Source organism: Homalodisca vitripennis, chromosome 5 (genome assembly GCF_021130785.1).
Source record: "Homalodisca vitripennis isolate AUS2020 chromosome 5, UT_GWSS_2.1, whole genome shotgun sequence".
Lineage (NCBI taxonomy): Eukaryota > Metazoa > Arthropoda > Insecta > Hemiptera > Cicadellidae > Homalodisca > Homalodisca vitripennis.
Window position 1 is genome coordinate 8,525,010 of NC_060211.1, and position 144,179 is coordinate 8,669,188.

Genomic DNA, 144,179 nt, shown 5'->3' on the forward strand with positions numbered 1-144,179 from the left:
AGATAAGAACAATTTATAAATTAAAACTGAAATCTCTTAAAACCTAAATATAGTTGAAGATTGTTGGAGCACTGAAAATATTTTAAATTATTACCCCTAGTGAATTACAACACATATTCCAATAATTAATTTAATTTTGCGAGGCCTTTCAGGATCAAGGATTCCATCTTCAGGCAACTTTACAAAAAAGTGAAAATTTTTTGTGAAGTTGCCTGAATATTTTGTGAAGGCCCTTGATTTTGCGAAAGGCCTCGCAAAATTTAATTAATTATTGGAACATGTGTTTTAAATCACTAGTGGCATTAATCTAAAGATAGTTGTTCAACCATTAAGAAGATTCAAGACAAAGTTTGTTTTTGTATTATTTTATTTTATCACTATTAAGTAATAAATATGAATAGGGCAGACATAATGGGCGGTTGAAGCAAAACCAGCTGTCACACCAAGATGGCGGCTCCTACGCTCTCTGTATCATATTCTGAATAGCCGGCTAGTATACACTGTTATAGCCTACCTTTTATAACCTATAACGATGGCAAATATCCAAAATCCTGTTATCGAACCTTCCATTGTCAATAACAAACTTTATACAAAAAGTGTATAGTGTGATTGCTCGCTTGATTTTGTAGCAACATCTACGTCAACACTTCTAACTTGTAAATCTTAACGTCTTTCCACTTTAAGACCATTATTTATGTATTGTCTTTATGATACACCTTTGTAATATAAAGATTAAATGAAGAGCCAGAAATATTTACAAAAATATTGATAATTGGTTAGCAAAGTAAACAGTATAAGCAAGACTGAACAGTGATAAATGACAGTTTCACTAACAAGATGAGGTGACAGCATACACAACAATATTCAGTGGAACTATTTACAGTATTATATCAAAACCGAATAGCGACTTGACTAAATGTTGCAGAACAAACCTTTGATATTAAAAAAAATAACGAAATTCAAAATGTAAAATATTTTTTATGTACACAACTTGACTTACTATATTGTATGTAATACGTAAAGATTTACATTTACAATGCCCTTTGATACTTTGAATACAGGGCAGGGAAGTGTGTAAAGATGACACACACACGCGCGCGCGCGCACACACACGTGCTAAATTATTTGAGTTAAAATTTGAGGTCAAATGTGAATAGCTGCCATCTTGAAACTTTTCATAAATTATGACTGACTAACGAACTCATTAATGCTTTGTACAAGTATTAAATTTGAACCAAATCAACTCTGGATATTTTTTAAAATTACGTAGTTACGTGTCGCAAGCTAGCATTAATTTGCACAAAGCCCCCCCCCCGCCGATCGTCCCCCCCCCACACACACCTTTGCCAGCGCCTGTCAGACTACCCAAGAAGGGTTTCTCCTATACAAGTGTTGTTTCTGCTTATATTTGTACAGATATTTATATTGTAGCGTGTACAATATGTTTGCTTATTTTTACTTATTTATGGGTTATTAACTATTCCACGGAAGTAACTTCCTATATATTTTTAATAGTAAATGATTTTACTACTCAACGTCACGTCTTGAACAGCAAATCGACTATTGATTACATGTAAGACAGTACAAGTCCGTAGCAGAACGTTTGTGACTAATGTATTCGACTTACAGTAACACACCCTTGGTTGGCATTGGTCATTGTTACACTGCATATTGTGGGCACATCTAATCGTCCAAAGCGTTACCCTGATTTTCACCCCATCGTCACTTTGTCTGTCATTACAATCAATTCAGTAGGGATGACGGAAAGTTGTTTAATTCTTCGGATTTTCTACCAGTATTGACGGCTATAAGTAAAGTCAAATATTAAAGTCATCGGCTAATGTTTCGTCTCTTATTCTTACTACTGTTTGATCCCTAATAAATGCATCCATATAATTAGAGGAAATAACATTTAGTGCATATTGAACGTAAATTATTGAGTTTTCCACTCCTTCATCTTCAAGTTGATAAGGGGTATAAAATACATGTTTAATCATATATGACAGTAGCTGGAGCAAAAGTCTAATCATTGCTTTAAATTATTTACTCTCTGTTAAAATTATTCCATCAGAATCTTCATATATCAAACATAAAGTTTGGTTTTGTTATTTTTAAATTCAGAGCAACTGCACATGCACTGTGACCTGAGTTAAGCTTAATACACTAACTCCTGAAAGTATTAAAGGGTATACAGTATATGTTTTGTCTTTACACGATTTCTTAAATTGTTACGTATCCATTGGCAATACCCAGTATAGAAATAATTTTGGCAATACCCAGTATAGAAATAATTTGATAGTTTTACTTACTTTTGCACAAATTAAGTATAGAGACATTTAACTGTTTCAGTTTTCAATTTCTAATGATTTTTTAATTTTATAAAATTGTTATAAATAAAAACAATAAATTTAATCAACATTTTTATTTACGAACTACCCTCCGCCACCCCTCCAAGTACAGTAAATACTTGAGACAACTTAGCTATAATAGAATTTGATAAATTACATAAACAATAAATTACCAAATTTTCAGGGGGTTAGTCAAATGTTCACACTGGGGAAACTATTACTTGCCATCTAGGTAATTTGATATCAACATGAATTCAGCTGTTTTAAATGAAGTCCGGAACGATGACTATGATTTTGAATACGAGTCACAAAGATCTTCTTCGCCGGAGAATTTTTGGAATGACGTGCAGGCAAAGATGACGGATTTAATGGTACTGCAGTGGAAATGTTATTTGTCGACGGAGGATTTCTGGCCCATCGAATGACGTGCAGGCCGAGATGACTGGGAGTGAGAGGTACTGCAGTGGAAATGTTCCTTGTCGACGGAGGATTTCTGGCCCTTCGAATGACGTGCAGGCCGAGATGTCTGGGATTTAATGGTACTGCAGTGGAAATGTTCTTTGTCGACGGAGGATTTCTGGCCCATCGAATGACGTGCAGGCCGAGATGACTGGGAGTGAGCGGTACTGCAGTGGAAATGTTCCTTGTCGACGGAGGATTTCTGGCCCTTCGAATGACGTGCAGGCCGAGATGACTGGGATTTAGCGGTACTGCAGTGGAAATGTTCCTTGTCGACGGAGGATTTCTGGCCCTTCGAATGACGTGCAGGCCGAGATGACTGGGATTTAGCGGTACTGCAGTGGAAATGTTCCTTGTCGACGGAGGATTACTGGCCCTTCGAATGACGTGCAGGCCGAGATGACTGGTATTTAGTGGTACTGCAGTGGAAATGTTCCTTGTTGACAGAGGATTTCAGGACCTTCGAATGACGTGCAGGCCGAGATGACAGATTTAGCGGTACTGCAGTGGAAATGTTCCTTGTTGACGGAGGATTTCTGGCCCTTCGAGTGACGTGCAGGCCGAGATGACAGATTGAGCGGTACTGCAGTGGAAATGTTTCCTTGTCGACGGAGGATTTCTGGCCCTTCGAATGACGTGCAGGCCGAGATGACTGAGAGTGAGCGGTACTGCAGTGGAAATGTTCCTTGTCGACGGAGGATTTCTGGCCCTTCGAATGACGTGCAGGCCGAGATGACAGATTTAGCGGTACTGCAGTGGAAATGTTCCTTGTCGACGGTGGATTTCTGGCCCTTCGAGTGACGTGCAGGCCGAGATGACAGATTTAGCGGTACTGCAGTGGAAATGTTTCCTTGTCGACGGAGGATTTCTGGCCCTTCGAATGACGTGCAGGCCGAGATGACTGGTATTTAGTGGTACTGCAGTGGAAATGTTCTTTGTCGACGGATGATTTCTGGCATTTTAAATGGGTCGATCACTGAGATTTAGAGTATTCATGTCAGTTGAAATACATCTTTTGTGGAGGATACAGGGCCTCGGAATGAGTTTACTCCATTTTCACTGATTTGAAATTTGTAAGCATAAATATTATATCTTTTACAATTTATATATGTCATATATTTTAATTAAACTGACATGGTTTCCCCAATGAATATTTTTTCTAACACTTCAAAATTTTAACGTCACGCTAACTTGTATAATTTCGAATGGAATTTTACTAAACGTGTAATAACCATAGTTACTAATCTCAACAATCAACACAATAAAAATATAAAATATGAATAGTTTGCAGCAATCTGTTTGGCTGATTTTGAAAGCCACTATATTTGGTGGAGACAGGTTTTCATGAAGAAAATGTTTCATTTTGATATTTAGAGAGATTTTAAATTTGTTTGAGAGTTTTGTATTATTGTACAAATGTTAAATGCTATTTGTATGAGGCTATAAATCTTCATAAGTAATAATCGATTTTGAAATATAAGTGATTTTTGCTAATCGGTCTCATTTTAGTTTGTGATTGATAAATCGCATTTAACATTACTGGAGGTATGACAACTTTAACTCTATAGCCTAACCTCCGTAATTATTTATCTCCATTGCAAGAGATCGTTCATGGACGATTATGTCCCTTATCAAATCGAGATATAAATCGGTGGCACTATACGGATTGATTATAATATACTCAAGTTGATTATTTATTAATTAACTGCTTATTTAAAATTTAAGTCTCTCTTCTGGGTTACAGTAGGTAAAATTTTAGATTTCACGTGTTGCCGTTATCTCAAAATATCAAATAGAAGTTGCATTAGGTATCAAGGGCAATTTAAAAAATAATGCTATAACGAGTGTATAGAGGGGAGTTTTAATAAACATATAAATTCTCTAATCTTGGAACCATTTGATATTATATCATCATTATAATAAATTGCTATATATATATATATATATATATATATATATATATATATATATATATATATATATGGGCTTGGTTTGGTCATGGTCATTATGCAATAGTTTGTAAACATATTTATTTGTAATGATTCATAGTTCTGAATTTATGGTCGCCATATGGATGCTTATTAATTTATATTAATACAATCGGACATCTCGCATAATTGTACGATTTAAAATAAAAGTATTAATGTGTTTTACATTCTGTTTTAATAACTGTTCTTATAGGGTTAAAATCAAAATGGCCACCAGTTTAGCCAGCTCTTAAATTGCAAGTCCCTTAATACCGCCAAGGGTGATAATCGACTTTTTCAAGAGACCTCGAAGTCTTCAGTAGAGACAACGTAACCAAAACATTTACATTATCCAAATTCAACCATTTCCGAGCTTTAATAATGCTTCTCCCTAACCCGACCTCTTCCTTGAAGCCCACACACCCAACAAATATCGAGAGTGCTGTAAAGTTAAAAGCGATACACGGGTTTACACGGTGCAATTTAAAAATAGGAACAAGGCAGGGTGGATAGAGGAGAGCTGTCAACTGGTTCGTCATTTGTTTGCGAGGGACTATAGAGCTGGAGCACGCCACCATCCGCCACCACAATCAATAGACCGATATTTGCGACCCGAGCATAACTTATCAGTGCTTACTTTTCACTCATCGATTCCTGTTCATGTGCCTTACAGCCACGGAAACCTGCTTTTTATAGACACATGTACATCCGTCACGGGCTTGGAACATATTTGTCACGTGTATGCCGTAACTTGGCCCTTGGACTCTTCAAACTGTATGCATTTTTATCCATATGGATCCAATAGTGGAGTTCCTTTTGCAGTGCTTTCGATCGATCTCGGGCTCGGATGACCTCCACATGGAAACAGACAGTGTGACATTGGCATCCCTTGCAATAAGCAACATTGGCGTATTCGATCATACAACTGATGGACAGCTACATTAAGTGAATCCAATGAAAACAGCCCAGTTCCCGGTAAAACGTTGCTTGGAAGTGAGCTGGTTAATCCAACACCTAGGAAGCAGACATTATCTCTTCTTGTGCAATTTCCATTATTTGCTAAGTGTTTTAGATTAAAGGCAGAGTGTTTCTTTCGTAGACATGATTTTATTAACAATATACATTGGAAATTTCCTGTGATCCAAAACAATTTTTCTTATCTAATTTGGAGATTTCATATTGAAAACAACAATCAACGAAATCACAAGTACAGTTGAAGAATACCAGTCTGGATGGTATTATCGATTTTTTAACACATTAAATTCCATCCCAGAACACGTAAACTAATCCATTAAATTTATTCCACTAAAAATTAAATATAGGAATAAAAATCAGATTCGAGGAATTTTAGTATGAAACGCAATAATAAGTTCAGAAATGTTCTTCAAAATTTAATTGGTATCTTTTCATTGTATAGTCTGGAACTTATATAGTGAACTTATATAACATTATATAGTGTACTTTGATCAGTCATTCCATTTTAAAAAGCAAAACAAATTACGTATCTCAAAAGTCCAAACACATTACTCAATGAATTCAGGAGGAAGCGGGAGTAAGATAGTGCAGGGTGCATACATACTGCAATTGGGTGGCTTTCCTGAGCCAAAAGAATGTGATGAATACATCTTTTAAACAATCAGCATCGCTTTCTAACCAAGCAAATTAAATCAGGCAGACGCTGAGTTAATTCTAAATATCCATAACCCAGCGGTAACACCGTGAAGCTTAGCAAACAGTAGTAAATAGTTGTGTAGACTTTGTGTTTGATACTGTTAGCAAAGTAGGTTACAGGAGCATGTCCTTAAAAGTCATAATTACAAGGAAATCGGAAATAAATACCGCAAAATCTACTTCTTACACCCACTCTCACACAGTTTTACAAGAAAAATATGAAAATAAACAATTCTGAGATATTGACCAAAATAAAAATGGTGACCACAATCTTCCCAGCCATTTTAAAATTTTTGTCATGCTGTCATGGTGCAATCGATGGCGGCTTTAAAGGATGATTATTACACTTAGGACTATCAGTTAGAAACAAACCGTCAGTGTTGCAATTTTATTGGAATTTAAAAACGTATCATTCCACCATTTGCAATAAATTATATTCTCTCAGATAGATTCAAACCAACCCTGAACCCAATGTTTTACTATGATCCAAACTATACAATTCATTATTTCCCAATCAACAGACCTAGAAAATTCAAACACTGAGAGCTTTACATAGTTTCTTACAAGGCATTGTACCGTCTACAAGAGGCCTGTCAGTAGGTACGTGTCAGATCAGAAAGGTGTTGTATGATGTACAATTATGTAAATAGTAATACAAAATGAATAATCATACAAGTACCTTGGTATTATTCGGACCACTATTGTTTGAATAGTTTTTCTTGCTGGGGATCTAAAAAAACTATATTATCAGGGGAAATTACTTTATTTGACTTACTTTGAAAATTACATATAATTATGACGATAGGTTATTGTTTTCTGCCTCCCAAAATGAAAGCGATATACACGATAAATAGGCCGATCTGTCCCTATCTACTTTTTGTAATTACACGAAATAGCAGGTTTAGATTAGGTTATCATAAATATGTTAATATAGCAGTTGATAAAGTTAAAGATAACCTTTACGAGCGCTCACGTCATCTAAGTTCCAGATCGTCCAACCTTTCGGAAATCATTGGAATCATCCAACTTTTCGGCGCCCTCAGCCCCATCCCACACTTCTTGCGAATAGAAGAAAAACATACCTCTATAAATAGTACCTAAATTCAAGCTCAGATCACGTGAGCGATCGTAAAAAAATAGTAGTTAGTAGAAATAAGAATTTTAGGTTTCCTGTCAGAAAAAAATTGAAAATCGTGGACTCCGAGTAATAACAAAGTACCATAATATATTATTATTACAATGTACTGTAATACAATACAATAACTTAAGCTTGAATGGTGTACACTGAAAACCTGTATGGCTTGCTATTCAATCGAGTGCACCATTAATATCATCATCATACAACGAGAACAGTTTTAGGTTGGAATGTCTTGTAAAACAGTCCTTTGCTTATCCTATTACTCACTGTACGCCAACACTCCACTGCGCTCCGTGAAAGGAATTCTTTCTGTTTTCACTGTGTTTAATTTGTTAATATAACATACAAAATTAATATATATTCACAATATACCTTAAAATAAAATACGTACCTTGTTAAATATAATGTACTACCTATTCGCCGATAAATTAACCAAAATACGTGTATGTTTATACAATAAACAACAAGCAGACTAGTTCTGGCCGTTAATCGAAAAATATTTATGAATCCAAACCATATGTTAACCTTCTACACATATGACTTCTGTTGCATGCGTAAAATACGAGCTAATCGTAAATCAATTGCTACGTTACGTAAATAATAGTTTATTAATTTTATTAAATAAACATTATTGATTTGGGTTGTTCAAATCAATTTTTATGATTATGTTGACCATTTAGACAACTTATTTTTTTTACCTCTAGTAAATCATTACTTATTTTCCAACCTTAATTTTAACTTTTGCAAAAATTATAACTAACATTGGGAAATTTGAGATAATTTACTAGGAGTATCAAATTAAAATTTTTCTACTTGTTTCAATAATCTTCATTCAACCAATTTTTTTATATAACTTACAACACAAGACAAGTAAAAAGTGTTTTTCTGTATGTCCTTTATAGAATCGTAAACTATTGAAACGATCTTTATGAAAATTTGTGTGTATATTGTTATTTTCCACGGAGAAGGTTTATATGCTATGCCCGTTGATGTAACTCCCCACCAGGCGGCAACAATGCAAAGATAAAAGTTTTCAAAGCGCCAGCACATTATAAACTGCAATTAGGAGACAGTTACTAAATAGCCAAACACTATTTGAAGGCGTTAAATTATGGCATATTAATTTGTCTTTAAAATTAATTTCTGGTTGAACTAAAAGCTTGAGTATTAGAACACTTTATAATAAAGTGTACAATGGCTATAAACTTACACAGATTTTCTTGACCGTGGCAACAAGGCAAACTCTACATCGGCGTTGAAATATAATTTATTTGAGCCATAAGTCCTCATACACGAGCAAAGCTTACGAAAAACGTGAGAAGCCACGGGAAAAAGCTTGTAAGCTATTACAAAATTGAACATAATAGTATTATGCTTTCGATATTCACAGCTTCTATGAACTTGCCTCCGAATCGGGGAAATGCGACCTTTTCTTTGACTATCTGTGCAATAACACTTGACAGAAAAGGTCCAGAGAAAAGTTAATAGATATGAATTATGTCAAAAACAAATTAAAAGAACTAAAATATTAAAAGTAATGAATTAATTAATCAAAAAATGCTTATTTATAAAATAAACCATCCTCACTGTAGACGTGACACCCAGAGGACAGCTGCCGAAAGCATCTAAAATCTTCAATGCCATGACTGGACTGTTTGAAAGTAGGATTTGCAGGGTCGCCTTCATAGTCATAGTCTACGATACCGGTACTCAAGTAACAGGACTTGAGCAGAGTTTCATTTAGTTGTCATAATCAATATGCAAATAATTATAGAAGTATATTATTCCATTTTGAAGAAGTTAAGGTTAGAAAGTCCTCCTGGGCCACCTGTCCGTTTTAACCCTGATATGCAGTCTTGTATCCAGATCGCATTTAGTAGACTATTAATGGAATTCACAAAAACATTTGAATCAAAAATCCTCCACCACCTAGTTTTATAACGTTTTCTGACTTTTGGATTTTTCAACTCACTCGCTTAGCTGGATAAAATCCAATTCTTTAGAACGGGCATTTTTTAGTGTGTTTTGGTGGAATTGTATTCTAATAATTTCATTATGTCAAATTTACTTTTTTTAACTATCAATTCGCTATATAAAAACTTAAATTTATAAATGTGTTTGTGATACGAGTACACACAAGATCACAAGATCACATACTACAAAGTTGAAGAGATCGAATGGGCCTCTCATGTAAAAAGTATACTTCGGGACTGAAAAACATAAGTTTTCTCCTATTGCACCGACACAACCGAAAAATGTCTACAACAGTACAACGCCACAGACACGTAAAGGTGAGACATTTAAGTTCTTGTGGTAATAAATTTGAGAGAGAACGGTTCGCGTGATGCTTTGTCCAGCAGAAGGAGGCGCTGCCGAAGTGAGAAGGTTTGCGTGCCAAACTGTAATGCCATCAACTTTTGGCTCTATTTTATTAAGGATCGGATTTATCCGTTGTAAACAAGGTATTAACATGTGTCTTGAAACGCGAACCAATCTGAGTGAAATACGTATACGATAGTATAGGAACCGATACACGATTTGCGTGGTATAGTACACAACCTGGGGTTCTTGAAATGTACAGATTTGAATGTTTAGTTTTTCTCAAGTTCACCTTCCTGTAAATGCTGAAATTTCAATTGTGCACCTGATGAGACAATGAGATTACCTCTTCACCAAACTCCTAGTCTAGGTCTGTCTGATGTCGAAATGATGCAGAGTTCGTCTTTAGCTCCTTCGTCGACTTCAGGTTCTCCAGATTTCAGGAGTCAAGTCTGTGACAGCATCAGATTTCAGACCCACTGAGAGGAAGGTGACCTGGAGCTAAAACCCTTCACACCACAGGTACATTAACTATAGATGTTTTTGCTAAGATTGAATTCGATCATCAGCCGCGCTAGTTTTAGTGGCGGTCGAAGTAGGGGGGCACCGAAAGGGTATTATAAAGGGTTCTCAAATTATATTTTTTATAAATTGATACAATTTTTAAAACCGACCGTCAAACGCATAAATAATGTTTTAAAACAGCAGTTTGACAGAATATGCACATGTAATAAGCGTTAAGCCATATTTAGAACACATTTACGTAAAAGCGAACATTGCACTAAACACGGCCTTTAAGATTTCTTTTTTAAGAAACATAAAGAAATAGTAACAAAATCAAATCAGGCTATAGATGATCAAATTGCCCACCAAACTGGAAAAGAGCGGCCTTTTACAAGAGACCCTTTTAACGCGTTTTGTCTGATTTGTAATTTTGGTTTCATATAGTTTCAAATTGTAATCCTGTGTAAAAAAGTATTTAGCCAATTGTAAGAGTCCTGAAATTTTACCATGACATTCTAAATGCTTTACTGTTCTGTACGTAGATTCTACATCTCTCATGATTGGGGGTTTAAACCCGCAGTAATGATGTAGTGCTTTTACAATGACTCTGAGATCAGCCTTTGAAGGGAGGGGGGTTGTTGTGACGAGTGATCCTCCGCTGACCAGTTGGGTGTCCGAAGACCCAGAAAGACAAGTCCGTTATGTTCCGTTATGTTCGCCTCATTCAGGGAACGTCATTCTGGCTTGGGTGAGTACTAACGTTGAGAGGGGGGAGTGATATCAGTAGTTAAACAGACCATGGTTCTAAACTCAAATTTCTTATTTTAGCTGTGACTTTCTGTACCTTTACTGGGCTATTTATTATCATCTAATATACACGCTCGTGTTAAAGTATCAGGTCCCCGTTTAAACGATATAAATATCAGTAAAGTAGAAAAAACTGTGTCATAACATTGCTTCGATGGGAAGGAAAAACATAAAAGTTTCAAAACAAGGAAAAAATAACAGTTTCAATTACTTTGTTTCAAAACGTTCAGGACTAACATGAAATGTATTTAATATTATTATTTGACAAGAATAACTCAAAATGACGTGAAAGCCGAAGTGAGCTTATCGTCGATTGATCATGTGAGGACAGCGCCCGACTCAGCTCGCGTGTTCCGTCCACGTAAAGCCCGAACATAGTCTCAGGCTGCTTTTATGTCTCTCATCGATCCTGCCGACTGCATTCGAATTAATACGAAACGATTATACTCATACATAATAGCCCAATTAACTAGGCTGCTGACAACTTCTTATGAGTCCAAACAGACTGTATTTGTATCTGAAAACCAAACTAATATTAGATTTGTCCACTAGTAATCAGGCACTAGTAATCAGATTTAATGATATTGTTATAGATCAACCGCTTGCAAAGAAACCTGCGCAGAAGCAAATATCTGAGCAGGCACGCGTAGGAGAGGCCCCTCTGCCAATGGTGGGGAGTGTGACAAGCATTTCCTCTATCTGTTTTATCAGCTGTGTGGATCGCGTCTCGCTCGCGCCGTTTTGTTTACACTGCAGCTACTTACCTATTCTATAAGTATATTGTATTTGTGTGTAGGCCTATACAAGCCTAAATATTAATTTAACAGACTAATGAAGTCATAGACGTATCCAGGGAGCTTGCGTTTTGGTGTGAGGTTAGCCGCTAAGTGGCAGTGGCCAGGTCAGGGGATAGAGCGAGCGGGCGAGTGCCGAGCAGTGGTGGGGGTACTGGGAGAGGGCGGCATCACAGCGATGGAGGGGTATATTTATCATACCCTGCGTGAACTAAAATCGCCCAGTGTCTTTTTATAAGCGGTTTACCTATAATTGTGATTAAAAAATTATTATTGTAGTTACAGGAAAATTAACATATCAAAATATACGTTGTAAAATTAATTATTAACCTAGTAAAACGTTTAATCGTTGTGTTAGTTCTTAGACTTACGCGACCAGTGGCATAACTAATATTATATTACAGTCTTCCGGTCTACAACGCGTCCAAACAAACATTGCTTACACGATTGATTCTTGGAATTTTGACTTGCTGGAGACTCCCATGGAGTGACATGAACACCTAACTCACAGTGTTACTAATGTATAAATGAAGCTTCATGGAAAATGTCATGTGCATTGGTCAGTTCGTTTTCGACATATCGTCCGGGCAGATAGACAGACAGACAGAGATGCAATTTTCCAGCCCCACGAGTGATAGGCTTTGCTAAAGCTCAGCTAATAAGAAAAACAACAAAATCGGAATAATTTGTTTAGATCCACAATAACGTATTTTCGCATCTGAAAAACTCACGTCACGAACCCCTATCTAAGATTTTAGACACACCCTGTATTTACAAATTCGTGAAAATATTTTAAAACCCGTCTCAAGATTTAATTATGTGGCCAAGTGTTAAGTTTTAAAATTATACGTTCTCTCACTACCGGTTTGAGACCATATGAACAACTGGTATGGTATGGTATGGTATGGCTTATTACCAATGCTAATAGAAACTTCAGTACGAGATCTATTTTATTATTTATACACAAACACGTTGTTTGTTCCCCTGTAAGTAGTTAGCGGCGGTCGTGTCTTGTTGATGAACCTCTTTATACATTCATCTCGTATTAATTCGTATGCAGTCGGCAGGATCGATGAAAGACATAAGACCAGGCTGAGACTATAATCGGGTTTACGTGGACGGGGCACGCGAGCTGAGCTGAGCTGAGTCTTCACAGGATCAATTTGCGATAACCATGACTGGGCTCACTTCGGCTAGTCTGTCTTTTTAACTATAACCACATCCTAATTAGGTTGGTCATTAGTCTCAGCAAGCACTGTCATGAGCGCTAGGTGTACTATTTGTGAGATTTTCGGTTCCTGCATCGAGTTGTCTTGTCGCACTGTTGTCAATTCGTCTGTGTGGCGTGGCCAGACCCCTCCACTAACTGTCCACTGCCTTCACCACATCCTAATGCTACACCACCCATCTAGCTACGTATCTTGTCTGAGTGGGCAATATTTATTTAGTACTAGCTATTTCCCGCGGCTTCGCACGCTTTTCGTAAGCTTTGCACTTCTGGTTCACGTGAATTATATTTCCAACGCCGATATAGAGTTTGCCTTGGTGCCACAATCAAGAAAATCTGCCAAAAGAGTATGTTTATAGCTATCGTACACGTAGATGTACTTTATTATAAAGTGGTCTAACACTCAAGCTTTAAGTTCAACTTGAAATTTATTTTAAAGACAAATATTCATAATGACTTAGCGCCTTCAAATAGTGTGTGATTATTTACGTCATTGTTTCGTAATTGCAGTTTATAATGTGCTGGCGTTTTGAAATCTTTTATCTTTTGCATTGCTGCCGCCTGGTGGCGAGTTACATCAATGGGCATGGGGGGTATAAACCTTCTCCGTGGAAAATACATATACATACACATTTTAATGATCGGTCAAATAGTTTACGATTCTATAAAGGACATACAGACAAACATTCATGTATATTGCGGTGAAGTTTGACGCTAACACTGACGATGTAACACGCCGTCTATGATAGCACATAGTTCGAAGTTGTGTTACAAACATAAAGTACCACAAAAAACCAACATTTTATTATAATTTACATAATTATATAATAAAAATAATAGAAATATCATTAGTCTTATTGATCTCAAACAACAATATTACAACGTGACTTGGATGCATAAACAAAATTAACCGACACAACGGAGAATTAAAAAACAACAGAACCCGCAACTACAGTTACCTATCTATAAATTCACGTTTTTAGAAGCAACGAAACTGTAATTTTAGACCAGTTCCAAAATTCACTTTTGTAGATTCTCACCACATGTTTCGGAACGAACATCCCATCGTCAGGTGTATAAAAATGTGGGAGTCAAATAAAACAAATTTAAAGAGAAAAAAAAAACACGTAAAACCACAGATTGTGCATCTGTTACTGTGCAAACCCCTGCTGGTATTTAGGGTATAATTGATAACTTTTCGCACTTCTTACACTGTTTGACTCATCTGGTTCTATTTTTTACTAAGTTTTTGAAATTCAGTTCTTTTTAATTGCTGTTTAATGCAGCATACTACTTCTGTTAAATATGGCATAAATTTCTACTCTTTTAATATTAACAATGTGTCATTCACGTCGGTAGCAATTTTCTTTGAACTTCGTGAATTATTTCATTTCTGAAAATTGTACCCATTACACAAACTAATAAAACATTTGTTCAAGACTGTAATATACAGGGTGTCAATTAAGTCTGGAACCTCTTTTTTTTAATTTTTAAACCACAATATAAAAAATACCAAAGTTCACACGTGTTTACTGGTGATAGTAACGCATACATCTGCCCAATTACCGACCAGATAATCCCTATGGGGGACGGTCCACAAGGAGTCAGACAAAATTCTTAAATAGCAGCATAGGTCAAGTTTGGTATCAAATTAAAGGTCTTACTTAGCAGAGTACAATGCCGTAAACCGGACTTCAAAAGGTGGATTCATTCAGTAGTTATAGCTATTTGAATTTTAAAACAATTGAACATACAAATATTATCCAAGTTGATCTGACAAATAAAACACATTCGAAGTAATTTACTTTACAATTTATAATTTTACTTTACATTACATTCGAATTTAAATGTCTCACATAACAGGGCTAACTTATGATACGAAAATATAAATTTTTACTCACGGACAAGGCGCGCGAGATGTAGCGAAGTTCGGCAGCTACAAAGTTCCCTAGAGAAAAAATAATACTCGTGCCAATTAGGTTATCAATCCGCCAAGAATTTAGTTCCAAAAAAATCGGATGTAACTTATACTAACCAGTAACAAGTAACTGGGTTGCGAAAATATGTACTATACAAATTAAAACTAAATAAATGTACACACTGTCATTATTAACAAGAGCCGTAACCCATATCAAATACGTCACCAGTTATTTCGCAATTACACCACCGGAGTAACGACTTTCCTGCGTGTCACGTGTGTGTCATAGTTATTATTAACAAGAGTCGAAACCCATATTAAATACGTCACCAGTTACAACGCAATTCATCCACCGGTGTAACGACTTTCCTGCGTGTTACGTGTGTGTCATAGTTATTATTAACAAGAGTCGAAACCCATATTAAATACGTCACCAGTTACAACGCAATTCATCCACCGGTGTAACGACTTTCCTGCGTGTCACGTGTGTGTCATAGTTATTATTAACAAGAGTCGAAACCCATATTAAATACGTCACCAGTTACAACGCAATTCATCCACCGGTGTGTAACGACTTTCCTGCGTGTCAAGTGAGTGTCAAAGTTATTATTAACAAGAGTCGAAACCCATATTAAATACGTCACCAGTTATTTCGCAATTCATCCACCGGTGTAACGACTTTCCTGCGTGTCACGTGTGTGTCATAGTTATTATTAACAAGAGTCGAAACCCATATTAAATACGTCACCAGTTACAACGCAATTCATCCACCGGTGTAACGACTTTCCTGCGTGTCACGTGTGTGTCATAGTTATTATTAACAAGAGTCGAAACCCATATTAAATACGTCACCAGTTACAACGCAATTCATCCACCGGAGTACCGACTTTCCTGCGTGTCACGTGTGTGTCATAGTTATTATTAACAAGAGTCGAAACCCATATTAAATACGTCACCAGTTACAACGCAATTCATCCACCGGTGTAACGACTTTCCTGCGTGTCACGTGTGTGTCATAGTTATTATTAACAAGAGTCGAAACCCATATTAAATACGTCACCAGTTACAACGCAATTCATCCACCGGTGTAACGACTTTCCTGCGTGTCACGTGTGTGTCATAGTTATTATTAACAAGAGTCGAAACCCATATTAAATACGTCACCAGTTACAACGCAATTCATCCACCGGAGTACCGACTTTCCTGCGTGTCACGTGTGTGTCACGGTCATTATTAACAAGAGCCGTAACCCATATTAAATACGTCACCAGTTACAACGCAATTCATCCACCGGTGTAACGACTTTCCTGCGTGTCACGTGTGTGTCATAGTTATTATTAACAAGAGTCGAAACCCATATTAAATACGTCACCAGTTATTTCGCAATTACACCACCGGAGTACCGACTTTCCTGCGTGTCACGTGTGTGTCATAGTTATTATTAACAAGAGTCGAAACCCATATTAAATACGTCACCAGTTACAACGCAATTCATCCACCGGTGTAACGACTTCCCTGCGTGTCACGTGTGTGTCATAGTTATTATTAACAAGAGTCGAAACCCATATTAAATACGTCACCAGTTACAACGCAATTCATCCACCGGTGTAACGACTTTCCTACGTGTCACGTGTGTGTCATAGTTATTATTAACAAGAGTCGAAACCCATATCAAATACGTCACCAGTTACAACGCAATTCATCCACCGGAGTACCGACTTTCCTGCGTGTCACGTGTGTGTCACGGTCATTATTAACAAGAGCCGTAACCCATATTAAATACGTTACCAGTTACAACGCAATTCATCCACCGGTGTAACGACTTTCCTGCGTGTCACGTGTGTGTCACGGTCATTATTAACAAGAGCCGTAACCCATATCAAATACGTCACCAGTTACAACGCAATTCATCCACCGGTGTAACGACTTTCCTGCGTGTCACGTGTGTGTCATAGTTATTATTAACAAGAGTCGAAACCCATATCAAATACGTCACCAGTTACGTCGCAATTATACTACCGGAGTACCGACTTTTCTGCGTGTACCGTCTGTTCCATGGTTATGAAAAATGACCTAGGCGAGGTGCTATAAACATAAGATAACAGATAACTATAATAACATATATTAACGAAAAGTCAGGTAATTTTGTCGTTCTATCTTTTTTAAATCTTGAAGTAAACAATATTTATGATTATATTTCTGTAAAATATTTCATTTTATAAATCAACTACATTACATTTTTTAAGTTCAAATTAAATAAAACAAACCATTAGTACTATGTTTAAGGACTATAATCATAATGAGTAACCTACTATATGCCATTTCATTAGTAATATTCAATTATAACAGTCCAACGTTTTGTATACTTCTAAAACTTTTGAACAGCCACGTTATCTGGAAATCCCACATGTTAAACTGATGAATTTCAGTTGGAATAACAATTCAAACGCATTATTGTATACGAGTCACGAAACACTAACACAAAAAATTCGTTTTGTGAAAATAAGTATTAAATTATATTTTACACACTTTGATATCAAGGGGAGTGTGGTGATTAAGCTACTTCCCAATTTTTCATACACAATGTCACCTATGCTTGTTTGAATTATGAATTTTCGCGCACTTGTTACGAATTTCATCAGAAAGGGATAAATTACCGATGGTATAACACATTTTGGCGTGATGGGTTTCAACTTCAATGCATTAAGCACTGAATCAGCTACAAATTGATCACCCGATTGTGTATTATTACATGCTATATCATACCGATTGTGCAATGTGCAATGTGTGATACATAAATAACAAACGATCGGTCGTGAGTGTGCGGTGACGGCGCGGCGGACAGTCGGTGTACGAACGTACTTGTGCGGCTAGAGCGAGACCTGCTGGAAAGTTTACCTGTGGAGCGGGACAGGCGAACGTGCAACACACTGACGGAGGAAAGTAAAACTGAACCAAAGACCACCAAGCACGGCTGACGGCTGGCATCGTTTGTCGATATCGATCACATCGACATCGACCCGCAGCATGCGACTGACAATGTTCCACTTCGGTGTAAACAGAGATTAGTGCAGTCAGACGTCCTTTGTTGTCTCAGTCTACTTCGTAATGGCACTTCGTTTGGGCGCTTTTTGAAAAATTACTTTCAATTGGTTTTTTAAGGAAGCGCTTTTGATACTGAAATCTCAGTAGCCTATACTGCCCTACTTATTTTCATATACAACCCAATAAATCTAAAATAGATTCTTAAAATTGTCAATCTAAATCTAAGAAATAAATTTGTTTAAATTATTGTATACGTTACCTGTACATACTGTACTGTTACTGACATGCCAGGTGTCCCACAAAGAAGTTTAAACGTTTGATTTTATATTACTTGCCCATTTATGCACCGAACATTTTCAAACTCTACACAATTCATTAAATATGGTTTTAAAATATTATGTGAAAATTTCAGCTTTCTAGCAATTGTTGAAACAAAATGGTGGCATTTTGAAAAACTACTTTAAAAACAGTAAAAAAACAGCATTTTTGGATTTGTAAAATTATTTATTGTTATATTACAGAGAAATAAAGCATTTCAATCTGAAAATTAGAACATAGTCTATTAAAAACCTACAACTACAGTGCACAATTATTCGAACTGTAATCCATTCACAGCGAATTGAGTTTAAAATAATAACAGAAATGGCGTTTCAGAAATATCGTAAGTAGTCTAACGACCCCCTCCCTCCAAACTCTAGAGAAATTGTAACAGTTCTTTAAAATAATGTAGTTTGATTTAAAATCTTTTGAATAAATAACCAGTCGTTGATTATGTATTCTATATCTCTACATTTTCTAATAAGCTTAGTTGTTAGTTTATTCACTACTACAATGTCAAGGGTGAAAATGAGTTGGGAAGAGAACGTTTCGTCGCTGCTTGCCGGTGACATCTTTGTGCGAAAAGTCGACTGTATTTAAAAACCGCCGTATCTCTGTGTTGTACGGTGCGGATCTACATAATAAATTCTTAGATACTATAAACATTATGTCGGTTTATTTTGATTTAAGCACTAAATTAATTAGCTAATTTATAAATGTGATTTTCTAACGCAATTACATAGTTTGTTCTGATATGTAGGCCCAATGGTTGTGAAATATGTGGATATCTGACATGACTGAGCAATAAATTAACTTAATACATGTAGTAAACATAGGAGGTATTAGTAATAATAACTAATAGAGCGATGGAAATGTAACCCTATTAAATATAAGAATAGCGTATGATATTGAACCAAACTGGATCGCTGGGCCGTATCCTATATAGTGCTCATTCCACCTGTAAAATGTTGGCGCCATCCTGTTCCGAAACTTCAGCAGTTAACTCGATTTCAATGATGCCTCATTTAACAGCATAATTAACACCGTCTTGAGTAAACAGAACAATAATTTAAATTAATATAATTAAATCTGTATCATTTGAAGACGAGGCTTATCGTGGATATTACCGGCGGAAGAATGTTAAAGGACGTAAAGTGCGCGAGAGATTACTGGCACTGGCATTAAAAATTCTGGTTTTTACTACAGAAGAAGCATTACTTGACACTTTCTGGCCTTGAAATACTTTCGAGTGCGTCGCAAATGCGTTTGATGCGCATCTAACATCAGCGGCAAGTATAAAGGTTTGACTACACAAATGGCCAAATCACAGATCATATTTACACGTAGTGCTATGTGCATGAAAGAACAACAGGATTTCGGAAATTTGCCATCGTTATAGGTTGTAAAAGGTATAACAGAACGTTTCGAGGATTGTAATCTATCCTCATTGTCAGGTGGGGGAGGTATTAATACATACAAAAATAAAGAACAGTAAGAAGTAAAGAAGGGAAAGAAAAGAGTTCAAACATGCCCAAAATCTGCTTGGAGTCCAGTCCAGGCGTTGTCATTTCATAGGATGCAAGTCCCGAGCACGATTCACAAGTACGAGGATAACAATCACACATCACACTAGCACAGGCTACAGTGGGATTCCTACAAGTATTTCAATGTCGGTTCTTTCATCGGCACCTCGTAGTGTCTCTGCACTGTATGCAAGTCCCGAGCACGATTCACAAGTACGAGGATAACAATCACACATCACACTAGCACAGGCTACAGTGGGATTCCTACAAGTATTTCAATGTCGGTTCTTTCATCGGCACCTCGTAGTGTCTCTGCACTGTATGCAAGTCCCGAGCACGATTCACAAGTACGAGGATCACAATCACACATCACACTAGCACAGGCTACAGTGGGATTCCTACAAGTATTTCAATGTCGGTTCTTTCATCGGCACCTCGTAGTGTCTCTGCACTGTATGCAAGTCCCGAGCACGATTCACAAGTACGAGGATAACAATCACACATCACACTAGGACAGGCTACAGTGGGATTCCTACAAGTATTTCAATGTCGGTTCTTTCATCGGCACCTCGTAGTGTCTCTGCACTGTATGCAAGTCCCGAGCACGATTCACAAGTACGAGGATAACAATCACACATCACACTAGCACAGGCTACAGTGGGATTCCTACAAGTATTTCAATGTCGGTTCTTTCATCGGCACCTCGTAGTGTCTCTGTACTGTATGCAAGTCCCGAGCACGATTCACAAGTACGAGGATAACAATCACACATCACACTAGCACAGGCTACAGTGGGATTCCTACAAGTATTTCAATGTCGGTTCTTTCATCGGCACCTCGTAGTGTCTCTGTACTACTTTCTGTTCTTTAGTTTTGTATGTATTAATACCTCCCCCGCCTGACGAAGAGGATAGATTCCAATCCTCGAAACGTTGTGTTGTACCTTTAATTTATAACGATGTCAAATGTCCGAAATCCTGTTATCCTTTCAACCCTTCCGTCGTCGTCAATAACAAACTTTAAACAAAGACGCAATGAGCATGTTTTATAATATATTGTAGGCCTAATATCTGATAAAGCTCAGTGCCCCACCATATCAACCTTATTTTTCAACATAATTCAAGAGTCTCAGGTTATTTTAAAGGATCCAATTGAAAGGCTGGGCAAGTTCAGGTAGCAAATAAATTCCTAAGTACAAGTAGGAAGCTGTTGGGGCTACAAGATGTCGAACCCGTAGTAATGCAGCAAAGAAAATATTCAGCAGAATTGATGAGTGGACCTATCCTGAAGTACAGTCTTGAACACAGCTAATCCCACGGATAGTAGACAACAATCCGTGGCTAAACCTACACATATTTATCTAGGGTCGATATTGGCTCTGATCACATTTCACATCGGCTAATTTCAACGCCAAAGTGAGACATGAAGAAACTGCTTAGAAACAGATTGGAAAGGCTTGGATACCAAAAGGAGTTTGAGAAGCGTTTTAAATTGATTTTTACTATTGGAAATTTTCACTTCTTGATGAGAGATAGAAGCGGACAAGCAAGAAGTGCTAGTCTCTACTCATGTAAGTACAAGAGGGTGTCGCGCCCATGTGCACATGACTCAAGATCGCGCTTGCTTTGTCGTCGTTGTCTCGTCGACACTTTGCTGCTCTTCCGACATGACTGCTGCATTGACACTTTTACCGACACCTCCCCCCCCCCCGCCCATCAAACCATTGGACTAGATTCGAGACCAACTGCATGATTTCGCAACACCAAATAGAACTACATAACAAATTCAAAGTGTAAACACAATTAAATACGCTATACAGTTCTGTAAAAACAGCAGGCAAATTTATTTGTATCATTATAAAGTAAACGAGCATATTCCTCGAAAAATATAACTATATGTAAGGAATTTTGCAAAACACATTTCTCATAGTTGATTAAGTACGATAAAATCAAGAATATGGTCTGCTAAGCTTGTTTGTTTTTAGCTAAAAACTTAAATAAACTCACATTTAAATATTGTAAAAATGGGCTACATGGATTGTATAATAACAAAATAAACTAAAATGCTCCTACCGTACTTTGCAACAAAAACCTAACTACACGTCAGTCTGTCAGAAGAGCTGTTACAAAAATAGCCTACACCAAACTTAACAAAGGACTATTTTCACTCTGAGCTGTTCCTCCTTATCAATTAATAAATTAAAATTACATTAAACTCGAAATTCTTAGTCAATATTAACATTTCAACATGAAACATTAGTTTTCACAGAAAGTTGGACAGACCTACTCTTAATGTGAACCCTGAGCTTGTTTAGCCTTAACTATCTTTAAAATATCTGGTTGAACATTTCTCTGTTTCTTGTATTCGATTTAATCGTTACCGTTCTCGAAAACCCAGATTTACATTAATATTACGTTGCAAATGGAGTCAGTAATTTTAAAGCTTGAGACACAAAATCAGGATACTCGTTTTTTATACCTAGCCTAAATCTATCCACATGATCGCTCTTGTACAATAGTTTTTTGGTTGGTCCGTTGACAACTCATATCAGTTTGTCATGAAGGACAGCACTGAGTTCTGCTTTTCCCACCGTCTTCTCATTAAATGGATATAAAACTCATTGTGAATCAGAAGTGTCCTCATTTGGAGTATAGTCCTAAAACTGGGTTTTCAAAGCTTTCAAGTGATTACCCCACATTTTCCCCAATCGATTTTACAGGGCTGAGTAGCTTTTATGAACAGATCATACATGCTTTATCCTGTTGTGTGATAAGGGAGTGAGATGCAAAATAGAATGTTCTCTTCGATTGCTCCATCCGTTTCATATCGGGCGAAACACAACAATTGAGAATAACTGCCAATGCCAGTCGATTTGTCAATTTGTATTGAGAAACACTCTATTTTGGTAAGTTTATCTCTTAATTGATCCTTCACGTTTTCAGCCATATCGGAAATTCTCCTTGCTACCGAGTAGTTTGACAGTGGGATGTTTTTTTTTTTACTTCAAAGCTTCTTAGGGACTTATTATCCGTCAACCCATATCAATAGTAGCAATAAGAATCTATTGTACGAGGTTTGACGCTTTGGGCAATTTTTAATGCTATATCATATAAAGTAAGAAGAGCATTTTGGTTAGTATTAATCAGTTTAGTGATATTTCATATTTGATTCTTCAGAGCCTGACATTTTTGTTCCAAAAAAATCTACCGGCTAATCCTTGTGGCCACGATGTTTGGCTTCCAAATTACGTAACATTTTCGATGGACTCATTGGTTCAGTGGACATCAACACTTCACCACACACCACAAACTGCGGTTTATTTCCAAGGAACGTGAAACCAAACTTCAAATAAGACTCGTATTTCCTGCATTTTTGTTTTATAGTTTGATCTGCCACGTTACTCACGGATACACTTATTTTTTTAAATGTATCCATTACAACGCTCAACTAACTCAAAACAGTAAAAATAAATACGTAAGAAACTTACAGGTTACATCGGGCTAACATTGGCCGTCATCAACTCGTTCAGTTAGTTCATACAATCGCCCACAGGTAGCAGCACAAACCGGCGCGCTCGCCGGCAGTTTATAACGCGATCAAAAATATTATATTTTGATTTCGTTTTCAAGTTACGTAGGCCTACTATCGGTTTTACAGTCGTACTTACATTAGTGGAGGAATAAATTTAGTTCCTATCAAATATTTAATTATGGAATAACTTGAAATAGAACTACACACTTTTTAGGATACGTGGCCTATTTATTTAGAAGTGTTAAGCGCATCACCTCCCAAATTGCAATTCACGGTCGGGGGTCATCAAAATTTGAAACACAAAAAGGGGATCGTAGGTTCAAAAGGGTTGAGAACCCGTGATCTACATCACCCAAGCGTGGAGGAATATTGAGTCTTCTCTACTTAGTAAAATGTCTAAAAACTAAAATGCCTATAAGACAATTTTGTTGAAACTTTGAAAGCAGCACAATGCTTTGTTTTAAAAATGACGCAGAAACTTGAAGAAAGAGCAAAAGCCGATGAAAGTCTTATCATCATTATTGGCAAAGCAATCACTGAGAAAAGAAATAAGAAAATAAAGAAAATGGCAGGAAAGCTTTGCTGAAGACGGCAGTGTTGGAACTTCCCACAAAGAAGAAATCAAAATAAAGATCTTCTTCGTAACTGAGGATAGAAGTGTCCAAACTATGGAAAACCCTTTTGTGCAGCATAGATCACTCTATTTGAATCAGGCCTGTTTTTTCCAAAAAGATAAAAATCCCAATAATCTCTTGCTCCCGCGTTGAAGAAAATGTGAGAAGAATTACTTTTGAAAGATGAAGAAAAGTTGAACAAAGATCTCGTTCATGAATGTGTGACCCCAGATTTCAAATCGAAGTATGAACGCCGACTGTTAGTGTGAAGATGTCTCAGACGAGAAAATCGATGACCACAATGATGGTGATCAAGAAGAAGATTATAAAGACCACAAGATCCAGTGCAGTGTCAGCATCGTGCAACAATTGTATCAAGTGTGATTCTAAAATTATATTAGAATAAACCATGTACTGTTTAGGATACCCAAAAATTTCTAAAGTACATAAATTTCTACTGGCCATCCCACTGACTCAAGTTTCTTGCGAACAAGTATTTTCTAAATTGAACCCTATAAAACCAGACTGGTATTTTCATTGATGTGAAATGCTACATTATTAATACCTTTTAGTTTCTAACAATTTTCAATTTCGTCCTGATTGTGTTGTCTGGAATGTACAGCGGGGGGCATGTCATCTCCATAAACAAAACTGAACCCGTGAACGGTCATTCTGATAAGAAGGGGGTTAGAGATTTTGCAAAAATATTTTTTATTACAAAAGTTCCAGTTCAACAGTTGTTATACAACTCGTATGTTGTTTGAGTTGATATGTGTCATTGTAAATATAAGAATATGAGGTTTCTATTTCACTTTAAGGACAACAGAAAATAAATGTAAAATCTCTGTTTAAACGTAAAACATTAATGTAAAAAATTAAATAATCACGAATTTTAAATAGTTATCTCATAGTTACTTAAGTTTATCATATACATTTCGTATTTAATTTTTTTTTTTAAACAGAGATTTTACATTGATTTTCTGTTGTCTCAATAAGTGGCTAGAAACCCCACGTTATTATGCGCACACACGCTTAACATTGGTGAACAGCAATTCTGGAGTGGAATATTTGAAGTAAAGAATTGTAATGCTAGATTTGCTTGAATATGTCAGCAGCCTGAGGAGAATAGTAATCCCAGGACCAGATCTGGGTGGGGCTGTTATTACACTTGCTGGCCTTCAGTGTGTCACCCACCCCCAGTGCCTCTGCATCCAGACACAGCTCCATGGCGTCATTACGCAAGTGACCGTTCTGTAACACACATCCCAGCATTACAAGGTTAGCAGCATCAAGTTATATATCAGCAGCCTGAGGAGAGTAGTAATCCCAGGACCAGATCTTGGTGGGGCTGTTATTACACTTGCTGGCCTTCAGTGTGTCACCCACCCCTAGCGCCTGCATCCAGACACAGCTCCATGGCGTCATTACGCAAGTGACCGTTCTGTAACACACATCCCAGCATTACAAGGTTAGCAGCATCAAGTTATATATCAGCAGCCTGAGGAGAGTAGTAATCCCAGGACCAGATCTGGGTGGGGCTGTTATTACACTTGCTGGCCTTCAGTGTGTCACCCACCCCCAGCGCCTCTGCATCCAGACACAGCTCCATGGCGTCATTACGCAAGTGACCGTTCTGTAACACACATCCCAGCATCATCACCAGGTTAGCAGCATCAAGTTATATATCAGCAGCCTGAGGAGAATAGTAATCCCAGGACCAGATCTGGGTGGGGCTGTTATTACACTTGCTGGCCTTCAGTGTGTCACCCACCCCCAGCGCCTCTGCATCCAGACACAGCTCCATGGCGTCATTACGCAAGTGACCGTTCTGTAACACACATCCCAGCATCACCAGGTTAGCAGCATCAAGTTATATATCAGCAGCCTGAGGAGAGTAGTAATCCCAGGACCAGATCTGGGTGGGGCTGTTATTACACTTGCTGGCCTTCAGTGTGTCACCCACCCCTAGTGCCTCTGCATCCAGACACAGCTCCATGGCGTCATTACGCAAGTGACCGTTCTGTAACACACATCCCAGCATTACAAGGTTAGCAGCATCAAGTTATATGTCAGCAGCCTGAGGAGAGTAGTAATCCCAGGACCAGATCTGGGTGGGGCTGTTGTTACACTTGCTGGCCTTCAGTGTGTCACCCACCCCTAGTGACTCTGCATCCAGACACAGCTCCATGGCGTCATTACGCAAGTGACCGTTCTGTAACACACATCCCAGCATTACAAGGTTAGCAGCATCAAGTTATATGTCAGCAGCCTGAGGAGATGAGGAGAATAGTAATCCCAGGACCAGATCTGGGTGGGGCTGTTGTTACACTTGCTGGCCTTCAGTGTGTCACCCACCCCTAGTGACTCTGCATCCAGACACAGCTCCATGGCGTCATTACGCAAGTGACCGTTCTGTAACACACATCCCAGCATTACAAGGTTAGCAGCATCAAGTTATATGTCAGCAGCCTGAGGAGAGTAGTAATCCCAGGACCAGATCTGTGAAATTTATAAAAAAGATTGATGTAGTAATCTTATATGTTAAAAATGTTCAATGATGTAGGACCAAAGTGGTCAACCAAGCTTCTTGATACTCCATCATATTCATCATATTCCAGATGCTGCACTATGAGTAAGGTGAACCGGAGCTAAACTCAATATTGAATTAACGCTTCCCACCATAGTTTATGTGTAAGTGAAATGTAGATATGCCTGTTGATGGTTTAGCGCAGACGTAAGTGTGAAAGAAATCTCTTACATCATCATGTACCCCACATCAAATAATATATATCAAAGGATGTTTGTCAAATTAATAGAAGAGAGAAGCTTTGGAGACTGGAATGTTTCAACATTGAGTTTGGTGTAAATTCAGATCATGAGAATATTGACAGTAAAACATACAAGCTAAGGAGTTAGGCAAGTTGTGTATTGACATAAATTAAATTAAGGATAGAATTAAGGATTTAGGATTGTGGTGCAATTAAGGATAGAAGCATTTTCGTCATTTATGACATTCATAAAATATATTTCAGACCTAATGGCCAAGCAGTCTAAAATGGACCTGGATCTGACTTAGAGAGCATAGGTTCAAATCCTGTTTGTGACCGTAGCACTTTTTATCAGTACCATCGACCTTGTACTGTATCGACTCTCTTCCTTATTCTGTCTGATAAGATCCTTGTATAGGCCAGTGGGCCATGAGAACGGGCAGAATAAGGTTCAAAAGGGGATCAGCCTCTCCTTTATAACAATTGAATTATACACCAACTACTGTATTCCTTAGTATGTTATATGGACGATTATAGTTGGGTATTTTAAAAATGAATCTTTGTAAGCACAGAATGATATATACATATAAATGTAGTTTTAATCCATATTATCCAGACTTCAAACACTAGTTGTAAGAAATAATGACATGCATGGCTTTGAGAAAAGCATATATTTTGAATATTTTGTTCTTCGTTATTCCATGCTACTTGTTATGGGCAGCCGTACATATTTTCCTATCCACAATGAAACAATATTATAAATACCTTGGTCAGCCTCCAGATTTGTGTCTTTGATAGTGGTGAGCATTTCTTCATTTTAATCACATTAGAAGAAATGATAGATGCACACAATTCGTTACGTCTTATTTGTCCATCATTGCTAAGTGAAAACAGCTGAAAAAGAACTTGTAATAACATTTTTAGAAAGTCTAATAAACTAGATAGTATTTATTTTCTTATTTTATTTCCTTAATTATACAGAAATTAATGTTCGTTATTTTTAATGCATGAAGTTGTAACCATTTGGGAAAATGAAGAGTTGTAACAATCAGTTCTTTTTTTCTGCCTCCCAAATAGAAGCGATGTCAGTGAGATGGAGGCAACAATGTCCCTATCTACTTTGTTATCACGCAATATAAGTGGGTTTAGATTAAGTTATCATAAATATGTTACTATAGTAGTACAAAAGTTAGAGATAATCTTTAAGAGAGGTCACGTTATTTGAGCTTGAAGTTAGGCACTATCTCGAGGGATGTTTTTCTTTTTCGCCAGAAGTGTAAGGTGGTGAAAAACATTTTCCGACATCAGATCAAGTTAGACGATCTGGCACGTGATTGGTGGTCGGGAAGTACCAATCGGAAACACCCCTAGCCATCAGTGCGGGCTTAGGTACGTTCCACACTTCTGGTGAAAAAAGAAAAATATCCCTCGAGACAGTACCTAAATTCAAGCTCAGATCATGTGAGCGTTTGTTTACTTTTTATATTTATAATACGTACGTATGTATTTAGCTACTTAAAGCCCAAAAACAACGTAGGGACAGAGTGACCGCCTTCTCGCCTTCATCGCCTCCTTTTGGGAAGAACTGATTGTCATAACGGCATGTAATTTTAGAGTAAGTTAAATAATGTATTTTCCTTTATAACAATGTAATTTTTTCAGTCACAGGAAAGAAAAACGCTTTCAATAATAGTGGCGTCCTGATAGTACCAAAGCACTCAACATTGTTTTACCTGATCATTTTTTCAGAGACCCCTCCTCCATCCAAACACTCGGGACAAACAATGAGTGGATCATGGTTGTCTCATACCTGTACAAATCCTCCACTCCCTGTGGAACTGGCACCCTTGTCATCCTGCCACCATCTTTTGATTATGCTGGGAGGATGAGATAACAACTTTCTTTGGTTGAGATATCAACTCAGATGGTTTGGTATGGGACAGTAGCAACATCAACGTTACAACTAAGTAACATTTAGAGTGTATTATCTTTAGCAGAATTTGCTTAGTAAATGACGAGAAGGCTCTTACATTTAGAATCATATCATGATGTCTCTCACTGTTCATGCTAATATTTGCTTCGGTAGTTGGGAATTTATTACCTAGAGAAATTCACAACAGGTTGCAAGGTTTGTATGGGAGGGGTATCTTTTGGTTTACCCCTACGTGTAAAATCAGCATCCACATATTCCAAGAAAAGTATACAAGGTGTTTGAAAAGACTGGGTACGGCTTAATATTTTACAAACCATAGCAAATAACATTTATAAACTTTGCACAGTGTCATATGGCTATGTAAACTATTTTTCCTTCCTATTACCATGACATGCCAACCATGGTGGGATGGCCCACAGAGGAAAACATGGAAATCTTAAATGAAAGCATGGGTCGAGTGATACCTCATTTGAAAGAGCTCACTTAGTAAAGTTGAATGCCGCAAACCGCATCTCAAAAGGTTTATCCAAACAGAAATGGTGGGTTGTTTTAGGTACACATTGTGAAGTACATTATGTGCTGCCATTTCTGATTGGATCGTCGTATTCTGATGCTGTAGGTGGCGTTTCACTCTACTAACCGATGTCTTTTCACAGAGTTTTTTTAATTAGCAAATTATGTCATAAATTTATAACATAAAAATAAAACTAAAATGAATTCATTGTCTTTATGTTTATGAATTAATTAAGTTCTACCATTGTTCTTTGTTGGTGAAATAGTTAACTTACCACTTAATTTTTGAATTAAATTTTTTGTTATTTTTTATAAATACTAATCAGTGAAACCATTTGTTAGTAGAGTGAATCGCCGCCTACCGCATCAGAATATGACGATCCAGTCAGAAATGGCAGCGCATAATGTACTTCACAATGTGTACCTAAAACAACCCACCATTTCTGTTTGGATAAACCTTTTGTGATGCGGTTTGCGGCAGTCAACTCTACTAACTGAGCTCTTTCAAATGAGGTATCACTCGACCCATGCTTTCATTTAAGATTTCCATGTTTTCCTCTGTGCCGTCCCCCCATGGTTGGCATGTCATGGTAATAGCAAGGAAAAATAGTTTACATAGCCATATGACACTGTGCAAAGTTTATAGATGTTATCTGCTATGGTTTGTAAAATATTAAGCCGTACCCAGACTTTTCAAACACCTTGTATATTCATTGGTGTGTAGGATACAGAAATTTGGTGTACAAAGAGTGCCTGTGGTTGTCTTGGACATTGCTTACCTGGCCACCGATGATGGTTCCGTCGCAAGTGTAGATTCCTACGTTATAGTCTGGATTCAGTTCACCGTGAAGAGTGTCAAAACATAAGTGTGTTGCTTCATTTATAAGCTACAAAAATAACAATTGTAACTATTTACACTTTTGTACATTTTCACTATGGTACCAAAATTTTTTTGAAATTAAATAAGGCTATTGCCATTATACAAATTTAATGTTAATATATATATATATATATGTATATATAGGTATAAAAGAAAACAAAACATGTTTCTTCAACTTGAAAAGCTTAATATTTCGTTACTTTTCAGTAACATTATCAAAAGCATGTATACAATAAAATATAAACAAATATAAAAATGAAGGTTATAAAAACATTGGAAACAACAAAACAAAACATATGGTATCAAAGAAGAAAATTAAACATGTAACCTTTCCTAAACACAGAGATAGATAAAAAGTTTGAATAATAAATTTAAATTAGCTGTGTCTCAAATTTAATCCAACTGGTGATTTTGATTGAAGAGCCATTATGTTTGCTTGTTCATATCTTCTTAGTCATAATTTTGTATATTCTTTATTGTCATAATTTTGAAACTTCTTGATGCCAATTAGAGAGAAACAATTTTCAAAGGTTTTGTTGTGTTGGACAGCGTGTGCAGATACGGGTCTAAGTAAATTTTGATGTCGAACATCGGCACGATGATTGTTCATCCTCAGCCTAAGTGACGTAGATGTTTCTCCAATGTAGTCTTTAGGGCAATGTTGACAGGATAATTTATAGACTACATTTTCACTGTTACATGTGATATCTTCTGCAATGGAATATTTTTTGTGCGTAACGCAACTTTTGTAACAGTTCGTAGATTGCATCATACTGCATATTCCACAGCGTGGTTTATTGCATGGATGGCATTTGTGTTTGAAATTTTGACTGTTGTCTTTATCTTTAATGTATTTTGGATGAACTAATAGATTTTTCAGATTTGGTGGTCTTTTGAAAATAATTCTAGGAGGTCTATTAAAAAGATCCTTTGTTTCTGGAGATTGTTCCAATATTTTGTAGGCGGTCTTCATAATTCCATTTACTTTGTATAATCCAGGATGGTACTGAGTTACAAATTTGGCATCTTTTTCCACAACACTTAAAACATGGTTTGTGTTTTTAGGCTTAGCTATTTCACTGTTAATTAATTTTGCAGGGTATCCTCTGTTGATTAATGAATTTGATAATGTTGTTACATAATTTTGGAAGTCAGTGTCATCTGTACATAGATTCTTAGCTCTTAGAGCAAGACCCTTGGGTATAGATTTCTTTACATACTGTGGATGGCAGCTATCATAATGTAAATATTGCATACTACTTGTGTCCTTGACATGAATTTTAGTTTTAAAACGACCGCTGTTTAATAAAACGTCTACATCAAGGAAGGTCACAGAATTTGGCGATGTTTTCCAGGTGAAATTTAGTGATGAAAAATCGTTTAATTCTTCTAGGAATTGTTTCAAATGTTCCATTCCATTATTCCAAACAAGAAATATATCATCAATATAACGAAACCAAGCCAAGGGTTGAAATTTTTGGATTGATAAAAAGTTTTTCTCGAGTAACCCCATAAAAAGATTGGCATATGAAGGAGCCATTTTTTTCCCCATCGCTGTGCCCTTTATTTGAAGAAAGTTTTTGTCTAGAAACTTAAAATTGTTCATAGTCAAGATCATAGTAATTAAATGAGTGATAAAATTAGAAGTGGGTAAAGTGTTTTTCGGTCTTTCATCTAAAAATTTCCCAATTGCTTCGACGCCCTCATCATGTGGAATATTGGTGTAGAGTGATTCTACGTCAACTGTAGCTAATATTATTTCACCAGATAATGGTTGAGGAATTTCCGATAGTCTTTCTAAGAAATGATTGGTATTTTTGATATAGGAGGGCAACTCTCTAACAAAAGGTTGTAGAATGTCATCTACGTAAGCAGAAATTTTTTCTGTAGGAGCTCCAATACTTGCAACAATAGGCCGGCCTGGAGGAGGTCTTACTAGTTTGTGTGTTTTAGGTAACATGTAGAATACAGGTGACTTTGGTTGTGTTGGGATTAAAGTTTTAAGTATATTATCAGAAATATTTTGCTTGGGGCCATTTTCTAAGAGATATTCTTTGATTTCTGCACTAAAATCGTTAGTTGGGTCTTTTTCCAGAGTCATGTACACAGTAGAATCTTGTAATTGCCTGTTAGCCTCATTAATATAATCACTCCTATTCAAGATTACTGTAGAATTCCCCTTATCGGAAGGTAAAATTACGATATTTTTGTTATATTTTAAAGACTTAATGGCTTTTTCTTCCTTAGATGTTATATTTTTTAATTGTGGCAAGTTTTCAATAAATTTTTGATCAGATACATTGGCTAATATTACATTTAGAAACTGCTCAATAGGATGGTCATTGGGCAGGGGTGGGGGCTGCCATCCAGACTTTGGTTGAAATTTTTTAAGGGAAAGCGGCAATGGCTCATTGACATTGTTCTTATTTTCATGTTTACTGAAATAAAATTTGATTCTAGTATCTCGTGCAAATTCCAATAAATTCTTATAAATATATATATACTACTCATATTTAATAAAATGAAAATATTAAATTAAAGAGACGTTCAATATAATACAATTCATTGAAGCCCTCACTACGAACATTAAAAAAAGGTTCTTACTTACATACAAAGTGTTTTTTGTTTAAAGTGGGCAATTCTATAGTAAAGATTTGATATATTGTATAAGTTATTAACATAATAAAACTAGATGTAGTCATTTCTTCTCCAATAATTTTTTGACAGGCCTTTATTATAACTATAAGTTTACTTATTTTAGGTAATGTTTACAAAAATCTTGAGAAGAAAATATAGGAAGATTATACCATTACACAGTGTTTATACTAAGAATGTATTCAAGTTGACTGCCGGCAGTGTATCCAAAACTCAAAATTGTTTAAAATTTATAAATATACAGGGTGTCAAAAGGCTGTCAAAAAACTTCTTTGACTCATAGTACTCATCATTTAAAACAAAAAATTTCCTATTAACATAGTTTGAGAAATTGTCGTTTGGTCACAAGCTGACGTTTTGTAAAAAAACTAATATCTCAAGAACTAGTAAAGCTACATATACCAAATTTTGCACATATATGTATATATGCACATTTGTAAAATACACCACAAGTTTTGTTTTTGTTTTTTTAATATTCACAAAATGGTGTCTGTGAAACATTTTTCTAGTAATAACAAAAACGATAGTATAGTTATAAAAAATTTACAAGTTACCAACTATTTTGTAACTTTTGTACAAATTCCAGAAATTTGTTACACTCTTTTGTGAACATCCTGTACATAGAGTGTCATTGGGAAAATCTATATTGAAAATAAATCATAAATTAATATTACTACATAATTGTATGTTTGACAAATCATTATGATTTAGAAACTAAGCTCCAATTTTATGAAGTGAAACATTTTTGAATTTGAGACAAGTACCCATTTATAATGAAGCTATAAACTTTATCACCATGTTAAAAGTAAAACTTAGTTGTACGCCCAGCAGCTAACTAGTATTCCCTTTTAAAGTACTGAACTTACCGTACTGACTAACTTTCCATACTGATTTTTTTTTTAGTGACTATAATTCTACTTCAGTGAGAAAGACTAGCGTGTATGGCTGCTCTGTTTCAAATTTGACTCCCAGAGCAGCACTGTCCATGGTATTAGAGGCAGGGTCGTACTCAGCTTTGGCGAGCTCCAGAAAAGATATTCGGCCGGGCCCCGCCATATCCCCCCACAATGGCCCCGTCACGGGCTTCACCCCCTACTCCGTTATTCAATTGACAACATTTTATTATTTTATTAATGATAGTAAGATTTAATATATCTTGGTAAAAAGTAGTACAATAAAATTTTATTAATCAAACCATTTTGAGCATTATCTTTAATTAATTTAATGAACCCTAATCATGTATAATAATTAGTTTACTAGTTTGTCCGATAGAAATTATTTCTAGATATTAATGATTATGAGAAAAATCTTTAAGAGACATTTTTTTAAATTTAATATTTATTCTCAAAAGAACATAATTTGTCTTTTGTATCGATATTCCAGTTATGACGCTTTGGATCAGACCGAACCCAAGTCTTGAGGTATTCGTTGTTTGATTGCAGGATCAATTATTGACTTTTCTGTTTCAATGCACGGTCTAAATAAACACGATCAAGATTGTTAAATCAAAAGTAAAATAATTAATTGAAAATTAATAGCCACAGTTTCTTATAAAGTTTAATGAATATTACAAAATAAGCCCATAATAGTGTTACAGTTATTGTTTGAGCTATCTCGTCCGCCAACACTGTTCCCTGAAATAGATATGTGGTGAGGCTCGGCTCGGGTCCCCGTAAAATTGTCAGGAAAAAATCTTTCTGAGTGCAGGCCTGATTAGAGGCATGGAAGGTTATATAATACAACACAACTATAGAGTCTTAACACTGAGAACTAAATAATTCAAAGCAATTTAGAACAAACAAAAAATATTATAGTATCTTGTGTTTTACTGTATGCAATTGGTTTTGTTGCATCGCTGAAACACTAGCTTTGGGCTGATTGTAATTTTTGTTAAATATGCAATTAATGAATGAATGCTAGATGAGATAAATTGCAAAAGTGTTTTAGCCAAAGGTGTTTGTGAGTGCAATGCATATTAAAAAAAAGTTGTTAATAGATAATCATTCATTATATAGATATTGTAGTTTACTATAGTTCAAAAATCTAGAATTTTATTCTGGCTGTTTGTAAAAATATAAGGCTACTGATAAAGTGAACGTGTTAACAATAATTGTTTTGTTAAATGAACACTATTTAAATTAATAAATTAAATGCTTACTAGTTATTTACTAGCTGGAAAGTTTATGGTCATAAAGCATTGTACTAAAACAATGCTTACACATTTCCAATCTAATAAAGTTTTCTAAACAGAATTAATGTCTACTGACCCTTCCATACGCCTGGACATTTTCATTGAGAATAAACTTGTCGGGGTAAATGTTCTCCAAATACCACTTGAAACTCTTGCATTTGAGCCTTTTCCTCAGTTCCTTACGTTGTGACACATCACCGATGTCAGCATTCTGGAACGACAAAATGAGCACATTTAAAAAACTGTCTCACACCATAAGGTATGAATCTAAAATAGAAATAGTATTTGAGGACATAAAGTTGTCTATACCCTTAGATCGGGTCGGTGCATATAGAAAAGTTCCTTATAGTCGTCCATCCAGACTTCAACAGTACGAGCGGTGTTGATGCCGTGGGTGTCCTTGTGTCCTGGGAATGAGTAAGGGTGGAACAAGCGGAATATGTGGCCCACTCGTGAGCAAGGAATCGTCTCCAGAGTCCCCCCACATTGCCAAATCTACATACAACAGAACTTGAGTTTCTCTTCCATTCATAAGAAATATTCAAGCAAATTTACAGGCTACAACAATTAATCAAACAGTTCTCAATGTTTAGGAAACAAATTCTGAAACTAAACATTTAGAGTATATGGAAGAAAGAATATGTAATTTATGATGCAGGGATTAAAGAACCTAAAAATTTCTAGACTAATAATTCTAAGCTATTTTAAATAAAACATAGTCATTGAAATTTGTTCAATGTTTGGACAATATATTTATTTTAAAGCCCAAATTACGAGTTACATATGAATTTATGAAAAAGAGTTATTTAAGATCTTAACAACAATTACTGAGCAAGAAATGTAATAATTGGCTTAACATAACGTAAAACCAATCTTTGTTGAAATTACAATCACAATATTATACCAATAACCTTTATGAATAATATGATATAGCATGTTTAAAACTGTAAAATCGAAAAGTAGGTTGTAAATAATTTGATTTAACTTATTAAAAAACTAAAGTGATTTTACCCTGAATGACATCTCTAAATTCTCTCCACCCCAAAGGTCCATCTTGTCATCGTATGATCCTGACTCCCAAAAATAGTCAGCATCAATCGCAAACAGACCTCCAGCCATTGTTGGAGACCTAAAATTAAGCAAAACAAAACATTACACTATTTTTCATGAAGGAAACTTGCACATTAATGTATAAAAATAAATTATACACAATAACACGTAGAGTAATTACTGGGTGAGTCTTTGGGCATACAAATCACAGGTTTCCCAAGACAGGAAACCTGTGTGAATAGAAGTCGAAAAGATGCCAAAATTAGTAGTCAGCTGTGCTGTATGAGAATGAGAATATCTTTATTTTTATAATCTTCAAGATTTAAAAACATGTAATTTGATACAATGTAATTTTAATAATAATTTCAGTCCAGAACTTGCTTCACATTGTAAAATTCGGCCAGACCAGAAATTCACTTATGGTGTATAATGGTCCTACAGCAGCAGGCCTTGACTGTCCGAGTCAGTTCTTTTGATCATATCAGGAAGGACATTAAAAGAATTGGTTCCAACGTATGTAGGCTTCGATTGGAAACAACAACTGTGGTAAATTCGCAGAGCAAAATCTATGGCATCTCTCATCTGGTAGGCGTGAGTGTTCTTGTGGCAATGCAATTGTCTCGAGGATACAAGGCAGATCACTTCCAGCAGACAGACGCTGGTAACTGTCAAGATTTCCAATTCTTTAAAAGCATCCCTGCAGCTATCCTTTCAATCAAGATCATCCAGTATTCTGATTGTCTCTTTTGAGTGATCAGAACACGCTCCAGGTTGCCATACACCATAGCACCCCACTAAACGATGCCATATCTAAGATGGCACTTAAACAGATTGTTGCAATGTGTTCTCACTCCACCCTCTGTGCCGACATACTTAACTTTTCTAATTACGAAGAGGGTACTACACTAAATATTGTACTTCACACATTTGGATATAATATAATACAAAAATATTATATTGTTTGACACATAAGAGAAAGGAACACAGGACTTCATTTATATAAAAAAAAAATTCTTGTAGAATCCGAATGTCATTTGTTATATTTAAGTCTTACTGTCGAACTAGTTCTACTTTATTTCTTCCCGCCTTAGTGATTATTTATTAACACTTAGTTTGTAAACTTACCAATCTAATTTGCTCTAATAGCAATAAATAGCTATTCATTTGTTAATTTGGAGGTTTCTTCTGTTTCAGCTGAAAACTTAATTTTTGTGTGTGATATCTTCAGTTTCCCCTTCCCTATTTGAATTGATGCATGCTTTATCTTGGAGTGTTTCAACTATTTCAATTTCATCTTGAGCACTACTACTTGAAGGAATATTGTATGTAGAATTATTATTACTGAATACCTAGTAAAAGTACTGAAAACACTAAATACTGTTGTTATGATGTTACAATCACAATGGCTGCCAATACAATTAACTCTTACTAGAAGAGTCACATCTGGAGCTATTTAAAAAATTGTATTAATTCTAATACAATTTAGCTATTAGTGACCAGCTGGCAGTAATGTTCTACAATATAAAAATTTGAATAATTCTAAGTGTTTATGCAGATAAGCTGTAGAGGCTAACCAGGCAGGGGCTATAGCTGAATGTCTGCGGTTGAGCTCTCGGTCGGTTATGTCATGCCAGGAGAAGAATCCGCTCCATGAGAACCCGCCAACCTCCACCAACAGCCCGCCGTCAACGTCGGGGGTGTACTCCAGTGTGAGGTCGTCTATCCAGTCTATGATCGGCACCACCACAGCTGTGCGCTTCTCTTTGATGCGCTGCAGCAGTGGTTCTAGCCTGTGTCAGACAGTGGGCAAATCTTGCCTTAAGGCCACAGATCCAATATCACATGAGATGGTTGTGTTCTTAATCTATAGAGATACACACATGCCACTGGTCACATGTGACCTGGACTGTCTGCTGAGTCATGCACTAGTTACAAATACGTGACATTTAACCTGACATGAGAAAATGTGCCAAATTTTCCAAGTATTAAAACGTACAAAATAACAAATTAATTCCAATTTTTAAAGGTTGCTAACCTGACTATCCTTTCTTTTGATTCACTTATCATTTGTTTGTAGACTTTTTAAAAACTGAGAAGGCTTTAAAAATCAATTTATTTACATTGTGTGTAATGATGAAACATGCTGACGTCTATGATTCTGAAGTTTATAAGGTTTAGTATAGTAATTGTGAATATGATAGTACGAGGGTCAGTCAAATATAAACAAGACTTTTAACTTATACGTTTATTAAAGCTAAACAATACAATGATTACATGTTACTGCTTTTCTACATAGTCTCCCTCAACTCTCACACACTTTTCCCAGCGTGAGGATAGCTTATGGATCCCTTCTTTAAAAGATTTGGGGTTGTGTCTTGAACCAATTGCACACAAATTCCTGTACTTCCTCATCACTTTCAAAACGGTTTCCACCAAGTGCTTCTTTGAGAGGACCAAAGAGGTGAAAGTCACATGGAGACAAATCTGGGCTGTAGGGAGGATGTTCCAATGTTTCCCAATGAATTTGGCGTAATTTCTCTTGGGTCAAGGCAGCTGTGTGAGGCCTAGCATTGTCATGAAGCAAAATGACATCTCTGATTGGCTGATTACGCCTTTTGTTCCGAAAGGCTGCTTTTGCTTGCTCAAGAAGTTGACAGTAATAAGCAGCGTTCACAGTACGACGTTCGTGTAAAAAGTCAATAAGCAAAACGCCTTTGCAGTCAAAAAAGATGGTGGCAAGAAGTTTCCCAGCAGGCAACCGTGTTTTGGCTTTCACAGGGCGAGTTTCGTCTTTCCTTCGCCACTCCATTGACGCCATTTTGGATTCAGGAGTATAGTGATGGACCCACGTTTCATCACAGGTTATTATGCGATTTAAAAAACCATTCCCCTCTCTCTCAAGCTGATTCAAAAGCCTTTGGCAAATGTCTCTCCGGGTTTGTTTTTGATCGAGAGTCAGAAGCCGAGGGACCCAGCTTGCACAAATTTTCCGAAAACCCAGATGCTCTGTGACAATGGAATGCACACTACCATGACTAATTTCCACTTCACTGGCAACTTCATCTATCGTTAAGCGTCGATCATTTTCAAGAAGTTCACGAACAGCACAAATGTTCTCATTAGTCAAACTGGTCCTTGGACGCCTATTGTGACTTTCATTTTCAACTGTTTCACATCCGCCTTTGAACTTTTTAACCCAATCGTACACTTGAGAACGTGATGAAGTCTTATCCCCAAACTGAGTTGTCAGTCTAACAAAAATTTCACTTGGTTTAACACCTTCGTTTGTCAAGAACTTAATAATAATTCGTTGCGCAACTGCAGGTACAACCTCTTGTTCAGACATGGCTACAATGACAAACAAAACAGCACTGAGAACGCATTGTTGCAGCTTTCCCCCTCCCCCAGGCTGCCCCCTACCACTACTGCAACATGGCTACCTGCTACAACCTGGACGTTGGGTATAGTAATAAAAGTCCTGTTTATATTTAACTGACCCTCGTAATATGACGAATGTGGTGAAGTTCACTGTACTTGCCACTGTAATTTTAAAATTGTTATAGCCAAGGCATAGCCTATGTGGAGGGGTAATTTAAATTTAAAAAATTGTAATAATATTGAATTGTATTAATTTATCTGTGATTGTTCTCTGTTATTTTGAATTAATCTGTATGACCTAGAATTATTCAAAGTAAATTTACTCTTACCACTGAGTTCCAACTTCACAATGGGCATCAAGAAATACTAGAACTTCTCCAGTAGCTAATTTAGCCCCTTCTAAACGAGCTCGAATAAGTCCACTTCGCTGAGTCAGTCGGTGGAGGACAACCTTGTTGGGTAAACGAGTCCGCATGTAGTATTCCAACTTCCCCATCAGTTCCTCTGAAACAGTGCGTCTCTCAATACATGCTATACCCAAATTTAATTTCATTTCTCAACTTGAAAAACATTATAAACAATTTTCTATAGACTATTGCTGGATATTTTTGTCTTCAGATGAAGAGGTTTAAATTCCGATTTCTTTTCAAGGATAAGTTTTTCCTGCTTAACGTCCCTAAAAAATCTGGTTTGAAAACATACATGAGAATATTATGTACAAAATACTGGTCTCCTTATACACCATTCTAAATCTTTAACATCAAAGAGTAGCAACTTTCAAATAATCATTATCGTACTTGTAATCAACTTCCTTTTTGCTTTCTTCTAAATCCAACAAGTGGATGATGGCTATAACTTGCATATTCAATGAAAAATACTTCACTGTCTTAAAGAAAAATTAAACACTGAATTTATTCTTTTGTTAAAAAAACTTCAAATAGTAAAGGAGAACATTGTGATCACAAAAATTTAAGCTTTAATAATTTTCTATTGTCATATACCTAAGTGTATTTCTCCAGTTACGATATAATACTGACAAATTTTCATGTATATACAGGTGTATGTGTATGTACCTGTATGTATGACTATGTTTGTGTGAAATAAGGTATGTAAACTATACTCCAAACTAAATTTTTTCCAGCAAAGGAGTTTAAACACTTGTTGGTTTTTTTATATAAACACTTGTCGGTTTTTTTTTATAAACACTGACCCTGACCCTGCGGGAAGGGGAAGGGGGGGGCGCTGACAAGCAGATGTTTAATGTTTAAAATATCTTCCCTCGGAAAATTTTTGAGCTTTAAACCTCATATATCTGTTCTAGCTTAAAACAAACTACTAGGTGCAATTTTAATGTTTGCTTTTCAAACTTTCAAACCCTCATATATGCTCATGATTGTAGATATATAACTTTTAAAATACTTCACTTGGCCCAAGTTGGCTGTGTATTTTGAGTGAAAGTTCATTCATTTATTTTAAGAAATATTTTATTACACTTTGCTCTGGCAGTTACTATTTATACTACCCAGGCCCGTTCTCAGACCGGTTTTTTCTGACAATTTTATCAAGGCCTCCCCACGCCTTTTTGAAGGGACCATGTCGACGGACGGAGGGGTGGGGGCACACAACGAGGTCACGTCGAATATATTTTCTGGTGCTTGCCAAAGCTGAATACGGCCCTGATAGTACCTTAGTTCTTCTATGAAAGTTTTGTGATCTTCAAACATTATGTAAGTCCCCCACTTTGTCTTATTATCAAAAATAAAGAGCATTTTGTAGAGAGATCAATTGTAAAAAATAAATTACTAACCATTGTTGTTCTGATTGCTATTACAATTCTAAATTAATTGTAATTTTTTTAACTCTTACATATATAGATAATACGTAACACCTTTAATTTTCCCTCTGTTGGAGCAACCGCAAGAAATTTGAGATTATAAAATGAACAATGTGTACTTAGATTTCCTATTCTTCTGAAGCTTTGTTTTTTTATCTCATTTTCTACTTACGTTTGACTCTGTAGAATTCAGCGCAATATAACTAATTTGTAAACCACTTAAATTCACTTTATTTTCCAAAAAACCATAAATTGTTCACAAATAATAGTTAGAGCGAATAAATATGGCACCCCTAATATTGTTAATATAAAAAAAAACTAGGAAACATTTCTTTATTATCTAATCCCTACAATCACTTCAAAGTCTAGTTTCCATAGTCAGCAGCGACAATTTCAATAACCATCTAAACACCCCTTAGCCACGTCAGTCTAAGATGGTTTCAGGGTTTTGTAGATCATGATACTATTGTAAGATACACATTTTTGAAAAAAGAAGTTTGGCGGCATGGAATAGTCAAATGGTTAGGGTTTTATAATTAATCAACTAATTTACCTTTTGTTCCAACAAAACGCTGAATGGAATCACATTCAAGACACTTTTCGTAATAGACAGTTTGAATCCTTACCCATATGTAAAGAGACATTCTGATAATTGACACAAAAGAAAATAAATACTCTAAGAACAGTGAACAAACCTCTATCACTGTTATCATCAACAAGAATAATTTCTTTCAGCAAGTGTGCTGGTGATCGATTCAGTACACTGTGGACTGTGCGAATCAGAGAGCTCCAGCCTTCATTGTTAAAGATGATTACTACACTTGCAGTAGGAAGATCATCATCATACTGCACACTCTTGCATCTGTGGAATTGTTAATCATCAGTTTAAAATATAAATTTAAAGTAATTCAAAGAAGAGATTGAAAGGTAACAGGTAGAAGTTGTGCTCTAACTAACTTTTGGAACTAAACAGGATGTAAACATTATTACTATCGGTATTAAAATATTTTTATTCACTCACTTTCAACCAGCTATACCTACTATATATTAACCATTTTTAGCAAAGTTATTTCTGTTTTATACAAAATTTATCTAATTACACTAATACAAAGATAACTAAATCTAGAGAAAACTTAAATACAATTTATAGCCAAAAGTTTCATTTTTGTGTATTCTTTTAAATTCATACATTCCGATGGCTTCACCCACAATTCCACAGTTCTAGGCCTTACATATGTCATCCAATTACAAAAAACAGATTCCCTTTTTTGTTTCCTCTTGTCATAACTAACCATTCATTCAAAATATGGTAAGAGGAAGGAATCTGCAAATATAAAAAAACTAGTACTCAAAATGTTTAGATGTGAACTATACAATCCGGACGATGGATCAAAGTAAATATATTGTGAATGAGTTATCGTAATGTTGTTGCATTCTCTTTCAATGTGTTAATCGTTTGAAGTTTTATTTAATAAAGGCATCTATTATCCTCAGATTGTATTTAATTATTTATTTTTACAGCTCTTTACTGTACATTTTCAATAATAAAAATAGCTACATCTTGTACACCTATTGTGTAAAAAGGTGTTTCCAGAAAATATTGTATTTCAACATCAATAGTTTACTGCTGGCATTAAAGGGTTGAACAAATAACACTCAACTTTCTGAGAATTGCTATTTGCTCCTTTTTCAGAAATAAAGTAAGTTCAGTCAAACAATATTTATGTAAATCAACACCTGAAACCATATGCAAAGAAATTCTCCCTCACAACATATTGACTAGCATTAGGTAACCAATAAGCTGCTTCTTGGTTATGTTCTGGATTGATGAATTCATTAGGGATTTGTATTTAATGTTACTTTCTGGATCCGATTCAGAGATTGAATCAGATGACAAATAAAACAACTTTTATAATGTTAGTCTTGAGACAGCATGCTTGACCACCACTACAACACCAGGAATGGTAACAACTTTACTCTACTAAATTATTCACTTCTCTCCCTCTCCCAAAGTTGATAACAATTGTTATTATTATTATACAACATGAAATTTTTACAATATTTACATAAATTGTGGCTCTGAAGGAAATTTCATGTTTCACAATTAAAAGTAATCCAGTAATATTTTAAAAAAATTGTAATTTCCTTAAGAAATTTAAAAACATATAATTTCCCGAAGCCATCATTAACATACATACATTAGAAATTCATGTTTTTGCCTATATAGCCACTTTTCTTTGTACACAGGTTAATAAAATTGCTCAACATTCTCACTTTAAGTGCCTATAATTCCTAGTGAAGTAACCAAAACTATTTTCCTGCCTTAATTTTTCTGCCAGTCTTTTTTTTTAAGAGCTATGACTTTGAAATTGGAAAAAAAACCTGGCCAAAAACTGACTGTGTTACCTTAATAATGTCACTTACAAAGGATGACGATTGTCCACAACAGTCCTGTTATAAGACACTTTGTTGCTAGCTACAAGATTAATTGCCTCCTTCCTCATCACCTGTTGGGCGAGTTTTGCTTCTTCCCCACTTAACTTAACGGCAGTCCCATTGTCTCCCAATCCAGGTACAATATTAGCCAGATCCCTTCTGATCATGGCTTCAAATTCTTTATCCCTGTGAGGTGATATGGGACCTGAAACAATACACCTCATTTAAAAAGAGCAATACATTTTTAAAATTAATGCTCAGTTTAAGTAGATGCCATATCAATCTTTATGCAATGTAGAAACTTTTACTCTCTTCTTCATTAATTAAAAAATCAAACACTTGAATAATAAAATTTTATTTTTGTTATGCCACTCGCTTTCAAGGAAAGTATCATCAGATACACATAATTGAATACAAAGTAAAAGGCTCCATGAAAAGAAAATAGCATTTTTGGATTGTTTGACTTTTAAATTAATTAAGAATTAAATCCAATAAGCTTAGAACATATACAGTGTATTTTACGCTTTTATAAAAATCAGAGAAAGATAGTGAATGTACCTTATCAATATTTTTGACATATTACTATGTAAAGTAGTTAATCTTTTGACACATAACAGTGGTTAATATCCAAATTAATCCTTTTACACTTTCAAATCATCCATATTCAACAATACACATAATTATTGAAATATTTGTACGAGTATGTGTATAAAAAATAATATGTAAATTTTGTGATTACAGCATTAACCAGCGATCAATGTCAATTCATTTACGATTAAAGTACGAGAATTTTGAAGGTTTCAACTAAATATTAGACTAATATTAATAATAATATATACATTAAACTATTGACTTAATCATGAATGATGATCATTGTACATTAAGGAAGGCCACTGGTTTCCACAATACTTACCTTTATAATTCACCCGACTCCCACACAAAAAAATTAAGACATCATACTTGATTTTTCTCTCACATACAAGGAGGAAACCTGAGAAAAGTATAACTCATTTAATCAATAAACTACATCCGAACGCACTTTTCAAAGTTTTACTGATCTTACATCAGCTTTATAACTTAACTGAAAACTACATCTCACTTAGTCAAGAAGAGGTCTACAGTCACACAATATAAGCTACCTTGCTACAGAGGCTATGCCTATCTCTCACTTTCCAAAATGAATAACTCAGTGATTGATCTTTATTTGCCATTCTTACATGATCACATTTTTCCTTTATTTCTCCATGCCAGTACCCTTTCCAATTTGCTGAAGCATTCAAATACCCATAGAGGTTACCTTACTCCTCTTCACCCAAAACAGATACTTCTTCCTCAACACTTGCCTTATATAAAACCTGAACATAATCTATTAAAACATGCCCAGAAATGTTCTCTGTTCTACACTGCACACATCTCACCTATTATATAAAACCAAATTCCCCGATATCTAGCCAAAATTTTTATTTTCTGAAAGGCTTCACATAATGATTCAGGTGAATTTATTCATGCGAATCCTTGATCTCGTATCCACCCCTCATAACCAGCCATAAGTCATACATCTCCCTGTCTTTCCAAACCTAGTCCATCATTTCTTCAACACAACCAAACCTCACTGCCTCCTTCTTCCTAGTTCCACATTTCTGTCTTCGCCATACTCAACATTCTTGTCATATCTCAATCCTTTACTCCTAAACAACAGGAAATATGTCCCCTGCCATTACTCATATAACACAATGCCTGAGTTACTAGCAAACTAATTGTCTTTGCGCTGCAATCAGCTCACAACCATATCCTTTACTGCCTTTTATGGGAAAATTTCAAGAAATGAAATAGTGTATAATATTTACAAGTATTATAATAAGATGCAATTTATTAGAATTGTTCGATTTGCATGTTTCTTCTCTGTCAAAATGAATTAATCGGCTGTGTTGAGTTGTACCATGGACCTAAATGTTAAATCAGGTGATTGTTCCTATTGGCCAATTAACATCAGCTGAGGTCATGTGACATAGCCATCACATTATCGCTTCACCTATTTATAGACGTCTTTGATGTCGAAACCATATAAATGTTTCGTTTTGAGCTTCTTCGACGTCGACTTTCATTGGATCTCTTCAAAAGAACATGACTCCAGATTCCAGGAGTCAAGTCTGAGACAGCATCAGAAACTAGACGCTGCAATAAAAAAGAAGGTGAACTGGAGCTAAACTCAAATTCAATTGAATCAACCCTTCTTACCATAGCTACGTTATGTGTAGAAAACTAAAGAACTGATCCATTCTTCTCAATCTCACAGCTAGATCCTACCCTACATACTTTTCAAAATGACAGTTCACATCTTGGGAAAGACGCTCTAACTCCACAAGGCAGAAGAGAATAGACTACATACCGCCCTGCCTGTCATCATCGTATACATGATAAAACTTGCAACTTCAAAAGTACCGCTTTACTTCACTAATATATGTTTACTACTATTTAAACCAGCTTGACACTCCTTCTGCTAAAATGTTAGCAATGGCAAAGTGAATCAAGATGTCAAGTAAATTGCAACATCTAGATTCAATATATGCACTAGGTTTTGTGGCATTTTCAACACAATCTAATGCTGACTCAAATCAAACTCTCGTTCACTAACCAAAGGCACTGGGCCAAGACTAATGGCTGAAGGGTCAAAAAACAGCTGATTTGACAACCAGATATTTTAGAAATAAAATACCAACAAAGATTGTCAGGGAAACGACCAGAACCAAAAACAAAGCTAAAAAAAGTATTTAAAGCAAATCTGGAATTGTATTTTACTGCCCGGGAGTCCTGCCATCAAGTCTAAGTACAAAAAAATTAGTGGTGAGAACCTTTACGCACTTCACCAGATTCCGAGTTAATGACAAACCTGTTGAAATATGGTGTAATTGTTGGCCAAAAAGATGGATAACGTTTAAAATGAAATTGTTAGAAATACAGTTTTAACCAAGGTTTACTTTAGACTTAAGCTTATCAAGTTTGCAAACTGTAAAAAACAAGCTTATTACATTTTTTACTTTTTTATTAAATCATGGTATAGGTTTCCCCAGTAAAATAATATTAACTTACTATAATAACTTACCTCTATTAACAATAGGGACAACAATAGATTTTCTTTGATGGACTGATTCTCTTCTATTGTTATGTGCAGGTTTCTTTAGAATGTTGTTCATATTAACATTCTCATTGTTTCTATCTTCATAAATTCTAAGCCGTGGTAATACTGGAGCTTTAAATCTGGTTTGGTGTAAATAGCACCATAACGTTACAAGAGGAATTGTTAAAGGAATTAGAATGTTATAGCACAGCCACCTTATTCTCATTGAATATATAAGCAGTTTATCGGAAATTAATGATAGATAATAAATATTGTTAAACTGTTTGATGAAAAAAGCGTAAGAGTTACTATAGATGATTTCTTGTATATTGTGAACTAGAGATTCTAGTTCTAGTAAAAAGTATGATTTATTTTAAATGTACAACAAAATTAGGTCTACAAGTTATCAAAGAAAATTTGGATATGAGTTTTAACAAACTATGAAACGTAACTAATTTTCTGTCAAAAACACTAATTTTACGTATTACAAGTGTAATCTATTGTAATCAACTGAGATGACTGGCTGAACTAGAAACCAGTCCACAAAGCAAGTTTTTCGTCAGGTGGATTGTAAGTACTGAATATAATACTGCTAACTGACGTGTCGATTAACTGCTGCCTATGAATAGACGTTATTTAACGTAACATGATAAGTAACACTGTTACTGAGCTGTAACTGTAACCATGATAACCCGTTAATTTAATGAAAAGAAATGTGGTTTCTCCTAATCTCCACCAACATAAAAACAAAATAATCACAATTGACTTATTTGAACAGTTGTTTTACAAATAATTGTGAGAAGTTCATGCACGTTTAATACTCTCGCCCTATACTACAAAAATTTCCAAGAAACATGATTTTTTTATTTAAGATCTAATTTTTTCAAAGATATAATATACATAGTTTCTGTAAATACAAACTTTTCAATATTTTAATATTCAAAACTAATTTGGCACTTATTAGTTAATTCTTTTATATAAATATAGAAGTATACTTTTCTATTAATAAGCTTTTATAGAAGGCTTTATAAGGATAATTTTCCCTTATACTTTTATGGCAAGACTGGGTATATTCCTGGCACTAGTAATGATGCATGCAGAACTTAACAAATGTCATTATTTAAATATTTTGTTTGACAATTTATGGAGATAGTAATGAATCTTGACTAAACCTCTAACTTAATGAAGCAAAATGTGTTGTGCAAAAAGTATGCAGTGTTTTTTTCTGTTACTTTAAAATCACGATGTGCCTGTAACAATAAAATATTCAAGCAAACATGTACACGAAATTTTCAATCATAAAACTTATAATTCAGTAAGTTTGTCACCCAATTAAGTAAGAGATCAACATTATTACAGTAATCTGTGCGTATAAATGGTACAGTAGTATAGGAAAGTAATTAGTACTTTCTGTAACTAGACAATGAGACAATTTTCAACAATCAAATAAATATTGAATGAAATTGTACAAAATCTGATTTTATTTCAAGATTGTGACAATGTACTACCTGTTTACAGTTTAGAATTAAGTATCAAATATTTTAAATCAAATGACAAGAACTGAAAATTTCATTATTATCAACGTAATTTGTGCAAATGTTGCATCAAATTATAGTAATTATATTCCTGAATCCAAATGCATTGATCTATTATGAAAAAGTAGACGTTTATGGTATAAAAGACAAATTTTTGTAATATGTACAATATTGCATACAAATTAAAACGGGCATGTGTTAGAATGCCACCATTTTGATCATCTGTAATTAGATGATTGGCACTTTGCGAGTTAAAACATGGAATAAAGGAAGGAGTAAAGGATTATGCAAATAGAAACCAATTTAAAAACAGTATAGATATATTTGTTCATATTTCACTTATAGAATATATTTTGTTCAATTTTATTTAACAGAATATGTTACTTTAGTTACAGTCATATTAAGCACATGTTTAAAACTCTAGTCGTCTACAATTTCCTTAACACTTCACACAATAACTCAACAACAATAATAACCGTTACCACATAACAATTCTGATAAGTAATACTGTACTTAGTCCATTCAGTGAGTGCTTGAAGTACGCTCTACTTACGCTTATGTACATGTGACAGCAAGACAAGATCATACTTTAATCAGTTAGAATACAAGGTGACCATAATCTGACGAGAGGTGTATATTAAGAGATTATTGAGGAATAATAATTAAACTGGTTATTATTTTTCATAACACAAAGCAATACAGCATATTTCAGTTGTTTATGTTGCTACACCTGCCAGTTACTTATACCATCTCACTGTCAGCATCTGATCCTAGGACTGTCTACTGACCGTTGTTACGGTACTGGATATAGCAGTGAAATGCTACAGGGTGTACCTGAACTTATCTTAATAATTTAAGAAATGATTCAATTAATTTTAGTCCAAATTTTTTTGTAGTATACAGGAATATGCTGACAAATAATTGTATTTTTGCTGCTTTATATTTTCAAAGCTATTAAATATTTTTTTAATAAAATTGTATCCACTGGCTTGAAAAGATAATATGTGTATTCAAAAACATTGTTCAAATCAACAAATTTACACATTTTAGTGGTCAATATCTTGAATTAATATGATATTATATTCTTGCTGTTACACTACATTATCATTTATACATTTATAAATGAACACAGTGTCAAGTGTCACCTGAAGAGAGAAGACAGACTATAAACTATAAACATTCTCCTACGAGTTCCTTAGTCACCTGACTATTGCTTCCTGATTTGTTTAATCTGACTAGTTTGAAAGTGGCCTGAGCTTTCTTTCAGACACTTCCTGAATGGAGTTTATAAGCTCATAGGCAGCACAAAACACTCACTACCAAACGTTACAATAGCAGTTTATTATCAGTCACCCGACATCAGTCAATGCGTCACCCAATAGTCAAAGTATTACGCAACAAGGTGACCCAGAATTTGAGTTCCATTAACACATAAAAACCCAAATAACGCTTGATATACAGTGTTAGCTAATTACACAGTTGAATAGTCTGCTATGGTTATTGGTAATGAATAACTTTTATACAATATGAAATAAAATTATTTAAAGCAAGACGATCAAAGGACTCGACAGAGCGTAACGTCTTCACATCATTTCTTTACTGAGTTACTTCCAACTTTCTGTCCTTTGACCCCAGAATCAATAGGGGACATGTGTATAAAGTTTCAAGTCTCTACGACTTTTCTATCAAGAAATATTGCACAGCCAAACAAACAGACAAAGACATGAGTTATGAAGTACATATTACGTCCTTAATAATCGACTAAAACACACTATTAATAATCGGTTAACTGTCACAAAAAATCTGTTGCTCAGTCTAATTAATAAAGAATTTAATTCCAGCTAAATTATTCTTTGAAAACTTGTGCTATAATACTACAACAGTTTCGTGTTAAAGAGCAAATTTAAATTACATTCAAAATTTTAAATCTGTACAAAATTCATTTCTTGGATGACACATCATCCAACGTTGTCATTCATCTCACAAGATGAATAACATGAGAACAGAGTAATAGTGCAGAGGTGTTAGAACTTAAATTTCCTTGAATAATTTGTATGTGCCCTTTCCAAGGTATACAATAGGTGTGATTAACTCAAATAACCATACAATTAATTGTACATTTCATTGGTTCCAACAGTTGAATAAATTTTCGTTTGGTTGAATTTAGCGTCAATATTTAATTTTAGAGCACTAGTGATACACCAGTAATTTACAGACACAAAACATGACCCCAAAACACACATCAAAGCATAATTTGATGTTATTACATTGTTCTGTCCACATCACATGACGTTTTCTATTAGTTTTGTTCTAAAATTAAGTTTTCACATTGATACTTTCATCTACAACTTCTTAAGCACAAATAACCAATACTACAGTCTGGATGTCCTTGTTACTATGTATTAAGTAAGACTACATCATTAAAGAGTTGAGAACATTTGAACAAACGTCAGTCTCTTAGTTTCATTAATCTAGTTTCTACAACAAACAGATCATCTACAAACAGAACTGGAAGACTATTACTCCACAATACAGTTGTTTGATTGCTGCCAGAATGATATGTTATGGTAAGCTGTTCACAGCAATTACAATATAGTAAAACTATACAAGAGTAGAGTGTAGGCCATCTAAATATCAATCTATTTCAATAATTGCAGTGTTCATTCATCCAATACAATAACTGACATTACAATTACAAATTAGTAACCCTTTGAGTACTGCAACCATTTCCTGTTGTATACAAAAGTGTCACGTTCTTTATAGCACATTTTCAATTGTAAATAATATATTACATACATTTATTCAATTTATACATTAAAATGTTTCTTAAAGATGTGTTATAACATTGCATTTTGTTAGAATTAATTTTAAGGGTTTGAAAATTGTTTACAGTATTTTTAGAATTTTAGAATTTATTCTCTAAATAAAGAAATGTGAAAGACTATGAGAGTATATAATATTTATTGTTCTGAAGTTAAATTAAATATACACGCAATATAAATAAAACGCTGCCTGGTATACATGCAAACGATGTACAAACTTCAGTTTTTCCTTGGCAAAAATCACAAATTTTAATACGTAATTAACTTGGCCATCTATTGGTTACGAACTGTATGGTTTAGTTATGTAAAATAATACTAACTAATGTGAAGTTTGACACGGAGGCTGGCACTTTATGCATTGTTTGTGCTTCTAGTGGAGATGCAATACTCAAAAGGTTTAAGTACCATTAGCCTACTTTCATTAATCAATCAACAAAACACACACAATAACGGAAAACTTAAAAAGTAAACGAGAGCGCATTATGATCGGCTTCCCACTAATAACAAAGTATGTCACACCACGTTGTGTAACAGGCTCCGCTCAAAGTCTAGCTAATTTCATTCTCGGGGTGTCCTGCGGAGAGTCATACAGACAGGAAACCTGACAGAAAAGGAATTAATACAATCCCTAGGTTGACAGAAGAGAATATCTGCCTGCATATTGAGTGATAGACTTCAATGACACTTAGTCAAATCCCATGAATTTTTATCTTTGTAGAAATTAAGTTTCATGTAAAATTTAGTCTGCAGATGAAATTGTTCTCAAGACATCCTGTTGGATAGTCAGGGTTCACACACTCATACACACATCCTTTATCCAACACGTCGCCTATATAGAAATGGCGTTATATGCTAAATTTGAAGCCTGTAGCTGAGATTTCAATCCTATCATCTTGAGATATCCAATGGAAAACAGACACACTGTGGCTAAAGAAAAACATAAAAACTTCCAATTTTACAGCTCAATTCATTTTCGAAATATCACCCTTTCTTATAAGATTTTGATCTGCAAAATCCCATGGAGGGACCTGCATTGCCATCAAGCTCTATCTTGTCTCTAAACAAATAAACTGATACAACAGTGTATCAAAGGACATGATAGCATGTAACAAAAGTCTTAGCAAAAAACCCATCAAATAACACATGTTAAAATATCATACGACTAAACTCACGACTGTTCACAAATTTCTTTATTCTATGATTTTTTCATTGCCATCCATTAGACCAATGTAAAAATGTTTCGCTAATGCTCAGCCAAATCCCGTGGAGTGACACGCACCATCATAGTATTTGATATTTCTTATATAGAAAGTGAGTATAAACAAATAAACCGATTTACATTGAAAACAATAAACATCGTGAAACTTCACTATCTTATTAAAATTATTTTCAAATCAAATATTTGTTAATGTTTGTACAATAGAATAATGAATCAAAATTAATTAGTTGAATTATTAATTGTTACGATATAATATGAATGGTACAAAAGTTATATTTACTATCACTGATCCAAATTTAACCAAACCCCACGTAAGAGCCCATGATTAGGACATCCACATGTCGTATACTGTACTTTTTACAAAAGCATTTTTGTAAAATTTAACTTGATTTTTACATTATTTCAACAAAAATAACAACAGTGCCGATGGCCGAGGGTCTGATGGCCGAGGGTCTGAGACGTTGGTCTTTGAGTCTGAGTTAGAGATAGCGCAGGATCGAATCCTGTGTGTGACCGTTGCACTGTTTATCAGTACCATCGACCTTGTACTGTATCGACTCTCCCCCTTATTCTGTTTGATAAGATCCTCCCACAGGCCAGTGGCCGATGAGGACGGACAGAATAAGGATTAAAAGAAGATCGGTGTCTCCTAAAAAAAAAAAAAAAAAAAAAAAAAAAAAACATTAATAGCAAGATTAAGATTGTACTGCCAGAATATTCACATTCTAATTTTTATGTTGCAACCCTTTTTACACATGTGTTAGTGACTGAAAAAGAACTGATACTGAAAACTGGATCTTACTTTTATGCAATGCAATGTAGAGGCCTAAAAGATTGGTCCCTTGTAAACCTTCATAGACATTATAGCCCTGGAGTGGCGAGAAATAAGAAAGCATTTGTAGCAAATAAGTCTATTTATGAATGCAACATTCGTACATGCAGGAGCAAATGCACCATTTATGTTGCCAAGTGAATTTGTCAGTGGAGTAAATTGTCAGTTCCATAGTAGTATGGTACCAAAACTGATCAGCTAAACTAGTAATGAGAATGTCATTCCTGATCAAAGATAACAAAATGTATTTGATATAGTGCTGAAAAAACTTTAACCCTTTGGAGACCACAAAAAATCAGACATGTTAGAAAAAAGTTCATTTGAGTCATTTTCCATAGTTTTATCAATACAATTGTAACTTTGTAATGCTTATAGCTAGAATATTATAATTGGGTTATTTATTTATTTCTTTGGCCATCCTCTTTCAATGCTGTGCCATGCCATGTGAACAAAACATTAACATTTTTTAAATTTTACTACACAGTACAAAATAAAATTACAATTTATACAAAAATAACTGTTTCTAGTTAGCCATAAGCAATTAATTTAAAAAAAAAATAATTTTCAACTTAATCTGCGGTTTAGTTACCACTTTTACTACTATCTGGGTTTATTATTTCCTGAATTTCAGTTTAATATCAGAATTTTAGGGGGATTTATAAATTTGGTTTGAAACAATATACCTAATCTTTTACCTTAGCAATATTACAAATTGTAAAAACTAAAACTATAGTTCATAACACCGCACCCCACTTCCCCCCTCACCTTGCCACATTGTCATATCAGCTGACTCAGTACGAGGTGACACGATGATGTCTCGTTTTGTTCCGGTTGTTCACAACCGTTTTGTTTTTTGGCGTTCAATATTATTCTGCATGTTTTGATTTTATAATTTTTTGCTCACATTCTGTGCTGTAGTATAAACACGTGTAAATCATGAAGGTGAATTCAGGAAGATAGGTGAGAAGTAAAAAATGAGCAGTAACGATTACTTGATTGTTAGTTCACTCGATTATCTCATCTCTAGTTATTCTTCCGTTACATCAGGCACCAAAGCTTATATTGATATGTCTCGTACTATGTTTTAACATTTATCTTTGCATGGTATTATGCTTTAAAATTTTGTTGTCATGAAAAAGTTGTGTTCTTTGATTGTTTACTACAAAATATTTTAGGTTTATCTAGATAAAATAGTTGCTGCCATAAGTTGTAGATCACTTACATTTCGTGTACTCATTATCTTTATAAAACACACAACTGTTTGAGCACTTAAACTTAATCGCACAAAAATAACCAATGTAATACGGCATAAAAACCGTCATCATCATCATCTACAACAGAACAAGGAACACACAATTACGCAAGTGGAACGAATAAGCTAAGTACATCTGATGAAAAGTGAATTTTATTCTCTTTCACAACTGGGCATATATTAATTGAAGATATTGTTTTGTTTAAGAAAATGGTTTTATAAATAACACAAAGATAAGAATATTTTATTGTTATTAAAATGTCAACTTTTCAAAATTCCGTTGAATCGGACACTGGTCTCCAATTTGTTCAAAGACACGACATTTAAAATATGTGGTAAAAGTTGCACGTATATAAAAAGGAATCTAAAATTACACATCTTTCTCAAATACCATAAAAAAATACAGTAAACTCCCGGTTTTCCAGGAACAGATAACCGTGTTTTGGATTAACCGGGATAAAAAAATTAGGCGACTTTAAAAAAATTCATTGTACTGTATAGTTAATTGAAATTAAAAACAACTAAGCATAATTTTTTGGCAGTTTGATTTCTTTTTAATTTAAATTGAGTTTTAATGATACTAATCTAAATATCAGATAAATAACTGCCATGCAGCATTTGCAGATAAGAGGGGCGATAATATTTAAAAATAAGGTAGCTGTGTAGAGAGCACTCATAATAACAACACACAGACAGACACTTGTTGTAGTCTCCATGCCTGTCTGTGTTTGCCTGTTCACTAGTAGCAAGAAGTGTTTCGATTACAACTATTTTTAGGCCCCCCTCTTTGTTTTCAAGGATTTGAGGAGGATTTTCTGACTGAGCCCAAGGTCATGCAAGGAGAAGTGTTTGTTAGGTTATTTGCAGGGGCAGAAAGACAGTTTCCTTTGGGAAACACTGGTTTTGCAGAAGTTACGTTTGATGATAATAAGGAAGAAAGCTGCTACAAAAACACTAAAAACAATCAAATTCTTTCTACGAAATTATAAGTAATCATAACACATCAGTTAATTTGTAAATATAGTACATTTTTATTAATTCTCATGAGTATTAAATTGTGTAACGTGTTTTTACTATCAAGTAAATAGCCGATACAAATGGATTACAAATGCTCTTATTAGGTAATTTTGATAAAAAAATGTTATTTAGCATTAAATTACTAGTTAACAATTAATTGTTAATGGCTCCCTTTGTTTTGACCGTGTTTTTGGGTTAACGATAGGAGGCTGGCCGTTGGTTGTCACGGACATCAAGAGCTGATTGTACCATAAAACTGGAAATCTTTATCTCTCAATAATTGTTTGCCTAATCTGTCAACAAATAAAATTTACCATTCCTTTATTTAGATTTCCAAAATTGGAATATTTTATTTTTAATACCTATGTTTAATTTTAAATCTCCTATTTTTAATTGACCACCCATTTATTCTATTATAACAGGTGGGACACTACAATGTTATTGCTTAGACGAGAATTTATTTACTGATACTTATTTATACAATTTTATAAAAAAGTAAAAGCAGACACAGCCTATAAGTATTTCTGCCACTAAAATATCTAGTATAAATTCAACACCAACAATGTGTAAAACACACACACGCACACGCACACACACATATATATATATACCATATAGCGCAATATATACAAAAATCTATAAAAACCTTAACAACGTCATAAAACACTATAAAAATATATTAAACAGATCACATTGATTGTGATGTAAAATTGACTTAGAGGATAAACGGCACAATATGACAAGGGTGGACGGCAAACATTGAGCAAACATAGAGTGGAATGTGCGAAGTAGAGAATCGTGCTGCTACATTTCCTTGAATATGTTAGCAGCCTGAGGAGAGTAGTAATCCCAGGACCAGATCTGGGTGGGGCTGTTATTACACTTGCTGGCCTTCAGTGTGTCACCCACCCCCAGCGCCTCTGCATCCAGACACAGCTCCATGGCGTCATTACGCAAGTGACCGTTCTGTAACACACATCCCAGCATTACAAGGTTAGCAGCATCAAGTTATATATCAGCAGCCTGAGGAGAGTAGTAATCCCAGGACCAGATCTTGGTGGGGTTGTTGTTAATAAATATACAATAATATTCAAGTAATACAATTCAAAATAGTTAACAGTAAATAATTTAACGCTAAATAATATTAAAAAAATCTTATATCACAAAGAAATAAATCTGTATATTGAAATAAAGAGAGAATTTAAAATAAAAAAAATATGTATCCAATCATTTTTTTATTTACAAATTGTACCTCATTTATAAAGTTTACTATTTTAATTTTAATAACATTACTGAATAAACAGAGTTACGAAAATATTCTTTCTTTATAATGTCTCTCTACTATTATTCAACTGTTGTTGTAAGTGAATTATAAACTAAACTAACACATATACATTGGAAAATACCTATAGATATCCCTATCCAAGAACGCAATAAATAAACATACCTTGGTCAACCTCCAAATTTGTTTCTTTGAATGTGGTGAGCATTTCTCCATCTTGATCTCATTAGATGATATGATAGTTGCACATGTTTCTTCACGTCTTATCTGTCCATCATTGCTGAGCGAAAACAGCTGAAAATAGAAGTAATATTTATTTTATATTATCAACAAACTAGATGATTTCCAAGCATTGGTGGATAGCAAAATTCAAACTCATAAAAGGGGTTTCAATTTCCTATAAACAAACCAGATGATTTCCAAACATTGGTGGATTGCAAAATTCAAAACTCATAAAAGGGATTTCAATTTCCTATAAACGAACCAGATGATTTCCAAACATTGGTGGATTGCAAAATTCAAACTCATAAAAGGGGTTTCAATTTCCTATAAACAAACCAGATGATTTCCAAACATTGGTGGATAGCAAAATTCAAACTCATAAAAGGGATTTCAATTTCCTATAAACTAACAAATGAACTGAAAGCTTTTCACTAAATGATGTATTTGAAAATACATAAATCTATCACCATGCCGATAAGTAAGTTGTAAAGTTTGAAGATTGTTCTGTAGTTTCTTCAACACTAGCAAGTAACCAATAGATCAACACCACTATTTAATATAAGAAATTATGTGGATCTTGTCAGTGGCTAATACTTCATATCGTACTATGTGTAATTGTAGACTGGATAGGTTACCGCCATTCCTTATTTCATTCTCCGATTGTTATGGCAGTTTCCCATCATGAATGGGTTAAGAACTGGATAATTTGGAATTGGAATGCTCTTATCAGAACATTGTGTGTTTTTTTTTTTTTTTTGTTCTTTTAGGACAAGAAGCTTATAAATTGCACTTAGTCCTGTAAGAACCTTGGCACTGCTTCCAGAGTGACAGGATATTCAGGATGGGTAAGATTAGGGGGTAGGGGCAGCCTGCTATCAAGACCCAGGAGGAAGAATTAGGGCACTAATCTCAAAGTCATGTCCCCCCGGAAGAAGGGAAAGCCAGCTCGGAACCAGCCTCTCCGGTCAAAGCAGGCAGGGGGTGGCACACCCTTGTTGAGGCTAGAAGAACATCTGACACTTAGGGAATGAACTCCACCAACTCCAACAGTCATCTCCCGCAGTAGACTAAACCTATCGAACTGCCCTTGCACCCTAGAATCTCGACATTTGTGGTTAGTGATGTGCCGCTCCTGGACATCCATAGGGTTGCCCAGATTTTAAGTGATACATCGATTTTATATTTGTGTTAGTAAATGTTATGACTGGTGGATCATTTGTAATAAGACTCTGAACAAACTCCAACCTCTCCCACCATTACAGGGGTCATTCCTTTCTTTTGAAAGAGAGCAACATGAAAGTGTGGTCTCCAACTGCCAAAATTCTGGGAATCCAAGCTGTCTACATGAACTTTCCCAGTTTTCTCCCTCCGATTGGTCACAAATCCAGGGGCTCACTGGACTGAGAGTGGGGTATATTTCTCAACACTCAATAAATTGACTGCAGAAACTTTACAAATGATTCAGACAGGCATGTACCCAAAAATATGAAATTAATTAATTTTGTTTTTGAACTTAAGAACAACGAAGCATGTAAATAACAGTTTATTTACATGCTTCATGGTTTCATGGTTCATGACAGTTCATTTTGTGGTTGTTTAAACAAATTTTAGATCATGTAAAAAGAAATTTAAAATTTGAAAAAATTAGGAATTTGTCACCCGTACATAACCTTCCCCCATAAGTCTAATCTGAATAAACACTGTCTTACTTAAGTAATAAATATGTAAGTTAAGAGTAATGGAGGTGAACAATAGTAAAGGAAATCTTTCAGAAAAAGGATTACAAGAAATATATGTGACAGGTTTAGTTAGCTTTCAAGTGTTGTGTTTATGAGGGAAACTTTTAGGAGGCTTGCCCAAGACAGGAAGATATAAATTGTTTATTGATTTTGCATGTGCAGTGTACTTTGTAAATAGGTCAGAAGAGATTACTTGCTACAAACCTTCTTAAGTGTATAATTACTGATAACAATAATGGCACTCTATTTGTACTAATTTGTGCCACTGATAACAATGAGCAGTGATAATAATGAACAGGAACTTGTTCAATAATGAAGTTTGTTAGCTATTTTATTTATAGGAAGTGTTTGTTGGAACTTCTGTTACGATTCAGAAGCAGTTTTGGGGACAAACAGTTATTAATAGACCGTATGTAATTCCTGCAGGTGTGTTTTTGGCAAAACCCTAATTGAGAGAGAAAAGTTTTCTTGATTTAGTCTAGATCTGTTGTTTAAATAATAATACACAATATGGTCATTTTTTTAAATTAACATACGAATATATTATGAGCAAAAATGTTGTAAAATATTTTAAATTTATTTTAACCAAGTTGGGCTGAATATGTGTTCTTTCTCACATAATTTGACGTAAACCATTTAATACAAGACACCTGTAGAACTCAATATTACTACTGTACACTTGACAACGTTTAATGTAACCTTTTCGTTATTTTACGACAAACACAGAAGGATTTTAAACTTGAATAAAAATATTACCTACCTGGCTACTGAAGATGGTTTTATGGCAAGCGTAGACACCTACATTATATTCTGAATCTTCACCATGTTGAAGAGTGTCATAGCATAGATCGGTAGCTTCATTTCTAACCTAAACCAATAATACATCCAATTATAGTACAATACAGTTAAAAAAGTCGTATACATTTGTTTTCTTTATGAGTAAAATTGTCTCAATGGATAAGGCACTAAATAAAATTAAAATTGTGGTAATATTTTTATTTTAGTTGACTATGAATAACTGTCATTAACACATTGATTGCAGCAGATGGACTGGTGTAGGGTAGTCTCATTACAGTAGTAAAAATCACTCGGTCATATAATCGCACTAAAGGTGTTATTTTTTAGATACTTTAAAAAAATTCTAGATCATCTTATATCATAGATCATCAACTATAGGAAGAATATGAAATAAAAATTATTTAAACCTATAGGCTTAACCTTTATAATGTAATAAAAACATTATTTTGTTCCAACTTTATTGGAAAAGTTCTTAGATATTATTGTAGAAATCAATTAAATCTCAAATTTATGTCATAACAACTGCCAGTGGTTTCAAGTTTTCCAGTTCACACAGCTGAGATATTCAGTCATGATGTAAGGAGCCATTTTCAGTCAAGAAATGTTCAATAAGTCCTTAGAAAATCCAAGAGATGGAGATTGTAGTATCGAAAATAAATTTTTACCGTTAAGTAACATTCCTAACTAGACAGCTGTTAAAGTTTCAGCTGTATCGATCTCATAGTTCCATTGTTGTTGGCGATTGAAGTAAAATACTTTGATTTGTCTATAAAAATGGACAAAAGTGAGTTTTGAGCTGTGATTAACACTTTTATTTGAAAGGGTTGATGCTGAAAGAAATCTAAGCTGAGTTGGATGAAGTTCATGGTACATCTGCTCCTGTGTTTGCAGCTGTTTACAATTGGGTGAATAAGTTTAAACGTGGTCGTACATCCACAAAAGATGAATTCAGATCCGGATGCCCTGTGGAAATATCTACCCTGAAATGGTTAACAAATCCACGATATGATTTTGAATGATTGACGAATCAAAGTGTGCGAAATAGTTGAGGCCATAGACTTATCGCAGAGTACAGTGACTTCAATTTTGCATGAAAAATGGGGTGTGAAAAATCTCAGCAAGAAGTCTACCGTATTTACTCACAGTGGAGAATAAACAAAATTGTGTGGCTGCACTGGTGGCCATCTGATTTTAACCCTTATAACGTCACAGACGCTGTATGGCGCATAGACAAACTATCTCCAAACGGCAAAGACGCGGTACGGCGCATCAACACAAAACTGCGTCTATAGCAAATTTAAGTTCCTTTTAAATCCGATCAATGTCACTAACGGTATGCGTCAACCATGTGTGTGGGTTATTGACCTATGTCAAGCGTCAAAATATAGCTGTCGCGTTACATTGTTTGATACAATAGACGCGGTGTCTAGACACTCTCCCCGCCACACGGCACAGACGGCGTACAGCGCGCGTGCTTTTGTTTGCAGTTTGGCTTCAGGTAGTGCGTGTCTAACCATCGCTGAGTCGGTTTCCTTCGTCGTGTTTTCTGTTTATATAAAAGAACACTATTAGGTTAGTTGTATATTTACAATCATGCATTTCTTTTTTTATTTATCACAAGTGTAATTTATATAATTGTCTGGTAATGTTTATAGTTTAGCTAATAAAATTTTGTGTGCCTTTTATTTTGACTTTATTTATATGTACAATTTAATGTCCCATAAATATATGTACGTACAAGATAATTTTAAAATTTTTACTTTTTTATACTTACCATAATTATAGAAAATAAAAATAAAAATGAACTTTACACATTAAAAATTTTTTTTTTTAATATTGTGCTGTTTGCTGGAAGTCGTGAAAAGATATACTGACGTTATAAGGGTTAATCCCATAAGAACAATACTAAACCTTAAAACTTTTCACCTTCATTTCAATTCATAAACTATGGGAGATGACTCATTTTAAAGTTATTATTAATAAAAACTTAAAATAAATTTGGAGGTGTATTATTCATTATATTAAAATTGAGATACCTCACATAATTTCATAAAAAGGGCATACAAATGTTTGGTGTCTAATTTATTCTTATGGGTTAAACTTAAAGTTTAAATTGCATTATACATAGGAACTCATCTAAGTCCATTATTAGTTTACTACAGAAACTTAGATTTTAGTAATGGATGATGAAATATGATTATATATATATGGTCAAATCTAGAAAATACCAACCTAGAAGGCTATACACTAATAGAGAGTTTTTGTCGAGAGCACCACCAAAAAGGGGGAGTGCCGATACTAGTGAAAGATGAACTTAAGAACTACGCTTCTGGACTAGAAAGAAACATACATAGCCAGGAACTTGTATGTGAGCTGTCTGCAATAAAACTGACAATAAAAAAACAAATCACATACATTGTCGGAATCTACAGACCAAACACGAATTTTGACGAAGCCATTGACATCTTATCCAGCGCGCTAGAAACTATACCTACATGGAATAGCCCAGTACTGATAATCGGTGACATCAACATTGACTGCCTTGAGACAAATAGAAACAACAACCAACTCCAAGAGACCCTTAATTCATACAATATCACAAGACATCAACTACCACCTACACGTATCACTCCGAACACTGCAACTTCCATTGATATGGTCTGCTCCAATCAAATTCCCTGCAAACCAACAGTCAATGTCATTAACACCTTCATATCCGACCATACAGGACAACTGGCGACAATGAACAACAACAAGTTCAATCCATTTGACCAAATTATGTATAGTAGACATTTCACTGACAGAAACTTGGAACTGCTTAATAGGTTACTCAAACAGGAGACTTGGAATGACATTCTCAGATTGGAAACGGTAGAAGACACTTATAACACATTCCTAAGAACTCTGACGTATAACATATGGATGTAGCATGCCCACATACTCGAACTCGCAAGAGGAAACCGCAACAGCCAACTGTACTTAACCAAGAGACAATGGAAAAGCGAAATCAGTTCCTAGCTGCACAGGAAAAATATCTGCTTACTGGCTCACATGAAAACAAGGCTAAGGCAACAGAAAAGAAAATGGAATACGAAATTCATCTCAAAAACCAAAGGAAACTTAAGACATCTGAACACATTAATAAAGCAGAAAATAAAAGCAAGGCAATATGGAATATAATTAATAAGGAGAGACACAAAAGTAAAAATGGTAATGAAACGATAAAACTTAACAATAATGGAACTTTAATTTCAGATCCCATAAAGGTAGCAGATAACTTCAATAAATTCTTTGCTAATGTCGCTAATAACACCCTACTACAAGCTACATATGACGGTCACCTAGTTAAACGACCTTCCACTATACACAACATTCAAGACACGCTTACTCTCTCACCGACAACTGAACAGGAAGTTAGGAAAACTATACAGACAATGAAACAGAAAAACTCAGCTGGTTTTGACGACATCTCGACTAAACTTATTAAAGCATGTAAAGATCATCTAATATTACCTCTGACCAACATAATAAATAAGTCATTCGCACAGGGCATCTTCCCAACAAAATTGAAGTTAGCTAAAGTGTACCCTAAACTCAAAAAAGGGGATCCAACACAAGCCAGTAACTATCGGCCAATATCCCTACTGCCTGCAATATCCAAAATTATCGAGAAGATTGTGTTATCAAGACTATTAAACCATCTCAATACTAACAACCTTCTTCCCCAAGAACAACATGGCTTTATGGGAGGTAAATCTACATCAACTGGACTGACAAGCATTGTCGAATATTTAATAAAAGCAATAGACAAAGGAGATACAACAACTGCTATTTTCTTGGATTTTACAAAAGCTTTTGACTGCTTAATAAGCCATGACATGCTAGTGAAAAAGTTGAAGGCTCGGGAGTGGTAGGGAAAACTGCTGACTGGTTTACGAGCTACCTAACGGACAGAATGCAAACGGTAGAAATAAGAAGCACAACACAAGGAGTGACAACAAAAACTACCTCGACACCACTGCCAGTCAGTAGAGGAGTCCCACAAGGCTCAGTTTTGGGCCCCATACTGTATATAATTTTTGTTAGTGACTTCCCTGACTACCTCAGAGAATACTGCTCTATGCTATTGTATGCTGACGATACAGTACTCCTGTTACAAAACAAAAAGCCCACCAGACTGGAAATAGACTCTTATATAGCTATTAATATGGCAATAGAATATTGTCAAGCCAAAGATCTAGTACTGAACAGCACTAAAACTCAGCAACTAATACTTGGACGAAGCAAAGGAGAAGTTTTGGAACTACCAGAGGCTGAAAGAATGCAAAATGTAAAGTACCTTGGACTAGTCATAGAAGAAACTCTCTCCTGGAATGACCAAATAGACCAGCTATGTGGAAAACTCAGTACATCATTGTATGTGCTAAGGAGATTAAAACAAGTTTGTAGTTCAGAAATAATTAAATGTGCATACTACGCTCTCTTTGAAAGCCACCTGAGATATGGTATAGCCATCTGGGGCAGCTCCTCGAAAACTAACACTAACAGGATCATGGTGCTGCAAAAGAAAGCAATCCGCATAATGTCAGGATTAGGACCAATAGATTCATGCAGGGAAGCTTTTAAAAACTTAAATATTCTAACAACAGTTGCCCTATTCATATTAGAAGTAACTGTCCATACCAGTCAACAAAACATACCAAGAAGAGGAGATGTACATTCACACAACACAAGAGCAGCAAACAATTACTCACTTCCCTCTCATAGATTGACTCTATTTGAGAAGCAACCTACTTATAGGGGCGCCAAATTCCTGAACATACTACCGCCTGAAGTTAAAAATCATACTGCAGACAAACAGCAATTCAGAAGGGAACTAACCAGATGGCTCCAAGAACGTCCCTTCTACTCAATTGAAGAATTTCTTAACTGGAGAACTGATAACTTATTTACACTTACACAACCATCGTAAACTTTATTACATGTAAACTTTATGACACCATTCTAATCTTGAAGATTATGAATAAAGAATTTTGTCTATTGTCTATTGTCTATTATGTGATAATTCTATAGTTTATTAATTTGTATTCAACACAGATTTTACCATAAGAAACTCAATATGGAATATGCATGCATCTTAGACTGTATATTGTAAAGTGTTATTTCTTCTGAACACAAGAAAACAAATAAATTTAATTGAATCAACCCCTTTTCCCTTCAAAATTTGAAATGAATATTGTGATAAATTTATCAACTAGGACGAGCATTTTATTATACATAGTTGTATTAAAATAATAATAGGTAAGACAAAAACCTCATTGAATTGAATTTTTAAAGATTAATTTAATACTCAAATCCATAACTTATGTTTTTTGCTAAATCTCAACTTCAAAAATAATCTGTGGTTACACATTTAAAATTAAATCTAATAAAGTTTTCTATACAGAATTACTGTCTACTGACCCTTCCATACGCCTGGACGTTTTCATTGAGAACAAACTTGTCGGGATAAATGTTCTCCAAATACCACTTGAAACTCTTACATTTGAGCCTTTTTCTCAGTTCCTTACGTTGTGACACATCACCGATGTCAATATCCTGGAACGAGAAAATAAGCATATTTAAAACAATGTCTCATACTAAAATACTAAGTTAAAATGAACATAATACTTGTGATCATTAAGCTTTTTAAGTACCTTTAGATCGGGTCGGTGCATATAGAAAAGCTCCTTATAGTCGTCCATCCAGACTTCAACAGTACGAGCGGTGTTGATGCCATGGGTGTCCTTGTGTCCTGGGAATGAGTAAGGGTGAAACGAGCGGAATATGTGGCCCACTCGTGAGCAAGGAATCGTCTCCACAGTTCCTCCACACTGCCATATCTACATAAAACAGAACTTAGGTTTCTCATCATGTCAAGAAATATTCAAGTAAATTTACAAGAATAGCGAATAAGCTAACAATAATTAATAAACTTAGGTGTAAATACAGTCCTAAAATAAACAAGTCATTAATTTATGTTATACATGCCAAAAAACTTAACTTTTGAAAGAAACTTCACAGTTAAATAAAAATGTAAACAGGTGTACAGGTGTAAAGGTGTACAGTGCAACCTCGTTAAGTCGGACCGCTTTATGTCGGATCTCCGGGTAACATGGATCAGTTCAGGAAAAGTTTAAATTAGTTTTTTTCTCATCCACCCAGCCTGCCGAGCATGGAACGGATGTTTGTTTATCAGTAGACTATTTGTATAATTCAATAATTATATGTTTTGCGACTTGTTGTGATAAAGATGCCAATAACAGGGAGAATAATAACGAAAGATACTGAAAATATCGCAGTTATAAGCCAAGAAGAATCAGCATCTCATTTGGGTGAGTTAATACATGATACATTTGAAACTTTTGATGTATATATCGCTTTTGAAACATTTTATGCTAGATTTTTGCAAATGAGAGTTGTAAACGTTTTTACAATAAGCAATTACAAAATAAAATTTTAAAGCCTTGGACGAATGATGGTTATTTAATGAGCTTTTAGTGTTAGAGATTAATTGTTTAAAATAGAAAAGAGGAATCCAAATACAAAAAGTACAGATAATTATTATCTCACCTATCAGCGTAAGCTGAGGGATTGGAATAAGGTTGCCAAATATACATATTAGAATAGACTATTTCGAGATACTGTAAAAGAGACAATGGCAGGTGGTCAATATTACTGCATCTCTTCAAAGAAGACGATATCTGTGGGAATTAGAGGGGTGCCACTTTTATGGTTTATATCATTTATCCATGGAAGGAAGCAGTTAGTCAAAATTAAACATATTAAAAGTGAAATTTTAAACATTAACCCATTGGGGAACTTGTCCGAGCGTCACTCGTTGCGGCCGAGCGGGACTGAATAATCTTACCTGAGCAGCACTTGTGCTCTTTCTAGACACTAACAAACATGCATTTGTTTCTTTTCCCCTAGATCGCAGTTGTGCCCTCGTGCATCCTTATAAGCAATTATTCTGTTTCGATTTGTTATGTTTGCACACTGGAACCACAACTAATAGCTTGTTTTGTTTTGTTGTTGTTTACATTTTGCCATATGCTCAATTTTTGTAACTTCAATGTTCTGCTTACATTCTATGTATCGAGTTCTCAATGTTGTGTTTAACTGTTTATAGTTTTTGAATGAGTTTTTAGTTCCTCCGCTACCTCATGGAACAAGACAATTTGCGTACTTCAGAAGTAGACAGATACTTGGATAGTGGTATTGAGATATCCAAGATACTCAAAGACTGACACAAAAGTGAATTGTAAAAAGTAAATAAATGGTAATTGTATGTAATGTAAATAGTTTATTTTAATTACCATTTTAATAATAACAATTGAATGTAACAAGAGTTTTATCTCATCTGCCAGACAACTAATTCAGGAGCTGGTCATAAAATCGTAAAAAAGTGAAAAAATGTAAGTGAATTTTGATTGTTTTTATTATACTTGATAATTACCTTAAAATTATACAAAATTCTCTTTTTTAACTTCAATTTTTGTTTTGTCAGATCGGCCGCGGTCCCGACTAGTTCGACTTAACGAAGTTGCACTGTATATTTCTTTTTGTAGGACTGGGTCATCTTTTTTTAAAGACAATTTGACAATCAATAATGAAAAATTACACATAAAAATGTAAGTGAAACAATGCAAAATGGCCCATTTGAATTGAACAGTTTTGGATATAACAAATTAAATGTTAAAAGCCTGAAAACTTTCAGGAAATTCATCATCAACATCTGGTTTCATGACATGATTTTTTTCTGGTGGACATTTTCCATTGTTCAGTGACACAAAAATCAATGGTACCTATTCAAAATAAAGAAATATAAGTGTTTTTAGTGGCAGTGCCAATAAAATCGTAACCCATTTGAGCAAACATTTTGTCCTATGTTTATAATTGAGATGTAGGAGATTGTCGTAACAAATGTTCGTAACTTACTAAAAAGCTAACTAATTGATTTTACCCTGAATGACATCTCTAAATTCTCGCCTCCCCAAAGGTCCATCTTGTCATCGTATGATCCTGACTCCCAAAAATAGTCAGCATCAATCGCAAACAGACCTCCGGCCATGGTTGGAGACCTAAAATTAAATAAGACAAAACGTTTATAGTATTTTTTATAGAGAAAAATAAAATCATAATTAGTAAGGCATATTTCTGGTTTATAAATTTCCTAGTTTCTTTTTGATAGTTTTTTCACTCTTCAATATTGTTACTGTTTGTTTTTCTTGTGAGATTTTTTTCAAATATTGAATTTATGTTTCTCAATATCTATATTTCTTCTTGTACTAATTTCTTGGACAAATTACTTACATTGATTAGAGTAATCTTTTTCGAGTTTAAGATATTTTGTAAACCAATGTTTTTTATCTAATGTTTTCTGACTTTAACAACATCAGTTCTAAAATTAAAATAAAAGTACCACATTTGAATGATCTGGTGTTGTATTAACATTTTTCTGGGTTTCTAAACTTAACGCATGTTTTCAATGTTCATAAGATAAAAACCCTAAAGTACCATTGGAAGGAGAGTCTTCTGTTTTCAGAGTCAGAGTTAAGAAAATCAATAAACAATTTAATTATTTAAAGAAACTGTACAATCCAAGACAATAATAAAATTTGGGGTGGCGGCAACCAACAAAATATTTAATTAATTATTGTATTGGAGAATTCACCAAATCAACTGATAGAGAAGATTCATCCATTTATCATGTGGTATCTATGTTGGTCACTTAAATATTTCTTCATACATACTTTACAGCACCTTTTCAATCCTTCAGGACTGGAATTTATAAAGAACCCTCTTTAAAAACGCTAGAATATTCAAGGAACATGCCATTGAAATCTACCGGAGTAGCACTTCTTGTACAGTACATCTCCTGCAGGATTATTATGTTTTTGCCGGTGCTACTTCATTCTATCTTTGTTTTTGATGATGGTGACTTTAAATACACAACATTGCAGTTCTGAAAGTTTGCTTCCTGCTTAGTAAAAATGCTGTAGAAACAGTTTTAATGTTGAAAACAATTTTAAAATGTTACCATTTGAAAAACTCATGGCTTTGAATTGTTTTCTCAATTTGAAAAGGTTTACATGATGGTGCATGACAAACCTCACTCTGAACGACATCAACTTCCTGAATAAAAGTAAAAGTAAAGTAAAGAATGTCTTATTTTACTAGGTAAAATTAAACTCTCTCTAACACTTAAATGTGACTTCTGAACCGCCACCAATGAATAGACAAAAATTTTGAGAAAACTCGGAATTTGACACCTAACAGTAATTGTCTCACACACATTACCTAGTTCCGTGTGATTGTTTTCTTATTTCCATGAGTGAAAAGAAGTATGAAAGACTAGATTTGGCAACATTGATAACATTACGAAAAAACTAGGGAGAAGCTGTCAGATATTACTGAAGATGAATATCAAAAATGTTCTCAACTATTAAATGGACATATGTATCAAGTCCCAAGGAGAATATTTTGGAGGGGAAAAGTGTAGTAAAATACTCAAATTACAGTAATACCTTTAAATAATATACAGCTTTAAAAAATGTCAATTTCTTTTGGGTATCCCCTTGTATATTATTCATTTTTTTAATTATAAAATATGTAGTCCTATACGAATATCTGGTGCCACTATGAACCATTTTGCCTATGTGATACCAACAATACCAACAATCATAATTATAAATATGTTATCTAACGGTATTACGAGGGGGTACCCAAAAGTAACCGGAATTGTATTGCTGGCAGCCGGCAGCGTGTAGTACACATTCCTGCCGCTAGGCGTGTGTCGCGCAACCCATTGCGAGCTCAGTGACCCCAGTTTCCGTTGTCCTAGTGCATTCTGTTCGTTCGTAGTGACTGTTTTCGCTAACCCTGTTTTGTTCTTGTTTTGTTGTTTGTCATGGCAAGTTTAAGTGAACAACGTGCAGCTGTGAAATTTTGTTTTTTACTTGGTAAAAATGCTGCAGAAACTATTTTAATGTTGAATACAGCTTACAAACATGATGCTATGGGGAAACTCAGGTCTACGAGTGGTTTGCTCGATTTAAAAATGGCGACATGTCGATTGAAGACAAACCTCATTCTGGACGTCCATCAACCTCTCGAACGGACGAAAATGTTGAGAAAATTCGTGAACTTGTGCTCACCGACCGTCGACAGACAATTGAGGAACTATCAGAGAGTAGTGGGTTAACTTGGAGCTCGATTCAGCGAATTTTAACAGGAGATTTAGGACTGAAAAGGGTTGCTGCCAAATTTGTTCCTCGACTTCTGACTGACCATCAAAAGGCACATCGAGTTGAAACTTGCCGCCTTCTGAAAGAACATCTCGAAAATTATCCCGATTTTCTGGGAAAGGTAATTACTGGTGATGAATCATGGTGCTATGGTTATGACCCAGAAACGAAGCAACAGTCAAGCCAATGAAAGTCGCCATCTTCACCTCGTCCAAAAAAATGTCGGCAAGTCAAATCAAACATCAAAACCATACCATGTTGATTTGCTTTTTTGATGCTAAAGGCATTGTTCATTCTGAGTTTGTTCCTCCAGGTCAGACTGTCAACCAAACATTTTATTTGGAGATTTTAAGAAGATTGCGCAACAGTGTTTGCCAGAAAAGACCCGATTTGTGGCAGACTGGAGACTGATTCTTCCACCACGACAACGCACCGGCACACAGCCATCTCAGTTAGGCAGTTTTTAGCCAAAAACGGCATGGTTCCGCTGCCCCACGCACCTTACTCGCCTGACCTTGCTCCATGCGACTTTTTTTTATTTCCACACATGAAAAGAGGCTTGAAAGGTCAACGATTTGACAGCGTTGAAGAGGTTAAGAAAAAAACGAAGCTCGAGCTTGCAGCCATTTCTAAAGATGACTACAAAAAATGTTTTGATCAATGGAAATACCGTTGGGACAAGTGTATTAGTTGTAATGGAGATTATTTTGAAGGATATAAGGTCGTATTGTAAAAAATTTGATAATATATAATTTTTATAAAATAATTCCGGTTTTTTTTTGGGTACTCCCTCGTAAGCATTCTGAATAGAGTAAACTCTTAACAATAATAATAACAATTTTTACATTATAATTAATTGAATTATCAATTTGATGAACTGATCAAAATGAGGACATACACTTAAAGATTCATAAGGAATTTATAACTCGAAGCAAAATATATAGCACATTAGTATTCAATTCAAATTAAACATTATTCAAAATTTTTACATAACAAATATGGTGTCAATAAACATAATAACCTAACTTAAATAGTTACAGTGACTTGTACTATTTAGCCAGTGTTGAGTATTAAATTAAATATAGATTAAAATAATACACTTTAAGTATTAAGGTTGTCTGAAAAATTCATCAAAAGAATACAATGACCTGGTAATTAAGTACAGCTTAAGCTTCTTTTTAAAATTCAGATAACTGTTTGCTGATAAAATATCTGTAGGTAAGTTATTATAAAATCTAATGCCTGCAACTGTTGGTTTATTCCTAGTAAATTCTAGTTTCATCTGTGGGGCTGCCAACTGATTCAGGTTTCTTGTTGAATAGTTGTGGAAAGTGCCTAATTTAGGTAAACGGTCTTTAGCCAGCCTTACAGCTAAGACCATTCCATTATATATAGCCCATAAATGGTTTGAATACCTAAGTCTGAAAATATTTGTTTCACTGACTCCTGCCTTTGTAAATTAAGCATAATACGTATAGCTATCTTTTGCAAATTTATATCACTAGTTTCTCCATACAATACAACACAAAAAGAAATATGGGAGTGGATATGAGAGAGTAATAAACCATTTTTAAAGTCTCCAGGTACAAAATTTTCATCTCTCTATTCATCAAACTATCATATCTGCAATGCTGCACAGAGCTTACTGTCACCACACAGTGCTCTAAAAGCTATGCTGTAGTGGTGTAAGACTAACCATGTAGGAGCTATGACAGAACCTCTGCGGCTGAGCTTACTGTCACCACACAGTACTCTAAAAGCTATGCTATAGTCTGGTATGCTATAGTGGTATAAGACTAACCATGTAGGAGCTATGACAGAACCTCTGCGGCTGAGCTCGCGGTCGGGGATGTCGTGCCAGGTGAAGTGTCCACTCCAGGAGAAGCCTCCGATCTGGAACAGCAGGGAGCCTTCGTTGTGCATGTACTCCAGAGTGCCATCATCTATAACATCTATGATCGGCACCACCACAGCTGTACGCTCCTCTTTGATACGGTGCAGCAGTGGTTCTAGCCTGTGTCAGGCAGTCAGCAAATCTTGTGTTAACGCAATATATTCACCTCTCTTAATCTATTATCATACAAGATGGCCGAGTACTTGATAATAAACAGTTTAAGAATGTTTTTAAATAATCTACTTTTGTTTCTCAATTAGAATCCAGGAAATATTTTTTATTTTTCACATTTTTAAACTTTTGGAAGTGTAGTGACTTTAAAAGCAGAATATTTCTGTGATACATGTACCACCCCCCAATGTATTGATAATAATAAATCTCTACGGTTTATAAAGTTTCATAGTTTTAAATACAGTTATGTCATTGGAATGAAGTAAACCTGACAAGTAGTATTCATTAAACTTTTCCTAAAAAGGTAAAAACATTGTAATGTAGGAGATTTATGCAAACAGACCTTATAAACCATGCTTTTCACACTTTCGAGGAATATTTTACAAAAAAAAAACACTTTTTTATCATGGATATTGCAGAATGAAGATAATGATTGCAATGTGAGTCATGGATTGGAGATTCCCTGAATTCATAATCTTTCTTGTGTTTTACATTTGACAATATTAATTCATAATAATATTATGAATTATGAATAACATATGACAAATCTCAATGTGAAATTTGAATAACAACGGAAATAAGTGTCTAGATTTCTTTTTTTTTATTAATCTGTGTAAAAATATTCTTAATATTATGCATGAGTTTACTCTTACCACTGAGTTCCAACTTCACAATGGGAATCGAGAAACATAAGAACTTCACCAGTAGCTAATTTAGCCCCTTCTAAACGAGCTCGAATAAGTCCACTTCGCTGAGACAGTCGGTGGAGAACAACCTTGTTGGGTAAACGAGTCCGCATGTAGTATTCCAACTTCCCCATCAGTTCCTCTGAAACAGTGCGTCTCTCAATACTTGCTATACCCAAATTTAATTTCATTTAACCCTACATCGGGCGCTAAACGGAGTTTTCCTCCGTGTATTTTTTATTATTAAAAATAGTACTACTTTTCTGATGTTGGCAGTCGTTTCCCGCAGTGTACTTACGAGCATCTTTTGAGGAAGCGAAACAATAGCCTCCTGCTTATCTTTGTCAAAATCTGTCAGTATGTGGTCTACTTCCGTGCGAGACTGGACGATTCCTCCGTGAGCGCCCGATGTTGTGTTTGTAGTGCTTGGACGAAATCTCCGTAAGCGCCTTATTGTGTTTAGTTTTTATGGAGTAATAATCCGTGTGCGCCTAAATGTGTGACCTGTGATGGTTTCTTTTTAAGTTTTACAATATATTTTATTTGAATTTTGTGAAATGGAGAATGAAGACGAGAGACTTGTCAGTACAATACAACATTTCAGTACTGTTTATGGAGTGAACATTGTCGTTATAAGAACCAAAAGGAACATGTTTTAAAACTGTGTGTACTGTGTAAAAAACGTTTTAGTAAAGAATAAATTTTGATTTCAGAGTAATAATTGACATTACAATTGTATAATATCTCAAGAATTGAAGTATGTTATTTTTGTAAGAAGTTAAAAACTAAGTTAATTTCCATATATTATTACAGTAGGTTAAACATTTTTACAATTAATTGCATTATTCCTTAAAATTAATCATGTTGTTATCATACAATAACATTTTTTAAGAGTTTTAATTTCTTATTTGGAAAATTCATTACATAAGAAGTAATTTTTATTTAATTTCTAAAAATTAATATATTACATTGTAATTAAATCAGTATGAATATTTAAACAAATAAAAACAGTTTAAACGACTATGATATCCATTTTTCGCTAACCTGGAGGAAACCTCCGTGAGCGCCTGATGGTGTTTCTAATTTTAAGCACCCGATGGAGGGTTAAAATTGAGTTACCTTCAATTGTAACAAAACTACGCAAGGGATCACACATTTTTCAAAACATTACTCACAATTTAACAGGAGTTAAACCACCTATGTTAAGACACATCTATGACGACAGAAACAAAATGAAGAATTGTGAACGTACCTCTATCACTTTTATCATCCACCAGAACTATCTGCTTCAACAAGTGTGCTGGTGATCCATTCAGGACACTGTGGATTGTTCGAATCAGAGAGCTCCAGGCTTCATTGTTAAAGATGATTATTACGCTCACATCAGGAAGATCGTCATCATACTGCACGCTCTTGCACCTGTGGAATTGTTTATCATGAACTCAACGCGTAAAGTTAAAATTAAATAAAGAAGTAATCTTTATCACGTACTAGTTGTAGCTATAAAGTTCTCGAACAATCAATCAGAATTATACAGGATTGTGAACATTATTGTCCTTGTTAAGATCATTACATTGATAGGAAATGAATAATGACATTTTTACTTGCAAGTTACAGTATTACTATCCCACTGTACTTTGATCATATTTAGCAAAAGTATGCAATTAATGACATTAATATAATACTTCTGGTTTTTTTATAAAATCTATATAATTGCACTATAGTATGAGATCAATGAATGAAAGCCTGGGTTGTAGCGCGATATTGCTAAATGTAATGGAATAATAACTAGTGTGATAATTGAATGAATTCAAAAATCGAGCGGTCGTTACTGCTAATATTTACTTCCCATCTATCTTCCTGAATCCTATACATTCATGATTTAAATTAACATGTGATTACACTACGACACTGAACGTGAGCAAAATAAAAAGATGCAGAAAAATTGAACGCTGGAGAACAAAATGGATCTAAAGAACTGGAACGAAGTGAGAAGAGTCACGTTGCCTTATACTGAGAATAAGTTGATATGACAATGTGGGAAGGTAAGGGGGCAAAGTGGGGTGCGGTAACCACCCATACTGCCAGGTATGATGTCACATACTATGATGTAAAAAACTATACTAATACTAAGCTAAATTTTCATCTATGTAATCACATGTCGAAATACACAGAACAATCTCTAGCTTAAAGAGCTTAAAGATGAGGTGACCTTGTTCTTCATTCACCTCTGCACAGTAAGGCAACTGGCCTTCTCTCCATGAGCAGAAGGATTATCATATCGCAAAGTGGGCTCTATCACAAGACATTGATATATGAGGAAATGTCTTTATAGAGTGAGATCTTTAGAGATTACAAGTACCATGGTGCAAGTTAGTGTTCTGGGCTGTGGATTAGAGGATTAGTGCTTTTCTTTGATATTTGGATTGGTTGGCATTGTTACTTGATTTTAAATTGTATTAATATTTAACCTCATAGTTATTTTGTTCATTTGATATTCTTCACAATAAAACTGTTTTAGTTTTCTTTAACATAGTATGAAACACAAGTATAAGTCTTGTTCACATAACGTGGCTATGGTAGGAAGGGTTGATTCAATTTGAATGTTGAATTTAGCTCCAGTTCACCTTCCCTTTATTGCAGCATCAAAGACACCTAGTATCAGTCTCATCACATGCACAATTACCACAGCTTCGGTATGTGTAGAAAACTCGGTTACTCCACGGTGCTTAAACGTTGTGTCAGAAACATCTTAGTGAACTCAATTTTACACCTGATGAGACAATGAGACTGCCACTTCACCTATTTATAGGTGCCTCTGATGTCGAAAGGATGTAAAGGTACGTTTTGAGCTTCCTCGTCACCGACTTTCTTTGGATCTCTTCAGACAAAGTTGACTACAGATTCCAGGAGTCAAGTCTGAGACAGAATCAAGATACCAGACGCTGCAATAAAAGGAAGGTGAACTGGAGCTAAATTCAACATTCAAATATAAGTCCTGTGATTACTAAACCTGGGTTCTGCAACTTCTAGATGACTTCCTAATTACCCTCGAGTAGGCAGTTTACTAGCCAATAATATGATCAGGGGTTACTGAGATGTTCCTTGTAATACAAATTATATAGTTACTATTTTATTACTGAAAACTGTTTGATTATTTAGATTAAAAACTCAAGCATGCTGATATTAAATGTTACTTAAAAACATGAATGTACAATCAGTGTTTAATATTATAAACAAGACGTATACATCTTTATTGTTTAGTTCAAAATATTTGCCACATTTACTTTTTAAGCAGTGTGGTGTTTTTACATCTTTAATTAAATCTTTGAGCCAGACTAGTAACTGTAATATCTCCAACTTAATGGACAATTCATTTCAGTTATAATCACACTTAATACACTATCTGCTTGTCTGATAATGAAATCTAGATAAGATCAACATATCCCATCTTAGTTAGTTCAGTCCAAACTCTCACAGTAACACTTCTCTATTCACTCACACATGTTATATATACCACACAACATGACCATTTATTTATTTCAGAATTAACAATTCATTAATAAAGAAAAATGTACGATTATATTACAACAATGATATTCCGTTTAGCTCATCAAATATTAATATTTAAAGGGGCAGACCAAGATGGGGTCAACCATTCCTAATTTCCCTATTTCTAAAAATAAAATAAAAACATCAAGTGCATTAAAATAAATGCGGTGATGATGGTATTAATTTGATTGTTAAATGCAGCTGTTTCTTTTAAATCTTAATCATCTGCATTAATTGTTGTTCATAATAAATGCAATGCACTCAAATGTATTACTCTTTGACATTGTATTTCTTATTTACTGATTGGAATTGAAATTAAAGAAAAAATACAATGCTTGAGTATTTTATTTTAAAAAGTACTTTCTTCAAAAATAAATAAATGCCTAGTCGCTGCAAATACTGAGCAGTAGATAAGCTGGATTGCAAGTATCAAATAGAATGGATCAAATGCCACACCGGACTTGTATCTGCCATGAACCAGTTCTTCATTCCAAATGCAGAGAATTTGCCCCACATTAAACTAATACTCTATAATGATGAAATGAAATGAAATGAAATGAAAGAAAGTTTATTTCCTGTATAATTACAATACTATTACAATTAGTATTATATATACATTGATAATAAATATATGTACAATAAATAACTTAAAATTAATTAAACATAGTGTTTGGAAATTAGCCTACATGGGCAAGGCAGCCTGTGCGTAGGCTAGAGTCGTATTATTAATACCTAATATGTATTTACAAACTTATCTCCCAGGAATGTAGCACTGATATATCTCTAACCAAAGGTATCTCCATTAATACAACGTTCATCGCCATCAGAGTGCATTCCAGTACCTGTCAACAGGTTATTTTTCAAGTCCACAGCCGAAGATGGGAATGAGGGGGGGGGGGCAATGTCGTATTCAGTAATGTCTACTGTAGCAGTTAGTCGTAGGTAAACCATAATCATGAGCAAAACAGTTTGGTACGAGAATGGACATGAATGGTCATGACCGCTCACACCCGGACAGTAACAAGGTCTCGGCCCTCCTCAAGTCCAACATGCCAGTAGAAAACTTGTAACTTTATGTTTGAATATTTCAATAGACAAGGTTTCGAATAAAGAAAAATTACTAAATTTGTTACATATATTTCTAAATAAGGTCTGAGATATATAAAAATGAGTTAGTATTTGAATATGACTTAATTAATGGTATAACAGAGATCCCCACTCTATTAGAGTGCCTGGTATTATAAGAATGTGACGTTAAAGAGAAAATTGTAGAAAAATGTTTTATATATGTTTTATTAGTATACTTTTTATATACAACTGGCGTAAGGAAAGAATTGATGTTTTCATGAAAAAGATTGTAAGTTAGATATCTCTTACTTTTCCTAAACCCTGCTATTAAAATACTTTTTTGAATAACAAAAAAAGAGGTTCAAGATGGACCGATTTTTTGAGCTCCTCCCCATGCAATGTTACCAAATGATAATACAGACTGTGCGTAAGCAAAATACACAGTTTTAATTTCATTGTCACTTAAAATATCACTTAATCTTCTGAATGCATAGATGTATTTTCTGACTTTTTTTTTGTAAATAAGCTACATGTTTCCGTCCACTTTAAACGATGATCGAAAACCACACCTAAATACTTATAGGACACTACAACTCTCTTTACTCTTACAATCACATATTACATTTGTGTAAGTTCCACAATTATGAATTTTCAATTCATTGAATGGGCATTCTGAGTTAATGCTTAAAGAAATAGGCATAAATTTTGTTTTTAAGGATGTTTAATGACAGAATATTTTGATCCAACCACTGTTTTATACTCATCAAAATCGCTCAATGCCATGGCCTGTGCTTCTAGCCAACTTCTTCATGAAATAAATATTAAACTGTCATCTGCGAACAGAAAAAGTTTGCCTTGTAACTGAATTTTTGCAATATTGTTGATATATATTAGAAACAAAAATTGGACCTAATGTGCTACCTTGTATTACCCCGTAGAGTCTACACTTTGTGGATCGCTAGTTGCGCCGCATATAGACACAACCTGCTTCCTGTCATTCAAGTAGCTAGTGAACCATGCTAGAGCAGTACCGCGGATTCCTATCATTTCCATTTTTTGTAGCAAGATTGTGCGATCAACTGAGTCAAACGCTTTTTTCAAATCTAAAAATATGAGTAAACACCTATTATTTTTTGAGATATTGTCGTTCAATTCCTTATTTACGTCAAACAATACATCATTAATATTCTTGTCTGATCTAAATCCATATTGACACACACTCTCAATATATTGTTGTTTTTGTAAATATGAGACTAGCTGATTCTTCACTATACGTTCTAAAACTTTGGAAAACACGCTTAACAATGAAAATAGGGCGGTAGTTGCTTTTGTCGGTAAAACAATTTGATTTATAAAGGGGGTAAATTTTAGCCAATTTGAATTTTTGGGGAAATAACGCCAGTTGATATGCCTTAAATTAATTATGTAATAATGTGATCATTAGAGAACTATCAATACTCTAATAGAACTTAACTAAGAAAAAAATAATACATATTTTGAATAGATATTAAACTTTTCCATGAGAACAAACAGGACCAATGAAAGCTGTATATGAAAAAATGTGAGTAAATTATATTGGGTGTGACAAGTTCACAGATTATCTCAAATATTTTCCATTTGTGGGATGGAATAAAATTGAATTAGTACGAATCCTAATCAGTATTCACAACCACTATTTAGAGTACCATACAGCTTATTCAAAATCTCAAAATAATAGCAAATAACCAATTTTGTTTTACAAACATATTAATTACACCTTAATTATTAACTTAGAACTCAATTTTTGGTATATCATTCTTCAAGAGACACAACAAATTATGTATAAGAATTTTTTTCTTGTAATTATTTTTTGCATAATGATGATTTAACCCATTGGGGAACTTGCCCAAGCATCACTCGTTGCGGCCGAGTGGGAATGAATAATCTTACACGAGCGGCACTCGTTGTGCTCTTTCTAGACGCTAATGATCACGTATTTCTTTGTTTTTCCGCTAGATCACAGTTTTGTGCCTTTGTGCATCCTTATAAGCAATTATTCCTTTAAGATTCGTTATGTTTGCACAATGGAACCACAACTAATAGCTTGTTTTGTTATTGTTTACATTTTGCCATATGCTAAATTTTCGTCACTTTAATATTCTGCTTACATTCTGTGTATCGTGTTCTAAATGTTTAGTGTTTAACTGTTTATAGTTGTTGAATGAGTTTTTAGTTCTTCCGCTACCTCATCGAATAAGACAATTAGCGTACTTCAGAAGTAGACAGATACTTGGACAGTGATAATGAGACGAAAGTGAGTTATAAAATGTAAATGAATGGTCATTTGATGTAATGTAAATAGTTTATTTTAGTTATCATTTTAATAATAAAAATGTAATGAAACAAACAGTTTTACTTTATATCTCAGACAACTAATTCAGGAGCTTGTCATAAAATCATCAAAAAGCGAAAAAAATGTTAAATGAATATAAGAAAAAAAATCACTTAGGATTGTTTTCGCTTTTTGATGATTAATTATTAAGTAATCCAATAAAAACTGGTTTTCCGTGCAAAAACATTGTGCTGTTTTGAATAAAAAATTATTGAAACAGATAAACAAAAAAAGTAATAAATCAAATCAAATCAAATCAAATATTTATTTGTTGTAAACATGTTCACATGTATAACAAAGTCAACTTAAAAGGTTACTTAACCTAACTTAAAGAGTTAACAACTTCGTAAAATTCTGTTACATCGTATAAGCAGGTTGCAACTAGAAAGTTCTTTTAGTTTTTGTCTAAATCTAGTGAGTGGCAGCTCTTTAATACCTTCCGGCAAAACATTAAACATTTTTTAAATGCCTTGGTATAGAAAACTCTTCTGAGTTGCAGAGTATCTGCATCGTTCACTTATAAGTTTATTTTTGTTTCTAGTTGCATAGTTATGGACCTCAGACATTGCAGGCAAAAGTGCCAAGTTCCTCTTAACAAACAAGAGTGGTGCTAAATATATACATAGAAGGCAATGAAAGGACACTTAAACCTAATGAAGAGCTCTTTACAGTGGGCCTGCCAGTGTGCATCACAAATCAGACGGATTGCTTTTTTTTTGCAGCACAAAAAGCTTCTGTACATATCCATGGTTTGCCCAGATTGAAGTTCCATAAGAGAGGTAGCTATGTATGTGGCCATAGTAAACACAGAGCAGAACACCAACAGAGACACTGCCTTTAAGTGCTCTGATCATGAAAATGCCTTTTGAAATTTTGTTCGCAAGACTGTCAATTTTGCTGATGCCATTTAAGATTGCTCTGGACTGTGAACCCCAAGAATTTTGAGTGGGTTACTTCCCCCCGATTGCTAAGGCTGAAAGCAAGGTCCTGAGTTTTTCCCGTCATTAAGGCTTAACTTATTTGCATTACACCAGTCATGAATGGTTTTAGTTTTGGTGTCAATTATGTAACCCACATTTTCTGCATTTGTTACCCTGGACACACACTGCCAAATCGTCAGCAAATAGAAATGATTTTACTGAATGAGCATTTAGGTTGTACGGCAGGTCATTAACATAGAGTATGAAAAGCAAGGGTCCCAAAATGGACCCTTGTGGGACACCTTGTTTTACACTTAACTGTTTTGAGTAAGAGCCATTTAGAATACGGATTGCCATCGATTGTTCAAATAAGATCTTAAGAAACTGCACTACACTGTTGTCAATAGAATAAAAACACATCTTATCCAGTAAAATATGATGCGACACTGTGTCAAAGGCCTTGGACATATCAAATGATCTGAAAAGAACGTTCAGGTTGTTCTCCAGTCCTTCAAAACAATTCAAAGATATCAAATCCTGAGTAGCTTCAACAGTGCTATGGTTAGGTCTAAAGCCGTACTGATTCTTGGATAATAACTTATTTGATTCCAAGAAGGAGGAAAGTTGTTCATGAATGAGACGTTCCAAGACCTTTGACAGCGTCGGAACAATGGATATTGGCCTATAGTTGGCACAATCATCCCTAGGCCCTCTTTTGTGTATTGGAATGACCTTACTTACTTTTAGTTTGTCAGGATAAAATACCCTGCTTAATACACAAGTTGAAAAGATATGTTAGTACTTCACAAATAGACCTAGCTGATAACTTCAGTATTGCTGCATTGGTGCCATATATATCAAGACAAGTGCTATTATTCAGTTTGGTTTATGGCTAGGTAGACTTTATGGGAGTAAGACAGGGAGATGGGATTCCTCCCACTCTCTTCAACCTGGCTGTGGAAGAGGCATTACAAAAAGTTAAAAGACTACAAAGAGGGGTTAAATTAGGAGTGGACCTGAACGTAATGGCATTTGCGGATGATGTAGTGATCTTGTCAGAAAGTTTGGATGACCTCTCCACACTAACAAAAAGTTTTATTAAAGAATGTCAAACAGTAGGCTTAGAGCTAAATGAAGATAAAACTAAAATTATTCATTTTGGAAGACATGCTGGAAATGTGAGAACAAACTTAAGCATTGACAACTACTCGATTGGCTGTGTAGAAAGTTTTAAAATATTTGGGTGTAACAATAAACAGCAAAAACGTGGAGGATATAGAGATACAAAGCAAATTAGCTAATGCAAATAGGTGTCTTGGGGCGTGTACAAAACTCTTTACGTCAAGATTGTTGTCACAATGCTCCAAAATAAGAATTTATAAAACAATCATTCAACCAGTCCTAATGTATGGAAGTGAAACATGGACATTAACGAAGAAAAATGAGGGGCGGTTGATTGTTTTTTGAGAATAAAGTTCTCCGAAAAATATTTGGACCAATATGTGATGAAGGGGTGTGGCGAATAAGAAAAAATAGAGAATTACGCAATGTATACCAAGATCCTGATATTGTGGCTTTGGTGAAGGCAAAGAGAATTAGCTGGCTAGGACATGTACATCGGAGACAGGAGGGCACAAGGTTAAAAGAGGTCTACCAGGCGGTACCAGGCAGGAAGGCGCCCTTTGGGTAGGCCAAAGATAAGATGGTGCGATCAAGTGGTCGAAGATGTGATCCGGTGTGGAGGGTCCTGTGGATCTGGCAGAGGACAGGGTGGCGTGGAAGAGGCTCCATAGACGAGGCAAAGAATCGACTGAGATTTGTTTACGCCCCGGCAGTAAGTAAGTAAGTAAGACTTCTTCTACTACTGTAAAACTTCTAAGAGTGAATAACCCTACTGAATTGTTTCCTGTTGCACAGTTCTCACTATTGTCAAGAAAAACACTATGATTAGGCTTATTTACATCAGTTGGTATGCTATTACAAATTTGTTCTACACACTGGTAAGAAAAAAATTGTTAAAAGCATCAGGCGTTAAATTAGCTTTAATATTGGGAGGCTTACTGTTAACATTTCTAAGCTGATTTATGACAGACCATGCAAGCTTTTGAATTTATTGTTTGAACTGTCAATTATGTTGTTATTATGATTAAGTTTGGCTTTTTTAATTTCTGCCTTTGTACGTTCTCTTAAGAGCAATATAATTTTTTTCTTTAGACCTGTTACAGTTAGTGTTGCAGAATAAATAGTAAAGCAATTGTCAAGTTGGACCTTTAATAGAACAGAATATTGACAGATGCTTTTGATTTTTGTTTTTCTTACTAAACAATTTGTAAATATATACTGGAAAAAAAAATAAAAATTATTTGGAGAATGCAACAAACACTATTGTAGAGATTCCGGCTTCATCAGGGATCAGAAAAACAAACTGTAGTAGATTACATTGGCCAGAAGTTGTCACTTTTTGACAAAAATAGACTTACCTCATGAACACAATTATGGCATCAGAAATATAATTCATTTCAATCAGAAGCGTTTGACACATGCAAAGCCTAAATTTAAAAGCTATTCACAATTTTGCTTAATATCTAACACATCTTACCCTTGAACACAGAAATAATATGTACCTATAGCACCATCATTTAGTGCATCATAAGTGTGTTAACTGAAAAAACTAATGTCTTTGACATTAGGATTCCTCTACTTTAACCTAAAATAGTTTAATTATTTATTCATTGAAGTCAATGGAGCTATTCAATCAAATATCATGGACTATTGAAGAAAAATTCGAGTTATTTCATAGGTACTTATAAAAACTGTTTTACCTTCTGATTTCAGAGCCACTACTCTTTAAACTTAAATTTTAAATGGATCCGGCAGTTAGAATATCTTTCAGTGACTATAACTTATCTCAGGAGTGCTTAAAATGTAATTTAAAAAGAATATGCCCACAGTGTGTTCCTCCCACTCCCATAGTAACCCATGTAGGTAACTTCTAGTGCTTATATATCGTATTGTAACATTGTTGAGGTTATAGATGTGAGACAGTTACAGAAGTTTGAGTGGAAGAGGGAGAAGTGTATCCTGTCTGTAACTGTGACACCTACGATTGAGAATGAGGCTGGCCATGAACAGTTTACTTTAACCATTCCCATGCTGTAGACGGATATATTAGAATGGTAGACTTTGACCAAAACGCCAAATACAGTTATATCCGATAAAGAGCACGCACTTGCACAAACGTCTACTACGTATCTTGTTATTATTCTGTATCGTGTGGTAGTGTTGTAATTAGTTTGAAATATTTATGTTGTTTTATAGCAAAAAACTTTTCAGTTTAGTTAAATTTTACAATGAAATTAAAATTTAAATAAAATGCCCTGTTTTATACTTTTTGCTTTTATAATTTAGTTATAATAAAAATTAGCCTTGAACTTAAAGAAACAAAATCTTTTTACCTGTCTTGGCGTTATAGGAAAGTTAATGGATTTATTAGTGGCGTGCGAAGGGCTAATAACGTTACTTACAGAGGGTGACGAGCATCCACGATAGTCCTGTTATACGACACTTTGTTGCTAGCTACAAGGTTAAATGCCTCCTTCTTCATCACCTCTTGGGCGAGTTTCCCCTCTTCGCCACTTAACTCAACGGCAGCACCATTGTCCCCCAAACCAGGTACAATATTAGCCAGGTCCTTTCTGATCATGGCTTCAAATTCTCTATCTTTGTTAGATAAGATGCGGCCTGAAAAAAATCACAGCAACAATTAAGTCACATCCCACTGAACAACAATAATAATCATTGAATGTTATAGATGTTATATACGAGAAGCGGGGGTTGGAGGAAGTTGGCTGATCCCGGATAGCACTGCCCTGGGCCTGAAGCCCCAACTGGTGGCTTCAGCTCCCCATCTTGGACTTCCAGGTGGGCCATTCCACGCCAAATCATCCCAGCCAAAAGTAGAATTGACACACCAAGGTTCTCTGATTTCAATAAAAGTTTACATAGATAATATATACATATAAATAAGAAGAAATCCAAAATTGTAGCTTATTCTAACAAAGGGTTTCAGAGATACGGCCATTTGAAGTTTTATGCTAATTCAGTTTCCAAGGCCCATTTTGCCGCCAAAGTGAGCGTACATGTATTCTCGTCTTTCCATGTAGAATGGACAATTATGAAGCTAGTAGAGGCTTCAAATTTTACTCATATGTTTCAAAAACTTAATGCAGAATCATATAATACTATTAAAATGGGATTTATTATCTTCTATCACCATAAAAAATAATTCATAAACACAAATAATTTTGATTTTTCTGAAATCGGAACATTAAGTTACAAAAAGTGTTGTAGCAAAAATCTCTCTCCACCTACCCTTATAAAAGTATATATCACTGGAAAGAGGATAGAATCATCTTTCAAATGGTATAATAATATGAGTGGGGTTTTGAGTATTAACATTTTTATCATATATCAAAGTCAAAAATTAAATTTTTAAGACACTAAAATGTGATTGTATACAAAATATTTATGTGATGAAGAAAAAAATAAATTCTAAGGTGTAAAAAATGTATTATATTTGTTTGAAAATATCTGAAAAATATATGAAGGTGAAATAAAATATTGTGTTCTAAGTTTTTAAGTGTGTATAAATAAAAAAAGAAAATTAAGTTTCTTTAAAAAAAATTTAGTAAGTCAATGAATTAAAGTATTATTTTACACAAATAATTATTGGCCTAACTAAATTGGCCTACAATACTTTTACCTAAAACATGGCTAATTATAACTTTACAAGCATTAAAATAATAGTTTATAACAACATTTAAAAGTTTAACATTCTGAATAAAAAAAAAAACAACACTTTATTAACTATTTAAAGGTCAAACATCAATATTACATTATATATGCTAATTACTAATATTTTATAAACACAAACCACAATGGGTGACATCTAGACCAGTTCAAACCAGTGTTTGAAATTACTCTTGTAGAGACATGAAACATTCATTCAAGTCTCAACATGAAAAGAAAACTTACTCTTGTGGAGACATGAAACACACAAGTCTCAACATGACTCAGTAAGTCACACTGCAAGCTATTGTCAGTATGTGAGGATCTGTGGTTCAGTTAACATTTGGTGCTGTGTACTACATATTTTTGTGAATTGTCTATTTTAAATGAATGAATTAATTTATTTATTATAAATATGTAATTTAATTGTGAAGTGTTTATTTTTATCATGGAAGAAATTGCTGGACCAAGTCAAGTGAGACCAAATTTAATTTGTACAGTAGGTAAACTTTCAGACTCTTCTTGTGAAAACTTTACTCTGACAAAAGATAAAAGTGTACATTTAATTTTTTCAAAAGCTTTCAAGTGAAGAAGTAGAAACATTGAGTTGGCGGACAAATAATCAGTATCGTGAAAATGACACAATTTGTTCTCATCATTTTTGTTATTTTTTGAAAAAAGCCAAAAATCATGTTGTGACCCTTTTCAAAAACATGCTGTAGGCCTACCTTTGACAAAGAAAAAAGATTTAAGAGTAATTACCTTAGAAAAGGCGAAAGATGTTAGAGAACATAAAGACATAATTTTAGTCCCAGGAAAGCTTTTGTGCAGTAATTGTAGAAAGTTATTGAATGTAGAAAACAAAGGTTTAAATAATGATGAAAACTGCATTTCATGAGAGTGATGAAGTTATTGGCAAAGATCTTACGACTGCCAAAAGAGTAGTGGAAAAAGAAGTTCTAAATGAGTCTCTGTTAGGTTTAGATGTGACACCTCTGAAACTCCAGTCCCTTATCTACTCATTCAAAAAAAAAAAATATGCCAGGAAAAAGTTAAAGCAGGCAAAATTACAAGTCAAGAAGAAACTATCTTTTGTCATACAAGTAAATGATGATTCTTTAAATGAGTCTTCGAGTGATGGCGAAGAAAAATTTCATGATGAGGAAAAGAAAAAATCTGAAGATCTTGATTATTTAATGGATGCTATTAAGCAAAAGCTGAGGACCAATATAAACCAGAAGGGAAAAAATACAATTACTAACAATTGCTCCTAAGTCATGGTCCCGCAGAAAAGTAGCTGAAAAACTGAATGTTTCAGAATACTTAGTACGAAAATCTAGGGCTGTTTGTAATGAAAAGGGCATTTTTGGCGATGCCAGAACCAAAAGAAGGTAGAAAACTACCTGAAGAGGACAATTGAAGCAGTAAAACAGTTCTATGAAGATGATGAATTTTCTTATATGTTTCCAGGAGCGAAAGACAGAGTTAGTGTACAAAAAAATACCTACATGCAAAAAAGACTACTTTTATGTAATTTAGAAAGAACTGTTTATTGCATTCAAAGAAAAACATCCAATTTTAAAAAAATAGGATTTTCAAAATTTTGCTCTCTGAGGCCAAAATGGTGTGTACTGGCTGGTTCTCCAGGCACGCATTGCGTTTGTGTATGCCTATACCATAAAAATGTCGAGCTTTTGGCTAATGCCATAAATCAGCATGATAAAGTAAGCCATACATATTATGATGGAAAAATTAGTCTGCAACAGACAGTCCAGAAATTGTATGCTGAACACCGTTGTGATGAATGTCCAAAAACAAACGGAGCCATTAAGACAATACTTGGAGGATATTTTAGAAGATTTTGATGATGAGGAAGAAATCAAATTCTCACAGTGGATAAGTGATGGTCACATGAAGCTGCAGACAATGCTTCTTCCACACCAAGAGTTTATTGGCTTTGTAATTGATAAAATTGAATCACTCATTCCACATTCTTTCATAACTAAATCACAAAACACCTATATGAGGGAAAGGAAGGAGAATTTACAATATGATGTAGCCTTAGTCCTAATGGACTTCGCTGAAAATTACAATTTTGTCCTACAAAATGAAGTGCAATCCTATCATTGGAGTCATTTAAGTTGTTCAATTCATCCTGTTGTTGTTTACTCAAGAAGCGAGGGTGAAACAACAAAAGAATCCTCTTTGTGTTTTATTTCCGATGATTTGAAACATGATGTACCATTTGTCTATTCCGTTCAAGAAAAAACCGTTGAGTACATTAAGTCCAACTTTCCTAACGTAACCAAAATTTAATACCTAAACTGATGGTTGCAGTGCCCCCAATATAAAAATTACAAGTCAATGGTAAATTTGTGTTACCATAAAGAAGATTTTGGGCTAGAAGCAAGTTGGTCATTCCATGCAACAAGTCACGGAAAAAAAAAACTGTTTGTGATGGGATCGTAGGAACAGTTAAGAGGACTGTAAACAAAGAAAAACTTACAAAGTGCCAGAGATTCAGACCAAATCATAAAATGCTGAAGAAATGTACTCATTTTGTGCAAATCAGTTCTCGAAAATTAGTTTTTTTCTTTTTGAAAGAGAACGATATTGAAAAACAAAAGAAAGTCTCTTGAAACCCGTTTTGAATGTTGTGAAACTATTAAGGGAACAAGAAGTTTTCACTTCTTTCAGCCAGCAACTAGTGAAGTAATTACAGCGAAGCGACTAAGCTCAGACACTGATGTCTGTTTAAAACAAAACATATTCAAGAACACTTTGCCAACTCTAGAGCCTAATATTCATTCTTTTGTAGCATGTGTCTATGAAAATAATTGGTGGATAGGAATGATACAGTGTTTCAATGAAGTTGAAGGAGATTATGATGTAAAATTTATGCACCCTCATGGACCTAGTGAAACTTTTTTTTGGCCCCAAAAAGAAGATCAGTGCCCTGTTCCAGCCAGCTCATCTGTTATGCATTGTTAATCCACCTGAAACAACCTCTCTTGGACGTTCGTCTTACAAAATTGATTCTGTATCTCGGAAAGAAATAGACAAAGCGTGGAATATTTTCAGTTTGTAATTAGAGTGCAATGTGTGTGTGTGAGAAAGAAAAAATGTAGTTTTGATGGACCAACATAATCAATTCAGTATAAATGATTTTTATTTTTTTTTAACATGAAAATGTACATACCTGTTTGAATATTATCAAGTAAGTACTGAATATAAGTTGTGTACTCATTATAAGTGACTTAATTGTTTTAAAACTTAACTGTGACTTATTCTGCAACAACATTTGATTTAACATATTTAATTTTATGTAAAATGGCCTCTTTCAAAACAATTTTTCATAGGTATTTTTAATATTTGGCTATATTTTTGTGTTTTAATAGAGTACAATTTTATTTTTTACTTTGACGTGTAATAAAAATGGTAATACACAAAACCCCACTCATATTATTATACCATTTGAAAGATAATTTTATCCTCTTTCCAGTGATATATACTTTTATAGGGGTAGGTGGAGAGAGATTTTTGCTACAAAACTTTTTGTAACTTGATGTTCCGATTCAGAAAAATCCAATTATTTGTGTTTTTTCGGAATTATTTTTATGGTGATAGTAGATAACAAATCTCATTTTTAATAGTATATTATGATTCTGCATTAAGTTTTGAACATATGAGTAAAATTTGAAGCCTGTAGCTTAAAAAATTGTCCATTCCACATAGAAATACGAGAATACGTGTACGCTCACTTGGCGGCAAAATGGGTCTCGGGAACTGAATTAGCTAATAAATTTAAAAATTCATATGTCTGGAACCATTTGTCAGAACCAACTGAAATTTTGGATTTTATCCTATCTAAATGCCTACATTATGTGTACAAAATTTCATTAAAATCTGTGACGGGTGGTGGGTGTCGACCCCTGGATGACTTGGTGTGGAATGGCCCAGGTTTTTTATTGGTTAGTATTGTTGGTTGTCAGGACTTTGTGGGCCAAACCCAAGCTCCTGCCCATTCTTGTGGTCACTATGTGGTTGATCACATAAAAGAGTTATCTGTTTATTTATTTGTTACTCTACATCCTTTTTAAATAGGCAAATCTAATTTAAATTTTGTTTGCTTTAGAAAACTAATAATCCTCTGCTGTGAAATATACAAAGGATAGCATGTTGTTGTCATAATAAATTCGGCCAAAAGGTACATAACCTCCTCCAAACTGGGCAAGGTATAATGCTTTTACGAAAATGCTTACGTTGATTTCTTACCATGTCCAGATAGCTAGCTTGGTTATATACAAAATAGAGAGACTTTAAAAGTTTCAACAAATTTAGGCCAATATAAAGTAGTCTATAAATGAACTGCACCATATGGATATTTGTTTAAAATGGTAATGTATAGTGTTTGAAGTGTTTGATTTTTTTTAAACAAAGATGGTGACTAAATTTCTCATAATGATTTGTTATCTTTAAAATTCATCATCAGTAATGAAGTCTTTAAATAAAGACAATTCCCTAAATTATGAACTACAATATCAACAGGAGTGATGGTAATTATTTACTTTAACTACTTCACACTATTTATAAAAATTTCAACTTAAAATTAAAAAATAAACATATAGAGGAGTAGTGCAATAGATATTAAAGGATGGAAATCTTAACGGTTAGGTCAGGCTATGTTATGTTAGGTTAGGTTATTATAAGTTATTGTGCAAATTATGGATCGCGACCGCCTAAAAGCTCTTTCTGGAAATAAAAACATACAATTTTAAGAAATTGATAAAAGTAGTATGAGATCGTTATAGCTAACGTGGCTAAAGTAAAGTATAACAGTAATTTGAAATGCCTATAACATAATTTGGTTCAACATTTTGGTTTCGTAGTTTTAGATTTAATAATGAATATCAAGGATTCAATACTCACGAATATCAATGATTCAATAATCATGTATATCGATAATTTGATTGTTTTGATGGCCAATGATACTGCAGCATATTTATATAGTGAAAAATGTTTGGCTCTTTTAAACTTCTTTTAAAAGCTACTGTTAATGCACAACTTGTAACATTGGGAGAGTTAACTTAGTGACAGTATCAGATTTCAGACACTGCACTAAGTGGAAGGTGAAATGGAGATGAACTCAACAATTCGCCTTGTATCAACCCTTTCCCACCATGTATACTTCGTTACATGTGTTGGTCACTAAAAAGTTGTCTGATACATGCTGAGTCCAATATTTATAGAAAGTTATTTAGTGTGAACTCACCTTTAGTTTAAGTTATTTTAAAGGAGATTCTTTCTATGGCAATGGCATTTTAATTTATAGCATTAAACATTTTTAAGGACAAATGGTCCAAAATCTATTCACAAATTCCTTATGTCCTCACCAGGAATCAAACCCCATGACTCCGATTTAGAAATCCGCTGCATGATCCACACACTATGGTAAAAGTCAATTAAGTCGTCAAATCTTTAGACAGCCCGATTACATCTTAATATTTTTATCATATGGCATAGGTTTCTCAAGTAAAATAATGTTACTTTAGCCTACATGTAATGACTTACCTCTATTTATAACAGGGACAATAATTGCTTTTCTTTGATGGATAGATTCTTTACTACTGGTATATGCAGGTTTCTTTACAACATTGTTATTATTGTTGTTGTTGTTCATGTACTCAACATATTCATTTTTTCCATCTTCCTCAATTTTAACCCTTTGTGATTCTACAGCTTTAAATTTAGTTTGATTTAAATACCACCATAAAATTACAGAAGGGATTGTTAACAGAATTAAAATTTTGAACCACAGCCGCCTTCTTCTCATTGAGTATAAACCAAACATTTTGATAAAGTTCGTTACAAAATGATGTGGATAATAAGAATTACTACATTGTTTGATGAAAAATAACATAAATAATTAACTGTGGATATGGTCTATAAAATGTAAACAAAAGATCTTATTTCAAATCTTCCAAAAGATAGCAAAAAATCATTCATAATAAAATTTACAGATGATTTTACAAATGTCATATTAATAAACTCAAATGATTTAAAATGAAACTACAACATGATCAGACTCACACGTCACCAAGACAACACCACATTAAAAAGCGCGAGTAAAACAGTTGCAACTAGCATTGAAAACTGTCAACTGTAATCTGTCACACTAATTAATTACACATGTCCTATAGTAGTATACATGAATGAGGTCGTAATCTGTGGATCAACTGAAACAAAACAACTGGTCGACTGAACTGAACCAACCAACAGTGACAACAGCGAAGTACCAACCAAAAAACAACAATCTCAGTCAAGGCCGAACAATAAATAATACCACTACAACAGCTGAGTGATTGACAGCGTTTTATTGCTACCATGACAACCCATACTGCCAACACAAACCTTGTAAAACTCTACGGTGAAACTATATGAAAACGTCGTAACTGTAATAAATTGTGATGTTGATAATTAAAGTAATCTAATGAAAAATATTACTGTGGAAAATATGTCTATACTAAGTAGTCTAACCACGAAAATAGTTCAGTACTAAAAAGGAGTTTAAGGTTATAATTCCCATCAATTTATCCGAGACCTGTATTCTAGGATCGGTTCTGTAATCTATCTTCCATCAAGCTACGACGACAGTTACTGTACGTCTTTCACATAGCAATGCAATCTGCCAAATGCAACGTTTTCTCGGCAGCTCATTATAGTAGCAGTGACGTTTTAAAATTGCATTCATGAGGAATACGCAAATTTATTGTTGCTGCTTGTTTTCATGTGTATCACCTTTCCACGAGAAAAAAATGTTGCTCTCTATACTCGCACTGTGTACTGGTGTGTTATAGAGGTGTTTATTGATATGCATAGCTTTTTAGTATAGCTTTTTATAGAAAATTGACGCTATTTTACAGTGTATACTGATTTAAATAATGACAGTTTGAGTTTGAGTTTGAGTTTATGGGCCACAAGATAAGTCAACGGATAATTTTAGAGGTACAGCAGAACTCAGTGTGTATGACATCAAACATGAAGATTTTAAAACCCCAGACCTAAGAAGGAATCTGTTGTGTTTCTTCACTAGGAACGTCGTCGGAAGACAACTTGAAGATATAGATACAAATTATAACCGTCTTGATGTCTGATAAAGTGTTGGAGCACGCAACATATATCTACAATGATGTCAAACAGTCAAAACTTACAAAGGTATAAAAGACGATAAAATGTATAAATTTTTATAAATACTATGTGTATGAAAACTCGTATATTGTTATTAAACTCAAATTTATAAAAAATCGTGAAAGATTCCTCCCACAGCTTAAGTTCCGGTCGGTTGAGCGTTTTAAAATCACCTGATGCTATTTTAATTTATTTTTAAATAACCTTTGGTAGGTAACATTTAGGTGTTGAGGAAGATAAGCATCCTAATTATTTTTTTATTTTATACTCTATGCAACTAGTCAATATTACAATGAGCAAAAATGTTATTACTATCCTATTATAAATACAACAGTGTTTATAAAAGGTATAAGGCTGTTCAAACATTTTCTCTTAATCACAATCATTGTTATTGGAATTGATCATAAATAAAAAAAGAGGGATCGTTGTATTTAACGTTTTATCACAAGCACAAAATCTTCTTGGCCATGAACAGTTTACTTTAACCCTTCCCATGCTGTAGACGGATATATTAGAATGGAAGACTTTGACCAAAACGCCAAATACAGTTATATCCGATAAAGAGCACGCACTTGCACAAAACGTCTACTACGTATCTTGTTATTACTTCTTTTTTAGAAAATTGAGGTTACTTGAGGTCATGTTTTTTGAAATCAGTAAAAAAATAATTTTAAAATTTCCATACTTTCAAACTTTGTAGGTGGAACAGGGCTTGATTGTATCATATAATCAATGTTGAACTAATAATTTTTCAAGAGAAGAAGTGCAAATAGACTGGATAAGTATGATAAAAATGTATCTGAAATGTATCAAGAATGATATAAGCAAATCGTAAATGGAAATAAAAAGGAAAGCCATACGTTTGCCGTAAACAAACGAATCTCCTGCAATCATTATGTGGACAAAGACAGTAAACTATGCATAGGCCCTACTTATTTAAGTTAAAAACGAGGTCACAAAAATACAAACATTTAATATTTTATTGATTTATTCTCCATTTAAGAGTTGAAGAATTCATGAAAATATCCAATCTGAATTTCTTACAACTGTGTGCAAGGATTAAAAAATATATTTTTATCAATACAATATCTAATATTACAATGAATTTTTCCTAGGATTTCACTAATGTCCTAATTATTTTGCAGGACTTCCGGAAACATGAATGATAGACATCAAGATTCATGCTTACTTGTTTTTAAGAAACTGCTAAATAAAAGGCTAATTTGTTATATGAAAGATTAACAAACATTTTGTCTATACCGTGCCTTCCCTGTCAGATCTCAGGGGATTCCTGTAACATGGTTTGTCTATAACTGTAACAAAAACGTAACATAATATCGTGCTTTTTAAATAAACTTTAACTTGAAGTTCATATTTCCTGTTTATATGTGTTCATCGCCGATCGGTTGCCGCGTATAAAAAAAATGCGCAATGCGCGCATTGGACGTCAACCTCTCAGCGGCAGTAAAAACACACAATTCATTTTCTCAAAACTTGTGTAGCTGTGTACACAGTACATATTATATCCTCTATAAAATACATACCTATTTATATCCCAATATTTTTATCAGTGATGGAATGGTTTGAAATTATATTAATTTAAATGCAAAATAAATATTATTTAAGTAATACAAATATACGTCCATATTTTCAAGTAAAAATATTTATCCTGGAATCCCATTTTAGAATGTATAAATTCTAAGTAAAAGGTGAAGTATGTAGTAGTTGGTGTAGTAGTTCTTAAACTATAGTGCTTAGCCAACATCGTCATTTTCTTGAAATTCTTTTTTGCTGTTGGGCGGTCTTCCAAAGGTTACATTTTTTATTATGTTATAGCCGATATTGTAGAGGATAAAATAAGAATAAAACTTTATTGCATGTATTGGCAAATTATTTAAAATATTATATGATTGCTTCACAACTAATATACTTTATTTATTTACAATTTGTTACTCCACGTTTTACTTGTTACCGTTATAAATACCCATACAACCAATATAGAAATGTTGAAGTTTTATTTATATCCTTACTTTGACTAATTCTACTGCATAATCATCCAGTTCTGAGCTACATTGAAAATTGTAAGTACGAATAAGCCCCCGTGAAGTCGGTTTAAAACCGCTTATACATATTTTGTACTTAACATAACAATAAAAACAAACCAGCAAGAGCAATAAATAAAATAATCAACCTATTAACACTAAAACAATAAAATATGGAGTAATACAAATAAAATTTAGAACTGATATTGTTTACCTCACTCTGATACTGCGATCTAACAGATGCGATGCGACCTCCCCATCCTGGCCCAACAATGAATTGTTTGTTCTCGGGCGACAGGTGGTCGTTGACAAACACACTGCAACTCAGGAACTTCGGGTTTATCTGTTGGACAGTCAGTGCTTTTGCCCCGCGGTTCTTGTTAATTCAGAGATCTCTGAGAATTCAACTGATGAACTCAGGGGCGTCGAGAGCCAGTGCAGGCCCCGGGGAAAAATACTGTCACCCCCCCCCACATGTTTTTTAATCTATTGTTTATCTACCAACTCTTCAAGTTCTACTAAAACGAGTGTACTTTTTTCTAGTTCAGTACTAAAAATGTTTGTAAAAGCCGCAACTGTTGTGTGAATTGCTACAATTTTGATCTGGACCAATTATTAGTGTAGCAGCTGAGAAAAGTTCGCCATCCTTAATACTACTACATTCTTAGTACGGCTTTCTCTTGCAGTCGCAAGATCGCGCAAGATCGTGACAACACCGTCTTCGACAATTTAGCTGTTTGCGGTAAATTAAGAAAATCAGTTCAATTAAACCGATGTTAAAAATTAAAGTTTTAAATTGTAGCTTGCAACATTGCAAGGCCAAGATAATGATTTTAACATAACCATAACGTGACAATGCCGGTTTTTTCGAATCTCCCGGTCAAAAATAAAAGTTAAAACTGTAATCTTTTCATATATTTCTAAAATTACATATTAAAAAAATGCACTTGTTTATAACTTGTACTGGGTGTCCCAGAAAGGAATGCACTTTTATTTTGGGGAAACCCGAATGTCCAAGAGAGATAAGATAAAGAGCTTATCAGGGCTTTGTAGCCATGCCCGCGGAAAATCATTTGCCATGGATCGCTTTACCGGTGAGCAGCGTGCTTTCTGTGTACGCGAGTATTACCATACGCTTTCTTATGTGACAGTTCGACGACACTTCCGCGCTCAATGCAGACTTCATGATCTCAACCAATCGCCATCAGTGAACATAATTATATGCTGGGTGCGCAAATTTGAAGCTACAGGATCAACTATGAACCCTCGTCCCATCGGTCGCCATAGAGAAGTGCGTTTCTGAACAAAGTGCGTTCCGAGATGCTGTGGAGGATAATCCACATCGATCAGTAAGAAAACACGCTGCTGCTTTGAATATACCCCGAACCAGTATTCAACGCATTTTGAAACAAGATTTGAAGTTACACCCGTACAAAATCCAGTTAGTACAGGCATTGAAAGAGACTGACTACCCGCTTCGGCTTAACTACGCAAAACGAGATGCTCCGTAATTTTAGAAATTTCAATAACATAATCTTCAGTGATGAAGCACATTTCCATGTCGATGGATATGTGAATAAGTAAAACTGCCGTTATTGGTCTGCAGAAAATCCAAGGGAGAAACACCAACGCTGTTTACATTCCCCGAAGGTTACTGTCTGGGCGGGAATGACTCAAACAGGCATCATTGGGCCGTATTTCTTCGAGGATAACCAAGGGAACACTGTGACAGTAAATTCCCAGCGATACATAACAATGATTAATGATCATTTACAGCCGTTCTTGCAGACGTTACCTCGGGCTAACAGGCAAAGATTGTGGTTTCAACAGGACGGAGCTACATGTCATACAGCAGGAAACTCCATGACTGCAATAAGGCAGCTGTTTCGTGGGAAAGTCATTTCCAGATTTGGTGACATCAACTTTCCTCCGAGAAGCCCAGACCTAACTCCACTGGACTTTTTTGTGGGGGTAACTAAAAATTCGGGTGTACAACAACGCTCCTGCTACCCTCGATCATCTGAAGCAAAATATTCGTGAGGAAATTGAAGACATCCCACTAGAACTCTGCCGTCGAGTTTTCGCAGATGTAAGGTTTCGTTTGGCGGAGTGCCGGCGCCGGAGGGGTCTACATCTGGATGATGTAATCTTTCACAAGTAATTTCCCTGAAGTGTTAAAACAGGTAATCCTGGGATAATTGCTGTAAATAAAGCCATTTTTTCTGTTTTTTTCTTTTTAAAAGTGCATTCCTTTCTGGGACACCCAGTATAAAGGTTTGATGTTAATAGAAACACAAGTTACCGAATATGAATTTTAAAGCTGTAGATTGCTTGAAAAGCGTCAAAACTGGTAATATTTCGTGTTTACTAACAAAAAACTTGAAATAATTGATTGTAAATAATTTGCTTTATTTGCCTAAACGCGCAAATTAACAAGCTATATTTTTATCTGTAGCTTTTTTCCGAAATATATGCTACGTTTTTATTAGTTTGTATGTACTTATTATTTACTTTCAACATATGATTGCAAAAATCCTAAAGACGCGTAGCACTAGACGTGAATATAATCAGCAATTATTGTGCTGGGTTACTGTGACTCTCCTAATTTTAGTTATATTAGTTAGTGTGTGGTTAACGTTCAAACGCGAGCATCTATACTTTTTGCTCCAAGAGTAGAACACACCTTTTTAACTACAACCTTCAACATCTTGTGGTTACGAGAAAAGTACTGTACCAATAATCTTTCATAAAATAAAGTGTGTAAAACTACGAATACAGAGAAAAAGACATAAGTGAAATTATCAAATACAATTAATACCTTATATATAAAAAAAATCGAATTACTTTTGTTAGTATCACTAAAACTGGAGAACGGATCGACCGATTTGGCTAATTTTGGATTTGAAATATTTGTAGAAGTCCAAGGAAGGTTTATATGGTGATAAACATTGGAAAAGTGTTTCAGAATATTTAATAATTCTGGAAAATAACTATATTATTTACAACACGTAATTAAGTCTATTGTACCGCAGTAACTTTGCAGTCGTACTTAGGTTATATTTTTTCTTTATCAGGACAAATTCTGAGCCTGTGCAGGCTGACGATTACGCTGTACAGAACAGACACGACAAGACTAGCCAGTGTAGCCTACTCTGTACAGAACACAACATTAGAACGTAAAACCGTATTAATAAAGTGAAGAGACGGGTTATTGTCATGGCACTGCCTGCGTGAGTCTGAGAGCTAAGACACAATAATTGAATCGGCCAGCACATTGCCTTATGAAAAGTCTCCACCATCGTAACAGTTTTTAACATATTCTGTCAATAGGCCTGTACAATGACTGAGCCTGTGTAGACTGACTATGCAGTACAGACGAGTACAGAATAGACACGACAATACTAGCCAGTGTACTCTGTACAGAACACAACATTAGAACGTAAAACCGTATTAATGCAGTGAAGAGACGGGTTATTGTCATGGCACTGCCTGCGTGAGTCTGAGAGCCAAGACACAATAATTGAGCCGGCCAGCATATTTCCTGATGAAAAGTCTCCACCATCGTAACAGTTTTAGTCATATTCTGTCAATAGGCCTGTACAATGTCTGAGCCTGTGTAGACTGACGACTATGCAGTACAGACGAGTACAGAACAGACACGACAAGACTAGCCAGTGTACTCTGTACAGAACACAACATTAGAACGTAAACACACTGCATTTGTCAGGGGACGCGGAAACTATTTTCCGACAGATGCAAAGTTTATAAATAAGGGTCGAGCAAGCATGCGCTGTGCCGGGTCCGGCCGCGGCACTCTAGTTTGTTCGCGCCGACCGACCGAGATGCCGTCCCATCGCCTGCTCAAGGCCCCGACCCTGGCTCTGGACATGCCCGCGGACCCTTATCCCTTCGTCAACTGGATGTACATGATACCAGACCAGGAGGCGATCACGGTCAGTTCAGCGGCGAGTGTGCTGGATGTGGTTTTCACTTTCACCGTGTCAATGTATGATCCTCCCACATGCCCGTTGGTGAAACTACAATTACTAATTCAAAACATTGATTAGGATCGCATAAAATAGTGTTTAAAATATTTGGTTACTAATAAACTAAATAAAGCTTTAATATATAACACCCACAAGGAACTTACGCATATTTTAATCCCCATACCGTTAACGGAGTACATGAATAAATCTCTCAATGGTGGTCCACACAATGCCAAAACATTTTTGCTTTTCTCATGAAAAGTCGGGAAAATATAAGAAAGTCGTAGCTTTGACTTTATACACTTGAAACTCTTAAACAAAAGGCTAAATTAAAACACTATTTTCTCTTTCCAAGGGAATCGCTCTATGTGTGACCGGAAAAACACGTCTGAACGAATGAACTTTGTTAACAGACCTTTAAAATGAATTTGATTATGATAAATATTCATTTTTAAATCGTATAAGAATGTAGTAAATGAACAGATCCGAGTTTTTAGATTCCCAGGCAAAGCTCTAGTTTAGCCAACGCTATATTCATTCCTCTTCACTTAAAATTTGTAAAAATATGTATTTCATTATTGAGTTTTTAATCAATCTTCTTGTTTCAACTTCCTTTTTGTTCAACACCAGTCACCGAAATCATTACACCAAACACCAATATTACCCCCATACAATTAAAATACCCGTGATTGAAAATATCCCAAAATTCTTTAATATATTATATATTTAATAGGGTTTAAGAATCTTTTCAATTCAATCTATACTATCCTATCTCCTATTTTTAACACCGCCTGTCAAAAATGAAGAAATATAATCTTTAATTCATGTTTTCATTGATTTTGTTATGACATGATTGCGCTTTCTAATTTCATTATTTCACACCATTCGCTTCTCAAAACAATTTATTATTATCTCAATAGTATTATAATAGAATCTAATCAATAGTATTATAATAAAAAATACTAAGAAAAGAATCGTTCAATTAAAAAAAGTCATTTTTTACAAGAACGCTTCAAACGACGCAACTGGTTTTATGAAGAAAGGTACCTAATGAGTCTTCAATGATTTCCAGTAGGGCCGCACCATGATGAATGGCATTCTAAGTATTCCTTTGACCTTCTAACCTCATTGTGACTGATGTATTTTCTGAAGATACTTAAACTCTGTTTACGTGGGTTCTATCCTAACTGCCTGTTGATGAACAGTAAACCCTAGTAACATTCCTATCACTGGCAAGAGTGACCAGACATTCCGTTTCACAAGGACTCAAAGTTACCAGCCCAAGTAACCTCATTGTGACTGATGTATTTTCTGAAGATACTTAAACTCTGTTTACGTGGGTTCTATCCTAACTGCCTGTTGATGAACAGTAAACCCTAGTAACATTCCTATCACTGGCAAGAGTGACCAGACATTCCGTTTCATAAGGACTCAAAGTTACCAGCCCAAGTAACCTCATTGTGACTGATGTATTTTCTGAAGATACTTAAACTCTGTTTACGTGCGTTCTATCCTAACTGCCTGTTGATGAACAGTAAACCCTAGTAACATTCCTATCAATGGCAAGAGTGACCAGACATTCCGTTTCATAAGGACTCAAAGTTACCAGCCCAAGTAACCTCATTGTGACTGATGTATTTTCTGAAGATACTTAAACTCTGTTTACGTGGGTTCTATCCTAACTGCCTGTTGATGAACAGTAAACCCTAGTAACATTCCTATCAATGGCAAGAGTGACCAGACATTCCGTTTCATAAGGACTCAAAGTTACCAGCCCAAGTAACCTCATTGTGACTGATGTATTTTCTGAAGATACTTAAACTCTGTTTACGTGGGTTCTATCCTAACTGCCTGTTGATGAACAGTAAACCCTAGTAACATTCCTATCAATGGCAAGAGTGACCAGACATTCCGTTTCACAAGGACTCAAAGTTACCAGCCCAAGTAACCTCATTGTGACTGATGTATTTTCTGAAGATACTTAAACTCTGTTTACGTGGGTTCTATCCTAACTGCCTGTTGATGAACAGTAAACCCTAGTAACATTCCTATCAATGGCAAGAGTGACCAGACATTCCGTTTCATAAGGACTCAAAGTTACCAGCCCAAGTAACCTCATTGTGACTGATGTATTTTCTGAAGATACTTAAACTCTGTTTACGTGGGTTCTATCCTAACTGCCTGTTGATGAACAGTAAACCCTAGTAACATTCCTATCAATGGCAAGAGTGACCAGACATTCCGTTTCATAAGGACTCAAAGTTACCAGCCCAAGTAAGCTCACTAAGCACAATGACAAAATGATGGCACCAATCATCTTATTAGGGTTATACTATTGAGACAACAATATATTTATATATATATATATATATATATATATATATATATATATATACAGGGTGAGTTTTTTAAAGTGATCCAATTAGTAACTTTTTAATTACATGACTTAGCACCACACTTTAAATTTGGAACTTGCTCAATTTTAAGTTTTACTCAGGAATACACTTTCAAATTTTTTGAAGATATTGGAAAATGGCGGCCAACTTTAAAATCTTTTATGAAACACTCTGTATTTTATGTTGTTTTTAGATTCTACTCTAAAAAATAAAACCTTTTTGTACTTGAGAGTTTTTCCATATCTCTAATGGTTCAGGAGCTACGTGGACTGGAAGTTTTCATAATTTTTTCCAATATGGCGCCCAACTTTAAAATATTTTATGGAACACCCTGTATATTATGTTGTTTTTAGATTCTACTCTACAAAATAAGACATTTCTGCTTCTGAAAGTTTTTCTATATCTCTAATAGTTCAGGAGCTACGTGGACTGGAAGTTTTCGGATTTTTTCGGACTGATGGTGAAAACTTTCAGTCCACGTAGCTCCTGAACCATTAGATATATAGAAAAACATAAAATACAGGGTGTTCCATAAAAGATTTTAAAGTTGGCCACCATATTGGAAAATGGCGGCCATATTCAAAAAATTTGAAAGTGTATTCCTGAGTAAAACTTAAAATTGAGCAAGTTCCAAATTTAAAGTGTGGTGCTAATTCATGTAATTAAAAAGTTAGCTATTGGATCACTTTAAAAAACTCACCCTGTATATATATATATATATATATATATATATATATATATCGAACATTAAAAATTAGTAAACATTGTAATTAATACACTTAGCTGCGTTGTAAAAACAATTTCATACAATCGGTACGATGTTACAAATTTATTGTTTTTTTATCGAGTGATTTTTATAAAAACTCCTTCTCTTTTCTAATACAAAATAGGAGTATGCTCACATATGGTATTGGCTTAGCTGAGGTCGCATGCACAATTTTAAGTCTATACATTATCTATGTATGTCTTTATGTCACAGTCGTGTCAAAATGCCAAATGACTGTGCTCTTTTTATTTGAAAATTTGTTTATTCTTCTACTTCCTCCTCGCTATTATGGTTACCCACAAGCTAGAGTAGACTAACGCTCAGACAAATCCCATGTAGTGAGTGATACGTGTTAATGTTTGCCTATTTAGAAATGAAGCTTATGACAATTAATGTATATAGGTCAGTTTGTTCTCGACACATCGTGCGGATAGAAATTTAATTATTCCAGCTCCTCTAGTGATGGACTTTGCTAATGCTCAGCCAATAATTCTGAAATCAAGTGGTAGCTTTTACAATTTAAATTCTCACCGGATTAAAACAGTTTTATAATGTTTTAAAACAAAAGTTTATTTTATATTATTCATCCCATAACACATCATTTTTCGATAACTCATTAGAGCAACACAGTGTATAAACCTTAGTGGTCGTGTTGAATTATAGGTCATTTTAAATTTACTGCATGGGTACTCACCAATAATTTCGCACATTCTCATAAATCATTAAATTTTATGACAGAAAGCCAACATATCTGTAACGAACAAAACTGTATGCACTTGCCATACAGTTACACCTTGAGTGTTATCTTCAACTGCGGACATTTATAAAAAGTTCCGAGAGTTCGTATTAATTTGTTTTAATAGATTTGGACGGGAATACTATTTTATATCGTTGATTGTATTAGTCACACAAGAGATAACTCATCCATCGCTATAAATTTACGTACGGCACAAGTGTGCGCTTGGACTGCCATCTATCGAGTGAGAGGTCAAGTAGCAAATCAAACAATCAAAGTTAAGTAGCGCAGCCTAGCGTCGGACTTCAGAACTAACTGCAATAGTCCCCCGGGCCTCAGCATGCCACGTCCGTCAAAACTTATATAATCACATGTTCTATACACTGTAAATGAACGAGTCTGTATTTTCATTTACACAATGGGAACCAATGTTTACTCTGCAGTTTAAATTATAAACGTTTAGTTACTTTTCAGATATCTGATAAACGTGCTTTTAACAGCAGGATTGTTTTTAACAAAATTTAAACCAATGTATAAATCTATAATGTAAAATAGTATATGGTGAAAATAAAGAATAAGACTGAAATGGAATATATGGAAAATACAATTTTGACCTATAATAAAGTAAATCAGTTTATCAGTATATAATATATAAAAGTTTTATTCCTATGCAAATATTACCCTAATTATTGTTCGGGCTAGTAAATAATATGATTTCTCAACTGATTATTACAAATAATGTGTGAATATCTTACGTTTTTTAGGTTTTGGTTTAGTAATAAAACCACGATTGTATTTTGACAATGAAGTGAAACGTTTTGTTGAACTAAAATAACATTTCATCCCCATATAAAAATAATCCCAATATTCATTTTCAGTCCACTTAATATAGTTTCATTATGTCTAAAGTTAGAAAATTTTAAAAATTTTCTAAGAAACATCTCTATATTTGATATATAGTCTAAGCTAATCACATTTCAATAAATAATTATGCAAATATATGCTGATACTGTTTACATTAAAGCTGATTTATATTTTTTAAATTAAAACTTTGCCAGGCATGATACTAGTTTTGTACCTAAAGGTGTGATATGGGTATCTATAAACGGTTTATAGGTTCTATTGAAGCAATTTTTTTCACTTCTCAAATGTGAATGTATACGTTAATATCTGTCAACTACAAGGTTCAGTTCCAGAACTATTGTCCTTTCGTCATGGTTTTGTGAGTACATCACTTGAATACATCATCCAACAATAAGTAAATCATAAGGAAAACTTAATTCGTCCAAACAAGAATGATTAATTTCTTTCAAATCTAAAAACTTTTTACTTGTTAATTTCTTTCCTAAATCTAAGCTACCAAGCACGATGGATATATAAAACCACTATATCGATGCCAAGAACATGTATTAACATGTACAGCAAGTACGCTTAAATTTTCTTTATAAACTTTACCAATAAAATCAGTTATGATAATTGCGAAAACAACAAACATATGAAGGCGAACTTTAAAATACTTAGAGACAAATTAGGATTATGTTACCTTTTTGAACGGTAACAACCCAACGTGTACAATTATTAAGAATAATACATACACATACAAATCATAACTAATTGAAATTAACAACTTCGAGAACTAAGGGTAAGAAGTCATTATGGAGAAATCTTCACGTTTGATTGATTAATAATCTCTTACTACTATGGTAATAATAATTGTCCCTTATATGCTAATGACTTGAAAACATCTATTAAGAATAATGCATATAATAAAAATGAATACAATTTTCATTGAGCAAAAGCTATATAAATATGGTTTCTTAGAACAGAAAAATTAAATCTAAATGCTGAAGTTAAGTTTATGCGTGTACACATTTTGGAAAAACAAATACTTTGGTTTCATTAACCATACAATGATTAATTGTTGCTATTACTATTTACTCATTTGTACAACCACTATTACCTATATCATAAGTATCAACCACTCACACACTCACAAACATCTTTCAATAAAAGGGCCGCGTCTCACTCGCATGAGTCTTAACAGATGGCACACCCTGTGTCACAAAAGAGAGTGCGCGTGCCAAGATCTCTGATGTCATAATGAGTACATTCCACAATCGGCAGACAGTGACTGTGAAGGAATTATTGTAACAACTTTATGTTATAGTAAGAATGTTACAGAGATACGCCTTTTTTCGATTAGGTCATTCACTGATGACGGTCATGTAAAGGACTTTTTGGAACGATTACTCAATTAGTCAAGGACCTCGAGTGTCAAGAAAGCTAAAATGCTCCAAAACCAGTCAAACACACATTAGCATCACAATAACTGGTTTAGTCAATCACTTGTCATTTTTCATCACTAATTCAAGAGTTTTTGCTCAAGGCTAATATTACAATAATCAGGTTCTTGTCCGTTGAGTTTATGTATTGTTGCAGTAATCATATTAATTTTACCATAAGTATGACTTTACTGATCGCTGCAGTGTGAGTTTAGTTTTAGCTTACTTTGTTTCGATGTACCATTTGCAATCTCGGCATTTGTTTCAGTTACAAAACATTCGATGTATGTGTGGTCATATACATTTTTCAAGTCATTAGCATATAGGGGAACATTATTATGACCATAGTAGTAAGAGATTATTAATCAATCAAACGTGAAGATTTCTCCATGATGACTTCTTACCCTTAGTTCTCGAAGTTGTTCATTTCAGTTAGTTATGATTTACCCAGTAAATACAGCCATGAGATAAATTGACTGTTATAGTTTAATAAACACAATCAAAGAAAGGTCTTAGAATAGTAAAAGAGAATAAATATATAACTTTTTCCATTACTCGATAGGTATCCTGTGATTTTTAGAAATGCAGTTAAGATAATGAAATTTGGTTCAAGATAGGCTGAAATGTCTTTATATAGAGTTGGAAGGATACTGCTGGAAAAAAATTATGGTTGCCTGTAAAGTCGGTTTTACGGGCGAAGATTTTACGTGACAACGTCTTTTTCTCGGTAGAATATTTATTGATATGAATATTATTAAATTGCACAATAGGAACAAGGAAATTGAATGAAAATAGGAATTGCACAAAATTTTAACTATAGAAATATATTTTGTTTACTAAAACATTGTACATAATTTGAAATTAATTAAAATTTGTTATTGTAAATGGTAAAGTTGAATAAAACATTTACTAAAATTGGAATTTGAAATTCTTGCTAAACACAGTTAAATTCTAACTCCGCGCGTGGTGATTGGCCGGTTTAGTTCGTTTGTTTGGTCGCACTGTTATGACAGGTTAGAGGTTATAATTTGTTTATTTTAAATGTTTGACTAGCAATACGCGCTGTTTCTTCTCAATCGACTGAATTACGATTGATTGCAGAGTGATTTAAACTAATAATTTACTTAACACTATCAACATTTGTCAATAGTATGACATAACCTATAAACTCAGTTTCTCAACTTTTGTGTCAATCTAACAATATAATCAATCAATCATAGTTTACGATAATGAAATATCAGTGTACAATTATTTACCTTTATTGTTGTAGTTATTGTAAATGACGAATCTAAGCACTCCACATTTTCACGAATAAAACATAGTTATCTGCTTTATCCCGTGCGGCGGACCCACAGTTATCTGCTTTATCCCGTGCGGATCCCGTGCGGCGGACCCACTGGACGGGCATCGTAACGTTACCGGGCGTTACACTTTTTCATGAGTGACTCCGAGCCGCAACCTAATTTAAGACGTTGTCACGTCAAAAATCAGAAAGTGAGTTGGAATTGGAAAGAGCTGATTTACAAATTACTGGAAATAGAGTCATCGGTCATTTTGTAAATTGAAGTGATGCCTGAATATACGGGTTCAACAAGAATGACATACGGGCAGAACGGACTTTATTGTTCTCGACCTCAATGTCGCAGTCACACGCTCCAGATAGTTCAACAAAGGTGTTGATAAAATGATTGCTTGGTCATCAGATCGATCTGAATTCTTGATCGGTATTTTAACGCCAACGTCTCCAAATTCGCCGAAAGAGTCTTATCAGACTGCTTCGGTAAATGGTCTTGGAAAGGACTAGATTGGTCCAAGGCTAATCAATTATCAACACAAATCTGACCTTAGTATTTCTGATTTTGTTGTTGAGTGTGATTTATAACATTGTCTTAGGCCAGGGTCAGAATATAGAATCTCTGAAATTGATTAATTCAATCGGATCATAATAATACTTTGAAAATAACTTTTTTATCTGATGTTTAAGGAAAGGAATTGTTATTAGCACCGTCACGTTGCTCAGTTGTTTTATCCGTGTTTTTTTTTATGATCCACCAAAGGTTACTTCGAACTTTTTCGAGGCCAAGCATCAACCGGAAGGGTCTCTTGGTTATTTTGTTTAAAATTTCAGAGCAAAGAAAGTTTACGCTTTGATATAAAGAATATTATTGACACATAAACAATGTTTTAAAAAGACAGAAGCTGGATATCGTCCATGTGTCCTTTCATTTGATCAGCACAGACTAGACATGCAACGAGTAGCTGTAGTGAGTTTTCGAAGTATAGCCATGCTACATGGCTGAAGCTTAGCAGTTAGTATAGATCCAAGTTCACAATCCTAATTGCAAGTTTACCATTACATTGACCATTTATTTTCATGGTTATTTACTTGAAATTAACTTGGACCTTGTACGTTTTTAAGTTCCAAAGCTGCCGCCGCCGCGGCCTGATGTAGGCTTTGAGGTTAAGAATTCCCGGATCAAATAGTTGGCATGTAGCCTAGTGAGCCTAGTGTTCTTTCTGTTTGCCGAGTCAGGGAGTCTTCCGACAGGACTAGATGTCACTGGGGAGGAACCCCAACCACTGGAGGTTCCTGGAACTATCCTCCAACTAGAAATTACCAGATCCAATGTATTATTCACCAAATTTTCATCTTATAAAACAATGTACATACATCAGAGATGCATGGACGTTCACTAATGTAAATATTTGCCCACTAAACTCAATAGTGTTTTAGCACACTTTTTCTTAACAGTGATTAAAATAAATAAATAAGTAAACTATCAATTATTATAAACCATATAGAATTACTTCGTAATGAGGAAACAGAAAATATTGATTACGCAAAGATCTGATCGTGTTACTAATAATTTATATATTAAATTTTAAATTTAGTTTTAATTGAAACTATTATTCTTTATTTTGTGATAATTTGCATTAGCTGCTACATTTGACTGTATTATGATATCCCTTTTTATGTTTATTGTGTTCTTATAGCCCTATTTATATTTTGTTTAATTTCATGAAGACTGTTTAAACCGAAATATAGAACTTGTTATAATTATTATAGTACAAACGAACTCGAAATTAACAGTAGCGTAGTTTTATTACAGGCCTATAAATTTCGAAACAATCTTAATTTACATCTTAATTTTTTTTTAAATAACAGTTTACAGAATGTTCAAAAAATAATCGTCTTCAGCTTCCTGGTATTGAAATAGACGAAGAAAAAACCACCAATTTACTTGTGAAATATTTAACTTCAGGTGGACAATGACTTGACTTGGCGATCCCACATAAACTTTGTGTCTGCCTTTTTGTATTCATTGTCCTACCTGAGTTCTCAGTTTTCAAAAAATATCGCCATATTCAGTTATTAAAACTAATATATTTTGGTTTGGTAGAGCCACGTTCTGCTATTTATATTTTATATTGTTATGAATTTGTTCTTATTACGGGTTCTAATATTGTTATCAGTCTATAGTTCACCTTGTTATTATATTTTGTTTGCATTTTAAATGTATACTTTGTTAGGAATTTCCAGTTAACTTGTTGCAGGTGCCAATCTCTCTTATTTTGTTATCAGCTCTTTAGTCTCTTATTGCTACTGTGTGTATCTGTCACTATATATTATGTTGTTGGATTTTTGTCCTTTTTTCTAGTATTTTGGTGTGCATTATTTTTATTTTGTTCTATTTGTATTATCTGTAATAAAGTCTGATCTGTGGCCATCTTGATATTGAAGACATTTCACATTCTTATTTCTCTATCTTGTAATTAATGGCTTTGCCGTTGAAAGGAAATAAATTAATGAAAAATGTTCCGTTTCCTGTTTTTAGAAAACGTATTTCAAAATGCTGTGAATAAAACTTAAACATTTTTTAATCGTTCTAAACAAACATCGATGACACCCACCTTAATGGTTGAATCATTTTAATCTAACAATTTCTTTTGTTTGTCACATTTTTCTCTCGGAGCTGGCAACTGGCCAGAAATATTCTAGGATTTATTACTACATTCAGGACAGAATACGGAATGGAGGACGGTATTAATACCACCGTATTATTTTGGTCTTTTTTATCACGTAAAAATGTTGTTTTAATTTTAAAACAACTGCCAGAGTAAACCCGTAAATAAAATAAGGAGAACCAACCTGACATTTGATGTCCGTCTCAAGGCTCTGGTAGCGGCAATTTGTAGGGACTATAAAATAGTTACCAGTACATAATCTACTCGCAAGTTTGCTTCTACATTATAATATGTGTTGGTTTTTGTAGAATGCCAAAATGCCATGTAATCTCTTCCTAACACCTCCTCCATCTAAAACACCAACTAACATGATATTATTGGGGATATAAAAGTGTTGAGAAAAACAAACATGAATCCTGACAATTAAAGAGCTGTTAGTTATTGAAACAATTTAGACAATCCAACATAATATATTTATAGTTTAGAGGTACTACACTGTAACTGGGCACAGCCTTTTAAACTAATTTTATTCGCGTATAATGTAAACAACATATTAATATTACTCAGAAATTAAATTAACATTTACAGAAAAGGACGTAGCCAGCGAGGGGTCCCCCAAATTTCCCGATTACTTTTTAATAAACTATTATTATTATTTAAATAATTCAGTATTACTGACATGTGCTGCTGAAAGATCGTTCTCAACAAAGCAAAGGATCAAGAACTATTTAAGGAACAAAATGGGGCCTTAATCTCTGTCCACTATGGGAAAATTATCATTGCTCTGGTCCCCCAAAATGTTTTCCTGGCTACGTTCCCCCCCCCCCCACCCCCCCCCCCCCCCACCCCCCCCCCCCCCCACCCCCCCCCCCCCCCACCCCCCCCCCCCCCCACCCCCCCCCCCCCCCACCCCCCAAAAATGGACTTTAAGGGAACCAGGTGTACTTTCTAGTCCTGAACATACTAGCAGATAGTAGTAATTTATTGAAAAAGTTTATACCATAAAGTTTGTGTGATTTGGCAGTCTCTTTAATCTATGCGTTGGAATGTCAATTTTGATTTTTCCACGTGTATTATGACTATATTTTTCCCTGATGACAAATTCATCTAAGTTGTTTTTACGTACATCACTGTACTGAAAATATAGAAATTCACCATCATACATTAATGCATTATGTTAATACTTCAATACACTTTACTATAATTATTGTAATTAATTAGTTTAAGTAAGAACAAACGTAATTAATTTTTTCTGTGTCAGAATAATTATGCTTTGTGTTTAAGACCAATATTGTATATCATTGTAATTGGCAGATTCTGCGCGCTTTTTTAATGTACTTATGTTTATACATTAAACGTTTCTTTACATTTTACTGGCCGCTGTAAGCTAAATACGAGTATGTTAGACACACCAACAATAGTGACAGATGTTGCTGTTTTAGTCAGCTGGTTTCTTTTAAGTTAAGTTTGACATTGTTTCCATGATTGATTATAAGTAGTGTTTACTGATTTCAATGAGCCGCAGAAAATGAATAAAACTGAATTTATGAAATTAAAGTTTCAATATTGGATTGCACGGACGATACAATCGACGGCTCGTGTGTGTGTTTTGGGTCCGCCCAGTTGGTGAGTAGACTTTACACTACTTATTCCATCGTGCTCCCCTGGGAGGTCGGACTAACTCCGTCAATGTCATTGTGGAGCCTCTACCTATCGGACTAGGCCTGAATAACTGCATCAGGGTGGATCCAGTTCCGAACTTTGACAAATGGGACTCAACTTTAATTTAATGTCTAGCCATTATGTATTCATGTGAATTATTGTTTTGTAATTTTGTAGTTCAGGAATATGGTCATCATGATTTTGGCCACTGTAATTTTGTATTAGTAAGCGGAGCGCTCCTACCGTAATAAATTTTCGTATTTTTATTTCAATTGGCCAACAAGTTAAGTTTAAGTTAAGTTAAATAAATATTTGTTTATTTAGTTTAAGACCTTAGCACTGTGAGAGAAATAGGCAATACAGAATGGAATATGTGAAATATTGGTTTTAATTTCTAATTGCCTGATATTTAATTAGAGACCTTGCAACTTACTATTAGAAAATAATCAACCGAAATCTGTGGCTAATTTAAGTACCTAAGGCTTAGTGTCGTAAACCTAATAGTTCTTGCGTGCATGGTAGTGGTCTCGATTGAGCATACCTGAGGGCAGGAAACTGTTCCTTGTTGGAGACCTGCGACTATCACACCCCATCAACAAGGTGGCGCCCTTATTACCGAGCAAACCGTAACCATCTGGGTATCCGTCAATCTTAGTAGTCCTCTGTCACTGCGCAAGAACTTGGTTGTCCTGGCGCTCTACCAATACTCACGCCCTTCTCCACTGAGCGAGGCCGACAATATTGCTAACCCGCGAGGAGGGATGGCAAACCCTGGATCTGGCAGTTGAAATTCCTATAATGGTAGGCAATATCTTGCTACTTCTAGACACATTAATTCAAGCCTATATAGAATGTTTATTATTGAAGTAAAATATACAATATTATATATTTTATTTTTCAGTACAACGCAGGAAAGTATTATATGCAGTCGAAGGTCTTACTTCGCAACATATATCAACGACCAGATGTTTGAAGGAGATAATCTTACTGAGAAAGAAATGCTGAAAGCAGTGATATAGCCAAAATAATTCTTGAATAAACTTTATCTCGGCAAAAGATACGGAGAAATATCCGACCAGACACGACACAGCAAACCAGCATTTGTATTGCAAATTTATAATTTCTGTCATACTTATTACACATTATTATTCAATAAACTATAGATCAAATTAATCTGTGAAACATCCCGATTAATTTGGTATAATATTTTTCTTACTTAAGTTTGATTTTTTGATAGCTAAAGTTTGATTAAATAGATGACTGCAAAATCGACTCAGTCGTTCAACATTGAAGAAATATATTTAAGTGACTAGTCACTATTTGTCTAACAGATGGAGGGAAAACAGAACAAGTATTTGGCTAGCTCTTGGTATATAGTGTTTATAATTACACATCTGATTTTAAAAAATTTTCCTTTCAGAAATCCTGAATATCTCTCTGTAAAGTGAATTCGTAATTTAAATTGTTTTTTTTTTGCGTTGTGTTTCTTAAACATCAAATATAGTTTTAAACCAAAGTTTAATTCGTGGAACCAATACGCTAAGGTAATAAAATGTCATATAAACAGTATAGAATAGTATGTATCAGATCTCGCCTACGTCCAGTGTATCCATGGACACAAGGGTATTATCGGGTAATGTGGTTTACCGATGTGATTACTGCTACATTGTGAGATGGAGTGGGAGACGGTGCTGACACAATTTTGTGGCCCAGGGATTTACTTTGAAAACCAATCTCGGCTTATTACAGTATTATAAGCAGTCTCTGTTGGATGTTGGTAACTAGCAACGTCTATTACATAGTACATTTGGAAACTAAATCACTTTTCCATAAATTTATTTATTAAGATTACTATTTATAAACTAAAACACGAACAAAAAATAACGTTTAATATTGAGTGAATTTATAAAACCTTTATTTATTTTTGTTAACAAACACTAAAAAATCTAGAAATATTTATAATGTATAAATTGTTTAGCAATTTGTACAAATTCCATTATCAATCCTATAACAAATTTGTTTAAATATTAACTGATATTATTTTACTGGATTAAGAGATGTTTTATTGATAATTATATATATATCTCATATTGTACTGGGTCACTGAGAAATTTAACTAAACATGAAAATTTATTCAATATTTTATAACTTTTTAGCTATAAGAAACATTTAATATTTTCTCTTCTAATTTCAATGAAAAGTATTTTATTTTTATAAAATCGCTTTTAATAGAGCTCATATCAAATCTCTTATTAAAATTACTTGTACAACGGTTAAAACCGTCTTGTGGGTTTCAATGAAAATACAACTTAGGCAAGAAAATATATCTGAGATAGAACTCTGAATTTATACCTTATTTACTATGAAATTTGATTTTAACTTATTTAATCTAATTACTAAAATAATTTTGAACATCTTTTTTACATAAAGAATGTAAATGATATACCTTTATATATACATACATACATACTGATATATATATATATATATATATATATATATATATATATATATATATATATATATATATATAATATATATATCTCAGAGCCAAGCTCTAGTGGCAAAACCATTAAAATTCTACCTAAAAACAAGACGAGAAAGAATTTAAATAGAGTTTGAGATCGCTATAATGGAGAGCAAGTGTTCCATACTGAACAGTGGCCAGCCCCAAGCCCCAACTACAGATTAAACTTGACCTAAATGCAGTACTATTATATCGAGGACAGTCTTTCTAGAATAACTCTGAAACAATAATGCTGAAGAAAATGTTTGGTAATCTGAATAAAAGATCAGTTATTTTTATGAAATTATCTAAAATAATATGTCCCCATATTTCTGCTTAGTTAGAGTTAGAAATATTTAAAATATTTGTTTTTCTTAAAACAATACCTCTATGTGTGTGTGTGTGTGTGTGTGTGTGTGTGTGTGTGTGTGTGTGTGGTGTGTGTGTGTGTGTGTGTGTGTGTGTGTGTGTGTGTGTGTGTGTGTGTGTGTGTGTGTGTGTGTGTGTGTGTGTGTGTGTGTGTGTGTGTGTGTGTGTGTGTGTGTGTGTGTGTGTGTGTGTGTGTGTGTGTGTGTGTGTGTGTGTGTGTGTGTGTGTGTGTGTGTGTGTGTGTGTGTGTGTGTGTGTGTGTGTGTGTGTGTGTGTGTGTGTGTGTGTGTGTGTGTGTGTGTGTGTGTGTGTGTGTGTGTGTGTGTGTGTGTGTGTGTGTGTGTGTGTGTGTGTGTGTGTGTGTGTGTGTGTGTGTGTGTGTGTGTGTGTGTGGTGTGTGTGTGTGTGTGTGTGTGTGTGTGGTGTGTGTGTGTGTGTGTGTGTGTGTGTGTGTGTGTGTGTGTGTGTGTGTGACGAATATAGAAGGTAGGTACGACACCAAATATGTCGCATAACAGGCTTCGTTGAGGTTTCCTGCACAATTTCAAGTCTGTAGCTCATTCCATAAGGCTACATGTGTCACCATGTCACGTGGTAACATCACATATTCCACCCTATTAAACCATGGAATATGTGATGTTACCACGTGACATGGTGACACATGTAGCCTTATGGAATGAGCTACAGGACTACACTCAATTTATTTACAGATTTATTGAATCTGCGACTTTCTCGTTGCCAACATGTTTACCGATATGACCATTTTTAAATATTTGTTAAAGCCCAGCCAAATCCCATGGGTCCAAACTTCATACAAACTTTTAAGTCTTATAGATCAGTTCGTTTTCGAGATATCGTGCGACCAGACATACAGAATAGTAACCATGATTCCAATGTGACCAGTATAACCATATTCGCTATAGCTCAGCCAAATCCCATGGAGTGACATTCAGCATCATCGAAATTGGTTTTACTTACATAGAAATGAAATTTCATACACTAAGTTTATCAAAGAGTTTATATTCATCACTTTCCAGTTCTCAGTTCTTTATATACTAAATAAATAAAATGAAATATTTAAACACGTGTTAATAAGCTCGAAGCTAATTTCTTCTACAGTTTCGCCCGATCTCTTCTGGGTGAATCATTGATTAAAGCTATGTACCGGCACTAGCACTAGTTTGAATTTTATACTGGGGGTGATTAGTGCTGGTAACATAGTGGAGTTTCGTCGGATAAGTATTATTTATCGTTATAACTTTCTGGATGTGTGAGTGTAGAATGGCCATTGTTTTCAATAAGGTTACTACGGCAGTTGCTGAAGCGTATATTTACTGTATGCAATATACTTAAGAAAGTCAGAACGCCAACATCTATGGACTGAAAGTCCATATTTACTGCGACATGATAATATGACGCGTCAGTCTACTCCGTGTCTTGCACTAGACTCCAGCTCCATATTTACTGCAACATGATGATATGACGCGTCAGTCTACTCCGTGTCTTGCACTAGACTCCAGCTCCATATTTACTGCAACATGATGATATGACGCGTCAGTCAGCTTCGTGGCTTGCACTACACTCCACCTCCATATTTACTGCAACATGATGATATGACGCGTCAGTTAGCTTCGTGGCTTGCACTACACTCCACCTCCATATTTACTGCAACATGATGATATGACGCGTCAGTTAGCTTCGTGGCTTGCACTACACTCCACCTCCATATTTACTGCAACATGATGATATGACGCGTCAGTTAGCTTCGTGGCTTGCACTACGCTCCACCTCCATATTTACTGCAACATGATGATATGACGCGTCAGTCAGCTTCGTGGCTTGCACTACACTCCACCTCCATATTTACTGCAACATGATGATATGACGCGTCAGTCAGCTTCGTGGCTTGCACTACACACCACCTCCATATTTACTGCAACATGATGATATGACGCGTCAGTTAGCTTCGTGGCTTGCACTACACTCCACCTCCATATTTACTGCAACATGATGATATGACGCGTCAGTCAGCTTCGTGGCTTGCACTACACTCCACCTCCATATTTACTGCAACATGATGATATGACGCGTCAGTCAGCTTCGTGGCTTGCACTACACTCCAGCTCCATATTTACTGCAACATGATGATATGACGCGTCAGTCAGCTTCGTGTCTTGCACTACACTCCAGCTCCATATTTACTGCAACATGATGATATGACGCGTCAGTCAGCTTCGTGTCTTGCACTACACTCCAGCTTCATACTTACTGCAATATGATGATATGACGCGTCAGTCAGCTTCGTGTCTTGCACTACACTCCAGCTTCATACTTACTGCAACATGATGATATGACGCGTCAGTCAGCTTCGTGTCTTGCACTACACTCCAGCTCCATATTTACTGCAACATGATGATATGACGCGTCAGTCAGCTTCGTGTCTTGCACTAGACTCCACCTCCATATTTACTGCGACATGATAATATGACGCGTCAGTCAGCTTCGTGTCTTGCACTACACTCCAGCTCCATATTTACTGCAACATGATGATATGACGCGTCAGTCAGCTTCGTGTCTTGCACTACACTCCAGCTTCATATTTACTGCAACATGATGATATGACGCGTCAGTCAGATTCGTGTCTTGCACTACACTCCACCTCCGTATTTACTGCAACATGATGATATGACGCGTCAGTCAGCTTCGTGTCTTGCACTACACTCCTGCTCCATACTTACTGCAACATGATGATATGACGCGTCAGTCAGCTTCGTGTCTTGCACTACACTCCAGCTCCATATTTACTGCAACATGATGATATGACGCGTCAGTCAGCTTCGTGTCTTGCACTACACTCCAGCTTCATATTTACTGCAACATGATGATATGACGCGTCAGTCAGCTTCGTGGCTTGCACTACACTCCACCTCCATATTTACTGCAACATGATGATATGACGCGTCAGTCAGCTTCGTGGCTTGCACTACACTCCACCTCCATATTTACTGCAACATGATGATATGACGCGTCAGTTAGCTTCGTGGCTTGCACTACACTCCACCTCCATATTTACTGCAACATGATGATATGACGCGTCAGTCAGCTTCGTGTCTTGCACTACACTCCACCTCCATATTTACTGCAACATGATGATATGACGCGTCAGTCAGCTTCGTGTCTTGCACTACACTCCAGCTCCATATTTACTGCAACATGATGATATGACGCGTCAGTCAGCTTCGTGTCTTGCACTACACTCCAGCTCCATATTTACTGCAACATGATGATATGACGCGTCAGTCAGCTTCGTGTCTTGCACTACACTCCAGCTCCATATTTACTGCAACATGATGATATGACGCGTCAGTCAGCTTCGTGTCTTGCACTAGACTCCAGCTCCATATTTACTGCAACATGATGATATGACGCGTCAGTCAGCTTCGTGTCTTGCACTACACTCCAGCTTCATATTTACTGCAACATGATGATATGACGCGTCAGTCAGCTTCGTGTCTTGCACTACACTCCACCTCCGTATTTACTGCAACATGATGATATGACGCGTCAATCAGCTTCGTGTCTTGCACTACACTCCAGCTCCATACTTACTGCAACATGATGATATGACGCGTCAGTCAGCTTCGTGTCTTGCACTACACTCCAGCTCCATATTTACTGATACATGATGATATGACGCGTCAGTCAGCTTCGTGTCTTGCACTACACTCCAGCTTCATATTTAATGCAACATGATGATATGACGCGTCAGTCAGCTTCGTGTCTTGCATTACGAACGTTTTCTTATACCTATAGGATGAATAAAATTACCTCATTAAAGAAATTCATTCTTTTCGGGAGAGAGAAAAAGATTATTTTCTTGTTAAACATTAGTTTACACTCTTTTTCTCTAATTGCTAACTTTATTGACTCTCGTACTCATACATTCGTAACATAAAGTAGTAATAAGCAACAATACCGCTTGCTTTAAACCTGTTAACAAACTAATATTAACACCCGACAGCTAGAGGATTATTATAAACAATGACTCACCACTACTTCAACATGACTCCCTTATCAGTTCCCGCCACACCTCCCCACTAAATCCAAACAGCGGAGTTTGAAACATCACAACTGGTCTTTGTCAGAAATATAATAACTAAACATTCAAACCAAAAACTAGATTATTATTGTTAAGGAGGTGGGCATCAAAACCATCACACAAATCCTATGCTTACGCAGTTATCTTACCTTGAAAAGACAATAAGGATTAATAATTACGTTGTTAGTTAGTTTTACGTAGGTAAAGTTTATTTATTTATTTGTTTTTTCATTTCACTCTATAAGTTTTATCTCAATAACCTTTATGTATTTTACCTCTAAATTCGTCTTTAAACGAAGTTAGGCTATCACTGGAAAGACTAAAGAAAACTAGGAGCATTTGGTTCCATGACAACAGAGGTATTCAGTGACTGGTAACTCTGGATATTAGAGTGTAGAGGACAATATTTAACAAAGCAATTAAAACGTATAGGACTCCGCATTGGGAATTGGTTAAGAGCTGGATAGAAGAGTGAAAAACGTTAAGCAAATTTTACAGAAATAATTTGTATTGGTTAAAAATAAAAAAGGTATAGGTTTTCCAAAAAAAAAATAAAAATGTATATCAAATTTAGATTCAGTAAATGACTTGTGAGTAATTACTAACCTCCGAAGGGGCTGAAACTTAACAATAGCCTATTCATTAATCAGCTGTTAGAGTACACAAAGAGCCCTCCCTCAGAACGTGATCGTCTAGACCCTAGAGTAATAGGTTTATTCTCCATAATGAGAACACTATGGCATCATAAACTTTACAGGTAATAGCAGTTGTATAAGCAACCTCAGCCCTCTTCCCTCAACTCCTCAATACAGAAGTTAATGCCTCCTGAGTGGGTTTGAGTGATACATGAGATTTTACTCTACTTGTGTTTTAAAGTTAATGTTTTAACTATATTTTGCAATATAGTGTGTTCGGATGGATGACATAATTTCGGACATTTGCCATCGTTATCTTATAAATAAAAATGAATGGCGAAATGTGTTGGTAAGCGCTAATATCGATAACGGCTGGACCAATTCGATTAATTCTTTTTGTAAAATGTCTATTGAAATTCGAGGAAGGTTTTTATGAAGAAAAAGTTAAGAAAAGTTACCTGGAATATTTTGAAATTCAGGAAAGATTGTAGTTTTTATGTTTCATAATTCAAATTAAACTGGCACTAAACAGCTGTTGACAGCTATAGTTCGACAAACTTTCTGAAACATCTGTTTACATTTAAATTTTATCAATAATAAGTAAACGGTGCTTGATCGGTAATGTTAATGCAGATAATAAATAAAACAATATAAATTTTACTCCAGATTGCGCCAGTCACGAATTAAAATCATCTAATGCATTAAATACTGTTATAAAACTAACCTTAATGAACAAAGTTATGAATGTTTTCACATAAGTTACTTTAAACTGGTGGGCTTCCTTGACATTATGGTATTACATTTTAAAAATGGCTTCTGGAAAAACAGGGAAATGAATACTAACATGCCTCAACGATTCATTCTTTCCCCGACTACAGTCCAAAAAACAAGTGTAACGCAAAACTTTAATAACGATTATTTTGTAGTTATTATGCATAACCTTAATAAGGATTTCCCCCTTATACCGAAAGTACATAAGAAGTAGGTAGTACTTCCCCCTAGGTCGTAATAGGCTTTTCAGTCCTACTTATGTGTGTAGTTTCTTCATCAGGACAAGGTAAACTGAGGTATGTCAACACGATTTTGACCAAAATAGATTTCTGAGAAATTTTGATCGAGGCAATATGGCAAGCTAAACTGTGACATAGTAGGTAAGTGAATTTAAACGGTCTTAAGTAGGCACTTTTTAACCGAAGTGGGCATCTCGGTCCTACGTAAGTATATATATATATATATATATATATATATATATATATATATATATATATATATAAATGAATTTCCGTTCGTTAGTCTCGCTAAAACTCGAGAACGGCTGAACCGATTTGGCTAATTTTGGTCTTAAAATGTTCGTGGAAGTCCAAGGAAGGTTTAAACGATGAGAAAATATAACAAAATTGCAAGGAAAATACTAAAAACGACAATTTGATTTTCCCATACAAACTGTTCTTACCTGTCAAACGTTTGATTGATGTTTATGTTTCGATAATTAGTTTAACAGCTGTAACAAATACAGATGCGAAGTGTTTCAGTATCATATGTTTACTTACTACTGCATTCAATTTTGGGTAAAACAGCTGTCGCCATTATAGGTTAACATTATTAGTGCAAGAAAACACTAATATCAGATACTGCTTACAATGCCGAGAAGAAAACGACCTAACATAGGTCGTCGAAGTAGATCGAATGTGCGGCGAGCTACCTCACGCGCTAATCGCACTGGTGACCAGCAAGAGACTGATAAAGATAACAGTTGTATTGGTATGGCACATTTGCGTTCTACAGCAAATCAGAATGAAGTGGATAGACAAAGAATGCAACGAGTTCGGGAACATCGATTACAACAGCAGCGAGCCCGGGAAAAGGAAATTGACCGATTCCGCAAACGCAATGCTCCTGTGAACCTGGAACGAGCAGCAATCTCCTACGATCCAGAAATCGATAATAGTGCCGACAAATACAGTACATCCAAATAACGCTGAATGTTATTATCTTAGATTGTTATGGGTGAATGTTCGTGGTCCGACATCGTTTTTAACAATTGAGAACAGTTGATGGACATCTGTGTGTTACTTACCGTGAGGCGTGTCAACTATTACAGTTACTCGAGGATGATTTACATTGGGATAATACGCTCAAGGATTCCATCATATCTTCACCACATCAAATTCGAACATTGTTTGCGATTATAATATCCACATGTTTCCCTTCGAATCCGGAAGATTTGTGGATGAAATATAGGGATGACATGTTTGACGATGTGCTACATTGTGTGCGATGTCAAACTTCGAATCCTACACTACTAATTAATGCGGAAATTTACAATTAGACATTGATCATGATAGAATATATGTGTTTATTGATGGCAAATAAAGTACTGTCGTGTTTGGGACTGACAGCACCCAATATTTTATGTCGAAGATTTTTGTTACTCATGGTAAAGTATATCTTTATATGTTTACGCATCGCAAAAAAAGACAAAAAATATAGTTTACCAGAAAGCTTCAAATTGATTACCTGTATTGATTGCCTTTTTTCCAATATGATAATGATGATAATTTGACAATAAATGTGTTATATTTAATGTATGCAAAAATGTCATTGTTTATCATTTCTGATTCCAGGTGCTGAAACCAACAAAAAAGTCAGCTCTATGAATTTTTATTCATACAGATTCGTGATGCTATTAATGCAGTTGCAAATGCAGAAAATGTGGAAAAAATCACAATTTTGCCGGCCACTTACATTGGAAGCCCGCGCCACATGCACGAATACGCGCAAGATGCGATGTCGTATGTTAGAAAATATGGCCGTCCAGACCTATTTATTACATTCACCTGTAACCCACAATGGATGGAAATTAAGAAAGAATTGCTACACGGCCAAACACCAATTGATAGGCATGACATCACTGCCAGAGTGTTTAAGCAAAAATTAAAATCTTTAATAAATTTCATTATAAAGCATTGTGTGTATGGCCAAGTACGTTGTTGGGTGTACTCTGTTAAGTGGCAAAAGCGTGGTCTGCCACATGCGCACATATTAGTTTGGTTAGTTGAAAAATTAAGGTCAGAAGACATTGATTCCATAATTTCAGCCGAGATTCCCGATGAAACACTTGACCCAAAATTGCATGCAGTAGTAAGTAAACATATGATACATGGACCTTGCGGAGTTTTCAACAACTCCCCCTGTATGGTCGACGGCAAGTGTTCTAAGCGATACCCTAGAGCATTGATTGCTGAAACCATCTCGGGAAATGATGGTTACCCGTTGTATCGTCGGCAATCAGTTGAGGACGGTGGGCGATCTGTAATTGTGAAGATAAAAGGACAAAATTTTGATGTAGATAATCGTTGGATTGAGCCGTACTCGCCAATATTGTCCAAAACTTTTGAAACTCACATCAATGTGGAATTTTGTAACTCTGTCAAATTGATAAAGTACATATGTAAATATGTTAACAAAGGTAGCGACATGGCCAAGAGGTAAGTGAAACGAAGTTCACCGGGTCAGCTAGTAGGTTATAAAAGGTATAACACAACGTTTCGAGGATTGGAATTTGAATCTGCCCTCTTCATCAGGTGAGGGAGGTGTTAATACATACATAAAGAGAGAACAGGAAGAAGTAAACCATGGAAATAAAAGGGTTCAAACGTACCCAAAAGCTGCTTGAAGTACAGTCCTACCGTTGTCAATGCACAGGATGTAAGTCCCGAGCACAATTCACACATCACACTAGCACAGGTTACAGTGGGGTACTAACTCTGTACTACTTTCTGTTCTTTATCTTTGTATGTATTAATACCTCCCCCACCTGACGTAGAGGATAGATTCCAACACTCGAAACGTTGCGTTATACTTTTTATAACCTATAACGATGGCAAATGTCCGAAATCCTGATATCTGTTCAAACCTACCATCGTCAATAACAAACTTTAAACATAGAATAGTATATTCGTTTCGTAATATTACTGCAAACAATCCATATTACACCGATAATGCTACAGATGTGTTACAATATTGTTCAAAATGGATTTGGATGACAATAAGGTAAAATCAAATTAATATTTTTGCTTATACAGGACTAGATGACTCTTTCTTATACAGCAGAAATAATATATTCCAGAAAATTAAATAGGCATATTAATTCAAAAACTGTAATATTAAGAGGAAAAATAAAATATTTACCGTGTGAAATAAAACATTAAGAAATATTTTACAATTCCACGAAAGGGCTAGTGGATTCGGTACCAGCAGATGGAGGGAAATATAGCATTTATATAATATTGAATAAGTCTTCTGTCAAATTTTTCGTAGTAAATTATTTATTAAACTAACAGATATCCAGTTCCAGAATATATATATACAGGATATACTTCAAATATATATCGTAACAAGCGTTATACGTAGCTGCTTTAGAAAAAAAACAGCTATTGCAAAAAGTATATTAAAAAATATACCCAATTTTAAAATTTGACTAATTGTATACATATTTATTCAAATTGCAAGACAGATAGTATGTTTTAAGTAAAAAGTTGCTTTATTTTACAACATCAACATATTTTCCTCAAACTTTTCAATTCTTATGAGTATGGTGCTGTATATATAGAGAGAATTCTACCATACCAAATTCTGGGATTACGACACCAGTTCAAAGCTTATTGTAATGTATTTATCGTCCTTAGTCGCATACTCATGCTGTTCATGTGTCTTATCATGTTTAAACGTGTCACAAAAATGCCCTTGTTGCCAGTACAAATGTTATTTTATTTACAGGAATTTCAAAACTATTGTTCTACACTTTACGTTTAAAGCAGTATTCTAAGGACCGCATCATGCTATACTAGGAAATAACACACAGTAATAAAACAATGTGTTGTAATATTGCATTTCTATTTCGTATTACAGTGAAAGACAATTTGGCTTCATTCCATTATCAAAAAGAAAATTTATCAACGTTTTCGTGTCACAGAAAAACGCAGAGTGTAGTGTGGTGTGCGTCAGTACACTAGTGGTGTAAGGTTGTCAACTCAAGACACTTCCAGTCCACTGTTCCTCCATACAGATGTGTCATTCCGATGTGAGGACACGTCCGGAATGGAGGAACGCGGCGTAAATATTGAGTCCGGTATTAGTTCGACATCGGAATGACAGATATGAACCGATGTGCGGCGGGGGTGTATATTGCTTCAATAAATCCGTACCAGGAACTCCCAAATACATTTCCCGCGAGCTATTCACACCCTGTCGTCTCGGTCATAAACTTGAGCATAAACATTGTGCAAATAAACCTGAAATCTAGTTTGCTATTATTTATACCACACCAACTTTTACCTTCCCCCATTTTAAAATTGATAGCGACACGTTTCGCCATATAATTATCAATTGTTTTGTACATTATTTCAATTACTAATAATCACTGTATACTAAGCCTACAATATATGTACTTCCTTCCACCCCACTACACTTACATTGGAATTTATGAAGCTCCTCATATTTTTTTCTGTAAATCGCAGTAAGTAATATGAAATCAAGCTAGCTATTTCGGTGTCTCAAATCGGAGGCCGAAACTGGGCGCCACTCAAAATTTTAAATAAAAACGTCTTCCTAAGAATGCATAAAACCAAATAACTTGGGACTAAAATCTACTCTAATTACAATAAATTTCGCGTCCCCTACTTAAAAATTAAATAATACCATTTCATTATCCGAGAGATGGACAAGTAAATTATGGAACAAAAGTCGTTTTAATTAACCTTCATAAAATTACCAACTAAAATGTAGTCTTGTCTCCAAGCTTATTACAAGGCTAATTAGTTGGATTCTCCCATAGGTCACTATAGAGATACAGAGGTCATCATTGTGTATGCCATAAAATTACATCATAGTAGCACTAATAAATAATCATCCCTTATTATTGACCCATTCATACTTGCAGGGCTCATAATTTCATTCCATCCTAACACTGTAACAGATGATTCTTTTTAGGAGCCCACCCACTAATTCTAATGGCTATATTTTAGCGAATAAAATAAAAGAGTTTTTAAATTCTTTTCTAAAGTAACTTTCTACACAATGAACTGATCAGTGCATGTGACAATCTAGTACCCACAAAGTTATTTATTGTTTCATCATCAACTATCACACCATATAATTTTGACTTTAGTCAACAGCTGATAAACCAACTTATATAACCTGGTAGTTTTTGAAATTATGGTAACTTCGATTGAAACTCTAAAGATCGCTGGAGTTTAGTCACAGCGTAAACAAACAAATAAACTTTTAATCGAAACGACATCAAGTTTTATTGAGTAATCTCAATATTTAAAACATCCCTAGTAGCTACTTTGTTTATCTATATAAAAGGCAACGCCCTCACTCACTCATCACTAATTCTCTAACTTCCAGATATCACAGAAATTTTAATTTATGAACACTTCATCGTTTTAATATAAAAAATTACACAATTGGCGACAAAAGTAGTGAGTGGATGAGTATTAATTAAATATTTAAAACGAGACGCTCCTAATTATATTCATCCTATAACAATATGTTTAAAATTAAGGGCTTAAAAGTGTATAAGGTTTAACATTAGAGATGAAAACTCAAAATTCTCTTATGGTTGAAATTCAACCCGGTTGGTTGTTAATTTGAACTTAGCAATATTTACTACTAGCGCATACGCACGGCTCCACCCGAAATTTCTAAGTAAAATGCCGTGTATTTGTTAGAACACCTTCCACGATTTTAATAATACTTGAACTATTTTATATCAATGTAGAGGAACTTTAAAATCAAAGTTCATAGATTTCTTAGTGAAAGCACTTGTGACGTAATACGATTGGGTCCTATGATATTTATAATACGTAATTATTCATATACTATACAACAGTACTATGTACCCATTTTTAGTGTTCACAATTAAGAGGACACAAAATTGCAGTAATTTAGTAATTGCAGTAAGAGGTTAAGCAAAACTGCAAGTACTTTTTATTCCAGGTTTTCCACTACTAGTTCAAATCAATTATATTTCCAATGTAAAATTGGAGTATGTTATTTTGCCCCGAGAATAAAAATAAATAGACATATCTAATTTTTTTTAAGAGGTTGAATTCAAAACGGTTAGGTTTTCTAAATTATGTGCGTAGAAATATAGTTATTTAGTTTATATATTTGAACCGTTATATAATTTAATTTTATATAATACATATTTTGCAACCCTGTTACTCTTTACTGTACTCTAATGATATAAGTTACATCCGATGTTCTTGGAACTAAATTTTTGGCGGATTAACAACCTAATTGGTCAATTAGTGCATTATCGCTCTATTTGGCAGCAACGTGGCAATACATTATTGTATTATGATTATTTTAAAACATCAAGAGGTGGTGCTTTTATGTTTATTTGCCACAATAAAACATATAAGTAAACTTTGAAAATCGATTATTCATTACTAAGACCTAAGCTGTATCCAACCTCATATGTTTCGTCCATTCTGAAAAAATTTAAAACTAAAATCATTATGTCAGTTGTCATATGTATGTCAAGATGATACATGATACAGTAAATAACACGTTCTTGCTTCTCAATATCATACCATTGCTTATATCATTGTTTGTAATAACATATTATTTCCTTCGCCTAGTGTAGGAATTATATCAGTATGTGTATACCAAATCAATATCCTATACCTCATCAGTGAGAAATAGATCTTTCTCCCCTCGACGGTTTTTTATCATAAAAATTGGAGTCTCGTGTGTTGCTTTGTGATTTCACTTGCTATAATCACGGACTCACTCCGCTCACCTGTTTCCTTAATCTGTAGTCATGGAGCAAATTATTTGTTTAATCAAGCTAATGCCCAATCCCTCTGTTTTTGGTCCTTCAGCTATTGAAATAGGCCGTCCCGCAATGTCTAAGGAAACCAAATTCAATACCGTACATGTACACATTCACAATTTGTTTTATTCATTAAAATCCAGAATACATTACTTCGTTTGCTCTGTTGAAATAGGACAGGTTGTTATTTCTATTATGCTTTTACTCTATAAATGTAAAAAAATGAAAATATTGGTTAAATTAATTAAACATATGATCGTGCTGCCATAATACAATGTTTACAAAGAAAAATGTATTACATTTAACAGGCTTATGCAATTCGTTTACACAACTTTAGAGATCAAGATGGGATGTTTTGCTGCTTTAGAGGCCAGTGGGGCGTAGCCCGGAGGGACTTTTTAAATAATAATAATAATATTCATCCCAGAGGCCTTAAGAATGTGTACGTAAATATTCAGTACAATCGGTTGAATATTTTACTCGTGAAAGTAAAACAAACAAAGGCACTTTAGCATTTATAATATTATTAGGATTTACAATGTATTTAAATTACAATGATTATTATTAAGTTTGTCATGTTAATTTACTCACAGTAGTAATAACACAATGCAAATTATTGATGATCAAATATCATACAACTTCAAAATATAATTTTTGTCCAGCGATTAATACAGAACGTAGCTTCTGCCAGATTTAATGAAACTAACAAGATTATTAGGTAATATGGTCTAATCACTGTAAATTCGAATGGGTCTACGAAGTTAAGGACGAATGAGATGAAACAATCTCGGTGTTGTCTAGTGATGGTATTATCGAGCGGCATCTATCACAAACTTTATCACCAGCGACCACTTTAAAGTTCAAGACTATTAGCTAAAGTAAACTTTAACCGGGTGAAGTTGAGTTTGGAAGCTTCTCTTGTACTCAACTTGGGGGTTACGAGGATGTAAAACAACAACAATAATTATCAAGTAGATAAAATAATTTAAATAAAGCAAACAACATTCTCCTTTATGTTGAAACATTTTCCAGCTGTTTCGTTGTTAAAATAATTCTAAACATCAACACAATATAAAAATATAGTATGGGAATATAAGAATTAAATGGTGGTATCTCAAATAAATAACATGTCACAATAGCATAATCTGAAAATACTGTGGAGTTCTCCATTATGTAACATTAACACATTTACTGTGACAGACTCCCTAGTGCGCTTGCTCTCCTATGGGAATACTGTACTTATCTTTTCAGCGTTGAAGATAAATAGCTTAATTTAAAACTATTACGTGAGTCCTCTATATTAAACCCATAGGTTAACTGGCGTCACTACTTGCTTACTTGCTTTAAATGGGCCACACTTTCAATTATAGTTATTGCTTAAAGCTTAACTATATTCGACATATCTGGTTTGTTACGATGCAGGTAATATAATAATTTGGTACTTTGGTACTATTCGGAAGCTACTATTTTTGGAAGAGTTTTTCATACCAGGGATCTAAAAAACTGCGTCATTAGAAAGAACATATTTTATTGTACTTACTATGAAAATTAGATGTCACTATTATCGTAGATTTTGTGTTTTTGCCTCCCAAAAGGAAGTAATGTTGGCTAGAAGGAGACCACTCTGTCCCTATCTACTACTTGGTATTAGCAAATTTAAATAGGTTTATATTAGTTATCATAAGTATGTTATTATTAGTAACAAAGTTAGACATAACATTTACGAGAACCCACGTGATCTGGGCTTGAATTTGTTGAGGGGTGTTTTTTTTTTTTTTCGCGAGAAGTGCGGAATGGTGCAGAGGGTCACCACCAAAGCCCGCACTGATGGCCAGAGGCATTGCCGATCGGCAATTTCCTATCAGATCACGTCGCAGATCGTCTAAATTTTCCAACGCCAGATCACGTCCAACGATCGGAGTACCAACCCGCACTTCTGTAGAAAAATTAAAATCATCCCTCGATAGTTCCTAAATTCAGCTCGGATCACGTGACGCTCATTAACTTTTTATAGTACGTACGTATGTATTTACCTACTTATACAGAGCTTAATAATAAAAAGCAGATAAGGAAATAATATCACTTTTGGGAAATAGAAAACAATTACAGACTGTCATATGCCATGTAATTTTTACTATAAGTAAAATAAAGTCTTTTGTTTCTAATGATTTGGTTTTTTGTCCCCGGTAAGGAAAATCTCTTCCAGATACATATGAATAATACCAAAGTACCAATTAAATACCTTTTAAAATGTTACCATAACGTTTCCATAAGTAACTATACAAGTTGAATTTTGGCATTCGAGAAGCGATGCAGTTATCATTAAATACATCTAATCTTAATGAATTCCTCAAAACCAAAGAATCTTCAGTAAAAGAGTCCATGTCCAAGCTGTCATTTCTCTTACCTATAACAGAACTGACTGCTATAAAAAACAACTTGCATGCTGTTATCAGACAGTCTTTAAACAAACTGTCTGTATATTAACAAAAGACGTCAGCGTTTGTCGAACAACTGTAATCGGTATTTAATTAAAATATGACAAATTAATATGTTTAAACAACTTACCCATACCAGGTAATTCCTGCTGTATTGTTTAAATATTGAACAATAACGAAAATTGATTAATTTTCTGTGTAAATAATAAAGGTTAATATACAGGTGATGAATTATGAGTTGTATCCAGACCGACGTTATTAAAGTGGCAGTGTTGCGGAGATAATTGAATATCAGATTGAGCCGTTCACGTTCACTGTACCTGCATTTATGTAATCTCCAGTGTACAGAACGTTGGATTATAGCATATTTATTTATTTACATTAATTATACAAACACGTCATTAAAAATAATATTTGATGGTAATATTTATAATTGATGCATTCTTGTTAAACGGATAATTTGTAAAAATGTTCCAATGTTCCTAAAACTGTAATTTTACTACGTCTTAGTATGGATTAGGTACAAATGTATCGTACCTGCAGGTATAGGAAAATGTATTACTACATCATAAGTAAATATAGTTATTTTAGTTGCTTTCTGTATTTAGAGCTATATAAACAAACTGTTGCTATAATTGTTTCTTAATAATTAGTCTATTAATTACAAGTAGGGCTTATTACTTCCCCTACACTGTAACTTTCTGTAGCATTTCTTTACCATCATGGTTAGTCAATGTAAAGCTGTTTGTTTATGCTCAGCTAAACCCCATGGAGTAACATGCGTCATCATCGAACTCAGTGTTGCTAATATATAAATTAAACTTCATGACAACTTTCAGGTCTATAGATAAGTTTGTTTTCGCAATATCGTGCTAGCAGACGGACAGATAGAAATAAACTTCTCCAGCCTCTTTGCTAATGCTCAGCCAATTGTATTCATGTACTTGAATTGTTGTATTTATGAGAACATTGTTTTGCCTACACATGAATTTTTATGTGGTCTGATAGAACAGTTTATAAAAAGTGACTGTGGCAGAAGTCTAAAGCCTATATATATAACGTATATAAAATTCAAGCTAGGTTTTTACATTTACTACTTCAACCACGGTACTCAAAAACTAAAAATTTCTTTACTCCACTATCTTGGTACTAGTTGATTAACAATTCTGTTTTTCGAACATTAAACTAAACTACATTAAATACATACCAAAATTACGTTTCTTAAAACAATTGTTATGGGAGTTATCACGTAATTATATTTAAATAAAGACGTACTCTTTTAAGTAAGAATTTTTTTAAAGTAGAAACTAATGGAATACGCAAACTTTTCTGAAGTCCAAATGCTGGCCAATCTTAGCATTCCCATCACATTAAATAAAGTACTCAAAATCTGCATTAAAAACAAATTGATTATGGTATTTAACATTTTATATAAATATAATTAGGAAACTTTATTAAATTCTAATTTTATATACATAAAGTAAAATTTCAGTAGAAAACTTAGAATCCGTAATGTTGCTTCGTACTCCACTGAAAGTTTACGTTAAATGTTAACTTTCTTATATACTCTAAAATAATTAAAAATTTTAAAAATTATGTTCATCATATTAAGCCAATTCTTTTTGGATTTCAATACAGGCCTTCCTCACTTGTTTAAGTACTTATGTCAAGAAAAACTTTGAAATCACCAATCTATGAATTCGAATTCAATTGTGTACATAATAACTAACAAAATTTCGTTTAATGATCATTCACTTATTGTCTGCACTTCGATAGAGAAACGTGCTACTTTAAGCCAGAGACTATATTGCTTATTTGTAATCAAACTTACAACATGCATGTATATATGTCTCCTACAATTGGTCTACTGATGTAACAAGTGATGATTTGAAAGACCCTCTTCAAGATTTTTTCAAAAACGTTTCAGTTTTAAACATTGAAAAATATGTTTGGCCAGGGTTCCCCGTAATCTGAACCATTTTGCGCTGGTAATAAAAAACGCTAGGTGCTGTGTTTGAGCAATTCCGGTCTCTGTCCTCTAGGATGTCCCTAGAATGTCCTCTAGGATGTCTCTGTCCTCTAGGATGCCCCCTACGATGCCCTAGGATATCTCTGTCCTCTAGTTTCCTAGGATATCTCTGTCACCTAGGTTACTCTAGAAAGTCTCTGTCCTATAGGTTATCTCTGTCCTCTAGGATGTCCCCTAGGATGTCCTAAGTATATCTTTGCCCTAGGAAGTCTCTATCCTCTAGGATGTCCCTAGAATGTCCTCTAAGATGTCTCTGTCCTCTAGGATGTCTCTGTCCTCTAGAATGTACCCTAGGATGCCCTTGGATATCTCTTTCCCCTAGGAAGTCTCTGTCCTCTAGAATTTCCCTAGAATGTCCTCAGGATGTCTCTATCCTCTAGGATGTCCCCTAGGATACCCTAATATATCTCTGTCCCCTAGGATGCCCTAGGATATCTCTGCCCTCTAGGATGTCTCTGTCCTCTAAGATGTCCAATATGTCATCCTTGTTTAATGTAACGTTGTTCATTGGTAAACTGTAATTAATAAACTTATTTTCACGTAATAGGTAACAAATTGATTAAAAAAAAATTAAAAATACTTTGAGTATTAAAATTATTACAGTTGTTTCTATTAACTTTACCAACAATAATGAAAACATTACTTATTTTATTATTCTAAAAGAATAATGCACAACGATTTTATTTCATAAATACGTAAAGAATGTTTTAACTTCACTAAGAAAATGTAAATTTTTATGCTCCTCAAAAATAATTTCATGCTGGTATATGTTTAGCAGACATTATTTCAGTAACTATGGTTTTAATTTATTTTACTTAAATTCGACATGAAATTAAATTTGTACAGTTCAAATCATATACGGTTCATCATTTTGATCCTCGTATTGGGCCTTTGTCAAGGAAACAGAGATGCTAGCTATAAATATGCAATTGAAAAAGGAGACTATCCTTTTCTTGTGTTACTTCAGGTTAAAACGTCCAGGTACGTATAAAGTACGTAGTTCACTTTGTGAATATAAACAAAACTACGGGTTTCCTTAAACACCTGCTGATAGAGTAATTTGTTGTTCTTTCTAACGTGTATGACAAAACTGTGATAATGTGCTATATAAATTTCTTTCTCTCTTGGAAGAACATATTTTAATTTAAAATTTGAAAACATATAAAACGGAAATTTCTCAGTGACAAAGTTATTCATTGAGCAAATTTAGGAAATGTATAACAACAGTTAGTGGGTGTTTGTCATGGGGAAAAATCTTTAAAACTGTGGAATTTTTACTTTTCAATAAATTATTTTCTCAGAGGAAAATTACTTTTTCTTGTCCACTTCATTGTTTTTATAACAAAACAAACCCATCTGGAAATATTCACAGATTTAAAAAAGAATATATTTTAAGAACCTCATAACTGTTGCAAACGATCAAGAAGGTGATATTATAAAATTAGATAAGAATATATTTAGGTACTTTACCCCTAATTACGTCAGATGAATAAGATTTTTTTAAAGAATCCTCGTATATCCGACAATTCAACGCTAAAAAAATACCACAACGGAAAAATCATAAAGTTGACTGACATTCACCATTCGTCGTCTAAATCAAAACTGAAACCGAACTTTATGCTTGGAGTAAAATTTGTTATTTTGTATAACTGATATTTTTTTTATTTTGCATATAACATGAATTCTCCGTACTTACATAACTTTAAAATTAAGTGAAACTATTTCAATGTAGCAAATCTATGTGTTGTTACATGTTTTATTTTTTCGATTTTTTATACATAACTGCAACAATTTAACTGGCATTCACTTGCCACATTGTTGTTTTCTTTTTATCTTCGCCAAACTGTTTCAAAAATATTTTACTGTATTTTAGGGTATTATTATATCTGTGAGGGAAATAAATTTACAAATATCGCTATTTCCTCAAATTGTAACATGTAAAGAAAGCATTTTTATTTTTCTGTATCACGAAAATGAAATTTATGAAGAGCATTTAAAATCGTAGGCCTATGAAGTTTAGTCACTGCAACACTTTCTATTGCATCAAAAAGTTCTTGTAATATTTTATAATGAGGCTAAACGTCGAAGCGATACAATATAGTTGAATTGCCAATTCCTACACTGCAACAGCCATTATGAGAACGAAACAGAATTTGTACAGAATTTTCCATCGTCCATTGATACAAAAAATCAGTTACACTAAGTTTCGAGATCTGCAATCTGTTCTTTTCTTCAGGTAAATAACTAACCTAACACGTAATTACAAACCAGGTTAAAATAATACCATTCCAGAGTGTTGTAACACGCGTAAGTCAGGAATCACAGCTACAATGTTGAGTGTCAACTTCACTAACTATAAAATATGCAGTTAATAAAAAACTAAACACGACACTAATTATTAAAACTTAACTACAGAATACAGGTCACAATAGGTCTGTATCCGTCGACCAACCACCTACGACTGACTAGAAGCCAATAGCAAATGGCGATCGTCACGGCAGAACTGAAAAGGTGGTGACTTCCTTACTTAAGCGTGTCACAACGCTCTGGAATCATCATCATCATCATCATCTGACGTTTCCGTTATCACGGGTCGTCGTACACAGCCTCCTCCACTTTTGCCTGTCATTCCAGGTCTCCTCTTCCTCCGCCTGCATTTTCTGTAGTCCCCTTCTCTCTAGTCTTTCCACACTTGGTCCTCCCATCTTCCTCTCGGTCTTCCTCTTGGTCTTCTTCCTCTTTCCTCCTTGGAATGATTAGTTTATTTTAACATAGTTTTAATTATGTGTTAGACCTGAAGAAGAGATTTTATTGCAGATCTCGAAACGTACTGTTACTGATTTTTTTTTAAATCAATGAACGATGGCAAATTTCGGGAAAATCCTCTTTCCTTCACCACCCTTCCATCGTCAAAAACAACATCAAACAATGAGCCATTATGTATTCATAATTAATATTTACACATATTCGTGACATTCTAGTGACGGAGAGCAGTTCGGGAACGGTTGCCTTGTGTCACTGACCTGGGTACTGTCACTGTCGTGCTTTCTCTACAAGGCAACCAAGGAGCAGCATAATCCTGACTATACGGTGTCAGTGTTCGCAGGACTTGTCGTCATGAATGAAACTCGCTCTGCTGCTAATAGAAGAGTCGCTCGAATAGTTGTAAGTTATCCTTCTTTAGATCCTTAACTAAGGCTTCATTTATTTGTGTTAATTTTTGTGGTAATTGTATATCAAGAAAAATAATAATTGACATCCATTGCATGTAAAGGGTGAATTGAAATATTGTTGTGCTATTAAATTGTAATTTTTATAAAACATGAGATGGTTTCAATTGTTGAATGTGGTGTCTATTAATTTATTATTGAACTACACCACATGTTCCGCTGATGTAAACCACTTTTTTTATGAAAATCCTGGGTATGATTTGTATAGGTAAACCTAATTAAAGTTTATTTTAAACTGTGCAATGTTTTAATATAATCTATACCAAAAACAGCAACAATATTTCAGCCATTTTCAATGGACATATAAAGTTTCATTTTTAAGTGAAAATAAAATGTGTTACTGTAACCAAACTTTTATGTAACTTGAGGATGAGAATCGTTATTTTAATTACTTACAATCTAAGAGTGCGCTACACGCCTAATAAGTGGCGCTTAACAGGCTTCGCTAGGGTTTCATGTACAATCCAAATCCGAACTGTCTTCTAAACCCGCACTGGTTTATAAAGATGTAACTGCAATATGACAGCCTGCTTCAATATATGTGTATTGTTTAATAGAATGAAGATTTATGCACAATCTTCGTTTTAGATCCTGTAAATCTTCTAAATGTTATAATTAAGTTTGACATAAAACTCACATGCAGAAGAAAATGCATGTCATTACTAATTATACGATGGGCTGTAAGCCAACATTAATTAAACATTAGTCCATCGTGCATGAGAGGCATCAAAATAAAAAAGAGACAGCGTATACAACTAATTACTATACTATAAGTAATATCAATAACAATAATCATAATAAGACAATATAAATAAATATATAATAAAGGCAAAAGAACCAATAACGTAAATATATAATCATTAAAAAAGAGATTGTGCAACATTCCATAATGATCAACAACATTAATCATGCATAACAATTAGCAACTGTGCAAAAAACACATCCACGTCAAAACTAAATCCAGCTTATTAAAAACCAATATCAATGCAAGAAGTAATATCAATACGAAAACAAGAAAAATAACAATGCGATAGCAAGAAAAATAACCATAATAATTAATACAAACCGTAACAACAACTAACATAGATTATCGGTAAGCGTTAACAAGAAAATAAACCATGCAACATACAATAACAAACCATTAAATAGAAATAACATAAAAGAAAGTATATCTGGATCCGAAATTCAAACTTTACCGAGACTTCGTGATTTTCATATACTATCAGAGCAAACGGCAGAACACATAATCGGCTAAATTACCAGAGTTTGAGTTAGGAATTTTTAGTGATATTATATGCGTTTAATGTTCCAGCCAGATGAACTGTCAAGTAAAGGGGATAACGGCCCTTGTCTCGTCCTTCTCCAGCTGGAGTCAGCGTTCCTGGAGAACAACTGGATCCGACCTGCTCCTCTCAACAATGGTATGATCAGTGTTGAGTCTAAATTGGTCGCCTGGGCTTGGGACCTGGATGCCAAGAATAATCTGTTACATGCTGTGTAAGTGGCTTTTTTATACCTGGTTTAGTTTGAGCAACAACATTATAACTTAATAACTGCACGATGCCCTGAAGCTTATTATATAACTAAACAGTCGTTGTCGCATATTGCTACGTACAGAATTATGATATTTTTTAAATCATCAGAGTTTGAGCACCACAGACCTTTTCTCGGTCACTGCCGCCGGTGTTTTGGACCAAATATCAATAAATTACCGCAAAAATCCAACTTTTCTGACATAACTTTGTAAATGAGTTTGTAACATTTGATGGCTCCCTCATGCATTTATCATCAGGCTTCCTAGAATTTTGTTCTTGATAGGTCTCACAGCATGACATGACATGAATGTAGAGCTTTCAAATAAACTCCAGCATGGTCAGAACTTTTGCGTTAGGTTCATTTTAAATCTCAGACGTGATGATCACGTAACGCCCTACTTCAAACAATTATCTATCTTAAAATTACAAGATCTTCGAGACTATCATTGACTTACATTGTTGCACGCTTTTTTAAATACAAATTGTGTCAGTTATCTATCAAACAACTTTCAATTTATGTCTGAAATAAGTGAACAAAGTACAAGGAGAGGTACGTTCTTATTATTTATCCGAATTCATCGAACAACTACCTTTAGTAAGTCGTTTGCAATTTCTGCCTGTCGATTGTTGAATGCTTTACCAGTAAACATCAGAGCCATCGATAAGCGCGTTCGCTTTGGGGCGGAGGTCAGAGCCTTGGTGCTGGGGGCTCAGGGGGTATAACGGTTGGAGGCTTTGCAGAGTGATACTTGGGGCAATAGAATGCAAGTTGGATGAAGCGAGTGTATCTTGTAATAAATAGTAGTGTAAATTATATTATTAAAAGTTACATTAATTACTGATGCTTGTTTTTTAAGATAAATTTCATTTAATATATAATTTAAATAAATGTATTTATGTTTAGTTACAAATTTACTCGTATATATCTTAGTTTAACGTTGTATGAGGTTAAGTGGTAGAGATGACTTTATAGTCCTAACTTCCCCTCTAATAAAGACATTTTTAATTCTGAGGGATGATTTTCGATCGTCGCTATGAAGATATTTTCCCTAAAAATTAATGGCTTGTGAGTACTAGTGACAAACTGTTCACAAATTAGAAATAACGTCCTATTCTGTTTCAAAAAAATCATATAGACTTTTACTTCTTTTTAAAAGACCACCTCAGTAGTTAAAATGATAGAAAAAGTTCAAGGTTTGCCAAAAGCCAGCAGAGTTTGACTTGTTCCTTGGAACGAGCGTTTCTGGTTAATGGCCAATGCGAGAATAACCACAAGAGGATCGTAACATTGATGTTTAGACTCACAACACAAGCATAGTGCTTGTGTCACAACACTGTAGGTTTAGACTAGGTTAAACCACACATTCAATACTGTGCGTGCGCTAGAATTACTGCTACTGTCTTTAGACTTACAACACAAGCATAGTGCTTGTGTCACAACACTGTAGGTTTAGACTAGGTTAAACCAAACATTCAATACTGTGTGTGCGCTAGAGTTACTGCTACTGTCTTTAGACTTACAACACAAGCATAGTGCTTGTGTCACAACACTGTAGGTTTAGACTAGGTTAAACCACACATTCAATACTGTGTGTGCGCTAGAGTTACTGCTACTGTCTTTAGACTTACAACACAAGCATAGTGCTTGTGTCACAACACTGTAGGTTTAGACTAGGTTAAACCAAACATTCAATACTGTGTGTGCGCTAGAGTTACTGCTACTGTCTTTAGACTTACAACACAAGCATAGTGCTTGTGTCACAACACTGTAGGTTTAGACTAGGTTAAACCACACATTCAATACTGTGTGTGCGCTAGAGTTACTGCTACTGTCTTTAGACTTAGCATAGTGCTTGTATCACAACACTGTAGGTTTAGACTAGGTTAAACCACACATTCAATACTGTGCGTGCGCTAGAAATTACTGCTACTGTCTTGAGTAGCTATGTTTTATATCTATTGAAGTGTATTTTATAACAGGAGTTCAACAAGTAAAAAGGATTTGGCCAGATGAATTTTAGTTTTAACGCTTTCTTAAACATAACTTATTCGTTCTAAACATGTGTACATTTACAGATAATTCAATTTAAATATTCTATTAGTAGAAATTCCAGTTTAGAAAATGCACTGCTCCAAAGGAGTTATCATTAGATTAGATTGAATTATCTAATATATTCAATAATAGATTAAAATTTATAAAAAATTCAAATTAATTTATTTTAAGAAAAGAATTTATTACATGGTTGTATGTGTATAACTAATAATAATATCTAACCCTCTAGCATTGTTAATCGAGGGAGAAACTTTGATTTAAAAAAGCTTTTTATCACATTAATCATATTTTACATGCAAATTGTGTTTTACATAAACGCATCTACATTAATGTTAATTACATTAACTCACCAATAAATAATTCTTATAATAATACAAAAGTTAAAATAATTTATAGATTTTAAAAATATTTCTTCTTACAATAAAATATATAGAAACTCTTTTTGTTTGAAGATGATACAATAATTATTGTTGTAAATTTTTCAAATATAACAAAACTAACTCATGTTCTTCGTCCGAGGCTATGGTATAGTAAGGTAGTTCTTTAATTCTTAGTTTTTAAACCCTTTTGTTTTCTAAATTAATTTTCTTACCTATTTAAAACTTACTTTTATTCATAAACATAATACCTTTTAGAGCAAAATTATGTTTCCAAAGAGAACAAAACAGGTGAAAGAATTCCGTCTTCCTGCTCAATTCTAAAGATGATTACGTAATAAATAAACCACTGTCAACAAACTTAAAACACAAAGCCGAGGTGTAGTGTGCTGCTGTAGCGTTATTTACAACTAAATCCTTTACTTATTTGTATCTACCTCCAGAGCCTTGAAGATGGCATCTTTATCTGGACTGAAATGCTACCATGAGTACGGGGTAGCGCACTACAGATGGGAAATGTGCTCCTACGACACTCACAAAACTACCCCTGGCCGTGAGAGAGAGGGCGCGCTGCTGGTAGACGATGGATACCTGACCGCCCTCAAGTACGAGAACACTAACGTCTTATCGCCCAAGTCCACACCCATCGTCCTTATGGCCAGGCTGTACTGGTTCATTAGCTGGGTTCAATACTGCGTTGTGGATAATACTCTTAAAACGGTAACGTACCTTGCGTTTGTAGTATATTTTTATTTTTAACCTCACCGTCTTCTTATTTGGGAGCGAATGTAGAGTGCACTGAGTGTTTGCAAAGGATCGAAAGGTCGTTTTTGATATTACTGCTTAAGAGGAACCCTGAAACAGCTAAACAATTATTTTTGTATTATTCTACTAAAATAAACTGGTTTCTTTGTTTTGCAGTCTTTCGTTGAGACGGATAACACTGAAGACGACCTGTTTCCTCTGCCATGGTCTAAGAAACGTTCTAGTAAGTTGAAATATGGTCATTAATATACAATATTTAAAAAATTAAATTTTTGTATGACTTTTTTAAACAGAAAAACAAAGCTTTGAATGAGGCAAATGTTGGAGCTAGTAGACTTCTTAATACTTCTACTTTTTTATAATGTAGAGCGAGTAGATCATTCAGTAGTCTCTCAATGGACTCCTCGCACTCCTTGTTGCTTGGTTCCAAAGTTATCTTGCAGTTATCACCATACCATCTAACCAAGGTCACTATCAATATAAAAAAAACAACTAATAATATTATTAAAGGGGACCTCTTCTTATTGGAAAAACTATTTTCTACTATTTGATAAAAGAAAACTCACAAATATCAAATAATTTTATTTTCTCACAGGATGCCATTGTCAGGTATGAATCAACGGATGGCATCTTTGATGTCGAAAGGCCTCGTGTGAAAAAAATTAAATTATTGGATGGTCGAAAGTTTCTTTTATCAAATAATAGAAAATACTAATATTATATTCGTTGTTCATTGTTCTTTGGGTATAAATGCTATGAATTATATCGTTTATGGGATTTTTGTTACAAAAGCCTATCACAGATGAGCCTAAACTCATCAAATCTGATCATCTCTGTTAAACAATCCTTTCATCCCGTTCCTCTACCTCAAGTCCAAACATTCGTGTTCTGAAATGCTAGTTCAAAATGCAGAGAGCTACAGGAAATACAGATTTCTCCAGTAATTTGTGAACTGTGACCATCTTAGGCTTCCTAAGATCGATGCTAATCATGAGAAAGGCTCGGGGGTGAGAAGCATTAAAAACAAAATCACGAAATCATCGCTGAGGTCAATGATATAACCGTTGAATGTTCCTATAGCCGTGAATCTCCCATTCGGTATCATCAAGGTCTGAAGCTTGTAGTTATAACAGAAATACAGACAAACAAGAATACAAATGATGGTAGTTAGCAGTAATGGTAATTATATTAGATATATAGTATTACTCTAAATGCATCTAAAAGTTGAGGGCATCAATAAGAGTTCCATGGCTAACACTTCCTCCATGGTATCTCTAGGTAATCTTGCTATCATCAAGACTGGAGTCCTCTGCTGTATGATTCCTCCTCAATATAATGTAAAAACGTGTTCCAGAATCGCCATCTCTCAAGGTGAATGTCTACCTGTCCTTCCCTCTGACAATGGCCGTCCTTCCAGTGATGCAGCATTGCCTATCAGCAGTAATGTTTTAAAAAGTTAGGTTTGGCACCATTATAATGATTTATAAAATGACTATTTATATCCTTTATATTTTTTTATTAAAGTTATATACTATAGTATTTATATTTAAATTTTCAAGACTCATAAACCACAAGGTAATGAAACATAATATGGGAAAGTGGGAGGTGGGAGTGCCGATGCCGAGCGGTCTAAGACGTTAGACTTTGGGTTTGAGTTAGAGATAACGCAGGTTCAAATCTTGTCTTTGACCGTTGCACTTTTGATCAGTACCATCGACCTTGTACTGAATCGACTGTCCTCCTTATTCTGTTTGATAAGATCCTGGCACAGGCCAGTGGCCCATGAGGACAGGCAAAATAAGGTTCAAAAAGGGAATTGGCTTCTTCTTTTAATAAAAAAATATAGTTATAATCAGTACGGTATGGTCACGTATTCAGACTTATTTTGAAGATGGCAACTATAGTGTGTACTGTAGTATCGAATATTCTTATGTGGAGCAATGCAGAAAGAAGGTTCCATAATTCAGGATAGTCTGTCTCTTTGATATCTGGGGCCCTTCACTATAATCTTTTATTAGGGTCCGTGAACAATTAGAATATATAATTGCCATCACATTTGTTTTGGTGGCAAGCATGAATTACCACTGGAAGAACTGTATTTCAGAAGCTGTTCTAACCTGCATTGGATTACATCTGAAACCATCCCTGATCTTTAAGGTAGGGGGGAAATCTCTTCAGTAATGATCTTATGGTAGACAAAATCTGTCTAAACCCATCAAAAACTCAATTTCTTACTTTGGACAAAAACTTTACAATTCTCTTCTACGACACACTGAAAGTAACTACAATCTGAATAAGTTCAAATTGCGTATTTAAGAGCTCGCTTGTTCGAGAAGGTTTTGTACAGTCTTAGTGAAATCCTTGAGGTGCGTATGTGAAACCAGCACGGAGGGTCAAGTCACTATGACGTGTAGTATTAAATATTTTGAAAATTTGTATGTACTTCATAGTCTCACATTATAATTTAATTGTATGTATTTATTTACAAATACTACATTCGTATGTACATTGACTTACACTTGAAACTCTATAGTTCACAACGATTGAACACAATTATATAGAAGGACTGTAATATATGTTATTCTGTGAAGCGAGATATGTTACACCTCTTTCCATTCTGTATATAATTACTAAAATAGTAATTAAATATAGAGAACAGTAAAACCTGCCATATCCGGCCTAATAGGGCGTCGGGGTAGGCCGGATATCGTTGAAGCCGGATATGGAATTTTGTGATATGGAAGACGTAAACTATTTAAAGCAAATATACTACCGATGTCACGGCTTACTTCTTCAAAGCAATATACAGAGTGTTCACAAACTTCTTTGGGTGATGGTATTCTTCATTTGCCGCAATTTTGAATGGTCGGTGCCACCAGAAATCGGTCAGTGCATGAGCGAACAAGGCCACTTTAAAGGTACGCTTGCACAAGCAACAGACATTTTTGACTTTTCATAGGAATCAGCTGTTTTACATAGGTCAGAGAAATTTGACAAGATATTTCAACTATTTTTAAATTTTTATAGTAATTCCAACGGTACTTTTTCTAACAAAATACGTCAACGTATAAGCAAGTACGAACACTTTAAAGATACGCTTGCACAACAAGCAACTGATAAATCTCAACTGTGACGTGTTTAGCACTCCTAGTTTGTGTATTTTTTTTCTTTAAATGGAAGAATACTATCACCAACAGAAGTTTATAACACCTTTTTGTCAACACCCGTGTATAATTAAGGTAACGTCGTATACTGCGCTGAACTCGTTCCTTGTTGAAATTTTAAATCTTTACCACAAAAAAAAGTTAGAAGTAAAATAATGCATTGGATAATTAAAATTTTTTTGGATAAGTATGTAAAATAAAAAAATTGGATACACATTTATTTTTAAATATAAAATATTTAGTTATATGCAAGAATTAAAACTCAGATTTTAACTGAAAAATTAAAAATTAACATTTCCGTTCCTACTAACACACATTGTACATTCGAAGACTGACATAACAGCACGGGTATCACAGTGTCGTGAAGGTCATCGTTTTAGAATGAGACATTACGTGAGATCATCGTAAAGGGAAACAAATCCCAAAACCATCTTTAAATCACGTTTTAAATTTCCGGACTAATGTTGAATAACATCTGTACGACCTAAAACTGACCAAAATTTAAAATCTGATAGTAAGTGAAACGCCACGAATGGCTTTGTTATTAATATTACGAGTATAACTGCAACAAATTGCTTGCACTTGTATTGACGGTAGTAATAAAATTCGTCAATAAAATACCGTACAGGTTGTAGTAAGTGGATACCTCCAATGAAGGTGTGCTTCATTCAATAATGACTATTTATTAAATAATCAATGGTATAGTAGCAATACAAACAGTAAGCATCATATTGAAAATCTGTATATGTCTTTATTAATTGTGTTTAAAACACACCAAGGGCTGTACCGAGTTCGCAGAAAACGCAACGCGGCGTGGCCGTGGACGGCTATTACAAGAAATGTTGTTCTTTACTCTCGTAATGGCGCACTCGTAGCAGCAGCTTTTAGCGGGAGTGAGATGAGGATGGAACGCTCCAAATGTAGGAAGAAAATTGTGAACTTAAATCTCGTACTTTTAATATAACTAGCCGAAATATTTTCACTCTTGGTTCAATCTAATTCCTTCACTGCTTCGAAAGTGGGTCTGAAATTTATTAAAATAGAGTGGAGGTTAATTGAAAATTCTTCGTTGCATTTTTTATATGAGATTTCATATTACTGTACTTATATTTTTATTATGTGAGTTCAAAGCGTTGTATTCAAACAGATATTTTCTGACTGCATCAGCTCACTACCCACTCGTACTTAAATTTGTACAAATGGCTAAGACCAAATTTTTACATAGCAAAACTAATTGAGATAACTCGAAATGTCTCTATTAAACAATAATATTAAATAATTCGTTATTAACAGTTTCTTTTTACTTCTAGAGAGTGTTCTAAAATTTCACTTTCTTACGTTTAATGTTCAAAACGCACCATTGCTTTTAGAGCATTTTAATTACATGAGTTAAAAATTTCAAATTGTGATGTTCTCAACAATATTGTGTACAACTGATTACATTAGACATTTTTTTATTAAAAAACCTATCTTAAAATTAAACCAAGTGAAAGGCACTTAAAAATTAGAACTTTTATATCTGCAAAGTATATTCTACATCTTATTAACGAATTAGTATAATATAAGATAAAAAGTCTACCACGGGATCAGATAGATAGATAATAGTTATATTTGTAAACCAAAGAATAAGAAATATATTTTTCGCTCTTTTAGTTTTTATACACTAACTGTAGGGGAAATATATCATAAAACAAATTTTAAGCTTTTAAGGAGGAATAAAATCATTTTAACTTGCATCGTATTGCATGTATTTTAAATATCTCAAAGCTTGCATTCTTTAATTGTATAGTAAATACTTAAATTAGTGTTTTTATAATTTATCAATAACTTGTTTTCATAACAGTTAACAATATTAACACTGTGTTGCAATCGTCATCTAATTTTTTGTAACTTAACATAGATTAATCATAACATTTATATTTTAATATGTACACAAAGGCCTCTCTAGTCTTACAGGTGCTTTTTATCTCCATATAAATGTATATTGCAAACGCAATCGTAAAATACAATCAAACAATAGTACCTGTGGCGTTATTGATAAATTATCCAGCAGCAATCCGTAATCTCTTAAACTAGGTCAAACGCGAGTAAGACCAGATGAAATTTTAATTTACATTTAATTTTTTGGATGTTTACAATCTTTTAGCACATTTAGGGAGTTTATTATTCAGCGTAACACTAACCTGTGCAGGAAGGCGCTCAACTGACAAAGTCCTGTGTCTCCGAAAAAAAGCTGTCCACTCCACACCTCTCATGTTATATCCATGGTTATCTCTCCTCCGGATCATACCACCTCTGAAGCGACTGTAAACAGCTTCCTCGAGTATCGAAAGACAGGGCAAAGTTAGCAAATCAAGTTCCCTGAAGTCACTGCAAGATTCTCTGGCTTTTAATTTTGAAAGAATTCTTATAGCCACTTTTGCAATCTAAAGACTCTTTAGGTTTTTTTCAATTTCCGCAACCACCCCATAAAAATATTCCATATAACAAATAGTAGTGTATGAATTCATAGCATGCCATCTTGAGTACATCCAGCAAACATCTGTTAAGGCTGCGTAGGACAGACATTATGCCTGAAGCAACCCCAGGTCTGGCCTCTGACAGGGCACATTCCCTTGATAAAGAGAGTCGGGTGGATTTAAATTCTTCAAAGAAGGTGTACTCCACCATTACCATTGGTTACTCATAAATATAAAAGTTATAAACATCGGTTTT

At 34.5% G+C, this 144,179-nt stretch overlaps 3 protein-coding genes across 4 annotated transcripts; 1 reads left to right on the top strand and 2 right to left on the bottom strand.

Moving 5' to 3' along the window:
* Positions 1 to 25,893: 25,893 nt before the first annotated feature.
* On the bottom strand, positions 25,894 to 91,689 carry LOC124361759 (polypeptide N-acetylgalactosaminyltransferase 1-like). 2 transcript variants are annotated; one of them, XM_046815725.1, is made up of 11 exons: positions 90,969 to 91,689; positions 84,134 to 84,350; positions 73,951 to 74,117; positions 72,666 to 72,840; positions 71,749 to 71,961; positions 67,664 to 67,781; positions 65,355 to 65,540; positions 65,122 to 65,256; positions 59,621 to 59,728; positions 57,065 to 57,193; positions 25,894 to 26,204 (listed from the first exon to the last, which is right to left on the bottom strand). In XM_046815725.1, exons 1-11 carry the CDS (start codon positions 91,315 to 91,317, stop codon positions 26,055 to 26,057), a joined length of 1,947 nt encoding a protein of 648 aa, XP_046671681.1. In that variant the 5' UTR covers positions 91,318 to 91,689; the 3' UTR covers positions 25,894 to 26,054. The 2 variants fall into 2 exon arrangements, with proteins under 2 accessions (XP_046671681.1, XP_046671680.1); XM_046815724.1 differs by lacking the exon at positions 25,894 to 26,204 and adding an exon at positions 55,608 to 56,583 and having other exon boundaries at positions 90,969 to 91,688.
* Positions 26,341 to 47,656, bottom strand: LOC124361761 (polypeptide N-acetylgalactosaminyltransferase 1-like). The gene is made up of 11 exons (XM_046815726.1): positions 46,926 to 47,656; positions 43,811 to 44,027; positions 42,082 to 42,248; positions 39,882 to 40,056; positions 37,749 to 37,964; positions 36,136 to 36,253; positions 35,434 to 35,619; positions 35,201 to 35,335; positions 30,178 to 30,285; positions 27,718 to 27,846; positions 26,341 to 26,596 (listed from the first exon to the last, which is right to left on the bottom strand). The coding sequence occupies exons 1-11, from the start codon at positions 47,164 to 47,166 to the stop codon at positions 26,417 to 26,419; spliced, it is 1,872 nt and encodes a 623-aa protein (XP_046671682.1). The 5' UTR covers positions 47,167 to 47,656; the 3' UTR covers positions 26,341 to 26,416.
* A 39,479-nt stretch (positions 91,690 to 131,168) lies between the features above and the next one.
* Positions 131,169 to 139,808, top strand: LOC124363350. The gene is made up of 6 exons (XM_046818599.1): positions 131,169 to 131,321; positions 133,322 to 133,505; positions 134,883 to 135,067; positions 137,979 to 138,255; positions 138,457 to 138,523; positions 139,655 to 139,808. The coding sequence occupies exons 2-6, from the start codon at positions 133,458 to 133,460 to the stop codon at positions 139,750 to 139,752; spliced, it is 675 nt and encodes a 224-aa protein (XP_046674555.1). The 5' UTR covers positions 131,169 to 131,321; positions 133,322 to 133,457; the 3' UTR covers positions 139,753 to 139,808.
* The last annotated feature ends 4,371 nt before the right edge of the window (positions 139,809 to 144,179 follow it).

Coding starts and splice junctions, on each gene's coding strand:
- LOC124361761 (XM_046815726.1), bottom strand. CDS start 47,166: ATGAGAATAAGGTGGCTGTGCTATAACATTCTAATTCCTTTAACAATT. Junction 36,254..37,748: donor TCAGCTATAGCCCCTGCCTG/GTTAGCCTCTAC, acceptor GCTTAATTTTAG/GTCTCCAACAATGGCTGGAG. Junction 30,286..35,200: donor ATGTCCAGGCGTATGGAAGG/GTCAGTAGACAT, acceptor TTATTTTTGTAG/CTTATAAATGAAGCAACACA.
- LOC124361759 (XM_046815724.1), bottom strand. CDS start 91,317: ATGTTATTTTTCATCAAACAATGTAGTAATTCTTATTATCCACATCAT. Junction 71,962..72,665: donor TGTGAAGTTGGAACTCAGTG/GTAAGAGTAAAC, acceptor TGCCTGACACAG/GCTAGAACCACTGCTGCACC. Junction 67,782..71,748: donor TCTGTCATAGCTCCTACATG/GTTAGTCTTATA, acceptor ATTTAATTTTAG/GTCTCCAACCATGGCCGGAG.
- LOC124363350 (XM_046818599.1), top strand. CDS start 133,458: ATGAATGAAACTCGCTCTGCTGCTAATAGAAGAGTCGCTCGAATAGTT. Junction 133,506..134,882: donor GAAGAGTCGCTCGAATAGTT/GTAAGTTATCCT, acceptor TTAATGTTCCAG/CCAGATGAACTGTCAAGTAA. Junction 138,524..139,654: donor ATGGTCTAAGAAACGTTCTA/GTAAGTTGAAAT, acceptor AACGTGTTCCAG/AATCGCCATCTCTCAAGGTG.